The 144,179-nt window shown below is 32.4% G+C and overlaps 1 protein-coding gene across 1 annotated transcript; it reads left to right on the top strand.

Moving 5' to 3' along the window:
- Positions 1–33,543: 33,543 nt before the first annotated feature.
- On the top strand, positions 33,544–116,531 carry LOC123664162 (atrial natriuretic peptide receptor 1). The gene is made up of 19 exons (XM_045598763.1): positions 33,544–34,577; positions 34,824–35,017; positions 41,807–42,020; positions 54,654–54,768; positions 55,161–55,308; positions 56,550–56,748; positions 63,463–63,554; positions 77,588–77,726; positions 83,002–83,083; positions 91,394–91,517; positions 91,808–92,134; positions 92,820–92,979; positions 99,326–99,484; positions 99,698–99,863; positions 100,078–100,227; positions 100,731–100,923; positions 101,163–101,337; positions 115,656–115,846; positions 115,926–116,531. Exons 1-19 carry the CDS (start codon positions 33,698–33,700, stop codon positions 116,529–116,531), a joined length of 4,314 nt encoding a protein of 1,437 aa, XP_045454719.1. The 5' UTR covers positions 33,544–33,697.
- The last annotated feature ends 27,648 nt before the right edge of the window (positions 116,532–144,179 follow it).

The following is a 144,179-nucleotide window of genomic DNA, read 5'->3' as shown; positions in this document are numbered from 1 at the left end:
AAAATGATGTTAAATTCTTTTTCATACAATTAATATGTGCATGTCCAAGTTACATGAGGAAATATTTATAATTTGGCAATATTTACATTTTTTTACATATTTACATACATCATATATGACGACTTTATCTAGGAGTGTCAATTTCGAGATAGATATTTATTGATGATAATCATCCATAAAGTTAATGAATTAAGACATTTTGTAACTAAAGATATAAATAAATTATTGATTGATTAAACTCATATACCTTAGTTAGATAACGATTCTAAAGTGTCAAATATAATAATATTTATTTAAATTTGAGGTACCGATTATTTATTGGGTTAAAATATTTATGTTATTCTACTTGAGATCTGTGTTTTGTATCAGTTCTTCAAAAAAAAAATTTTAGAGTTAAATTATTTTTTGTATTATGGAAAACTAATTTTGTATTTTCATATGTACTTCATGGGACTTAAAATAATATATCATTATTACATAATAAATAAATTCATTAAAGTATAAGGCAATTGTACTGAATGTTTGTTGTTTGACCAGTTTCATTGAGAACTTTCGGTTTTTGATACAATTCTCTACCGAGCTTTCTCTTCAAAAGTGCCCGCGTGACGTAATAGTGATCTCAAAATTTGGTAAGTCGGTATCGAACGCCTACACAAAGAGTATCGTCCCACTATAATACTTAATATTTGTTTATTAAAATAAAAAAATTTTTACAGTGGGATTTATAAATTATTTATAAAGTGGTTCTATATATCTATGGAAAATTCTGTTTATCTATAAAATATAAGATGGTATTAGATGAACGGACAGACTGCGAAGTTTTATTAATACAGTTAATAAGGCGAAATACGTATATATGAATAACATTATTATGTAATATATATATATATATATATATACCTATATGTAATAATGATGATGAAAAACGACTTCTTTAAGTAAGCACAAAACAAATTATAACTACTAAAATAAGAAATATTATTAATTAGGCTGCTTTACTATATGTTATCGAATAATGAATCCAAAAATAACAATCATAATTAAGTGCTTATGATAACAACCGGGACTAAAGCTCACGTGCACGGTGGGGAGACTTAAACTGATAAATCAACTAGGAATTAGAATTGAACCAAAAACTATTAGTATTAAGGGAACTTTCATCGCATCAATCAGTATAGTCGTTATAAGGTATATTATTTTGTAAATTAAAATCTTTCAGTATAATACCACATCTTAATGAATGTTGATTATATTTTAATGTCTTAGTCCTTTGTGAGGGCGATGGTAATTAATTATAATAAATATGATACAGATATCTTTGTACATATAGTAAAGTTACAGCGAAGTAAATTTTATAAATGATTCACTATACGGTAATTGTTTGTTATCGACATGTTCTTAACTATCTACTGTTTAGGTATGAGAATAGTGCATTTGATTTAGGTATTTCCAAACGTATTTGTGTTGTACGCAGTTTTAGTTGTTCAGAATGTAGTTTTATACTTACTAAACATAGCATTATGATACATATAATAGGATACATTTCACATGTTCCTAGGCAATGTATGCAGCAGAAATACGGATATGACTAAAGCCTAGCACACCTATGTTTTACTACACACTTAAGATGTTGACTTATGTGACAGAATATGATAAGAATAACATAAGACTAAAAATAAGAGGGAATCACCGAACAGACGTATTTTTTAAAATAGAAATTAGCATTTGCTGTACGCATTAACTGAGGTAGGGCACAGCAGGAATTCCCTGCTCAAAATATGGAGCAGCCCGACTGGGGAAGTACCTCGACCTTATAGAAGATCACAGCTAAATAATACTATTTTCAAACAGTATTGTGTTCCTGTTGGTGACTAAGGTGACCAGAGCTCCTGGGGGGGGGGGGGGATTGGGGATTGGGTCGACAACGCGCTTGCGATGCTTCTGGTGTTGCAGGCGTCTATAAGCTGTGGTAATCGCTTACCATCAGGTGAGCTGTACGCTTGTTTGCCGACCTAGTGATATAAAAAAGGCGATAATACTGTTTTATTTTTAATTTATACTTCTTTTGGGGCATTAGGGAAAACTTATGAAACTAAATTTTTACGATACGCACACACACCGTCACAATATACCGAAGTCCCGAAGTTAGCTAGTCAACGAAGAAGTTAGCGACGTGAAGTTAGCTAGCCAATGAAGTATAACTTCTTACGTGCGTACATAAGTAGGCATACACTTTTTTTTTTAAATGCCATATGCTCTCATCTCCCTTTGTAAAATTTATTGCGTATTTAAATATACAAAAAATTAAAAATAAATATATGGAATAAAAAGTTCTATCATTTCTAAATCTTTTACATCTTGGTCTTTGAGTCTTTCTAGTATGTAAACAGTGCCATTCGTTTAGGGGATAGCGAAAAATGAAGAAAAATTAATCGTTTTTAAAACAAATAATAAAGACATAATATTTTTAAGAAATTTATCATCATCATCATTTTCAAGCGATGTTCACTGCTGGACAAAGGTCTCTTGCAAGGGCTTCCACCTTTCGCGATCTAGTGCCACTTGCATCCAGCGGCTACCAGCGTGCCGTTTGATGTCATCTATCCACCTAGTAAGGGTCTGACAACGTCGTGCTTACAGATGCGAGGATGTCATTCTAACACTTTGGGACTCCAATGTCCACAGGTCGTTCGAACTATGTGCCAAGCTCATTGCCACTTTACGATACTACTAAGGAAGGGTTTTGTTTGTGAGTGAGCCAGATACGCATAACCTTGATATAATTTTGGCTTATTTTAGTCTTCTGTATGTTGAAATTGTCAGAATTGTGCAAACAAGCGTGTATTGGTATGTGGTACGCATTCATAAATTTTCGAACACTCACACATACATTGAAATAAGGTTAAGTATTATTTAATTTGAACGATTCATTATATACGACGTAATATTTATTATAGACTTAATTTGGTTTTAATTTAAATTTAAAATAAAGTTTTTACTTCACATAATGATGTATTGTACTACGTAATTTGTTCATTACAACATAAATTTAATAAGGATTATTTATAAATTATTAACGACTAAAGTTTACGATATTACGATCAAGTCCTCGTAACCTCGAACTATATTTAGAGTTAATTATACAGCTATAAAAACTTGGCCACATTTTTACTATCCGTATTTGATAATTATTTTTAATCTTTGTTTATTTAAAAATACCAGTTTACATTAGTGTGTGTGTGTGTGTGTGTGTGTGTGTGTGTGTGTGTGTGTGTGTGTGTGTGTGTGTGTGTGTGTATGTGTGTGTGTGTGTGTGTATGTGTGTGTGTGTGTTATGTAATACCGCACAGATACTTCGTTCTTTCGTGTGTATTGTAATTTGACATTTAAACTATGTCAGGTGATATCTATTCTAATTAACGGAAGGATAGTAAGCAAGTGAACGTTTCACCTAATGGTAAGCGGATATCGCACCTTATGGACACATGCAACACTAAGGACATAACTGCCCTGAATAAACAGGCCTTGGAAAACGTTTTTTAAATCAAACTGCTAAGTTTTAGGACTAAATTATTCTACGGGTAACTCATTATGATTGCGCTGCCTTGGCAGTCAATTGGAAATTCACTAAAGGTAGAGATAGCTATTGAATCCTGGAACGAAACTAATAAATAAACATTGACTTTTTAAACTATATATATATATGTATATATATATATATATATATATATATATATATATATATATAATTGAAGTTTCTGGAATATTCGTATTACCTAATTGAAATACGCAGTAATGGTAACAAGTTTTTATTTCAAACTCCGTAAAATTATAATAATTTAACATTTACAAAAACATATCGTTGATATTTTAATACATGTTTGGCAAAATTAGCCATATGCAATTTATTGTATATTTAATACCATTATCGCTGCGTTATGATGGCAAAAACACCACGGAAGTTGAAGAATTAGCTGTCACACAATTGGGCAGTATTGTCAAATTGTCGTAATTTAATAGAATAAATAATTGATCTGGATTTAATTTGCCATCTATTTGGTCAATTGGGTCAGTTATTGTTTTTATTTCTTGGTATTAATATTATTAATGATATACTGGTATATATATATATATATATATATATATATATATATATATATATATATATATTTTGTATTTATACAAATATTTGTTTATAGTTTGGGTATTTTCTTGTAGATTTTTTCGTCATGGCTTGGTCCCATTTGTGACCACAAATACCTATTGATAATTTGTACTCTTAAGTCCAATATTATTCACAAAGTCGCAATTCAAACTGGCAAGTTGTTTCTTTCATATTTCTATTGAATTATTTTTTTGTCATATTTACAACAGTTTTAAAGTATACAATGAAATGATGCCAATTAAAACAAAAATTGTAAATTTATTAATTCGACAATGATAACAAATTCACTGAGATGCTTCTCCTATGAGTTGGATTGAAATGTACCATTTTGTTATACCACAGGTTAGCGTATGCAAATGCAACAGAAGCTCTAAAAATCTGTGAACTTTTATACAGACACTGTTAAAATGATCTTTTTATTTATTTCACCAGTTTCTATAAGACAATGTTTATCAAGTAATAAGCTAAATCAACGTGTATTTTGAGTTTCTAGTGAAAAGTATCAAAATGTAGAAATCTGCGAGAAAATGACTTACATATCGTAAGAACTTTAACAACTCTACGGGTTTTAAATTAAATTTTCTCTCACAAATCGGACTTTACTCCCCATGCTCGAAAGTGTCCCTAAAAATTTATCCGGAGAGAGATTTTCTAAAATGTGTGGTTAAGTTAAATAGTTGATATTCAAGCAGCGTTATGAAAAGGTGCGGGAAAACAAACAGAACCTTAACTTTACCCTTGTCACGTCAAGTCGTTTACCGTCTCGACCGATCACGGGACCCTCATTAACCCGTATAGTCATTTGTGGCGAAAAGAAATTCTGTCTCGTTCTAAGTATACTAAAAAGTGAGAGATAAATAGATTCATTTGTCGGAAAAATTATGCTTGTACTTCATGTCACCCAAGGTGGACGGAATTTTTTTGCGTGTATTTTTTTTATACAACCAGATCGGCAAACAAACTTACGGTTCACCTGATAGTAAGCGATTACCGTAGCTTATAACGCCTGCAACACCAAATGTATCGTAACCCTGAGCTAACCTCATCCCCTATTCCTCCCAGGTGCTCCAGTAGACTTAAGTATTTGATCAAATTTTTAATTTTAATCAAAAACGATTTTAGGTACTATATACTTTTTAAAATATGAAAATTTAATCATAAAATATTTAAAAGTATTAAATATTTTCCATCGGTTCATTAATTTTCCGTCAATCAATGTCTGTCAATCAAATTTATAATTTCGGTTTCAGAATTTATCGATATATCGATATACTATAAATTACGTTCTTACTCAAATGAAAAATGATTTTACGTTATCAATCATTATGAATTTTACTTCTCAAATTATTTGACAACTTTAGTCGATCAGTTTGAGAAGTAGCAAAAATACTCAAACTCGACAAATAACGAAGATAAATGTTATTATGAAACAGCTACTTATAATTAAACTATACGAAAACAAACTATAAAAATCTCACTCTGACACACGACTGTACACTAAGTCTTTATCTTATTTAGAAGGGTTCGAGATTAATTCCTTTTTCTGCTCGGTTAGTGGGTTAAAACATTTATCAAGTGACTAACGACACTTGCTCTACAAGGTATGATGGGGAGCCCTACAAAAACAAATAAAGTAGAAACAAATATATATAGGAAACGAAATTGAATGGAAAAACTTATTACCATCACACCAGAACAGTTGTTCATCTATTAGGATGAGATCATATTTGTGTTGCTGATACGTAATGTCATGTTATCAATATTTTCTCTATCGATTGAGTTTGTCTGTAAGAGATCATTATTAGTGATTAGACTATATTAGCAATTTCTGAAATTAAAATATTGTTATTTTCTTCAAAGTAATTCTAAACATGTATTAAATAAATGAAAATAGTTATTATACGATTAATAGGCGTTTTTTTTTTATGTCACTAGGTCGGCAAACAAGCGTACGGCTGACCTGATGGCAAGCGATTACCGTAGCTTATAGACGCCTGCAACACCAGAAGCATCGCAAGCGCGTTGCCGACCCAATCCCCAATCCCCCCAGGAGCTCTGGTCACCTTACTGACCAACAGGAACACAATACTGCTTGAAAACAGTATTATTTTGCTGTGATCTTCTGTAAGGTCGAGGCCCCCCAGTCGGGCTGCTCCATATTTTGAGCAGGAAATTCCTGCTGTGCCCTACCTCAGTTAGAGGCGTTAAAGCATTAGTTGTGATTACGAAGTGTGTTTGGAAAAATTGTGCAAAAAAACAATAAATAACACAATACAAACTGATAAATAGTTATTAAGGACCAGTTTTATTAATAACTGTAAATTTCGAATACATCATATTCGACATTAACAAATATCCCGTGAAACGTACAAACTCATAGTCGAAAACGCATTAAGATTCGTCTGTGGCAGTCGGACAAAACAGTTTACGGTATTCAATGATTTTGATTACACAGTTATGACTTCATTGTACGATATTTTCAAATACTGTATTTTGTGTACAAATTTAAAGAACGTAATAAAAGGTAATGGAACGATTAAAAATTCTGTTGCGTGAATATGACCGTTGAATTTTATGGTTTATGGTACTTTACGATTTTTTTTGGCTATTTTTTTTTATAGGATAACAAATTAAATTATAGTAACATTTTTGTTTCTATATGTCTCTCTTTTTTGCTCGAGTAACACTGTACGATACTTTTTATCATAGTTATAATCTTGGTATTTTTAACTAGAATTAATCATTAGAAAAAATTTATATATTTGGTCTATGAAAAGTGTACAAGAATACTATTATATAAAAAATGGTTACTACACCAGTTAGATTAAAGAACATTATATAACAATATAATTGTGTTTTCTCGCAAACGGAAAAAAAATCGACTTCAATTACATCGACAAGTAAGACGACGGACGTAGACGAAGAAATAATCGAGTAAATACGCATTATTAGAGATAGCTAAAAAGTACTCGTTAAATCTCGATATAATTTAAATAGGACCACATGACAAACACCGCTTTTCGATCGAATATTATCTACCCAGTACAAAGTTATGAGGTAACACACATACATTACATTTAAATTGAGAACTTCCTACACATTTAAAGGGTGGAGGATTTTTATTTATTTCATTTAACACTTCATTGCACATTTAAATTTACATTAATAAATAAAATATTATAAAAATATAAAATCCCTTTTAACGATCACTATGATTATATTCTAATGTAATTAATTATATATCAGTTAAATGTACACAAATAAAAGATCATAATAATCAACGTTATATTTGTACTATGTTAATGTTTAGAAATTTAAAAACTCAAACACTTTCAGTATTAATAAAATAAAATAAAAGATGAAATGAAATGATAAGCGATATACAAAATCAAATAATGATAATGATTTAAAAATTGTCGCAATATAAATAGCGGTAGTGCGAATTTATATAAACAATAAAAAAAACACTCAGTATAAAACGTTTATGAAATTAGGCGAGAAAACTAAAAGCAAAATGTAAAAACTATATTATAACTTGATGAAATTTAATCGATTAGATATACCACCGAAGACAAGTATAAAATATATTTCAAAGTATGAAATAAATAAGTAAATAAATAAATATTTAAAAATAACCAAAGTCCATTCAAATCGTACCCAATAATTACTCACAGCGTTCTTATAATGCAAATAGGTATAACTATAATTATAGTAGATCGCGGAAATACAAATCTAGAATATCATTTACATTAGAGCTTACGATTTTCTACAATTAATAGTGATATCATACATAGCAGACATACCAGGAATACATAAGCCGTTTATATTATGTAATATAATAACAAGTACAAAGTTATGTCGACTAATGAGATAAATGTATCTTAATTATTATTGCTGTAACAGATATGAGTTATGACTTAATTATAGTTTTTTTATAAATATATCGAGATACTTATTGATCCTTAAATTAGATAATAATTAAGATTTTATGAACACAACGGAATTTTCCAACTTATGATAGGACCTCATTGACCTCCCCGATGTAAGCAAATGAAAGAGCTACTCTATTTCTTTCATTTCACATTTTCGTCTTTTGTATTATATAAGCCTCTCTTCCCGTGGGTGTCGTAACAGGCAACTAAGGGATAACACAGTTCCACTACCACCTTGGAACCTATAAAGCGACCGATGGCGGGATAGTCATCCAACTGCTGGCTTTGAAATGCACAGGTTGAAGACGGGCAGCAGCGTCTTCGGTGCGATAAAGCCAACCCAGCGGTCACCAATCCGCCTGCCCAGCGTGGTGACTATGAGCAAAACACATGATTTCACGCCATTTTTGGCGCGAACTTATGGAGGCCGTTGTTCAGCAGTGGACTGCGATAGGCTGATGTGTGTATGTGTGTGTGTGTGTGTGTATTAATATAAAACTAAAATCATTGTTATTTCGTTTTCTTTTAGACAAAATATATTTGATATGAAATATAATCTATATCTATACATATAATAAAATGGTAGGAAAGTCAAAACTGTACATTAACTCAAAAAGTACTGCATGGATTTACTTCAAATTTGGCACGAATATTATTAAGAAGTCGGGTCAACATATAGGCTACATATTATCACCTACGGGGAACGAGCAGTGAACCTTTATTTCTTCAACACATTTTATCACAACGTGTCATCTAACGAAGCGTATTTGAATGTTGTTGTTATTATGTTAAGAGCCATTTCACAATTTTACGCTCTGCAAATTTAGGTAAATTTGGTCGCATCGCGCGAGTCGTACGAGCCGCGCGATATTTGTGCTAGTAAGTATAGTGTGACAACCAAAAGACCATCTTGATCATTTTCTAATGTATAATAAAAATTAATAACTATGGTATAAAATGTTTTTTACATAATTAATTTGTTAAAAATTTCAAGTATGTTATATAACAACAGTCAATAAATTTAAAATAAAAATAAAAAATCAATTTTATGAAACAATTTTTTTTAAATTGATTTAGTTTTTTCAGTTTACGAATGAATCTAATATTTACGATATGAATAAAATAGCATTTTATGACATCGACACCGACAAACATATTAATTAACAAATAACAAGACAAACAGATTGAAATGCCTATTTGTATTGATAATGTGAGAAAAGAAAATTAAATTATATATTTGTTTACAGAAATTATCATTATATTATTTTACAGTCATTTTCTTATATGTTTATTTTATTTATATTTTATTATGAAAGTATCAAATGCGGTTTATCCGCTATAACAACAGGCGCTTGGCGCGTGTGAGCGAAAGAGACGGCTGCACAGAATTTGGCGTGGACCTTACCTCTAAGAGCGCTAGCCATAGATTATACACTTATATACTGGCGCTAGCGCTCGACTGATTTACTGGGCTTGATGCGTGGTAATATATACTATATTTTTATTATTTAATATAAAATGTATTGAAAATGATTACATCTTTTAATTATTTTTTTTGTATTCCTTAATGATGTAAGTTTACTTTGATGAAGATAGTTCGTTAAAATTTCTTAGTTTTCTAAGAGAAATATCGCTTTTAAAATTATACTTATTAGGAAAATATTCGTAACTTTAATTTTTTTTATCGATTAATAGAGATACAAATGGAATAAAACTCTGTTCTATTATTCAACAAAATTATATTTCACATATTACGTATTTTTTTAAAATGGTTTCAACGTAGAGGTTATTGAAAAGTAGGACTTCAAAGTATACATTGCGACCGTTTACCCAGGGAGGAGGCTGATGAAAAGGTTAATAATTTTATACACATAATATAAATCAAAATTCTGACTACAACAAAGGTTGCTCTATTATATTTCAAGAATATAAATTACATTATTGCATCCAACACTGAGATTAACGACGTCAAAATATTACAATTTCGCGGATTGTTACCGATTTTTGTGAAATGGGTCTTAATAACCATGCTCTAAGCCAGCTGCACACTATAAATAAAGACATTCTGTAGTATATGTAGTATCAGCATTGCAACCGTGCGAAGCCGGGGCGGGTCGCTAGTATTTATTATAATAACGAAATATAAAATACATATATATATTAAAAATGAAACGAATTTCTTCGAAAATAAATCAATTTAAAAATACAAGAAAGTTATTATTGTGATTGTTTTACTATCAAATAAATATGATATTTGTTAAAGACAAGCTTTAATTTGATTAATTTATTTTTTGAGATTTATTATTTATTTATCTAATGGATAAACTTAAAACTAACTACCAGGAGGTTTCTCAAACAACTTAATATTTAGATTGATTATTATTTTTTACTTACCAAGAACATACAGTTGAACGGATGAAGATGATATTTAGGTCAGAAATAGGTTATATATAGTCTGGTATAGCAGAAACAAAACATCATTATCAACAATAATTTTGTATGTACGATTCTACTTTTTATATATTTTGAAGCTAAAAATATGCAAGTAAGATGTGTTTGTTTATAACGCACGCATGTACGTGTGCGTATTTGAATAATTATGTGTGTGTGTGTTAGTGGTATTTAAACAAATATCGGTTTTTGCACCTTATTTAAATAGATTTATTTTTAGACACTAATGAGCGCTAAACAAACGCTTTGACATTATTTAATTCGCTGTTATACTGGTATCACAGTATTTATGTTTACTATTAATATTAATATTATCCGTTTCAATCAATATCATTTTATGTTTACTAAGGTTTGAGGATGGAGTTTCATTGGAAACATAGCACTGCTTAGCATTACGTATTAAAACATTTTTTTGTATATAGAAATTTATTTTAAACTAGCTATGCCCGTGACTTCGTCCGCGTAGAACATTGACTTTGGACAGCATTTTTTGGATATATCTTTTGGTTTATTTTGGATTATAAACACCTTTGGTTTTTAAATATTTAACGTGATTTTTTAATTGATATAATTTTTTTTTATGAGCTGATTGATATAAAACAAACACTAAATATTAAGTGAACCTTACCACTTCTAAGCAGTACGCTAGTACTTTACTAGTTGGACTGTTCCAAATTTTTAACAAAAAATGCCCTGCTATGGCCTAGTTGGATAACTTTGTAGATTATTTTAAGATTAAACATAAGCTTTTATCCAAAGATGAAAAACATCATCAATGAGATATCCATTCCAACTGGATCCTACATACTAACTGGAACCAGGTTCCTGGAACAGACATTGCAACACAAGTAATAATAATTTAAATAACAATTTGAATATAAAATAAATTATGTACGTAAGATATTCACTTATGATATCTTAAAAAGTGAAGTTAGTTTACACGTAACTTATTTATTTTTGAAAAGTCGAATTTGACAAGTATTTTTGAACTAAGAGTTGAGATGCCTCTGCTGATAATTCAATATAACAAAAATAACAAGAAAAACTTTATGAATTAATTTACAAAACCCATTTTGTTCCTCAATATTAATCGGTAGAATTATTTTTAAAATTAAATGATGAAATAAAATTAGACGTGATAATATTATTATAAGACGTACAAAAAATACATAATTACGTACGTCTTGCCTCTAATTATTATAATGTATTCCATTAGCTGGTACGTGTGCACGAATATCTTAAAGAAAATAGGTACATGATATCCGCCGGTTTATATTACTTTATGAAGGCTAAGAATTCAATTTTAAACATTAACCATCTTTTTATAGACACCATAAACTGTTACAATTTTACGCAGTAAAAAATAATGAGCAATCCCTCCAATGGCTTGACATGAATTTGTCTATACATTTATGAATTTATTTATTTTATTTTTAGAAACTCGAGCAAGCTAAGTATACCGTTCTTTATGTACGAAAAATCGTTCTTAATTCGTCTTTCTCATAAAAATTACTCAAACTTATGTTTTCTCGAGTTATTTTTTCACTGACTAACCATTTTTATATTCAAAGCGCTTGTAGATAATTAAATAAAACAATATTTGTTTGTCGTTATTATTTAAAAACAATTTTTTTGTTTTTATTTCTTACAAATAAATTAAATAAGAATTAATTATATATATATATTAATTTATTTGTAACATTTACTTGCAAAAGTCCTTCAGCTTGAATAGTAACAAAAACACATTTATGCTAATATTAGACAATTTTTTGTCAAAAAAAGTTGTGCTTCTTACTTATTAATAATCGCTTCTCCTTTGTTATAATTTGCGGATTCGCGATTTGTCATATGCAACACACGTGCTATGCCAACTTATTTTTAGACAATAGTCTTAAGTATATAAAAATTAATGATATAAAACTATATTAGCCAAACAGTGAAATTAAATCACCATTTCAATTAGCCGCGGCTTAAACTATTGTTGTACTGTTAAAACTGGGTTTCGTTTTCGAACTTTTATAATTCACTCTAACTTGTCATTGACAAAATCGTCGACAAAAGGCTGATGGGGCCATAGTCTCTAACTAAGAAGAAGATTTAATAACACAACACTCATCGAAGATGAGCACTATGACGATTGAAATAATAATACGGGTGTAAGCGAGATAGGTTGTTTTTATATGCTCAGTTTAGCTAGCAGTGTACAGGTTGTTATGGATAGTCTGTTAATATATTCATCTATATTTTACTTTGGATTTATTAATCATTCAATCAGAAAAAAGATAGTAATATAATATACGTTATACATACATACATATATATATACATACACATACACAATACATTTATACATTATACGAGTACATACATACACACAGTCATATAAAATCTGCATGCAACGTGCAAGCGAGATAGTTATGTTGTTTTTATATGCTCAATTTAGTTAGCAGGATAAAGGTTGTTATGGATAATTTGTTAATTAATATATTTATCTATATTTTACTTAGGATTTATTGATCATTCAATCAGAAAAAAGATAGTAATATAATAGACATCATACATATATGTATATATATATACACACATACACAATACATTTATATATTATACATACATACACACATAATTATACAATCTGCATGCTGCTGCGTTAATGTCCATTTACCCATTTTTTTGTAGTTGTTCACAGAAATATTTTTAATAAGTGAATATTCTTTTAAGAAAATTATTTATAAGTTTAATGTTTTCGTTATAAACGGCTTCAAACTGTTAATATTAACGCTTTCGGTTATTGCGAATGAGTCTTCTTATGTAGCGAAAACAACTTAAAATTGTTATCTTATATCAATTTATAGTTAACTAGCTGACCCCGCAAACGTTGTTTTACCATATATGTTATGAACCCCCCTTTATCCCCCCCCCGTCTTATAACTTAGGGGTACGAAAAATTGATGTTGGCCGATTCTCAGACCTACCTGATATGCACACGAAATTTCAAAGAAATCGGTTCAGCCGTTTCGGAGGAGTATGGTAACTAACATTGTGACACGAGAATTTTATATTTAAGATTATTATTTTTTTCAGCTACATTCTTATCTCTTTTGAAAATATTAGTTTTAAAAAAAAATCACTACTACTAAAAATTTGAAATATATGTTTTTATATACAAGTAAGTATGAGATACATTTAAATAAATAATAAATAAATGTTTCACACTCGACGGCCCCCAGTAGGATTATCTCCTATGTCGCTCGCTCGCTCACTTTAGTCTGTAATATCCCACTACTGGGCATAGGCCTCTTTCCCCATGTAGAAGAAGGATCAGAGCTTAATCCACCACGCTGCTCCAATGCTTGTTGGCGGATATATTCTCTATTATGAGTAACGATCGCTATCAGGTGACATGATAACAACCGGGATCGACGGCTTAACGTGCTCTCCGAGGCACGGTGGGGAGACCCACAAGGAATGCACATACACCCAGACCACGGCAAACACCTGTATGGCCAATACAAATGTTTGACATGTGCGGGGATCGAACCCGCAACCGCCAACGCAACAGGTCTGTAGCCGTTGCGCCAACGCGGCGTCTCCAACGTCGGGGCTCCTGAAATACATAATATACAGACACAAACGCACAGACCACGACAGACATATGGGCAATACAAATGTCTGTCGTGAGCGTGGATCGAACCCGCGACAGTCAGCGCAACAGCCGAGTGCTGTGATCGCTGCGCTAACGCGTCGTCGTAAATAACTGTTTTTAGATAATTAATAGGTAATATATTATTGCAATAATATTTTAATTTAAGTGAGTCTAAGTCTTGAAACCTATTTAAAACAGCACTGAAGTGGAAGACAAAAGGATAGTAATAAGCCTTCGGGTACTAAATTATTTTCTCAACGGGCTTTAATATTTCATTGTGAAGAACCTTATTAATCAACTGAAGATGGCTATATAAGTTTTCCTTTTCACTGAGCAGTGCTAAATTGTAATGTATTTTTTTCTATTATTCGTGGATTAATTAAAATGTAGCGTATAAGGTCATCTTTAAAGATTTTTTGAATATCATATCAAAAATTGACTGCTCCAGCGGGGTTCGAACCCGCGTCTCCGACTAACCGTGTCAGCGCTCTAGCCAATTAAGCTATGGAACGATGTACCCGCTAAATAGAAATTTTTGATATGATGATTTTTATATTCGGTTTAAGCGAACCGTGGCGCCGTCTATAGTCATCATCAGGTCATCTTTAGTTTAAACATTGATTGAAGCCTTAAAAATATCTTTTGCGACAATGTGAAATATATGCAAAAATTATGCATTACTTTTTAACCGACTAAAAATAATTGTGTTTGCTCGCAAACGAAAAAAAAACCGACTTCGATTACATCGACAAGTAATACAACGTAGATCGACGAAAAAATAGTCAAGCAATTACGCGTTATCAAAGATTACTCAAAAAGTAGTTATCAGATCTCGATAAAATTTATATGTGACCACATGATAAACATCAGCTTTCGATTAAATTAAAAATTATCAAAATCGGTACACCCAGTAAAAAGTTATTACGGATTTTCGAGAGTTTCCCTCGACTTCTCTGGGATCCCATCATCAGATCCTGGTTTTCTTATCACGGTACCAAACTAGGGATATCCCCTTTCCAACAAAAAAAGAATTATCAAAATCGGTACATCCAGTAGAAAGTTATGCGGTATAATACAACGTAGGTCGACGAAAAAAGCGTCAAGTAAAAACGCATTATTAGATATAACTCGAAAAGTAGTTGTTAGATCTCAAATAAATTTAAATGGGACCAATTGGCACACGCCACCTTTCGATTAAAACAAAATTTGTCGAAATCGGTCCACCCGGTCAAAAGTTCTGATGTAACATACATAAAAAAAAAAAAAAAAAAAAAAAAATACAGTCGAATTGAGAACCTCCTCCTTTTTTGGAAGTCGGTTAAAAAAGGATTAGGTTCTCAATTCGACTGTATTTTTATGTGTGTTACTGCATACGTTTTCACAGTGTGTACCATTTTTCATGATTAATTTTTTAATCGCCGGTGCTTGTCGCGTGGCCCCTTTAAATTGTTAATAATTAAATTAATAATGCGTATGAAATTGTTTATTTTATTTGTACTTTGTAATACTTTTTGATGTAAACTAAAGTCGTTTTTTTTTTCGTTTGCGAACTAACACAACTATTTCAGACCAGTGATCGGTAATATATTTAGGAACTGCTCATTAACTTGGGGAGGCCTATGTACAGTAGTGGACTGCAATAGGCTGAACTGAACACAACTATTTACGTAAAATACAATTAATCATCACATACAATTTATTCTGTATGTTATTATCATTCGCGTCAGCCGTGTATTGTTTCAAATAAAGATAAAGATTTCTCATTCTTTTCTTATAATATTTACGTAAAATAATGTTGAGAATATAATTTTTTCATTCACTTACAATTAATTCTGTATGTTATTATCATTCGCGTCAGCCGTGTATTGTTTCAAATAAAGATAAAGATTTCTCATTATATTCTTATTTTATAATGTTTTTGACCTACAGAGAACAATGATCTATAAAACTACTATGTACTACGTATTACGAGCAGGTGTTCCTTTATACCACGATAATTTTTACAAGCCTAAACTCGTGTAGACATGATTGGAATTACTATAAGCTTTATGATATCCTGAAGAATACAGAGTATGTCAAGTATTTACAGATAATATTGTATGTAATAAGATTTATGTATAGCTAGCTGTTAACGCGGCATTTCCCGCGAAGGCCTAGATTTTAAAGTCTAGATATTTGCCAAAACAAAATGGCAAAGTAATTATTAAAAATGTTTGCATCTACGTTCAAAGTCGGGGTAACGGTGGCACCCGTGACGCTTTTTCGCTATCCCTCGGGAACTACTCATTTTTCTAAGATGGAAGGTAGCCTTTGTCGGGTCCCTAAGATATATGTAAGCCAAATTATATAACTATCTGTCAAGTCGATGGACCGTGAAAGTGGTACAAACAAACAAACTTATATTTATAATATTAGCCTAGATTATCAGCTTTTGAAACATAGCTTATGTATTAGATTTTTATCTGTCTGCAAAAAGACAGCAATCATAACTTGAATGTATAAATTATGTAAGGATAATCATAACTAAAATAAGTTTTTGCGTTTTAAAATCAAAAAGTAATCGTAAATAGTGTCGTGTTCCAGCCTAAATTCTAAAAGGGTGTTAATTACATTAAAACACTACTGTGCATTTAACTTTCATTCGAGTATTTAACAAGAAAAGAGTATATTTTCCCAGACTTTGGACATTTATTTATATTAAAAAGGGCCTATAATTTTGTCATTTTTCTATATGATTTGTAAAAAACTAAAAAAATATACTCTAAAAAGTTAAATACAAATAATTACATATTGTGTAACACTAATTATACCTTTTCCTTTTGAAAATCGAACATTTTGTATTGAATAAGAACAATAAAAGACGCATTAGAGTCAATGATAGACATAATCGCTCTTGTAAACTTGCCAAGAATCTACTTTCTGTTTGTTCATCAATATAACTAATGACTAACTTAAGAGTTGAATTGCGGAAATACTATTCAAACTGTGTAATACTAAGTAAAAACTAGATAATTATTTTATATTTATATTATGTAAAAAGAGGCAATTAGCTACATTTATTCGTCTTTTTTTAAATATATACTAAAGTATGTACTAACAAAAGTACACTAATGGAATCTATAATATATATATAATATATATAAAAGCGAAAGGTCACTCACTCATCATGAAATCTCCGAAACTATAACACCTACAAACTTGAAATTTGGCAGGTAGGTTCCTTATAAGACGTAAGCATCCGCTAAGAATGGATTTTATGAAACTCGACCCCTAAAGGGGTAAAACGGGGGTTGGAAGTTTGTATGAAAGTCCTATGTTTTTGAACTAAGAGACTTGAAATTTAAAATGTAAGCTCTATAGATGGTGAAAAGGGGTCCAAATAATATATCTTTAGAAATTAACTCCCTTTTGGGGTTAAAACGGGGGATGGTAGGCTGACTCACTTATCACGAAATCTCCGAAACTATAATAGCTACAAACTTGAAATTTGGCAAAAAGGCTCCTTATAGAGCGTAAACATTCGCTAAGAATGGGTTTTACAAAATTCAACCCTTAAAGGGGTTAAACGGGGGTTGAAAGTTTGTGTGAAAGTCCCATGTTTTTGAAGTAAGAGACTTGAAATTTAAAATGTATGCCTTATAGATGATGAGAAGGTGTCCAAATAATGTGTCTTTAGAAATCAACTCCCTTTTGGGGTTAAAACGGGGGATGGTAGGTTTAATCACTCATCACGAAATCTCCGAACCTATAACACCTACAAACTTGAAATTTGGCAGATAGGCTCCTTTTAGGGCGTAAACATTCGCTAAGAATGGGTTTTACGAAATTCGACCCCCAAGGGGGTAAAAAGGGGGTTGAAAGTTTGTATGAAAGTCCTATGTTTTTGAAGTAAGAGACTTGAAATTTAAAAGGTACGCTCTTTAGATAGTGAGAAGGTGTCCAAATAATGTATCTTTAGAAGTCAACTCCTTTTTGGGGTTAAAACGGGGGATGGTAGGTTGACACACTCATCACGAAACCTCCGAAACTATAACACCTACAAACTTGAAATTTGGCAGGTAGGTTCCTTATAGGGCGTAAACATCCACTAAGAGCTGATTTTATGAAACTCGACCCTTAAAGGGATAAAACGGGGGTTGGAAGATTCTATGAAAGTCCTATGTTTTTGAAGTAAGAGACTTGAAATGTAAAATGTATGCTATATAGATGGTGAGGAGGTGTCCAAATAATGCATCGTAATCTATATATATATATATATATATATATATATATATATATATAAAAGAGAAAGGTCACTGACTCACTCATCACGAGAACTCAAAAACCGCTGGATGGTCTATCCATCCAGGTTGGACAAAGATAAAGTTTGGCAGGGATGTAGATTATAGTTAGCAGACGTCCGCTAAGAACGGATTTTACGATATTCCATCGCTAAGGGGGTTTAATTGGGGTTGATAGTTTGTATGAAACATATACAGCCTGAAAATAAAACCAAAAATGTGGTGTATAGAGAGGTTCTATAAAAATAACTATTAAATTATACTAAATTGTGCCTTTTAAAAAGTTACTCAGTTTGATAAGCATTTCAAGTGACTGAAATAAAAAAATAATTTGCGTTAAACATCTTAATAGTAATACTTATCTTCATAACCACGAGGACGTAATCGCGGGGAACAGTTAGTGTATTATAAACAAAGTCCCCAAAAAGTGTATGTGATCGATTCGCTCAAAATTTACTGAACGGGTTTTCATGCGGTTTCACCATTGTAGAGGGCTCCACCATTGGCAAGAGGAAGGTTTACGGAAAGGCTAAGCCGATTTTGATGAGAGTTTCACTGGAAGTTTGCCGGCAAAACTTTGTGACACACTAATTTCAACGCGGGCGAAGCCGCGGGCACAGCTAGTAGATTATAAAATTAAATTTATGATATCTCATAGCATCATTTAGTAATCATTGCAAACGTTTATTAGATCATCGTATGCTTTGCAATTACAATATACATAATCCTATTAATTAAAATCATGAATTGCAATCATTTTTAACCGACTTCCAAAAAAGGAGGAGGTTCTCAATTCGACTGTATTTTTTTTTTTTTTTTATGTATGTTACATCAGAACTTTTCACTGGGTGGAGCGATTTCGACAAATTTTCTTTTAATCGAAAGGTGGTGTGTGCCAATTGGTCCCATTTAAATTTATTTGAGATCTAACAACTACTTTTCGAGCTATATCTAATAATGCGTTTTTACTTGACGCTTTTTTCGTCGACCTACGTTGTATTATACCACATAACTTTCTACTGGATGTACCGATTTTGATAATTCTTTTTTTGTTGGAAAGGACATATCCCAAGTTTAGTACCATGATAAGGAAACCAGGTTCTGATGATGGGATCCCAGAGAAATCGAGGGAACTTCTTGAAAAGCCGCAATAAATTTTTACTGGGTGTACCGATTTTAATAATTTTTAATTTAATCGAAAGCTGATGTTTGTCATGTGGTCACATATAAATTTTATAGAGATCTGATAACTACTTTTTGAGTAATCTTTCATAACGCGTTGTTACTTGACTATTTTTTCGTCGATTTACGTTGTATTACTTGTCGATGTAATTGAAGTCGGTTTTTTTTCGTTTGTCTGCAAACACAATTATTATTTATTTCATTACTACATTAACACATAAATGTTATAATCAAGACTAAAATGCATAAATATTTAAGATAATTAAATAATACCACTTTATATGAAAACTATTTGTTGGAATATTTTTTAAATTAAAATGTGATTTTTTCTTTTTGTAATATTCTGCTGTACAAATTTTTATCTTTGATTGCGATGTGTGGTAGGTAGATCGATCATGAGTTCAATTATGTAGAGTATAGCTGCTGCTTAAATATTATTGAATAACCTCTAAAGGTTTAATAACAATATTAATAACCATATTTCTTACATATTACTGATGTTACAGTCCTACATAACAGCGTATTAACTAATGGAGTCCAGAGTTTAATCTCTACCATCGAAAAGAGATGTTTATTTAAATATTATTACAGGTGTTAGGGCATTAATGACGCAAACACCGTTGTCAAAGAGGTTTCTATTTTCGTATTACTTAGAACTCCCACCGCTTACAAAAAAAGGGTTGGTTAAGTTGGTCAGTTGACAAACTCTCTCCTAAGCGAATTCACGACTGATATACACATGGGTCTTATTTATGTTTTATTTATTATAGTGTTATTTTTATGTGTGGTTATATAAATTATAATAAATATCTTCAAAAATACCATTTTTATATGATATAATGTAAATAAACGTAAAAATTATTTGTGTAAGAAGTAGACGTGTGTGTAGTTGATATCAATTTTTTTTACGTAATTCACGAATTTTCATGAAAATAAAATAAAAATATTCTAATAATGTCTGTTAGCGTGTACAGTTTGATTAATTTTATACGCAATTAATACTAAAACAGTTTGTTTTCTCGTAGTACTTGTGGTGTTAACACTACAAAAAAATATATGTAGAAAAAAAACTAAAAAGACGTAAGTGCAAAGTTTAGTCAATAATGTTAATAACGATAAATGATACTAAAATCTTTATGGTGGCAACATTTAAAATGGAACAGATGGGCTGTTTACTTTTGCAGTAAGATAAGTGTTAGTCTTCTAAGCAAGGTAGAGGCAATTTCCTGTTGGCGACGCCAACAGTGTACTATTATTAATAAATCTCTTCTTGAATTATTCATATCACACGTTTTCTTATTGTTTTAAATATCCTCGCTATAATTTTATGTTAATCTTAATTTAATTCAAACTTGTTATACTATAGAGACCTTCTTCGTTACTGTGTTGATAGAGAAAAATTACAGTTCCAAAAAAAAATATCGTATTTTCAAGAATCATTGTATCTATACGAGTATTTTGAAGTTTCTATTATAATATTATATTATAAAAATCTGTACTGTCAAAAACGGACCCCGTCTCCGGACTTCGGCAAAATCATCGGCGAAAAGCTGATGAAGCCATAGTATTTAAAGAAGAAGAAGAAGATTATAAAAATCATAATTTATTAGTACTAACTTATATGAGATAACGAATTTTTGATATAAACAGATATAAGATATTTGTAAATGAACGAAATCGATTTAAAAATAACTTTCAAGGAAAACGAGTCACATTTTTTGTTTACTTTGATGTTGTTGCAATAATACAGTTTTATCAGGTGATTAAATACTCCAAATACAAAGGTGTTATAATATATTTCCAAATAAAAGAAACACTTAAGGAAATATTTAAATATCGAATTGAATTGGCTGATATTTTTAGCGATTATTGTATTATTATATAGTTTTGGTGAAAAATATACAATTTCTTAAGAAATATCTGCATTAAAATTATGTGCAAAAATGAGTGGTAGTATCTATGGAAGCGATATGATGCGAAAAAAAAGAAATGATCCATCATCACCAGTCTCCTTGTTGAGCTATAGTTTTTTGAGATCGATACTAATATTACGTAAGAGCTATTGATTTAAGGATTTACCATACGAGTATATACCGTATATTCTTAAAGACGTTGATAATATCTTCACATATGTGTCCGGATAGTTTTGGTTTAGGATTGTTAGTCAAATATTTAATAGGCTTCTTTTTGTCATATATAATGAGTAAAAGTGCTCGACCTTTCTCGAGAAGGCTTAAAAGAAATGAGGCTACCTTTGTCGGTCTTATAGCGCATCAGATGATGAGTCCGATAGACATATGCCTCGCGAACACTTATGAGCGTTTTGCTTGTTGACAGTTTAGATTCGCCTTGTGTTAAATGCACAAAGGTTGGAATAGTTTAGAGATATACCTATAAATTCAATTTTCTTAAGCTTCTTTGCTTACTTATAGATTATACCTTAGATTGTCTAGAACAAATGGCTAATTATTCATTGTTCTATTATACAACTAGGTTGACAAACAAGCGTACAGCTCACCTGATGGTAAGCAAATACCGTAGCTTATAAGCAGAATCATCACAAGCGCCTTTTCAATCTTTCCCCCAATCCCTCCAGGAGCTCTAGTCACCTTACTTACCACAGGAACACAACACTGTTTGAAAGCAGTATTATATAGCTGTGATCTTCTGTAAGGTCAAGGCTGTCCCCAGTCAGGCTGCTCCAGATTTTTAGAAGAATATTTTAGTTAGTAGTTATACTCTATAGTCATTAACTATCTTTAAGCCTTTTTGCAATGCACAATAAAGAATAAAAGAAATAAAATAATTATACTAACTTAGGTGAGGTTGATTTATGACGAGACAAGAATTTAATCACCTTACTCACCGAGTTGGAAATATAAATGTAAGACAGGAACACATTAATTTCTAGTAATGAGGGTTAGGATAATATATATTTAAATAATTACAGTCAATGGCCTTACTTCAAACGAAACTGTTTAGGTAGAGGGTAGTGTAAGAAACAAATTAAATTCAGACGTGTTTATATTGTTCTAGTTTAAAGGTTACCATAACAGTATTTAGTATATCTACTGTTTTAAAAATGTGATTGAATTCTAATATTTACGCGAATTTCACTCACTATAATCAACATTTTTTCTTTCGGATTTTATCGAGGTTCATTAAATTTTTTAGATGTCCGACGGTTACGATACTTTACAGCAACTATAGTCAGGGAGTCTTTCCGTAAAAAAGTTATTACATTATGATGTTATTGAATTTGTAACCGCAAATGGCTGGATTAGTTTGCTGCGTAATGTCTCCACTCTACGTAACATTTTCGAAATAATCTGTCCTTTCTTGACTTTAGTGAAAGTCATTAGGCTTATACACCACAGCTATAATATTAAATAATAATAAAACAGGTATTTGAATCAATCAGTGAATGTGGAAACGGAATACGTAGTTTGTTTTTAGCAAAATGAATTAAACGAATCGGCCTTCATAGTAATAATTCGTAAACATTAATCTTAAAAAGCAAATGTAATCATTTATGATTATTGTAAAAAAATAGCATCAAGATTTATTTTGACACCAAAAAAAAAATAACACAAAAAAGATACACATAGACACTTTGACCTATATTATTATTCATACAAGGCTATTATGATTTATCGACAAACATCTTAGATTTCAACTCAAGCTTCGGAGGCTAATAATATATCATCGAATCCAATGTAAACTAAGGCTTTCAATAAACATATTTGAGTGTATATATAAGTATATATTTGAGACATGATTCATTTTTATTTCTAGTTTGTAAGATAAAAGTTCATTTAAAATATAAATTATATAAAATATAATATATAAAATATACTAATATTATAAAGCTGAAGAGTTTGTTTTTTGTTTGAACGTGCTAATCTCAGGAACTATTGGTCCAATTTCAAAAATTCTTTCAGTATTAGATAGCCAATTTATTGAGGAAGGCAGGAGGAGGAATTATATATATTTGTATGTTTAGACATTACACCACAGATAAGTTTCTGTACTCAATATTATATAGCCGATAATTTTGTCATGTATTATATTATTGATAAAAAGCTCATTCATCAAGATACATCATTGGTAATAATACAGGATGTAGTTTTTTTAAGGTATAATAGCAAACATCAATATCAGGTCGACTTTATCGTTCCATATTTCTTATATAAATAAAAATGAATGTTGCTAAGCGCACAACTTGAGAATGGCTTGACCAATTTGGTTATTTTTTGTATGTTCCTTAAGGCCCACGGAAGGATTTAGTAATAAAAAAATAAAATAAAAATATTTTTACTATTAACTTTTGACAGAACGAAGTCTGTCCGGGCAGCTAGTTTACAGAATAAAAAATTGTAGCAACAGATCGATGCTTATATGTACTATCATTAAAAAAAAAAATTAAACATGTATATAACATAAAATAGATCTCTCGATTTCCTCATTCAAGGTTTAAGAATATAATTATATTCTATCATGAAGACAAGAGAAATTATTAGAAACAAATAATCAAATTTAAGTGTTGTATTAATTTCATATTTTAATATTTTTAAAACAGTTTGCGTATAAAATCGTTTAATTTGACCTTATAAAACTAAAATAAATTTTATACTGATGAAATTTGAAGCTACTTGCTATAACGGAAAGACAATTCATTCCACTGCTGGACATAGGCCTCCACAAGTTTACGCCAAAAATAGCGTGAACTCATGTGTTTTGCCCATAGTCACCACGCTGGGCAGGCATTCAATTGAATAACTGAAATTATAAAATTGTAATACCAGAAAAAGAGGCAAGTTTCATCCCCATAAGTTCTTTTATTTATCTTTTTCATATTTTAACCCAGTACGTTCTTGGCAGTAGTGATCTTCATCTTCTTCTTCTTGTGCCTCTCCACTACTGGAGGTTGGCCGTCAGCTCAGCGAATTTTTCGCGGTCTCGTGCCAAGCGAAACAGCTCTTCCACGCTGGCAATCTTCATCCATTCGCGGATGTTGCGCAACCAGGACTTTTTTCTTCTTACAACGCGTCGCTTGCCCTCTACTTTGCCCATCATTATAATTTGGAGCAGCTGGTATCGCTCGTGTCTCAAGACGTGGCCCAAATACTCGGCTTTTCTCTTCTTGACGGTTTGCAGTAACATCCGGCTACTGGCGACGCGCTGGAGTACTCTCACGTTTGAAACTTTCTGTGTCCAGCCAATACGGAGCATTCTGCGAGTGATCTTCATATGTAGTGTAAATTATACAAACTCACTTGTAAAGAGATTTTTACCTATCACATTTTAAAATCATATTCTTCAGATGCTACCGAGTTGCACCCCTTCACGTTCTCAGTAGCTTGTTTACGAACTAATGATCGAACGTACAGCGATTATAAGTTCGATTAGTTAATTTAGTTCTTGCAGATAATCATAGATGGCTCTGTTTCATTATTTTACATTGGTAGAAACTAAAAAGAATATCTATTGTAAAAAAATTAAGAATTTTCAACCTTATTCAACCATATTCAATAGGCTTCTTAGTTAATCGTTTCTTGAATTATTAAAAAAAGATTATTTTGTCAAGTGCTTCTTGCGTTATTTTGATATCCTCCGAACATCCAAAATGTTGCAAATATTTATTTAATCAATTCTCTTTACTATAATAGTATTCAAAAAAGACTTCAAATGATATTTATAGTTTGATGTCTGTCTAAAAGTGTATATTTTATAGCATATTAATGCATTGTTATAAATATATAGAGGTTTAAGAGTAAGCACTTCCCGTATTTTTAATTTTGTGAGAGTAAAGCACAGCTGGAGGCGTGCAATATTATTCGGAACAAAATTACATACATTAATCATAAAAATCCGTGGGTTAATTAGCGTTGGCTTTCATTCAGCTCATCAAATTGAATTTGTAATTCTCTAAAGAGTAAATTTTGATATTTCTTGCTGGTTAACGTTGATAATTTGACATTTGAAAAATTGTAATATTGTAAAAATTGTAAGATAGAAATTTAATATTAAGCTGTAAAATTAAAAATTTATAATTGTGTTTGCTCGCAAACGAAAATAAAAACCAACTTTAATTATATGGACCAGTAGATCAACGTAGGTAGACGAAAAAATAGTCAAGTAAAAACGTATTATTAAAGATAACTAAAATGGTGCTAGTCAGACCTCAGTCTTATTTAAATTGACAATGACAATTGACATTTGATTTGAAAAATAATCATCAAAATCGGTTCACTTGGTAAAAAGTTATGAGATAACACACACACACACACACACACAAAAAAAATACAGTAGAATTGAGAACCTCCGCCTTTTTGAAGTCTGTTAGTTAAAAAGAAAAGGGTATAAGTTTGCTTCAGAATCTAAAATATAGCACATTCATTTGATGTAATGAATTAACGAAATGTTAGAAGGATTTTTAATGTACAAGTGTAACACTATCTGACTCGCCTTGTTTTGCTCGGTATGATGTCCGAAAGTACCTTCCACTTTGTTATATTAGTAAATATTAAAAGCGACGTCAGCAATGTCGAAAAACGTATTTTATTTCGATATATATAAATATATATGTATTTTTAATATCTTATAACATTCACACATGGTCGTCTGTTCCTAAGGTAAGCAACTTAATGCGTGTGTTATAGGTAAATAGGTATTTTACAAATGTACATAGAAATAATACATATATAAATAAATAAACACAAACATTAAACCCAGACTCAGACGGGTATCGAACCCACAACCCGCGGAGTAGAAAGCAGGGCCATTACAAACTGCGCCAACGGAGTCAATCATTATTACATAAAATTATTTATTAGATAAAATCGTATCTTAAAAAGTAATTAAGCTGTAAATTTGACCTAAATAAATATTTACACTGCCAACTCAAAACAGTTATTGTACAAACAGCGCCTATATTACCCGTACCGCTGACAGTCACGTTACAGACAGCGTTTTTACTAATAATAGCCACAATTATCATATCTTCGATAATAGCAAACACAATATATATACGAGTTAAACTATTATGAGTCCTAATACGTACTTCCGGTAACGTATGATACGTGTTCAACTAAAAATAGAATATGATATACATAAATACATTTTTCAAACAACTTCATTGTGTTAACGTACCTATTTTTAAAGCCAACAGTACGTTGAACTATACGCTGTAAATTATGTGTATATTAGTATGTTGCAGTGAATGTTTAAAACCGTATATATATATTCAAAGTCTAGGCTCTGAAATATTTGGCGCTGAAACTTTCGTTTTGCGTCTGCACGCTTTTAAAAATGTTTTTAGAGGTATTATGGTGAGATACCAGTTGCAGTTTAATTCAGTAACAATGATCACTTCAAAGCATGCGAACTGTAGGTATACTCATTTGCTGTTTCGAAGTATCTTCGTAAAAAAAATATCTTCAAACTTGTTTGTCAACGTACAAATGACTTTGTCAGTAAATACATCATTCACACACCAATTTGTAAAATATCAGAATAAATATGTTATAATGTATGTGTATTGAGGTAGGATACAAACAAGAAATATTATAGGCATATAGAAAATCACAAATAAATAATGCTGTTCTAAATTAGTGTTGTTTCCTGTGGTGAGTAAGGTAGCTTGAGCTCCAGGTTAGGTTTTAGGAGATAGGGTTGGCAACGAGCTTGCAATTTTCATGGTATTACGATGTCCAAAGGCCACAGTATCCGCTTGTCATCAGGTGGACCGTACACTTGTTTACCAGCATCGTAGTATAAACAAAAAAAAAAAGTAAAATGAGATTGATTGTAACCAATAATTTATACGTCTTAAGAAATGTCATTCTGACCGTTTTGGTCGTTCGGTTCACTAAAATGTTAGGCTTTTGATTTAAATGCTAATTAACTAGTCGACCGCAACACACAAAACAAACACCAATCTTATGTCCTTGATTGTAACATTTGTGACGATAATACAAAATTGTAAAACTTTCATCGTTATATCGTGGTTTAGTTTTGCTATCTCTTCTAAGCGTTGTGACGTTTTTACATAGTTTTATTATTAAAAATACAATGTTATTTAGGACTTTAGTTTTAAAGTATAAGCAAAATTTTTATTAGTAAAATTACTAAGCTATCATTCACAGCTGCTTAAATAACTAAAGAAATGACAAAAATATTTAAATATTTTGGTATTATGCCACTATTGAGTCATTACACGTGACAATAATGTAAATGATTATATCATATACTACATATGATTATGTAATCTAAAACGAGGGGGATTTTCGAACAAAATAAACGAGTTATTTTTCCTTTTTTAAGTAAAAATTATTTACGCACATTTGACTTGGGACTAAGCTGGTGAATGCGTGACAGTAGTGTTACAAAAAGTGTGATCGGGCGAGGTGAACGGAAGTTGAGAGTGATATATAAGTTAGTGAAGATAGAAAGGGAGAGAGAGTTAAGTTTCGTTTATTACTGTGGGGGCAGCTAAAAAAGTTTTACTTCAGTCGTGTAGTCAAAGCACGCTCGTTTTTTTTTTTTGTAATAAATACAAATAATCGTCCGACGTTTTTATGAATAGCTATTGCAAAATAGGATTAAAAAGCTTACAAAGTTTCAGAGGTTATTTCAGTTTATAAGATTTAAGTAGTACAATTCAATAAATAATTATAATAGTGATAAAAAAATAGTTATTGTTGTATTTTTGTTTAATGTATTTTATTATATTAGCCCGTTGGCCCAGTTTGTGGCCCTACTTTCTGATCCACGGGTTGCAGATTCGTTTCCCGCCTGAGTCTAGGTCTCATATTTGTACTCGTATTTATATATGTGTTATGTCTTTGTATAAAATATTTAACTATAACGGTCGGCTGTTACCTAAAACGCAAACAAGTTAAATTGCTTACCATTAGAACAGACGACCGTGTGTGTATAAATTTTTTTTAAGAAAGGTGATTAATCAGTAGCATATGTGGTTCTTATAAGACTAGGTGTCGTGTAAGGTGTAATTTTTTTAAATTTTAATTTGATTTATATAGGACGTAAGGTGTTTATAGTAATTTCTCTTCATTAATTTTTAAGCATTGGTTCGCTAATACCCTTATGACCTTATGAAAAAGTTCGTAAATTTTATAATTGAACGGTCACATCGAGCTAGCGCATACAACAATAGATTATATATGACGAAATCTTTAGAGCAATAACAAAGTATGTATGGTTCTAATAAATTTGGATAAATAGGTCCATGTGCTGAGAGCGAAGTTAGCTCATACGAAAATAGAATTAGTTCTACACGAGTATCTTATGAGTGTCTGCGACTTGTTTGTTGCAGATTTTAGATGGTAGTTCCACTTTTTGAGTTTTATACAGAATCTGTTTTTTTTCTGAAAGTAAATACGCTAACAATGTTTTTTAAGGTCGTTTTCTTACTTTATACTTTTTATTTTATACTATTAAGGTGGGAAACAAGTGTACAATCCACCTAATGGTAAGAGGATACTGTAGCATATGGACGTCTATAATACCAAGAGCTTTGTCTACCTTCATTTACCACACGAACTTAAAACTATATGAGAATAGTGCTATTTAGCTGTGATTTTCTGTAAGGTTGAGTTTCTTCCCCAGTCGGGCTGCTTCATTTTGAGCAAGATATAATTATATAATTTGTGATATTTCGTGATGTACCCCCCCCCCCCAAGCTTCGCGCTATTAATGGACAGCTCCTAATTTATGTTTGGCATTGATTGTGATCCAACTTTAGCGGACCTTTATGTTTCTTATGTGCTTTCGAGTATAGGAAATGACAGAACTTCCGAACGACTGCGATCGATGCGATCAAATAATATTTTTTTATGGTATTCCACATTGGCAGGACAAGCTTAGTATAAAAGACAATAAAATTATATTTTCACAAAAAAAAATGTGGCGGTATTTTTACCGGTGATTAAACTGTTCTGTATGAGGAAACACAAATTATCTAAAGTACACTTAAATAGATTTACACTACACTTAAAATGGTTATTTTATACATTCACTCGACCGTCTAGTGTTATTTTTGTAAGAACCTGTTTATACAATATATATTTTAAACTAGTTTCAATTTAAATGCTAGACGTCTAAAATTAAATTAAAACCAAATGTGGAATTAATTTAAATATATAAATGTATTTTTAAAACCTAAGTATTTAATACGTCTAGTTTTTATGCAAATCAACAAAACTGAAAGTATAACAAGTTTTTTATTTTATTTAAGCAGTAGCTTAGATTTTCATTATGTAGTTTAAATTGTAAATTATTAGCACGGTGTGTTATACTTTAGACTGACACAGGGACTTACCGGATGTGGCTGCTTCGGTAAGTAACTGCATCAGATTGCGGTTAGGGAGACCACTCCTGCCTGTCACTAGTGTGGTGAGTCGAAGACCCGTCGTTGCCAAGCGGGGCGGACGACTGCATGGTCGGCATCGAGGGGTTCTTATCGACCGCTGTTTTCTTCTGAGAGTAGGTCATGTCAGTAAGGAAGACCGCGGAGTGGTATCGCGAGGCCGAGATACCCGCTCCGCAGGTAGTCTACCGTACGAAATTGGATAAAAAATTTCAAAGTAGTAATCCACGAATTTTATGCAATTTTCAGAGTTGGGGTAGGTTTTATTTTCTTATACCGCATAGAAATGGTCTTGGTTGGAGAAATTGTAGTGAAATCTTAACGAAGTCGTTATTTATAAACACCACTGGGCTCGTCTAATTATAATCTTATCATTATAATATTAAACAAAAAATCTAATTGCATAACGCGTAACAATGTATGTTTTTTGTTATGTTTCCCTACCGCTTTTTCACTACGCTGTGTCCTATATGCCCAAAGGTTGTCCGGAAGAGATCGCTACTCTAGCGATAAGACCGCCTTTGTACACTGTTTTATTTTTATTTTTTTATTTGTAATATGTTATTGTGTTGATTGTTGTTGTGTACAATAAAGAGTATCTATCTATCTATCTATCAATGTAACACATGTAATTTCTAAACTAAATTCTTAAAACGCTGCGTTTCACGTGTGTCGACTGCACCGTATTATATACAGGTCAGGAAATTAAGCTCAATTTCAATGGTGATAGATTAATTAGTACGATAATGTCATAACTTTTCGTTCGCATCAACGCTGCTGTACGTCACTGCTGTCGCTGTGTGCGGACACGTGGTGCGGTAGTGACGTTTCATTGTAATTGGTTATACTGATATAAAATAAAAATAGGTAAAAAAACTTTTTAAGTTAAACGGTTTTATGTTAAACATACATTGCAATGTTTAAGATAAATGTACTAAAAAACCAAAAAATAATAAAATAGATACAGTCGTGGGAATTATAAACATATGCATAGACTAGACTAAAATAAAACCGTGGGGCACGTCAATTGTCTACAATCGTTGATTAAAATGTTTGTTTTGTAATGTTACACTATAATTAGGCAGTTGTTCAAACGACAAAGATGGACGTGTGATAAGTAGGGCTAGAATGTGGAAACAAGCTAGCAAGCTCGATTATAAGCGAGTTTTAGGGTTTCATAGTGGTGAGCGAGTAGTACTTTTATCATATGATTTGTCGATTAAAGACAAACTACGAGCAGTGAAACGATTCCTCGCCAGCCAGCAGTGTGAATATCCAACGATAAACTAGTTGAAACATCTCTTTTATTTACATGGAGTGTATAACTATTGGAATTTCCATGAGCAAGAAAATAGTAAGTAATTTCCTCACCGTCTGCGGGCCAACTGCCTATTTTAACGACGAATTAAACGATTCTTCTATCGCACATTAAGTCGATAATTTGTAGACAATTGACGTGCCCCACGGTTTTATTTTAGTCTAGTCTATGCATATGTTTATAATTCCCACGACTGTATCTATTTTATTATTTTTTGGTTTTTTAGTACATTTATCTTAAACATTGCAATGTATGTTTAACATAAAACCGTTTAACTTAAAAAGTTTTTTTACCTATTTTTATTTTCTAGTTTTTAGTTTTTATTTCGCATTCTGTTTAATTCATTTAGTGCTTCATTATTGCAAGGCCCATCTTAAATATTGAGGTTGTATAGTGCACTGTATTCTTCTTGTCAAGCCCTTTTATTTGATACCCATATTGATGGGATTGATAAAAAATTGTTATCAGACATTTGGTAGCGGCGGCCAGCTTAGATTTCAATTTTGCATAGTAAATTGTATTCTACTTGTTGAGACCTTTCATTTGATACCCATGTTGATGGGATTGATAAAACCTAAGTTGTCCGCCATTTTGTAGAGGCCGCCATCTTGGATTTTAATTTTATATAGTACATTGATTATATTGGTTGAGCACTTTCATTTGATACCCATATTGATGGGATCGATAAAACCTACCTTATCCGCCATTTTGTAGCGGCCGCCATCTTGTATTTCAATTTTTTATAGTATATTGTATTCTGCTTGTTGAGCCCTTTCATTTGATACCCATGTTGATGGGATTGATAAAACCTACGTTATCCGCCATTTTGTAGCGGCCGCCATCTTGGATTTCAATTTTTTATAGTATATTGTATTCTGCTTGTTGAGCCCTTTCATTTGATACCCATATTGATGGGATTAATAAAACATAAATTATCCGCCATTTTGTAGCGGCGGCCATCTTGAATTTATAATGATAATGAATAAACATAATTGTATTGTCACCAAAATCCAAAGTGTATACAAAATTTCAGATTAATCGGTTGACAGGGAGAGGGTGAAATTTGAATTACTAAATTTGACCCAAGAATAAATAATAAAAAAATAATAAAACAAACGGGGTGAGCTAAATAAAACCGTTTAAAAAGACAGAATGCTATTCTGTCTTCGTTGCACAGGACACCAAGCGATCGTTATGCCTCTGGCAGCTGTTAACCACTACTGTAGTTTCACGACCTGTGTATAAGGCCGTGGTCAACTGGACTGATGACTGCAATGGCTCGAGTTATTTTTTAAGAGTACCTCCAACAATCTATATATGATTTTTTGTACTAGGTATATATTACTGACGTAATTTTTGTCAAAATACTATTTACAAGAATGAATAATCTGAATATAATATTCCTATATTTTATAAGAATTAAAAATAGTTAATGAAAATCGGCGTTAAGTCATCGCAGCATTTTATTTGTCAATTTACGTTTTTAGCTGGAAGCGCTGTATAGTTGTTGCAGCATAACATATATACAAAAACAGCGCTCTCATCTGAAAATGTAAAAAACAAATTTTTCGAATTAATTATGTCGGTACTTTGATTACTTTATACGTTAACTTGACATAAACGTTATCTACTGATAACGCTAATAGTAACATTTATATTCGAAGATTGACAAAGTTTTAACTACATAAAACTTTTGAAATATTTTCAATTTGTTAACATCACCGCTCTGCTCTTATCAGTATTAATGAACTGTTTCACAGCCTATATATGTATATATGACACAAGAACAATAACTACACTTAAACCTACATACTTGAAAATTTTTATTTTCAAGCATTTAAACGTACTGTAGCTTAAAAATAAAATTACTTAATTTGCTTTATAAGAAATAAACACATTTTTATGATAACTGATCGATTTTCATTTATTGTAAAAATAAATAGTATCATTTATATAAAAATAATATATATAAATACATAACACAGGAAAAGTCTATTTATTATTATGAGTGCACTTTCATTGAACACAAATTGTACCTTCGTAAAAAATTTGTATTTTGTAGTAAAAATATAATTTGTTGTAATGAATAAATTGATAGTTAAAAAAATTGAAATATAAAATATTTTATCTAAACAATTTTCGGCAAGCCTGTGCGTAGTCCACAGCAAAGATAGTTTCTTTTGTGACTATTCTAAATTCAATACTTCACGTTTCGTAAAAATACCAACAATCGCTCATGAGGTTACATTTTGTTAAAACAATGTTTTATTCGTTATGTAGATAGAGAAGCTATGTACAAAGAAACGAATACAATGAAATAAATAAATTGTAAAATGGTAACAGAGATCGTTCATACGATTCTCTCATTAAAGTTCGTGAAGAGTTTCTTCTGCAAAGAAAGATCTTATGCAAACAAAGCGAATTTTCGAAGAAGACGAAATGAAATCATCGATGAAGCAGACAACCAGAATAAATCTACGAACAATGCTAAAACACACAAGATTAAAAACCAGTGCAATAAAATAAGATTTAAAGTACCGTTATTAGTTTCATTCCTCGTTCTATATATATGTGTATTTAATGTGATAATTATGTGTGATGTTAGTGTTAATAATGTAAATATGACGACTTTAGAACACAAACATGATAAGTTGAAAAATGAAAAGGGCTTAGGTTTAGTAAAGCGGCGAAACTTAGATGAAAAATCTCTTGAAAGTGTCGATAAGAGTACCACGGACGATCAAGATGCAGACAATGAAGAAACATCTGACAAATACTCTATGAGTGAAGTACTTGAATTGAACAAATATTACAGTTATTATAAGCAAAAAGAAAATAATACGGATGATCCTCAATATGCGAGTACGATACAAGTACCGAAAAATATTTTCGACGACACAAGAGCTGTGGGTCGACCACACGATTTATCTACAAATCCTTATTTCGTTAAGAAAACGAATTTCCAACTGAGACCAGAATCTCATCAATTTGATGAAAAAATACTAAAGCTGGGAGTTTTATTACCAGCTGATCCGACCCAAGTATTTTCTTTGGCTAAGGTTTTGCCGATAGTTGAAATGTCTGTGCCGGCTGTTACTAAGCCTGATGGACCTTTACCGGGATGGAAAATACTCGTAGATTATAGAGATACGAGATGTTCGTCCGTTGATGGCCCTCTTGCAGCATTCGAATTTTATGTCAACGCGTCCGCTGGTGAGTCAATTTTATAGATTGCTTATTTATTTCTTACGTCGAATAATTTAATCTAGTTTAATATTTAAAAAAAATGATGTTAAAGTCTCAGTGTTGAGTAAAGGCTCTTATTATTTAATTAAAAAAAATCTGTAGTTGTATTTGGATTGATATGATGTGATTTTGACAATAAAAATTATGAAGAAATTGTTAATCGTAACAAAAGTTTATAGGTTAGAAGATGTACAAAGGGCGATCATTTTTCAGATGCCTTCATTGGTCCTGGTTGTGAATACGTAATAGCGCCTGTAGCGCGATATGCTGGACTTTGGCGAATACCGGTTCTTACGGCTGGAGCTCAGGCTGAAGCGTTTGGCTACAAGATACCAAGCTACATGTCGCTAACAAGAATGATGGGGAGCTATACCCAAGCCGGGGTTGCCATCAGAAAAGTTTTTGAGGTAATAATCGTCAATTTCTGATATTGTTGTATTGTTTGTGTTTGTTTTATTATGCTTTAAAATACCTTTTAAAATTATTATGTGTTTTATTTTTTTTTGTGTTTGTACTTTCGTTGCTTCGCTTTTTTTGCAATTAGGGTTATATTTTGTATAATTTCATAGAGCTGTTTATTTTACAGACCGTTAAACTAATAAGTTTTATAACAACAGCTTTACCCAAAGAAATAGTAATAAATTTTATCTTTACTGCCAATGCTACAACTACGCGGTCTGTAGTAAAATTTTTAGCATTAATAAAAATATTCATCAAAATAAATAACTGAAATAATTATAAAATAGGTCTAAGATAGCATAAACAGTCGTAGAACCATTTCTGTTCTTTTGTAATTGTAATGGTATATTGTGCCATAGCCGTAATTGGCTCAGAAAACTCCTTGAAAATAGCGTTTGATAAAGTACCTTTATAGTTAGTAGTTAGTAGTTATAGTTAGTATGCTAGTAGCTTCGTTAATGAAAATTAAAAACATTTCATTTATAAAACGCTATTTATTCAGTTACTTATGTATGCAATGCATAAAAATAAATCGTTAGAATTTTGTTTTTCAACGTTCGTACATATGAGTATATCGATAAAAAACGGGTATTCAGGAAATCATTGATGTATAAAAAATGCTTTTTTAATAATTTGTTACAATTAATGGCTGTTAACTGAAACTCGGTTTATCTTGAATAAGAATTTTAAATGTGTAATAGCGAATGATACGAGATTTTTTTAAACAGTTTTGTTTTTAGTACGGTATTAACTCCATACAAAACTTTAACAAAATCAATATCATGGTTGAACTTAGAAAATGTTCCAAACTAAAGTAAATTCCAAGCATAAATTTATTTTTAAAATGTATAAAGAAGTATTTATTCACGGTTTTCGAATTAACAAAGTTGTATTCAAAAGCAAATCCGTAAATGATTGACAAAATGTCATAGTCTACATAGAAAAATGTATTTCACAAATATCGTGGTACAGAATTTAATGAAAAATCTGTGTTAGAATCAGTCAATCCAGAATATAAATTAAACAAAGTTGTCATAAATTATTTTGTTGATAAAAAAATAAAAGGATTTTTATCCTTCTTACGGTCATGAACGTCCTTGCTAGATCTTAAAATTAAGTTATGCAAAATATGTAATAGCTAGACCCCGCGCGCCTAATTCAAGATCAAGAGCTCATTCGGCGAGAATATGTTACTAGCCTAAAACACTTTTATTTAATTTATTCATCGTTATTTATCTTATTTTATTTATCAAGATATATGAAAGAATATAATTACAATTATCACTAATAATAAGGTCACTTAAGCTTATTCGAGTTTTACCGGAATTCAGTGTTGTCGACATTATCGGTACACATTCGAATTCTTGGTAAGGTACATCTTCGTACTATCACATCAATCTGTTAAGCGCTGTCCACCTAAAGACCGACCAACCTTTCATTATGTTTTATTTGTATCAGTGTATATTATTAATAAAATATATTTTTAAGGTTTTTTTCAAAGGAAGTTCTTTATAAGATTTGATAATACTAGTATATAGCTCATTGTTTACCGTACAAGTTGCTATATTTCGGTAACAGTAACATATAGTTTTTGATAGAGGGACCATACTGTTAGGGTCTAAATTCTTAAATGCTTTTAATAAATATTTAAGAAAAATTTTACTTAAAAATGTGACCTTAATATCGTCATTTATATATATTCTTTCACAATGCACAAATAATTGGACGCGGCGACGATGACCGTTCATGTCCAGGACCAGAAGATAAGACCCATTTCCTTCCGGCGTGGGGTAAGACAGGGAGATGTAACATCACCGAAACTGTTTACCTCTGCGCTAGAGGATGTCTTTAAGACCTTGGATTAGGAGGAACGAGGCATTAACGTCAACGGCGAATAAATCTCTCACCTTCGTTTCGCCGACGATATCGTCATCTTTGCGGAGATGTTGGATGAGTTAGGCCAAATGCTGGCCGGCCTAAATGAGTCCTTTCGACGTGTCAGTCTCTGTATGAACTTGGACAAAACGAAAGTTATGTTTAACAACCGAATCATAGCGAGACCAGTATCGGTCGATGGTACCCGTCTCGAAGTTGTTCAGGATTATATTTACCTAGGCCATACTATCCAAATAGGCCACGATAACTTCAAGAAGAAGGCCGATAGGACGATTTGGTTTTGCTGGGCGGCATTTGGCAGTCTTCATCGAGTCTTCACTACGAAGATTCCGCAATGCTTGAAGACAAAAGTCTTCGAGCAATGCGTCCTGCCTGTGTTAACATACGGAGCCGAGACCTGGACACTGACGAAGGGACTGGTCCACAGTTTTCAAGTCGCTCAACGTGCAATTGAATGGGCTATGATTGGGGTTTACCTCAGAGATAGGATTAGAAATGAGACTATCCGCGAGAGAACGAAAGTAACCGACATAGTCCACAGAATTAGCAAGTTGAAGTGACAGTGGGCTGTTCATCTATGTCGCAGGACAGATGACCGTTGGAGCAGTCGGGTCCTGGAGTGGAGACCGCGTCTTGGCAAACGCAGTGTGGAACGTCCTCCGGCCCGTTGGACCGACGATCTACGTAAGATTGCCGGTGTAGACTGGACGAGGTTTGCAGAAAACCGGGATGTCTGGTACGAACTTGGGGCTTGGGGCCTATATCTAGCAGTGAACTGCAATAAAAAATTTCTGACTGACTGACTGAAATAATTGGTGATAATTATTTTTGAATTTATTTTTAATTTTGCAAAGGATTTTTTTAATTCTAATTAGTAATGTATGTACGTTATCAAGTGGTTTTTAAACGTTCTGCCTTAATTTAATAAACCATAGCTTATTATATACTCTACTAGACTTGTAAAGTTGTAGTCTAATTGAGTGTGGTATGTTTAAGTTCAGTAATGAAAACTTCGCCAGGATAGCTCTTAGTTTACCGCAAATTATTTATATTGTCTTTTAATTAAGTCTGTAATCAATAACCACTTCTGGATAAGTTTGTTAGCTTACTACGTCTATAGGTTTATAGTTCAACATTTCGAGAACTACTATTCACGAATTTATATAATAAGGCTTCATGATTATGTGCGATCAGTCAGGGAATTATTTTGCTTTTATTTTAAATATACATTAATTTGGTTTTAATAGCGTTGAGTAATTAACAGACGTGATGCGACCATTTCACTAGCAGATCAAAAAAATTTTGGAGCCAATAAATTGCTTGTTCTTCGATTCTAACTTTGTATACCGGGCAAGTATCATCTGCAAACTAAGATATTTTGGAGTGTTGTCATAACATTTGGAAGGTCATTTACGTATGTTATGTAATGCAAGGGACCTAGCATGGAGCCTTGGGCTGTTCCTTCCGTGACGCAAATTACGTTACTTTCTATATCATCAAGCTTTACCACAAATGACCTTTTTGCGAAAGAATTTTACACCAGTCTAGTAAAGTAGATATGATATCATTGTCATCAAGCATTTTTTGTAAAATTTTATGCCTATGCATATCAAAAGCTCTGTTGTAATCTATGCATACCACTATAACGTGTTTCTTTTCATCATCAAGGTGTTTAAAAATACTGTCAGTAAATTTCGTCAGTAACTGAGTCGTATTTTTATATGGTTTAATTGATACTGCTGTTTATTAATAATTCTATTACATTGTTATGATTTATCTTAAAACATTCGTTCATCAACTTATTTTATTTCCTTATAACTTCTATAGAAAATTCCCATTCCAAGAGTTATTTTTTGAATACTTTATTTTATATATTTCTTCTTAATGAGTCTTACTTAGATAAAATAAAAATAATTTATACAATCTAACGAAAGAAAAAAGAAAAGTTCTTTAACGAAGAAAAAGAAAAGAACGAAAGTAGAAAGAAATGGGATAAAACCACGCATGAAGTTACCGTCTATAAAATGCTGGTTTATTAATTCACTTTTTGTTTTTTTTTTTTTACTTGATATTTAAACTTCCAGTTACGAAATCGTTTTTTTTTCTTCAAGTTTTTGTGTTATTAAATACTCATTGCAACAGTTTTAGAAGAAAATATGAAATATAATCCTTTACTAACATTTGTTCAGGATTTGAAATAAAGGGTCTACATTTACACATTAAGTTTATGTGAAAATTTTATAGCAAAGTAAAATAAAATAAAAATATCCTAAACCCAGTTAGTAAAACATAGCCTTCGTGAATACCGACTTTTTCAAATACGCAATTCCAGTCGTTGACTTTAATTACATTAACCCTTTCTTTTTGAAATCATTGTTTAATTTATACTTCAAAAGCACTCAAATTAATAAAAAAAAGACAGATAATTAAATAAAATGATAATAAGTATTTACATATTTCAATTAATTTTAATTCGATTAGATTTTAATACGTTGTTATTTATTTTATTCACAAAGTGTGTATACAATTGTACGACGTATTATATACAAATACAAAATGTATATAATAATAATACCTACTTGGTATTCAAAAGTAGGAACGCAGAAAAAGCACTTTATTGGCTTCAAGATGACTTTGGATATGAAATATAAATCGTCACATGAGGTATTATACACATATAAAAAAGGTCTATAATTTGTCTTTCATTTGCCGGGAGTACTATTTGCATGTATAGAATAATAATTGTGTTTGGTGATAAACAAAAAAAAAACAACTTCAATTACATCGACAAGTGATACAACGTAGGTAGACGAAAAAAAGTAAATACGCATTATCAAAGATTACTTCAAAAGTTGTAATCAGATCTCGATGACATTTAAATGTGTACCACGTGATAGACATCGGCTTTTGATTAAATTAAAAATCATCAAGTTCGGTACACATAGTAAAAAGTTATGCGGATTTTCGAGGGCTTCCCTCGACTTCTCTGGGATCCCATCATCAGATCCTGGTATATATATTTACGGTCGAATTCTCCTCCTTTTTTGAAGTTGGTTAAAAAAAGGTACGAGATCTTATGGTTGGATGCCAGTTATGTCTTATTATAGTGTAAACAGCGTTTTATTTATCAAATACATATTTATTATAATTTATTTTTTAATTTTTTTTGTTTCTTTAAATTTTCTGTACCTAGTACAGGTTATATTAATCCTTAAAGGTTGTGGTTAAGAATAGTGATGTTACTGCGACAATGTAAACGACATTATATCAAAACCAGATTTTTACTGTCGTTACTTAAGTTACAAAAGGTTGGAGCAAATGTTGACGTGATTTCTAATATTACTTTGAACAAAATATTAAAAAATTACGCTTTATAAAATAATGGAAGTAAGTTGGCACTTTGTACGCCTTTGCTATCTGGTATCTACCAAAGCTACTATGACTTAACAACAATGATCTGGCCCTCGCGGGTACTTGGACTATATGAAGTTAAAGATTTCGTTTTTTTTGTAGATACGTGTTTTATTATACAAGTTTTAACCTTTTTTGGCCCAGAGAGCCTGTTTAATGATAAATGTTACATCTTGATATTATTATTATATTAAGATATTAATTTAGTAACCATTAGTCCATTTAGAAGAATAATTGTTAAAAATTATTTATCTAGAGTTGGTAGTATTTACTCATCTAGAGTTCTCAGAATTTATTATGCCTTTGCTTGCTATGGATTTGTTTTTGTCGAGATTTGGTCTTAGTATTATGTAATACTAAGTGGCTAGCATGCCTAAAACTTTTTTATTTATGAGCCATTTTCTTTGTGTGTGGTTTTATTTATGTGTCTAGTATACTAGACATACATACTATTTTCTAATTTTGTATTGCATTTCTATTTACTTCTCTTATTGATTAATTTTTGTCGATACTGGACGCGTATTTGATGGGTCAAACGTAATAAGAACGGGTAATTGCGCATCCTAGATCTATTTCGCAAATATCTGTTTTATAGCATTATATCATCATCACTATGGAACATAGCATGACACTTATGTGCGGAATTTGTATGCAACGCTCTCACACGCTCAGTCTATCTTAAAAAATACTCTTCATTCGTAGTGATATTTCTTAAATTTTAGTCTAAATATATTATAATCCCTTAGCAAATTTTCATCAGCTACAAACTTCCAATTGGGTAGAGATTGTGTGGTTTTCCACTCGCTCACCTATGACTGAACATTGTGTGAATATTTGTACTAAATTTTAAAGATTGTCTCATCAGTGCGAACTTTAAGTACATTGTTCACTTAACTCAGTAGACCTGTACTGAAGTAAACAATATATTACAAAACGCCTACTTGACGACGTATCAGTGCACCTGTGTGTTGTGGTTTTACTGCTGCAAGTTCAATATCTGCATATTTCAAATATTCGTATGTACGATACTCGTGTTTGTTTGAGTCTGGGTGCCTGTGTCTATATTGTATGTTGTATTCGGACATAGAATTTTTCTTCTTCTAGGGGCTTTGAGAGTGAAACCTTTATTTACTGATTTTCTTATCGTTTCGTTGTTTTCTTTCTCTTCCTATTTTCTGGTTAGAAAGCCGATTTTAAAAAGGTTGTAAACGTAGGCACAAACAGAATATATAGGATTGTTTTCCATATTTTTGTTATGAAAAAGACAAGTTATCAAATAAGTTACTTTCCTTACTCATTTTAAAATATAATATAAATAAGAGAAATAGGAAAAAATTGACTAGATTAACTTGAAAATATATGCAGGCTTTAACAGTGACTCTCTACAACGCTGTCACAAATTATTACTACATTAATATTACTTGTTCCAGGAGTTCAATTGGAGGAAATTCGGTATGCTCTACCACAACAACGAACCATCAACTGGAAAGGGCAACAGTCCTTGCTTCATGACCCTCAGCGCAGTCTTCACGGTCCTCCAAAAGAAAGCAGCCGACAATACGCCGAACATACACTTCGATGAGAACAATGTAACGACGACAAAAATAAAACAGCTCTTACAAAAACTTTCACTTAGCACTCGAAGTGAGTATGAAAAAAAAGTTCAATTAAAACACTGCGTTTTATTTAAAAGACCTCAAAATCCGGTCTAAAATTGTCATTACAGATTTTACGTAAGTCGAACGCATATTTACTGATTTGCATTATAATTATTTTAAAACAACTTCAAAAAAAAAGAAGACCTCAACTCGACTTTATGTTTTTTTTATGTGTGTTACCTCATAACTTTTTACTTGGCGTAATGATTTTGATAATTCTTGTGATATCCGAAATCTGGTGCTCGTCATGAGGTATGTTTTAAATTTGATTGTAATTTTTGAGGCAAGTAGGCCTTATTATGCATGGATTGTCCATATTTACTCGATTCCGACTACATGGATGACATTCTCATGTTATTAGTTGTCGCTGTTAATTGATGTCGGATTTTTTTTTGGATTTGAAACCAAACACAATTATTTAGTCATAAAATTATATACTTTTAAAGTTAGTCAAGGATTTTTAACGTTTGTGAATAAGTGATTATTTTTGATATGGTTTTATTATTGACTTATATTTTTATTTCGTTTACTAAAACAACGGCCCGGTTACCACAATAAAACTACAAAAAATTGTTTTCGATAGCGAATGCAAGAGATATTTACAAATATAAATGACTCACTACAAATGTTATCTTGTATGATATTCTTTATTAATACAAGCATAAGCAAAAATAAACGAATGTTATTTTATTTTTGTAAATAGCATTTAAATTTGCATATTTCATATATCTTATATCCGGTTCTAAATAAAAATAGTATTTCTTATGTTAGTGTTGACGTTACGCAGTAAAATAAATGTTTATTTTCGATAATTTTACTATAACTATTTATACACGTTATTACTAAATTATTATTTTTTATTTATTGTTATAACTATGTGCATGTCTTTGTCGGTTTTTATGTAATTCAAATCAAAAGTTATGTTAAAATGGGAAGGAGGAGTAGTAGGCTAATACTATTGACGGTAATTAGTTGTATTGAAATAATTCTACAATTTCTCATAGAATTATTTCAATGTTAAAAATCGCAGATGTGATGATAAACTGAACCTTACTCACCGATTTTAATAAGAGGTGGAAGTTTCCAATTTTAATTTGTGCTACCACATAGCTTCTAGTGTTACAAAGATAATGATTTTTTTATTCAAAAGTTCGTGTTTGCTATGCCACGGAACCCTTATGGCATTTGATCTATTTAAATTTTAATAAGATTTAAGAGTGAATTTTAGTTATTTGTAGTTGATTTCGACTACTTTAATGATAATCTTATTTTATAACTAATCGATAAAAATTTAAGATCTTTTTATTATTATTTAAAAACAAGCACAATTATTTTATAATATTTCTTATATTGTTTGACGCTTAAGGTTATTGCTGTTCTCTTTTTATTGATTTGATAAACCAAAGCAGGTGAAAATTATTGTTTTGTTCTTATTTCATATAGAGAGGATATCATTGCTTAGTTGTGGGATGTTTTAATTGTTTAAGTTCAGTTGCGTTCTCGTGAGTGATAGCGTGATACTTTGTACCATACTACCTTGATAGATATACAATATGGCAAAAAAAAAACAAAATTTCGTAGTTACCATACCTAGCTAACACTATAATGTTCGATTAAAAAATAAAAACGAGTGTGCTTTAAACCATACGACTGAAGTAAAACTTCTTTAGCCCCATCTAACTCCCTCTAAGCTTCCGTTCGCCTCGGTCGATCACACTTTTCGTAACGCTCTCATCACGCATTCACCAGCTTACTCCCAAAGTCAAGCGTACGTAAAGAAGTCTTACTTCAAAAATGGGGAATCTTAACTTCAACGCTAGTGACTAGTTACGCTGTAGTTTCTGCAAGATATTGCCACAGATACAAATAAGAATAACTGAGGAATTTCTCGCCGTTCTTTTCCGTAGCTTTACTTTTGACAATAATTAAAATTTTCAATTAGTATGACGATTCGAAAGTGCTTTTCAAGTCTATTTGAATAAAGCTATTTTGTAAAGTTGTGTGTGTGCGTAAGTGTAGTCATAACTTTACAGATAAATCAAAACAAGCAAGGAAGATTCATTTGATATATTTTACCTCAGTGGTTGCAATAAATTTATTATATTTATTATTTATACCACGAGGCAATGAGTAACTTGTATTAATACGTTTCAAGGGAACGATTGTTGTATTAATTATTTATGCTATCCACTTCTATAAATAAATGCAGTTTCATAAGAACATTCTAAACAATGTTTGTTATTGTGCTATGTAAACAGATTATTTTTGTACCTTAATGTCAATTGATTGACTAACCAGGGTTAGGATCATAGGTTATGTTTCCCGCCCCGATTTACGATGTTTTTTTACTTATATTTGTGTATTATTTTTTACTTTATATCAGTCGGCGGTTACTTGAAACAAGTTATATGCTCGGGTTTATCTGTTGAATATATTTATTCATTCTAATAATTATTATTTAAGTAAAAAAAAATTATATTCACGATAGTGAATGCAGCTTGTTTGTATGTTCTCTGATACAAAATATAAAGAATACGCAATTAACCTTGTTATATGTATAAAGGTAGCTATTGTTATTTAAACGCTTATTGTTTTTAGTCGTTCATACATATTCAGAAAAATAGTGACAAAAATATTTATAGGAAATGGTTTTGTAATAAATTAATAATTAAGTGTAGTAGTATGAAATAATTCTAAAAAATAAAGCCAATACCTTTTAACCGACCTTCAAGAAGATCTCAATGCGATTGTATTTTTTTTAATGTAAATTTCCTCAGAACTTTTGACTGGATGAACCGATATCGATAATTGTTTTAATTCTTTTGATTGGTAATGCGTATCATGTGGTCCTATTTAAATTTAATTGAGATTTGATATGTACTTTTCGAGCTATATCTAATAATGCATATTTACTTGATTATTTTGTCGTAGACCAACGTTGTAATCTACCGTATAACTTTTCACTGGGTGTACCGAATTTGATGATTCTTATTTTAATCAAAAGCTGATGCTTGTCTTGTAGTCCATTCAATAGAGATCTGATGACTAATTTTTGAGTAATATTTGATAACGCGTATTTACTTGACAATTTTTTCGTCTACCTACGTTGTATTAACTTCTTGTCCATGTAATTGACGTCAGTTTTTTTTTTCGCTTACGAGCAAACACAATTATAACTACAGCCACATTGCTCTCAGAAACTCTAAAAGATATTAAATATTTAATGAATTCACATTGCTATTTAAATTCTTACACGAGTTTTATAAATATATTAAACATTTGATATATTGTATATTGCTAGCAAGCTATTGAAAATATTTCTTACGGTTTGAGATGCGTTGAAACATGTAGATTTTTCAATTTGCATTACAAAAGACCAACATTAGAGCTAGCACTGCGAAGAAAATATTTGTTTCTCATTTCTATCTTTTGTTCCTTAGCACGAGAAATTTATATTTCTTGAAATATTTCAATGTATATATTAGATAGATGTCAAGTCGAATCTTGTTCAGTACTTTGCAATCTTTAGATAGATTAAGAACTTTTTGTTTTTATATTACCAATAAGATTTGCAACGTGATGAACTAAAGCTACATCAAATTTTCATTTTATTAATTATCTACAAACTAGTTGAACCAGCGAACACCACATCGCCGGTTTTTTTTTTCGGTATATCAATTTTTTTATATGTATTATCTCATAGCTTTTTACTGGGTATATTGATTTTTATGACATTTGTTTTAATTAAAAGCTTGTGCTAGTCATGTTGTCTCATCACCCTAACTGAGATCTGACTAGTACTTTTTGAGTTATCTCTGAAAATGCGTATGTAATTGACTATTTCATCGACTATCTACGTCGAATTACTTGTCGAAGTAACTGAAGTAGATTTTAGATAGTTCTTTTTATTTTCATTTATACAAATTGCTCTGACAATAACAAATACGTAAAAAGAAATATCTGAAAATCTACAATTGTTTGGAAGTTGAGCGTACATAAATTTCCATCATTAAATTTTATTTATTATAGGTTTAGGCATGTTGGTCGCGTTATTATGGACCTGCAACAATGCATTAAACAATAGAACATTAAAACTGACAATACAAAGCATTTGTAATTTTTTTAAATAGTAGGTTTCTAGTTAAGTAATTGATAACTTTAACTACAAATTAATTCTTAGAACATATACAGCAAATATTTAACATTCAATTATTGTTATTAATTTATTTTTAAACTTTGTTTCATTAGCTTTATTTTTCTGAATAATATATAAAAGATTGAAAACCGTTGAAGTAGGCTCGTGCGTGTTTTTCTGTATGAATGCGAGAAAATGTGCGTGAATGCCTGTATGCGTACTTGCAAAAGCGTTGTCAGTAACAATGTACGAAACTCTGTAATATCTGCTTCACTTATGTAACACTTAGAGTGGTATTGATTATTTCATCGTAAAGATTTACGTAATAAGTAGACCTCCTAAGGCAAAAATGTGTGATTCCTGGTGTAGTACCGTGATAAGGAAACCAGGATGATGATGGGATCCCAGAGAAATCGAGGGAAACTCTCGAAAATCCGCATAACTTTTTACTGGCTGTACCGATTTTAATGATTTTTAACTTAATCGAAAGCCGGTGTTTATCATGTGGTCACATTTCATCGAGATCTGGTGATAACTTTAGGAGTAATATTTGATAATGCGTACCTACGTTGTATTACTTGTCGATATCAGTTTTTTTTTTCGTTTGCCTATAAACACAATTATTAATATTGAATTAACGCATGTATAAGGCACGCAATAACGCAAAGGCAAAATAAAAAATAAAAATAAAAAATGACGATAAATTAAAAATTGATAGAAATTACACAAATACAAGATTGAGAGAGTAAGAGAGAGTAATTGCTTTTCAAAAACTGATAGGTCCTCTAACAAATCGTGTTTTCTGGAAATCATATTTAAATACGAATTATTTATAAAATATGAACAAACTTTTTTTCATCGACAATAATAAAAAATATAAGTAAATATAAAAAATCTAAAATAAAAAATAATTCAAAAATAATAATGATAAAATATAGATAATATTTTTCGTTTTTACCGACATAATAGAAAAAAAAAAATTACAAGACAAGGGGATTTGAACCATGATCTTCTCGCTTGATCCCGACCGTCCGATTTCCCACCGAGCTATCACAACTTTATTGACAGTTACGAAATTTACTTGTACTTTTTTAGTTGTAGCTTTTTTTGATCTGTCATGGAGAAAAGTGGGGAATTTATACCAACTCTTTTTCCTAATAAAAGTGAAAGTTTTTGCCAAACTATGGCAGAATCAAATACGTTTCTTAAGTAAATTTTGGTGCTTGGATTCTTTCGATATTCATATGAATATTGCTCGATAAACGCATAAATTGTATTGAATAATTTAAGACTAACAAGTGATATTTTACGTTTGTTTATTAATAAATAAATAAAATAAATAAACACCTTACACTCAACGGCCCTGAGGAGGATTTACTCCAGTGTAGAGGGTCTAGAAACAGCACAATTTAATAGCACAAATTCTTAGACCACGGCAAACATCTGTATAGCAAATACAGATGCATGCTATGTGCGAGGATCGAACATACAATCACCAGCACAACAGTCACAAGGCGATGCTGTGACCGTTGCATGAACGCGTGGTCAAAATGTTTGTAGTAATATTTCGAAATAATATATATTTAATTGTTATACAGCCTTTTTTTTTTTCTTTGCACTCGTATGAGTTAACTTGTGTTAGCAATTCAATTTTTAATTCTAACAATTATTAAAAATATTGCATTTTGTGTCGATATTACTCTTATTTTTTATTCCCTTGATACCGGAACAGTACAAAGGTGCTGACGCCATCTACCGAAAGCATAATATCTATTAATTTACAATTAGTCTGTCACTATCTTTGTTATCTAATTTGCAGGGTAGTTAAACAATAAATATCGTTATTATTTAAATGTTCTTATTATGATTATTGTTTGTTGAAGTACCGGAAGAGCATAAAGGTGGAGACATCATCTTCCGAATAGTTAATTTAATTTTCTGATTGGTCAGTCGCCAACTTTGTCATGTATTGGCGGTAATGTTGTCCTTTTAAATGTGATAATTTATAAGTGAAGAAGCAGTTATTGTTTAATTATTGTGCGGCTAGCGTTGCTGCTCGATTAATGGCGTATAAGTTATTAGTGTCATATCGTATTTAATGTAGTTAAAAGTGTGTATTTTGAATGAATAACTATAGATTTGAAGTGAGAAATAAATGTTTCGTTGAGTTTTCTCAGTCGTGTTCTACACTTGTTTGTTTATCGAAACGGTATTGGAAAAGACAGGTTCAAGATGTGATTTACGCACCGATGATTCGCTATATGATAAATTATCATAGGTTATGTTTTTGGCTAACGTAACAGAATCGGTAGAATGAATCTGATAAGTTGTATCATGTTACAATTATCTGGTATCACTGGTTTTGATCAATATTAAATTTGGATACTGTTTCCCTTTTCTGAGTTATAATTTGAATGATACTAGGTAAATATAGATAGTGAAAAAAGTCCTACCCACCGGTCAGTGGCTATGTAAGTGGTATCTACATTAGATACAACGACGCATTTATCTGTACATGTAAATTAAATAAAATTTATTTAATTTAAATACTACGTTGTCTTTGCTTTCTTTTTATCTGTATGCTTTAATCGTCTTTATGTGACCGTGCTTATCTTATATATAAAATTCTCGTGTCAAAATGTTAATTAAAATACTCCTCCGAAAAGGCTGGACCGATTTTTATGAAATTTTGTGTGCATATTGGGTAGGTCTGAGAATCGGCAAACGTCTATTTTCCTTACCCCTAACCCTATGGGGTTAATAACATATATGGCAACGTTTGCGAGCTCAGTATGTATATAAATTTGATGTTTTTTTATACGCTTAGTAACATATTTCTTTTGTGACGAATAAATAAATGTATACAATTAGACTCGATTTTCTTTTATGTGCAGATTATAGTTGTATGTAGGTAAGTTATGCGTTTTACAAATCTATTATGCATTCCTATTTCATATGGAAAAGCGTTACCGACCACAGTCGGACCTTGTGACTCAATGACGTCTTTGTGGTATCCATTTTCGTCATACAAGCTTAGTTCTCTAACGTTAACTCTCAGAATTTAGTAAATAGATTCCTGTCTAGACGTAACTAGCAAATCAAAATCAAAACACATGAGTTTACGCTTTTTTCTCGTGAACTTGGGGAGGCCTATGTCCAGCAGTGGATTGCGATAGGCTGAAGTGATGAATACCTGTAGTAGGAAGCCCCGCTCTTTCCTTATATATAAGATACGCAAGACAATAATAAGTTTAAAACTAGTAATACAATTTTAATATCATATCAAAAATCGACCGTTCCAGCGGGGATCGAACCCGCAACTCCGACTCGCCGTGTCGGTGCTCTAGCCAATGAAGCAATAGAAGATGTACGATCCCCGCTGGAACGGTTGATTTTTGATATGATATTAAAAATGTTTAGAATTCCCTCATGTGTGACTAACATAAAAATGAATAATAGTTACACATTTTAATTACATTTTGTGTCTTCGGCAATTTTAATAAAATAAGTCTTGACTTCAAATAAAAATCAGTTTTAAAACTATTAATCTGTTCCATTATATTTTTAATAAATATAAGTATCCAGTGAGAACACTTATTATGATTTATAAAAATGAATTCTCTAAGACAAGGTCACTTGCTAACAAACTTTGCTTTCTGATCCTATTCGTTTGATTGTCTATGGGGCGCCAAGTTGTTATGTTCTCTGCGAATTTTGTATTTTGGCTTATGTACCCTTTATACTTGAATATTGTATTAAAGCGATGTGCTTGGATGTAGAATAGTAATCAGTAAAATTAGTCTCAACTAAGTAAAAAGTATCATTATTTATTAACATTTTCTGTTAATTGCTAATATTACAGGAGAAAACAACAGTTGACTGAAATTTTATTGCATTATTATAAAATTAACTCCCACTGTTTCAAATCTTTCTAAGTTGATGTTACTAATAGATGTTTTCACATGTTAAGCTTGATTTTGGCATCTATTACATTGTTCTAGAATAAATAAATAAAAACGAGTTTACTACACACTACCAAAGTAAAAATTCTGCACAATAGGCCTGCATTGTATGTTAGATACACGAAACGGCTATGAGAGAAAAAGAGAAAGAAAATGTGTGCTTACACCTATCTTTACTGCCCAAGTGCGTAAAGAGGTTTTTCTTCAATAATTTTATCATATGGACGTTAGTATGTATTAGTCTGTACGTTAACAAATTTCATCATATTTCAAACTCATCAACATGTCTTGTGTCTTAGTGCTGTTTGGCTACGGCACTAAAGAATTTAGCCACCCCCTCTCTTCCCTTGGGTGTCGTAAGAGGCGACTAAGGGATAACAAGGTTCCACTACCACCTTGGAACTTAAAAAGCCGACCGATGGCAGGATAACCATCCAACTGTTGGCTTTGAAATACACAGGCCGAAGACGGGCAGCAGCGTCTTCGGTGCGACAAAGCCAGTAAGTACTGCGGTCACCAACCCGCCTGCCCAGCGTGGTGACTACGGGCAAAACACATGAGTTCACGTTATTTTTGGCGTAAACTTGTGGAGGCCTATGTCCAGCAGTGGACTGTATAGGCTGTAATGATTGATTGATTGATTGATGAACATGTCTTGCTTGAACACAAATAGTATCAGGTGATATAAATATACTCGGTATACATATTTATACAATTTTTGTAAGGATGAAAACGTCAGATATGCTAATGGCTAATTGTTAAGGATGTTTTAAAATATTTATCATATTGTTGCAGCTTATACCTTAAGAAACGGCCCGTGGTATTAAAAGAATTTAAGGAGTGAAATGGTAGCGCTCGAGAAATATATAAATATAATTTTAGATGTCACAGTAAACATTCTTAAGGATATGCTTAAGATTTAGATACTGTTTCACCATTTTTGGATAAAATTTATCCTGCACATAAGTTACGAATAGACTTTAACAGTGGAAGGTAAAATAGACCATTAGGACTTGTTTCTACCAAATTAATAAACTTCAACTTTTATATACACATTTGCGGATAGACATATCTCATAAATTAATAAGCCGATGGTAAAAACATTACTACATCATAACCTTTATCTGCTGGATACCGTCATCCATCAAATAGCGATATCCACAACCGGTAAAATAGGCCCTTAGTTTCAGTCGCATGACGAAGCTGACACACATTTTTTTCCTAGCCGTAAGAGTTTAGCTGTGTATGTCTAGTGCTAAGTAGGTGGACTCCATCCAACTCGAGAATAATTATAATTGAACGTGAGGTCAATATATCTTTGGACGTTTAAACTGCTAATGATTTCCGAGGCGTGCCAAATGAGAGCTTTAAATAAAGTGAAGGTGTTTAAGACATATTTTATCTTTAGTGAAATGGAAATGACGTTTAAAATTTTACCTTATTATATTAGGATTAAAGTAACTTTTAGCGTATTACGGTTATACTTTGGCAGGTTTTATTTTAAAACTTGCTATGACTTAATACCTTTTAATCGTTACAAAAAAAATTAGAATTACATAAAATAATTATGTAAACGGAATGTGGGGATTTGGATATGCAAATAAAGTTTATTTTGCTATAAGAGTTTTTTCTCTCACACATGATGATAGTAGGTTTTCTGAGACTCAATCAGAAGTAGGTAGAGTAGGTACCATTTGCCTGTGTATCTTTAACTAGAAAATTACAAATGTTTTACGGGTTACAAATAAAAATATTATCTTACAGATGAAGACATGACCAGATATATCGTTACTTTTATGTATTAGAGAGGTATTGTTATATTAAAGAAAACTTTTTAACATCGACTAAACGATGAAATAGCCCCTTAATTACCCTAAATTAATGATAAGCCTACTGTTATAAAACATTAATCATACTTTAGGACTTAGAAAAGACAGCGTGAATTTCTTATCAAAATGGCGTTTATAAACTTATTATAAGTGAATAATTAACGTAACAACTCACGATACAATACAAAAATAGCACCTTAAGATTTAAATGATTCCTATTAATTATTCATTCGCTGTTATATTTTCAAACATAAATACTGGTATTTCCGCGTTAATTTAGAACGGAGCTATTTTCATGCTAGCTAATAATAGTTGGCAGTATTTGTACACTTACTACAAAATATAATACATTGCTTTATAAAAAAAATTATAAAGATAAATTTATATACCGTTCATATTTTTGTATGTATTGTAATTTACAATTATATTTCCATTGTTTTACTTATTTATTAATTGATATAATAGGTAAGTTAATAGTGCAAACATGATCTTCTACATATGCGAATGGCAAAAAATGCTTTTTTAAACAAATAAAAAAAAAAGTATGTCCTTAATTCAACTATTTTTTTTGCGGTACTCTTAGTAAAAAGTTATGAGGTTACTCATAACTTTTTACTAAGAGTACCGATTTTGATGACTATTTTTTTGGAAGCCGGTGATTGTTATAAAATTCATTTTAAATTTGATTGGTATCTGACAAATACTTTTTGAGTTATTCGTAACTAAGCGACCCGTCCCGGCACCGCACGGTTGCAAAAACTATTAGTGTTCCTCTACTATATTATGCATGTGTAATATATATATAAATCTTCCTCTGGAATCACTCTATACCTATACTAAAGAAAACCGCATCAAAATCTGCTGCGCACTTTTAAAGATCTAGGCAAACAGACAGCGGGAAGTTGACTATTTTTTCACTGCGAGTACCTACACTGTATTAATTGTTGATGTAAATTGATCGTTTTTTTTTGTTTGTGAGCAATTATAATTGTTTCTAGCACGTTCTATAAGCTAAACTGTTTGCTGGATAGTAGTAAATTTTGATTTGTCGTAATTTTGCGAGTTATTTCATGCATATATATTTAAACAAAATGACTGAGATGTGAAATATATGGATACCACCCTTATCGTTTGATTATTTTCATTGTTTTTCTGGCATCATGAATATCAAATAAAACTTGTTAAGTGAAACATAACAACAAGTTTAGATATAAATATACATCTTACGCAATTTAAAGGTTGCTGGATAACATTGCTTACCTAAGTTTGTTATGTTCTTAATGTTAAGATTTAGTCATTTTTTAATTAATTATTATTTTTGCTACCTTGACTTTTTATTAGCCTTTTAAAAATGTAGATTTTTTGACGTTTTTAACTTTGCAGAATCACCTTATAGTTATGTAACGTTATCGTTTCATTTTAAGATGGTTTTAGTAGTACTAGACTCGTGTGTGTTGTTACTTGACATACTATGTTAATATGAACATTCGTCGTTCAGTATTCGACAATCATGCGAATGCTTATATAAATATTTAACACAACATGCAACAGCCACTTGTGATATTCATACAATTGTGTTTGAAATATACATAAATCTATTTGTCTGTGTCTTGTGTATTGCTTCTAAACGGACATCACAATGCAGATATGGACCACTATTGGAACAAACACTTAAAATAAGTTGAACTTGTATTATAGGCGATAAGAAATTACTCGATCTTATGAAATTTTATAGGTAAATTTGAAGGGTGATTATGTTTTATTTTAAATATTAATCCCTACTAATATTATAAATGTGAATGTAAGTTTGTTTGTTACGCTTTCACGCGAAAACTACTTAACCGAACATCATGAAATATTGTACACAGTCATATTCTTGGAGGTATTAGAAGTAACATAGGATACATTTTAATTAAAAAAATTCAATGCGAGCAAACCCGCGGGTAAAAGCTAGTTTAACTATATTTCAGCGAATAAGATTGTCAATTTAATTGCATTTCTCTTGTTTTCTTTTTGGGTTTTTATTTCTATATATAAATCTACTGTAGAACTAATTTTTTAATTGTAAAAGTGACTGTATTGGCCACACAAATTTGTTATCAAAAACCTACTTGTAAATATTTTATTAGTTGATGAAAGATTCAAATCGAAGTTCAAGATAAATGTCATAAAAATTAATAAGTAATGTTACTTGTTACACTATGTAGTGTTGTAAAGATAATAGACGAAGTAACAGGTATGAAATATAAGCTTTAAAATGTAGTTACGCGCTACGCTTCAGCCTGTAATATCCCACCACTGGGCATAGGCCTCTTTCCCCATGTAGGAGAAGGATCAGAGCTTAATCCACCACGCTGCTCCAATGCGAGTTGACGGATATATTCCCTACTATGAGTAACGATCGCTATCAGGTGTACATGATAGTAACCGGGACCGACAGCTTAACGTGCTCTCCTAGGCATGGTGGGGAGACCCACAAGGACTGCACAAACACCTAGACCACGGCAAACACCTGTATGGCCAATACAAATGTTTGTAATGTGCGGGGATCGAACCCGCAACCGCCAACCAAAAGGTACAATCCATGGCTGTGACCGTTGCGCTAACGCGGCGTCAAAAATGTAAAAAAATTAACACAAAAGTGTTTACTTGTCAATTTTTTCCGTTTAATTTATGTGATATTTCTTTCACAGTTGTGGTGGTTTGCGCCAACCCTAGCATAGTTCGAGAGATTATGCTGGCAGCAGATGATCTCAATATGGTATCCTCTGGCGAGTACGTGTTCTTCAACATCGAGTTATTTTCAAAGTAAGTATTTTAAATTATACCTTATTAGAAGTAACTAAACCCTTGTTTTCGTTCGCTTTTTGACATATTCTTGTCTAATCCATAAGAGGCTAACTTCTTTAATATAAACACTAACTAGTAAATATATATTTTTCTAACCCTATCCATAACTTAGCGAGTTTCTACTTATAAAGTTTTTCACTTCTTTCTTTACTACTTTATTCTTATTACACAAGTATAGAATACGATTACTCTCTCCTTTTAAAACGCATTTGTTTAAAAACAAATGAAAAATAATCTATTAACTTTAAATAAATATTACAACAAGAATATAACCAATCCTGAGAAACATGCTTGAAATTACTTCTCCGCTTCTGAAGTTTTATATAGCTAAGCCCTACTTTTCAAAACAGCTTAGCATCAGCTTCGTCCAAAGAGCCGTGGAAGGTAGAAGGCGATACGGATGAAAGGAATGAAAGAGCGAGACGCGCATATAGTGCTGTCCTTACCGTAACCAGTCCAGCGCCGGAGAAAAAAGAATATTTAGAATTTTCGGATCAGGTAAACAGTTTTTTTTATGTTAAGAATTAAATAAATACAAAAAGTTAAGGTCAACGCACTGTAAACTACACACTAGCACTATTCTGTAAACTTTTGTATGTGCCATTTCAGCCGTAGCGCATACGAGATTTTTTATAGATTTTTTTTAACAATGGTCGCCATTAAAGCAAATATATTTTTTTATGATCAGTTGATTTTCGTACAAATGTTACTTTATAATTTTGTAGCTAAACATTTTGAAGTGAAAAAAGAAAAATGAATACTGCAAAGGCTTAAAAGGCTTTGTTTTTGGTTATCGAATGTTAGATAAGTGGCACTGAACTAGCTAGAAAATAAGTGTACATATATTGTAGTTAGCAAGTAAGTGTAAATATAAAAAAAATAATAAATATAATAAAACAATATGTACAATAAAATCATATGTATACTTAGTATAATATATATAGGTGTGCATGTATATAATTTAAAAAAAATTTGCACGTTAGCACTCTTAGTATATATTGGTATTGGTCTAGCATCAACTTTAGAGATTCTAAGGCTAGTTCCTAAGTTTTCTTAAGTTGTAGTGAAGTACCGATGCATTAAAAAAAAAAAAAAAAATTTGGAATAACAAAAGCACGGGCATTATATGGATATATTTCTTACATAAAAAAATGGCACCGAACATCCTGGAAATTTCAAATGAAACTGAAGTGTGTACAAATATTGGTAGCATACATTTGTTTTGGAAAAGTTATGATACATAATATACGATTATATCTGTCAGCATTGAAATATATATATATATTTGGCATGTCAAAGATGCTACGCTGTACATCCTGTTTCTCTCATTAATAAAAGTCGATTTCACTCAACAATTGGACAATTGTGGATCACAAGATGAACCTCATAATAATAACTGAGGTAGGGCACAGCAGGTATTTCCTGCTCTAAATATGGAGCAGCCCGACTGGGGTAGTACCTCAACCTTACATAGGATCACAGCTAAATAATACTGTTTTCAAGCAGTATTGTGTTCCTGTTGCTAAGTAAGGTGACCAGAGCTCCCGGAGGGCTTAGGGATGGGGTCGGTAACGCGCTTGCGATGCTTTTAGTGTTGCAGATGTCTATAAGCTACGGTAATCGCTTACTATCAGGTGATCCATACGCTTGTATCCGCCGACCTAGTTATATAAAAAAATATATATATTATAATATTATAGTATGCTAAAGATGATTGTTAAATGTTTCAACCTTCGCAGGTCAAACAACTGGCAGAAACGAAGTACAACTACACATTCGGCAAGGGAGAAGTTGTCTCTACATTCGTAGCTGCCTTTTACGATGCTGTGCTTCTTTACGCGCTGGCACTAAACGATACTTTACGACAGGCTGACGACCCCAGGGGAGAGTTGGATGGAGCGGCGGTTATTCGCAACATGTGGAATAGAACGTTTCAAGGTTTGTTTTTTTTTTATACGTCGACGACGTACGACGTGGGCTGACGGCGATGATTAGGATCTAACTCAACTTCTGATCTATTTTCTGAAGTCTTCTGCACATTACAGGGACTTGTATAAGGTTTTAATTTATAACGCTTAAAGTTTAAATGATTTATTATAAAAATTAAGTACACCAAATACGTATGTAATGTATACGTAGGTATCTACATATGTACAAATTATAATGGTAGTAATGAAGACGTAATTACTTTATACTATAAGCTTAAAGCTCTTTTGTTTATTTGCTTAAGCGTGCTAATCTCAGATACTATTGTTTCGAATTGAAAAATTCTTTTCGTGTTTGATATCTCATTTACTGATTACTTTTTTATATAAAATTAACGCGAATACACCGGTGTGAACAGCTAGTTACTAAAATAATAATAGGCGGATTATAAACATGCATTGACTTGTTGCTTTTGAATATATTATAAAACTTGTCTAAACTCTAACGGTCTTATTCATAAAAAGTTATGGAACACCTAAAGTGTTCTATAAGCTCGCTATAAGAACATTGGCAAAAAATTGTATTCATAACAGCATTATAACACTAAACAGTTCTATAAACCTATCACAAAGTTATAGAGGGCAGGACCCTACTATAACAGTACTATAAGATGCAAGATGGCCGAACTCACAACAGCTGATTAATAAGAAACTGGCGTTTGACACACAAATTGTTTGTCAATGTTATTTTGTAAAGTTGTCTGTTGTACTAAATAAAATAACTTTAAAAATTGCATTATTAAAAATGCAAGCTTTACACAGCTTAGATGTTATTGAAGCTATTGAACTTGAAAATAGCACGCGTCGAAGAAAAGTGTACAAAAGCAGGAGTGATCCGTTTTCTTTGAACGACGAAGACTTTCGGAAGCGTTATCGCTTTAAGAAATCTACTGCGACTTACATAATTGACTTAGTACGTGATGATCTCAACTTAGATAGAAGAGGTTCTGGTACATCACCTGAAATCCAAGTTTTAACGGCAATAAGATGTTGGGGTCGTCGAGAGGTAAGTTTTTACAATCTGAACAATATATTATGTTACAAAATCATAAACGAAATTATTTTAGGTACGACATGAACCTTGTGTAAATCCTATATTGCCATTACAGGTTCAAGAAGATGCTGGAGACCACCATGGATTGTCGCAAGCAACCACCAGTCGGATTTGTACCCGAGTTGCACGTGCACTTGCACGACACTCAGCTTCTTTTATTAAAATGCCCAGTACTTTTGCTGAAGAAGAGCGTATGATGGGAGAATTTCATAGAATTCGAAGTTTCCCAACTGTAATTGGTTGTATTGACTGTACTCATATCAAAATCCGCAAATGTGGAGGTGATGCAGCCCAATATTATATAAATAGAAAAGGATTTTATTCACTCAATGTTCAGGTATTTTCTCATTCTATTACTTTTTTATAGAACACTATAATATTTTCCTATCAAATTGTAATGTTTTGTTTATCACAGGTAACTTGTGATGCACATCTCCGCATCCGAGATATTGTTGCCAGATGGAGAGGTAGCACTCATGATTCCCGAATTTTTAATGAATCATCACTCAAAGAGCGTTTTGAGACAGGGTCATTTAGAGGACGACTTTTAGGTGACTCTGGATACAAATTAGAACCTTATCTGTTCACTCCCATTCTAAGGCCTCGGAACCGAAGTGAGGAAAAATATAATGAAGCACATATTGCTACAAGAAATACTGTAGAACGTTGCTTTGGAGTCTGGAAGCAACGTTTTCAATGCCTTCTATTTGGCATGACCTGCAAGCTACAAAATGTGAAGACCACAATAGTTGCTTTAGCTGTGCTTCACAATATTGCAGTGGACCATGGCGATGTGCAGTTAGAGAGTGGGGTCGAATATAACAGAGAAGTGTCTAGAGAAGTTCCACGGAGTAATGCTAGTGCTAATGCTGCATTACAAACTTTTATTAGGAGACATTTTAGTGAATAGTTGATAATAAAAAATACTGTTGCAATCAATTTATTTATTTTTATAATATTCTAATTTGCTTTTTATTAATTGTTCTTTTAATAGTAAATTTTTTAATTTTTGTTTTTCAACTGCCATCTGCGCCTCGTGGAGTTCCTTTCTACAGACAATTTCATTTTCTGCTATTTGTAGTGCTGCACTTGAACTGCCCTTGTTGATCTAAAATAAGAAATGTTTAATTATATCAAAATAATGTATGTATCATAAATAATAATTGATTCTACTATATTGTACTAAGTTCACTAACATCAGTTTATTAAATTCATTTTTAGTTTGTATATTGTTATAATTTATTATTCAGATTACATGTTTATACTAAATCTTGATTTAAGTGCCACAAACAGATATAAATATTATTTACTATAGGTATGTATCAGGATAAAAAAAAAAATAATAAAGATAAAAATTATATACCAGTTTATGTTTTAATTTATAATTCGGACTCTTTACTTTTTTCTTTGTTGGTGTGGTGGTGATCTGTTGTATGTCTAGTTGTTTAGAGGTACTTGCTGGTGTCACCTGAAAGAATATTTTTAAAATTATTTAGGTACTTGCAGTTTAATGCACGCAATAGGATGCAAATGAAGTATAAAAACGTGTCATATTTACCAATAAGGTACTTGTTGGTGTGTTGTGTATGGTCTTCGTAGATGTGCCTGGTCGCGACATCTAAAATAATCAAGTTAAAATTATTTATTTTGCATTACATTACAATGTATAAGAACATAATTGGTAACAGAATTAGGCTACAACTTATTGCCAACTGTATAATACACATACCATGTCTATTTCTGCTTCAGGATTCTCACAGAGAAGTGGTGATTTAGGGACTAGAATTGGTTGTTCCATTTTATTGTCAGTTAATAGCTGAAACAAGAATTAATATAGTTATATACATATTTCTTTACAGCAGATGGAATACTTATTGAACAAGTATGTGTATCTTTGATGTACCTGGTTATCCGAATCAAACTCATTTGAGTCTACAGTAAACTCATGAGGGAGCCACACTGCTATGTCATCACCAGTTGGTGGGTCAGTAGCAGGTGGTGGACCACCCCCAGTTTGGAATGTTTGTTTCCGTTCCAGGCACTTCTTTTTTTTCTCACACATTTTTATTATGCCCCACTGAGCTTTTATTTGTTGCAGTGTTCTCGGAGTGCGGGCCATATTGTTAAAACTAAAACACGATATGCTGAGTAATAAACTACTTACACAAAAATCTTATTAAATTATTCAAAATATTTCGAATTTGGTACCTAATACGTAAATTATTCCAAGCCGCCACCTTTTTCGCGTTCGTGTTTGCGTCTGTATTTTTGTTTTCGATGATTGTAACCCTCTCCCTTATTAATTCTTTTAATATCATCTAATAAATAGAAGCATAAGCAAGCGTTAGTTTAATAGGTATTATAAAAATGTTGACTTACTTTAGTCCAATTTTAGGTGTATCACTACAAACCTTATCTTCCTCCAACCAATTTTCACTTCTCTGCCTTTTAACAACCTTTAATTGAGATTCCATTTTCACATAAACTACACGTTTTTAAAACTTCTACTTCGAGAATAAAATCAAGACAAATTGCACGACGACTGTTGGTTTGAATGAAACCACTTGACATTCCGTAGATAAAATATGCCAAAATATGCTTTAAAGCCGTAATATTGACTATGATCAGACGTATTTGGTCAATCGATACATGATCGATACACATTATCTGTGGTCGATTCAGTAAGTTCGTCAAGTTTTTTTTGCGAACTTCACAGTAATGGCAACATTTTTGCTTATAGACGCTTATTAGTTATAGACAGTTTATATAACTGTTATGAATAGACAATTTTATCAAACGTTTTATAAGCTTATCGAGCATTTTAACTAATGAACGTTATAATCGTTCTATAAGCTTTTTTTATGAATAAGACCGTAACAATATACAGCATCATATAAAGTTATATTATGAAGGTAGAATAGTAAGCTACATACATCCGTTAAACGTATAACTTGTAATAGTTTTGAACCGTATCTTCGCAACAGTCTTTTATGAGTAGTTAAGATTTTCACGATTACTCAATAAAGTAAGTACAATTTTAATTAAAATCTCTACCTCCTGTGATAATTGATATAAGTGGAGTTATACCCCTTTTGTGATTTGACGTGAGCATTATGAGAAAAAAATGAAGATTATTTTTGGTCTAATTCACCTTCTTCTACCTGCTATAGTTACAGAATTCTTTTTTATCAACAAAGGGATAATTATGTTAAAATTTATATTATATTTAAATGTGCAATAAAGTATATTATTACTATTATTATTATTATAGCTCTGTTAAAAGATTCGTGAATATAGTAATTTGTCAAGTTTGGTCGTCCTTTTTTCAGTAACAATCACTGGAAGTATTTAATACTATTTTTCGTTGGTTTGTGATTTAAATGCGATTGTATTGAATTTCACAATAATTTTTCAGTATATTGTTCGTGAATATTGATGTAACTAGAGTTATATCCTTTTGAACCTAAAAGTTTCGTGAACTAGTAAAATTTTGGTAAATTATGTGATTGTGATAAAAACTAAGTCTATAGGGTTATAATAATCTTTATTGCCATGAAAGACTATACAATGAACTTATTTCTAACGGCATCTGCACTAAGCACAGCTTGTATCGCAGAAACCAGGCATTTATAGCTTTATCTTTTGTTTGAGGAACATTCCGCTAGGATCATTACTCTAGAGTTTACAGAAGGACAAATTATAGGTGTAAATTAACTGTACAAGTATTATTTATCACAAAAATAAACACCTGATAATGGTGAAAAAAATTACAACTTAAAAAAATATAAACTACATTTAAAATTAAATATTTATGAAAAAAAAAATGTACATAGAAAGAGAGTGCCACTCTTCATAAGAAGATCATCAAATTGAACCTAACCCACTTAGTTAACGAACAATAATTTTTTAGACCTTGTTTTTAGTCTTCTGTTAAATGATGATTTTCGATTTGTATGTTTTCCACTTGTACTGTGTCACAGGAGGCACAGAAATAATGTATAACAAATAAAGTAACGCTTTACAATTAACGGTTGTCAGTGTAAGAAAATCCTATGTCGTGGGTCCAGAACACACACTTTAAACACAGTTTTTCTTACCTTTGATAGTACATACTTTACATAATATATATTTTTTCTTTATATGTATAAAATAAGTATGTACAAGCAAGGACCAATAAGTTTATACTGCACACCAAAAATTACATCCCACTTCTTAGCTGTTTACGAAAAATCAGTTTAAAAGAAGCAGTAATGTTGGCTCAAAATGGGTCTTTATATTAGCATAAATACATCCCTCGGACAAACGTCTAAAAGCAAACGTACATTCGGTCTATGTGATACGTTTATTTAAATAAATAAATATATACAAGCCATATGTTCATGTTCACAACTACTTTAACAATTCTTATTTCATTTGTTTTTATATTTCCACTTGCCTCCTTAATAAGCCTGACGTTAATGCGATTGTACCCAAGTTTATTGAGACAAGCGCTATTGGAGCGTACGTGGTTCTATTATGTTAGTTGTTCAGTTTTTTTTTTTTGAGACATTTTTATGTAACCTTTATTTATTATGTTATCTTTTGTCACAAATCCGGATCATCTTGTGAAGTAATTTTTGATGTATCTATTATTCTTTTTTTGATATTAATTTTGTGTTGTAATACTTTTTTTTTTGTTAGGTCGCTATTTACGAGGATCTTATATTTTAGCATTTATCATGTACTGAATATTAATACGATAAAGAAACAAACACATATTATAGGAGAGAATGAAATACATTCTCGGTAAACAAATCTCTCGTATGCTACTTGTTTCACTCCTGCCTTGGGTGAATTGCACACACACTTTTTCTATAATTTCTTTACATTTATTGCAATGTAATAGTCAAACGCTCTGTAAGTGTTCCGCTGCCCTTTAAAATAATCTTTTCAAAAGTATTAGGATTGAAGATTTATCTGCCTCTGTGTCTCTGCCTGCGGCTTTAGATAGTTTTAAGCTTTTTATTTATATCAGAAACATTTTGTTGAGAGCCATAAGTTGATCGATTTTATAATTAAATTAAATGTTAAAATTTAACTCGTGCGATTTATTTTTGTGTTACTCACACATTAGGGAATTCTAAACAATTTTCAATATCATTCCCTAATGTGTGGGTAACACAAAAATAAATTGCACGAATTAAAAATAGCACGGTGTCGTCTCCTGTCAAAAGATTTTCATTGTAATATGTTATATGTTATATGTTAGAAATGTCTTGCTTTAGATATTGAATACAAAAACTACTTTTTGCGACTTCCAAAAAAGGACGGGATTTTCAATTCGATTTTTTTATGTATGAACTTAGAACTTTTGACTGGGTGAACCGATTTCGATGGTTTTTTTTAAATCGAAAGGTGGTGCGTATTATGTGGTCCCAATTCAATTTAACCGAGACCTGATGACTACTTTTTGAATAATCTTTGATAACGAGTATTTACTAGTTTATTTTTTCGTGTACCTCGTTGTATTACTGGTCGATGTAATTGAGGTCGGTTTTTTTTTTCTTTTGCAAGCAAACGCAATTATTGAGTAAGTTTTTTTATTAATGTCATTAATTCTTTCATTTTTTTCAGGTATAACTGGTGAAGTGATAATTAATGAAAATGGTGACCGCGTCGCTTCTTATTCCCTCTTGGATATGAACCCGAAAACAAGCAAATTTGAGGTTAGTGGCGTTTTATACTTTAAACACATATTAAAATTATTCAAATTCAAAAATATGTTTAAAACTGAGCTTCAACTGCTTGCAACATTTTCAAAAGTATATGATATAGAATATATATATTATGTAGAAATAACTATTGTGTGTCTTACAATTTTACTAAATAAATATTGTTTTACTTATTTGTAATCATTCATTTGTAATACAAAGAGTATTTAGTCACACGAAATGAAATAAAATTATTATGCACACGAATTCAATTTACCAAGTATTAACAATTACAAATAGTTCAGGTAAAATACACGTACCAATCAAAATAATTGTAGTAATTTAATTTAGCTAAAGCTTACACAAGTTCATCATTCACATCTAAAAGCATTTCCTTACAAACTTATAGGAATAATAATATTTTATTTTTATGTTGATAATAATATTTTATTTTTATGTTAGCCAAAAAATCTACAAATTCCTTCAGCATACAGATATCAGAGATATGTAAGCAATATGCTGATGCGGATAATATAATACTGAGTAATAGTTCAAATCTCGTAAGTCAATCTCTAGTCAATCTCTCTTTTAATACGAAGTTCTTAAGGTTTTTCCTCTATGGATATTATTGTCTCGCTTTGCTAGCCTCTACTAAATCGGATGTTGAGAGAACGTCTTCAGTTTAAACACGTGTATTGAATTTGTACCGAACAGTTGTATAGTAAAAGAGAAAATATAAGTTATCACGTTGAAATAAGTGATTCCTGATTTTCGAACGATATTTGATACTTCTATTATTGATTGGAACATCTATCTAAAAAGATAATGATTAATTCGTTTGTATATAAAAAATATTAATTTTTAATTTTTTTTGTTGTAATATATAAATTTTACTAAAAATTATATAGATTTATTTAAGATCGCTATATATTTTTGAAAAATCCCTAGATATATCAATAAAACAATATATATTTATCCGTTTATCTTAGATCTAGTGTTGCTAGTTCATTTTATTTTAGGGCAATTGACCTAGAGACTCGGAATCTTGATTCGACGTGGAATTCCTGTTAACGTTCTTTCCAACATTCCATACTGATTTGATTTGGATAGTAATTACCTACAAATAGTTATGTAGTTCAGATTTATTTTTTAAGTTATAAAGTATTCCTTACCGATTAAGCTGTAATTGAAAAAATTGTAATAATTTTTTTTATAGTTTTCGTAAATGCCAAGGGTCTTTTGCGAGTAAAATTTTCATCCTTGTGTCAAAGAAAATATTGGATTCGATTTGATCGCGAAAATCCATTTTCAGTTAGCAGTAAATTACGCCAATCATAATTTTTCTTACTTTTCACCAGGAAAATGACAATTCACGGAAAACAATAAAAAATATATATTTAATTTAAGTGATAATGATTTTTCATTATTATATATATTATTAGGTATTTAATATAAATATTTAATTATCAATAAATATCTATTTCTTCAACCGCTCTGCTTTATTTGTGCTAGTAGTCGCCTAAAATACCGGCGGTTAGCGGGTTCCATTCCCGCTTTGGATGGATGTTTGTATTTGTAAAATATTTCTTTCCGGTTTGGATGTAAGCCCTTGCAGGTCTCCTCACCGTGCTTCGGAGAGCACGTTAAGCCGTTATCATAAATACCTGATAGTGATCGTTACTCATAGTAGGGAACACATCCGCCAACCTGCTTCACTGAGCAGCGTTGTGGATTAAGCTCCAATCCTACTCCTAAATGGAGAAAGAGGCCTGTTACAGGCGGGTGGGATATTACGGACTGAATGCGATGCGAAATACCTACCACTCTGTCTTTTAAAATTTCGCTAATTACTTACTATTCAGCCATCTAAATCTACAACTTTATATCATAGAACATGAAGTAACTTTATGTAAATACTAAAAAGTTGTTTGTGATATCAGCACAACTAGAAGGCACAAAATATAGTAACGAAAAAAGAAATTGGAAAAAAATATATAAATTAAAAGGACTCGATATTAAGATTATCTAAAAAGGGTTAGCAGAATTTAATTTATTTGTTAAATGTTACGTGATCCGAATAAAAAAGCGCTCATCAGATGGAGTAATGTTTTTTACGAAAACAAGATGATCCCGTAGTAAAGGATCTCTTGCTACGATTTTGTTTTCGTTATATAAGAATTGCCCTCGCCTACGGCATTGTCAAATAATATTATAAGACCTATCTCTTTTGAGTATAACATGGTAATACTAAATACTCATATTTTATCGTTATTATTGTTACTACTTTTTATTATTTTCCTTATCTGCTGCTACTGGTGCTACTCGCAGTTTCACCAACGCAATTACGTGATCCCATGGGAATCTCAAGTTAAAAAGTACCCTAAGTATAAGATCTCAAGCTATATATGTATTAAATTCCAATAAATTCAGTAGTTTGGCATAAAAGTCTGAACATCCATCTATTCTCACAAAATTTCGCATTTATATTAGTAGGCTAATAATTATAATATGTACTAAACAAATTAATTCTGTTCTAATTACGTAACTAAATCTTGTTATAATAGCATTTTTTTATACAACTAGGTCGGCAAACAAGCGTACGGCTCACCTGATGGTAAGCGATTACCATAGCTTACAGACGCCTGCAACACCAGAAATGTTGCAAGCGTGTTGCTGATCCTAGCCCCAATTTCCCCCAGGAGCTCTGGTCACCTTACTCACCAACAGGAACACAACATTGCTTGAAAGCAGTATTATTTAACTGTGTTGTTCCGTAAGGTCGAGATACCCCAGTTGGGCTACTCCATATTTTGAGCAGGACATTTCCTGCTGTGCTTTACCTCAGTTAAACAAGTACTCAGTTAACAAACCAAATATTTACAAAATATAATACTTGTTAGCAGTCTGGTTGCTGATAATTTTACACATAAATTATGGACAGGATTTATCAACACCTTATAAACTACAACTTTTGGATTCAGAGTCGGATGCGAGAGCGGATGGAAAATCTACCTAGTGAGGTAGAATTCGATTGATATAAAGCAAACTTATTTTATATACATCATGTTTATAAATATGCTAAGGTTTAAGATGTTTGCCTTCCTTTTTAGAAAAACCCTCACAATTGCTCCACATAGATTTTATATCATTTTATAGATGGTAGTATAGTTTTTATGTGAAAATTATAGTGTAGCAACTACTGTTCGTCCAAGTGAAATAAATAAATAGTTAATTGCTTGCTCTACCGGCATCAACAACTAATAAAAATTATTATTGCCGTTTTTGTAAATTAATTAACTAATTATTAACATTATATATATGACAGCTTTAATTTTGAAACATCGTCAATATGATTAACGGTCGGTTATATTTTTATTGTTCAATTTCAAATCAATTCGCGTATGATAATATTTTTTTTGTAATTTTGTAATGTGATAATTATTATACTTATTTCGTGCGAATTATTCGCACGGGTATAGTACTCTTTTATTTGTAACATAACTATTTTTATACATCAGATAAATTCATCTGTTACGAATGAAACAGCCCCTAGGTGATATTAAAATAAAATTGAAATATCCAATTTTTATCACCATGTGTTCTTCCCTCAGCTCTAACAAAATGAGGTTTGCATCTTATTTGTATGTATTTCAAAGTAAATAAGCATATTAAAGGGCTGATAAGCTTGAAACGAACAGCTGTCCCTATTTTCTAACCCTCGAAAAGTTACTGAATATGTAACGAAAAGACGGTTATATAAAAGGGTCTGTTTACGTCGGAACTTTGAGACGCAAAATGTCAGATGAGGTGTTAAGATAGGTGTGATTATTCCCGTGTGGAAGGTTTCTGTTTGTATATTAGTTGGGTCTAATATCATTAGGTGTTTTTCTTTTACGTGTGTTTTGTAATAAGTATGTATATGTTTTTATGGTCTTAGAGGCGTTGTAGATAGTTATAGTTGTTTTTAATACAACTAGGTCGAAAAACAAGCGTATGGCTCATTTGATGGTAAGCGATTACCGTAGCTTATAAATGCCTGCGACACCAAAAGTATCCCAAGCGCGTTCTATCGTTATTTCGTATCGTTGCAATTTTACCATTCATTCATTTCATTTAATGAAAAATAGAACTAAATGTATAATGATTAACAGTTTTGGAGTTTATTGAAGTTTATTTCTTAAGAATCGATTTTCATGTAAGGCCCCCGTAGTGACAAAAATATGAAAAGTAAAATAAAGACCTCGTTACATTTCTCGTAACGCCATCTATCGGAACCACATAGAGTTCCAATTGATGACATAATGACGTTTTCTAGTAACGCCGTAGATGGAGTTATTTCATTCGTTTATTTATTATTTGATATGGTGTTAATCTTTTTTTTAGACTATTAAGCATTTTCTGTGTCGATTTAGACAGTCGATCTAAAGGAATAAGCTTCAGTCGTGCGTCGGAGCTGAAACACACTTTTTTTCTGGGCTTGGCGGCTGTAGCTTCTTATCAACTTTAAATAATTAATATATTAACGATTTTTATAACAATAATTTGTAAAACTTTGATTCAAACGTATATCAGGATAGAAATTTTGATTTTCATTTTTTGGTACGTTTTGTCTTAAATTTACATATATTATAATAGAGAAATAAATATTTGGTTTAAGGTAAAATCGTTAAAATGACAAACAAAGATCTAACTTATCATTTATACAAGTATTTATAAAACAAGTAATAAAACTTATTGAAAAGTCCTCGAGGGTACTTTGGAGAGTCCATATTCTGGTTACGTAAGCTTAATCATCTCAACGAACATTATGTAAACCCTAATAAGATGAATCCAGTTTGACATAAGATAAACTCTTGATAAGATAAACTCTTGGAAAACAAAACGCGTGCGTAATAATGTTACAGATACATAAATCGTAACGTTGCTTGCAAAATAAAAGTGTCTTTCTAATCTTATTTTCATTTATTGTTTGATTTTATTGCTTAGTGTATGTATTTTATGCTTTTATTTGTTTTCAATTTACGACCATACGATTGTTTACTTATTTACTAATATCATATCGATAGATATGATTATAACTTGGTGACTAATATCTGAATGAACTAATAATAAAAGCCACAGCCCCTCTACAAATAGTCTGGCCATAAATACTGTTACAAATAAAAATAAACAAAATATTACATTTGAATTTGGAGTCTGCCATTTTTATATATTTGTCCATTGTGATTTCTCATTTTCGCGCCAATACATTGTAAAATATTTTGTGATATTAAAACGGAGTGGGGTGATAAAGACAACCGAATTGCTGTGATTGTATTACACAAAGTAAGTATGAAGCCAAATACAATTTTTAATTCTCCCCATACCCCTCCCCATATGCTTGTAATTAGTTAAATGTTTGTATACCGGGCTATAGGGTGGTACAATGAAACCTCCTCTGTTTGTGACAGAAAAAGATCTGGCCATCCACGTAGCGTTCGTACGAAAAAGGCGACCAAAGCAGTAAGGAAAAGAATTCGAAGAAATCCTGTCCGAAAGCAAAATATTTAGGGTAAGACTATGTACAATGGATTTGCTGTGTGGTTACGGCATTAAGAATACAGCAGTCACCCCTTCTCTTCCCTTGGGTGTCGTAAGAGGCGACTAAAAGATAACACAGTTCCATTACCACCTTGAAACTAAAAAAGCCGACCGATGGCGAGATAACCATCTGACTGCCGGCTTTCAAATACACAGGCCGAAGACGTGCAGCAGCGTCTTCGGTGCGACAAAGCCAGCCCTGCGGTCACCAACCCACCTGCCCAGCGTGGTGACTATGGGCAAAACACATGAGTTCACTACATTTTTGGTGCGAACTTGTGGAGGCTTATGTCCAGCAGTGGACTGTATTAGGTTGAACTGATATGTACAATGGATAAATCGACAGGATTGAATCGCTCCAGATTTTTTTATAAGGATTCTGAATTGTAAAGCTTACAGAATCTGTCCCTACTATATTGATTCCTGTAGACAATATCAAATTGAATCCCTATGCCATCATTACATTATATCATAACTGGGAAAACAGATTGCAGCGAGATTTTATCCCCAATTGAATTGCGGATTCCATCAAGGTACTCTAGACGTATTAAAACCATTGTTTCATACGTCTTAAGTAAGGACTAATTCCGTACGTAACTCGGTCCACTGCCGTATTATCAATACATACTATACAGAGTATTCAAACTTAGACCTTTTATAGTTAAGAACGAAAGCGTCAATAAAGGATGAAATCAAAAAGACGCAGTTTTCCTAGTAATAACAAAAATAATCAAAACAAACACCTACATATTCATGCACATACCCGCACGAGTACACATTCGCCTTTAAAGCACATACCTACACTAATACGCACTCACCTTTACACGAACACACCGCTCATTACAATGGCTAAGATTGAACGTATCCCTTTATTTGTTTAACATAATATTTCAAAGTAACTAGTTATGTATTTCATAGTAATTAAGTTGTTCATATCAGTGTGATCCTATTTTGGCTATATTCATATTATTGTATCACAAAGCTGTTGGATTGTCTAGTAAAATAAAATAAAAATCTCTAGATCCGGATTTTTACAGAGTTTTTTCAATAAAGAGGCTCACTAAGAGCTTCCATTGCCTATTACTACCTATTACCTATTTACTGCATATTTGAAAGTATTTGAATAACGTCCTTATAACCCAGAACATATGTTTAAATAGTTTTCTAAAAATGTCTTCAAATATATAAAGCTTCGAACAACCTTCCTTTGTTGGAAGTCATTTAAAAATACACTTATAAAACAATTTTAGTGCAACTTCTCAACAATTTAGTGTTAAAAATGGCACTAGAAATGGGTCATAATATACCACAGGGATCAAAGTTCTGCACTCAATGTACAAATTGCTTCATCGTCCTTATATAATTGTGTTAACGAGCTCTTAAATTCTGAGGCTTTATTAATTTAACACTACCATTTACTTTGAATTGTTTTCTGCTTTAGCAAAACGTTTGTTTTTACAAAAAAAAAACAAACTTTATGAGTTTTGTAACATATAAGCTGAGAGAATGAAGGTCTTTCGCAGTTTGTATATTTATTATATTAACAAAAAAAAAAAACCCAGTTGTGCGAGTAATGACTTATAAACCTAATTATTAAATATGATCTGTAACAAGAAAATCAAAACGAAATTAGTTACCTAAATAAAACCTTTTAGATAGACTGGTATTCTGTTAAAATTTATTTTATCTATATTTCTTTTTAAATATAATTTGATTTTTTCACATTCCAACCTCTATAATAAGCAACTACTTACTACGTAAACAAAAGTAATTTCTGTTATACAATGATAATATTATTTTACTTCTGAATACTGACCTGTTCTGGTTCTCTGTATCCCGTATACATATATAATGGATTTCGCAATATATTTTGAAAATTTACTAGTACGAATCCAGTTCATGGCATGAAACACACATTGCTGATAGTTTTGGATTGTGAAGGATTTCAGTGCCTTGGCTTCGGTAATGTTTCATAACACGATATACCATTTCGACAACGTCATTCATCCCTGCATTGCCGTAGATTAAGAAAGATTTCTCGCAAGAATGATGATGGTCCCAGCCGATTTCGGCTACAGTGACCACAGCGATACAGCATGGCTCAGCTGCAGGCACCCCTCTGCTCCGCCCTCTCATGTGCCCGGATATGGCTGATGTAGCCAGTCTTCGCACGAAATGTGCGATCGCACTTGGGGCACGTATAAGGCACTGGAATAATTCATATACATATTATTTTTATTTTTATTGAGATTAAAATAGTACGAGACTTAGTTCAGAAATTGGCAGAGAAGGCTAAATGAAAATAGTTTTCGCAGCTTTTCGCAACTGGTTTGAAATAGAACAACGCCTGGACCACATGTCTTAGTAATAAAATAGGTCTAGTTTACTCTCCGAGTTTATTGCTCTTGGACAAATATTACATTAACAACTGTCTTCATAATTGCTCCTGTAATAGTTCTAGATATGAGGCGAAACTAAATTGCTTTTGTTTTGTTTGTATCCTTTGTATTTCGTAATTTGTAATATTATATTCTGCTCTGTTACTATCTCGCGTGTTTAATTATTCGTTTGATAGAAAATAATTTTTGGGATTAATAATAAATATAACGCCCTAAGCACTATTGTAACAATATATGGTTATATTTACAATTAATTAAAATATTTGATTACAATTTCAAGTCTATTTGAAATAATAGTTACAATCTATACAAAGAAATAAAATTGGAGTGTCTATTTGTAATATTAAAATAACCACTTTCTACTAAATGCACATAGATGTATACACGGTACATAATATACCAAAATAACATTTTTTACATTTTTTTTGTCTGTCTGTCTATTTATCTGTTTGTTCCGGTTAATTTTAAATATATTTCTATTGAACCGTGTTAGGATACTCTCGTTGAAACGTACATATTTCCACGAGAGTATCCTAACAGGGGTTGTGTGTTTAAAAATTATTAGTAATATCGGTAAATCCATATTTATCAGTAAAGAAACGAGAAGTTTAGTGTTAATATTTTCTTAGTGTTGTGATGCTTAAAAATCAAGTAACAGATTAATTTAGTGACGACATTAGTTTATCTGAAGTAAAGCAAATCGTGTTTCCATATTAATAACGGCACATTAAATCGCATTCCATTAAAAAAGTACTAATGTATTCCGTCATATGGAAATTAATTATTGAGGTGGAGCTCAGCAGGAAATATCTTGCTGGAAAGGAACGAACTGACTTAGAAAGTACCTCAACGTAAAAAAAATCACTAAAAAAATAATGCTATTAATGCTAAATAATGCTAATCTCAAGTAGTGTTGTGCTTCAGTAGGTAGTGAGGTAGTCAGAGCTGAGGAGGATAAGGGGTTAGGGTCGGCAACGCGTTTGGAAAGCTTCTAGTATTGCAGGCGTCCATAGGCTATGGTATCCGCTTACTATCAGACTGACGGTACGTTTGTGTTTGCCACTTTATCGATAAAAAAAAATACAAGACAAATTAACAGATATGACACATACATACAAATTTTCTTTAATGAATGTGAGAACAAATTTGTCACTGGAATTTTAAATGTACCGTTATAAATTAAAGATATATGTACACAATTGTACATCTATTTGCCGTACGAAACTTATTCACCGTTCTTAAACGACCAATTTAAGTTCAGATCCCTTTCATAGTGTATTTAATCTCACTATCGTGTAGTTTTAAGCTTTGTAATCTGTTGAGATTTTAACTGTTAATAGAGTTTAGGAACTAAGCGGTATAGTGCGATTACCAGATATACTAATTGGGGCTAATTTAATTATGTTATTTATTATACGAGTATTTTTAACCGACTTCAAAAAAGGAGGAGGTTACTCAATTCGACCGTATATACATTCGACATATATATATGTGTGTGTGTATGTTCGGGGATAACTTCGTCGTTTATAAAACGATTTTGATAATTCTTTTTTTGTGGAAAGGAGATCATAAGTGTATAATCTATGGTTCTCATTATTCCATCATTATTCACTTCTTCACTCTTGACAAGTGACATTAATGATATTAATACTTCGATCTTCTACGACCTGTGTCTACGACTTCTACGAATTCGAATTATCCTAAAACGTCAAGAATTCGTATACGTTTCACTAGTTATAATTAATAGTTGATTAAAAAATACTTTCAATACCATTTTATTCATGTAAAGTGAAAAATACTATCTATTACTACACTTCATAATGACTTTTGTACCTAATTAGGAAGAATTTGAAAAGTTAGCAGAGATGTTATACTTAAGAGATCCTTTAAATACACGTTATATCATTAAATACTCTCATTCTAAAGGAGTATTTTTAGTTAAAATAACCGATAACATAAAGGTAATATTTTATACTGACATAATCCATATAACTTGAAATTGTAATTTTTCCTAAAAATTAAATTAATTCAGTCTGTGATAATTAGCTTATCCAGAACTCTGTTGCTTGAGTTTATATTTTCGTCCTAATATTTTAAATTATAAACTTATAATTGGAAACCTAATCCCACTCTATTATTGTAAAGTATAATCAAAGATAATATGCCTACAAACAGGCTATTCTATTAAAAATGTTGTTTATCTTTTCAATTTTATTTAGCTTTATTAAAATTTATTTTATAGAAATGTGAAATGTGTAAGTTTTTACTTAATACATCAATTATAATCTTTTCAGGGGAATATATTAATTATAATCATTTAAATCGAGGGAAACTCAGAAATCTGTATAACTTTTTACTGGATGTACCGATTTTGATGATTTTTAATTTAATAAAACGCCGATGTTTATCATGTGGTCACATTTAAATTTAATCGAGATCTGATCATAACTTTTGGAGTAATCTTTGATAATCCTCATCCAGCCTACACCGGCAATCTTACGTAGATCGTCGGTCCAACGGGCCGGAGGACGTCCCACACTGCGTTTGCCAAGACGCGGTCTCCACTCTAGGACCCATCTACTCCAACGGCCATCGGTCCTGCGACACAGATGACCAGCCCACTGCCACTTATGGGCAGCTTAGAAATGCAAAGCTTTTCTTTTGTTTTGAAAATTTATTCAGGTTATTAACAATTATCGACATGAAAATAGGTGTATATGCTAGATCTTCTGTATATGCATGTTCTTCTGTCTATTCCTGTTTACGTGTTTATATTATTTACTCATATTTTACTAAAAAAGCTATGATCGTATACCGAGAATAATGTGATAAGAATTAAGTAGTACTTATAAAATTATTTTGGCAAATGTTGATTTTCCCCCGCTCCTATTATGAAAAGATTTTTCTAATTTAACAAATTCTAGTAATTTTAGTTAAAATATAAATTTTTGTAAGAAATATATGAAAACAATCTCGTATTTTACTCGAAATCGCCTCTTTCTCCATGTTAGAGAGGAATCGGAGCTTAATCTACCATGCTTCTCTACTGTGGGTATTGCGAATATGTTTATACCCTATATGAGTAACGATCACGTGCATATGATATTAGCCGGAACCAACAATTTAACATGCTTTCCGAGACACGGTGAGACCCACACGGACAGACATCCAAACCGGAAAGATATATTTGTACAAATATAAATATTCATCCCGAGTGGAAATCGAACCCGCAAATCTCCGATATTTAGGCACATTCGTGGCACATGCACTATTAAACCAGAGCGGTTGTTGTGTTGTCCTTATCTTGTACTAGCGACTCGCCCCGGCTTCGCACGGGTGCAATGCTGATACTAAATATACTACCGAATATCTTTATTTATAGTGTGAAGCTAGCTTATAGCATGGTTACTAACATAATAATAACAAAATGCAAATATGCGTCGTTAGATTACACTTTGTTACAGAATGCGTTAAAGAAATAAAGGTTCACTGCTCGTTCCCCGTAGGTGATAGCGTGATTATATGTAGCCTATATGTTGACCCGGCTTCTTAATAATATTCGTGCCAAATTTGAAGTAAATCCATGCAGTACTTTTTGAGTTTATCTCGGACATACATACCGACAAACAGACAAAAATTCTAAAAACTATATTTTTGGCTTCGGTATCGATTGTAGATCACACCCCAAGTATTCTTTTAAAAAGATATTCAATGTACAGTTTTGACTTTCCTACCATTTTATTATATGTATAGATTAATATCTTCGTATATGCCACAATCTCCCCCATCTTTAAATTGCATTTATAAATATACAATTATAGAAAATTGTAGGTATTAAAAGATCGTACTAGAACTTACAAGAGCGTATCAGTAAACTTAAAGGTCAATCAAGGTCAACTGTACAAAACTACAGAGGCTATCTTTAATTAAGTTGTAAAAGGGATTAAGGATTTTAAAAAAGCTCATTTAAGAGTTCTCTTTGAAACAAACATCTTTTGGTGAAAATGGACAAGAAGATTAATATCTTAATTAAAACGTAAACGCTAAAAATACCTAACATTGTTGTTTCCATTCGAGTTGCTTTTTAGAAGACTGCTGAGATTCAAAAGGGAGATTAAGTGCATTGCAAGTGTTATGTAAGTGACGAAAAATCAACTCAAACGTCGCGTACATAGAGTTTGATTTTAGGACGAAAATAAAATCATCAAGATATGTAAAGGATTCCTTTTTAACGGAATCTTTTCATGAAAACTTATATAATACTATTCACACATTATAATGTGCTGTGTGGTTACGGCAATGAAGAATATAGCCACCCCTTCTCTTCCCGTGGGTGTCGTAAGAGGTGACTAAGGGATAACACAGTTCCACTACCACTTTGGAACTCAAAAAGCCGACCGACGGCGGGACAACCACCCCACGGCTGGTTTTGAAATATACACGCCGAAGACGGGCAGCAGCGTCTTTGGTGCGACAAAGTCACCAATCCGCCTGCCCAGCGTGGTGACTATGGGCAACACACATGAGTTCACGCCATTTTTGGCGCCAACTTGTGGAGGCCTATGTCCAGCAGTGGACTGCGATAGGCTGAAGTGATGATGATTATAATTCGTTATTTTTATGAAAACATGGGACTGCTCATGGAACAATATTTCAGATTAGATGTAATATTTTACAAATATTTCTCTTGGTACTATATAATTTTTTTCGCGTTACTGTGTGTTACGTGTGTACATTTTATAATTTTATGTCAAAATGTATTTTTTTTACTTTATCGGTCATGAGTAACGATGGCTATTGAATGGCTTGTGTTCGTGCACTTCGAGGCACGGTACGTAGATCGTCCTACCTCAGCTACTATGACCGTAAAATGGGGTTGCTTCGCCTAAAGTTGTACTTGGGTTTGATAGAATGTTATATGATTTTTTTTTCAATTATAGTTATTTTAGCCAATGTAGTACTCAGCTTATCACATACGTGATTAATATGTTCAGTCCATTTTAGTTTATCATCATCATTAGTTATAAGTCCTAGGTATTTTTGTCTGATTGCATTCTAGATCCGGTCTAAATGTGGTTTTATTTCAATTGCAACGATCGCACTTAGTTTTCTTAATTATAGTTTGTTAGTACTTAAGGAACACAAAATTTAGCTAACGAAGTGATACGTATGAGTGATGCGTATAAATGCACGACGAGAACTGAATTTAACCTTGTTCTTAATCATAATTTTTTAGGATATCCAGATGGCTCTGTTAATATCCTTTCTTAGCTTTTGATTCAGATTAAATGCTGAATTTATTAATTTTTCTGAGACCTACTCACGGGTATAATATTTAGCTCACGTTCCTAATATCTCTTAGTTATTTAATAAGCATTTGAAATATTATGCGAGTGTTAGCGTAATAGTATATTTCTTATAGATATATTTGATTTTATATTTTATGATAAAACAGCGATTACGATACTTTTATTTTATTGTTATTTTTTGACAAATAATTGTCACTACAGATTTCAGATTTTAGTATTTATTTTATACAATTTCTTTTATGGAGAAAAACAAAGTTATAATGTTCCACACACAAAGTTCTTGTATTATTTTTATCTCATCAAAAAATGTTGCAGTCATTGTGTAGTTATAATCATCAACTCAATCTTCGATAAAATTTAATGTCTACGGATATTTCGATAAACAATATTTGGAAATATTTACGTCCAATTTTTCTCTATACTTTACGGCAAATAAATAAAGTTATTTCGACAAAAAAAACGGTCCATTGGCTCCCGGTCTCGTTATAACCAATATAAAAAGGGAAATTGCTAATATATGTCATCTGAGGGTTGTAAGTTTTTGTTTCTCTTCTGTAATTTAATTGTATCTTTATCGTTTCGTATCTGGTAAAGAGATATTTTAATACCAATAGTAAATGAAAATATAAATTAATGAAAATATCATGTTTAACTGTCTCAATTTGTTATGTTATGGGAGTTGAAGAGGAGTGAAGAAAATTTCGCCAATATATAATATATACCTTCTATATTTATTTGTTTAACAAAGCTTTTATTTCAGGTAGTTGCAACGTACGTAGCCGCGAATTCATCTCTACAATTCGTAGAAAATCGACCCATCTACTGGGCGGGAGGAAGGACCACACCCCCTCCAGATACTCCTAAGTGTGGCTTTGATGGGTCTCTTTGCCCTGACAACTGTAAGTGCTAGAAATTTAGTATTGTTTTCAATCTTTTGATAATGTATGTCAGTTACGAATTGTTATAGCGACATTTTTGTATTATAACGTTAACGTTTTGAGAACTTTGGAAATTACTTTAATCTCTACAAAAATCAAAGATAATAATTTATAATTTCTATAAAGAATACAATACTTCATTTATTACTTGTAATTTAGATCAAAATATTTAAATATACATATGTATGTAATATGTCATGTATTTATTGTAATGTATTAAACCACATTTAGGATTACATTTTTTATTAAAATATTAACTTTTTTAATATCGTCTAAGAAACCTGTTAGTATTTTTTATACCTTTAAATAGTTTAAGTTTGTTACTGCTTCTTAATATTAACTGTACGGTATACAGTAGAGGTTTGATAGAATATAACGTTTTCTGTTTAATATGAATACGTAATGAAGTATACGTAATACTTTATTATCCGACTTTAACGTGCTTCTTCTAACTTGAAGGTGCTTTAGCTATGCCACAGATTTTTTTTTTAATTTATTGCTCAGTATATAAAAATTACATAATATGTTAGAAATTTTAGTACCACGAAAACCTCACGGGTTGATCATATATAGAGTCATTTAGTTCATGCGGGTTGTTTTGATAAAAGTATTTTTTGAAGCGTGATTTGATTACTTTGCGTACTTTTGTACTTTCCTTGTAGTTCTTTAGGCAGTTCAATAATGTCTAATATTACATATTATATTAGTCTATACATATGTATTATTTTAAGTATATATAATACAAGTATAGTAAATGAAAACATATTTTAAATTCTCTTGATTTCTTGTCTTTCGACCCTGATTCTCTACGACATAAGTCATGATACTTAGTTAAGATCAAAGACCATACTAAGAATATTCTTATGTTTTCTTAAAGTCTATTTTTAAACATTCTGCTAGTAATAAAATCATCAATTTGATCTCCATAATTAAACATTAGATCGAGTATTTTGAAATAAATCTTCAAAAGAAATTTTCATTCATAACAATCTACCGCTTGTTTACGCAGTCGTTTGATATAACGACTTTTTAATATTTAATAATAATAATAATAATCTTTATTTCGGGACTAGCCCATATAGTGTTAGTAACAATGTTGCTTATAATCTAATGTTAGTACAATTACATTTAAATAATTAAAAAATTACATTTTAATAAATTTTGAATTAACAATAACTATAATAATGTTTTTTAATAATAATAATAATTTTAAAACAACTAAAATGTGCATACCTTTTTTTTAATATTATATTAATGTGAATTATAATTTAATTATTAATTTATTTACGTGTTTATATTATTTACTCATATTTTACTAAAAAAGCTATGATCGTATACCGAGAATAATGTGATAAGAATTAAGTAGTACTTATAAAATTATTTTGGCAAATGTTGATTTTCCCCCGCTCCTATTATGAAAAGATTTTTCTAATTTAACAAATTCTAGTAATTTTAGTTAAAATATAAATTTTTGTAAGAAATATATGAAAACAATCTCGTATTTTACTCGAAATCGCCTCTTTCAAATTCTTTCTTCACCTCTTTCGAATTCATCTCTACAATTCGTAGAAAATCGACCCATCTACTGGGCGGAAGGAAGGACCACACCCCCTCCAGATACTCCTAAGTGTGGCTTTGATGGGTCTCTTTGCCCTGACAACTGTAAGTGCTAGAAATTTAGTATTGTTTTCAATCTTTTGATAATGTATGTCAGTTACGAATTGTTATAGCGACATTTTTGTATTATAACGTTAACGTTTTGAGAACTTTGGAAATTACTTTAATCTCTACAAAAATCAAAGATAATAATTTATAATTTCTATAAAGAATACAATACTTCATTTATTACTTGTAATTTAGATCAAAATATTTAAATATACATATGTATGTAATATGTCATGTATTTATTGTAATGTATTAAACCACATTTAGGATTACATTTTTTATTAAAATATTAACTTTTTTAATATCGTCTAAGAAACCTGTTAGTATTTTTTATACCTTTAAATAGTTTAAGTTTGTTACTGCTTCTTAATATTAACTGTACGGTATACAGTAGAGGTTTGATAGAATATAACGTTTTCTGTTTAATATGAATACGTAATGAAGTATACGTAATACTTTATTATCCGACTTTAACGTGCTTCTTCTAACTTGAAGGTGCTTTAGCTATGCCACAGATTTTTTTTTTAATTTATTGCTCAGTATATAAAAATTACATAATATGTTAGAAATTTTAGTACCACGAAAACCTCACGGGTTGATCATATATAGAGTCATTTAGTTCATGCGGGTTGTTTTGATAAAAGTATTTTTTGAAGCGTGATTTGATTACTTTGCGTACTTTTGTACTTTCCTTGTAGTTCTTTAGGCAGTTCAATAATGTCTAATATTACATATTATATTAGTCTATACATATGTATTATTTTAAGTATATATAATACAAGTATAGTAAATGAAAACATATTTTAAATTCTCTTGATTTCTTGTCTTTCGACCCTGATTCTCTACGACATAAGTCATGATACTTAGTTAAGATCAAAGACCATACTAAGAATATTCTTATGTTTTCTTAAAGTCTATTTTTAAACATTCTGCTAGTAATAAAATCATCAATTTGATCTCCATAATTAAACATTAGATCGAGTATTTTGAAATAAATCTTCAAAAGAAATTTTCATTCATAACAATCTACCGCTTGTTTACGCAGTCGTTTGATATAACGACTTTTTAATATTTAATAATAATAATAATAATCTTTATTTCGGGACTAGCCCATATAGTGTTAGTAACAATGTTGCTTATAATCTAATGTTAGTACAATTACATTTAAATAATTAAAAAATTACATTTTAATAAATTTTGAATTAACAATAACTATAATAATGTTTTTTAATAATAATAATAATTTTAAAACAACTAAAATGTGCATACCTTTTTTTTAATATTATATTAATGTGAATTATAATTTAATTATTAATTTATTTACCATTTCATTATCATTATTAACAATTAGTAATTAAGGAGTTAAATACAATGAATTAAAACACAAAATACAAAATAGACATTAGAAAATATATATATCAAATTAATCAATATCATTCAATCCTCCTTTCACTCTTCGTGGCTTTTATCCATATCGTATGTACCTATCATGCTAATGTTATTAATTTATTTAGCGGCTCGGTCCGACGGCATAACAGGCATGGTGATCCAATGCTTTATTATGGATCCATCACATCGGTCTGCAACTGTACGCAGAATGCTGTTTGTGCTCGCGCGTATCCGCCTCCACAGAGATGCCACACGCTTACGCATAATTGCCTGAAAGCCATCTGTATGCTCCTCTGCGAACATCCCCGAGGCACTGCAGTGTCGCGGGAGCCCCAACAGCGCCCTAAACGCATTATTATACTGGACACGCAGGACGCTGTAGGCCCTCTTGGTATATTTAATTCACAGACTGCAAGTGTAAAAAGATTGGCAGTATGCTCTGAATAGAGTTATTTTAACTTCATTTGTGCACTTTGCAAACCTGTGGATAAGCATGTTACTTCTTACTGCTAGCGCCCTACGTTCCCGTTCCATGTCCATATCATCGCTCTGGTCAGCATTCACCCAATGCCCCAAGTACTTGAACTTTGTTACTATTTTAAGCGAAGTGCCACTTATTGTTACCGACGGTACTGTGGGATAACATTTATTACCTGCTTTAAAGACAAGCATTTCGCTCTTTTCGCGATTATACCTAAGGCCATGAGCCACTGCATACCTCTCACGGATCCCTTATAATTTTCTACGGGCTTTGATTGAGGGGCTCAGCAGCACCATGTCGTCAGCGTAACTTATATTGTTAACAAATGTTTAATTTAAATATATAATTAAATTTAAATATATATATATTTATTTATATTTGTCACTGTAGACAGAAGGTTTATTATTTAAAATGCATATTTAATTTAAAAAAAAAAAAAACATTTAAATTAAGATTTTCAGTATTAAAAATTATATTTGAGTTTTTTTTTTTTAATTATCATAAAAATATAAATTTTAGCACTGTTTTAGAACTATGTGTGTACTGCACGTATGTAACAATAAATTAGTATTAATAATAAAGATTAAGTACTTTATCATTCCCAAAGTTATTAAAATACGCTTTATCATTTGGGTTCCATATAGGGTTCCGTTAGGGTTTGTTTATAGCTTGTTACTTAAAATATGTTAGCTTTTCTTGTTTTATTAATATTTTGTGATGTTTTCGTATGATGGAAATACCAGTGAAAGGATGTAAATACTGTTTTATTACATTTTTACTTCCTGTCAATATTTGAAGTAAACGAAAGTCGATATTTATTTAAAACTAGCTGTGCCCGCGACTTTGTCCGCGTGGAATTTAACAAAATAGTTATTGTTCAGTTCGCAGAGTTATAAAAAAATTCTAAACTAAAAGTAGCCTAAGTTACTCCTTATTACACCAGCTATCTGCTATTGAAAGTTTTGTCAAAATTGGTTCAGCCGTTTCAGAGATTAGCCGGAATAAACAAACAGACTAAAATTATACAAAAATGTTATTTTGGTATATGTACCGTGTATATATGAGTTTAGTATAAAGCATTTAGTTTAATATTACTAACAGACACTCGCATTTTATTTATTAGTATATATTTATATATATTTTATTTTATTTATAGATATAGATAATACATATGTACCGATGACCCAGATACGATTTTATTAAATTACAGGCACTTATTTTTTACGATGTTCTTACACTTTACTATATTGTATCGTCTTATTTCCCGAAATGAAAAATATTTGTATGTACGAGTAAAAAAGAAAAATTCAATATTAGGAGGAATGAATTATTGGAAACGGCTCCAAAAATTTTGCTCTGTTAATAATATTTTTCAGGATTATGTTTGAAATTGAGAAATGAAAGGTGTTTTTCGGCAAAATATTTTAAAACATCGAAAGATTCGTTGATATTTTCGTATGATAAACCAATAAAATTATGAAGTTTAGTTTGTAGTGTATATCTCAATATAATAATGTTCTCAAGTAGTGTCGAGTTCCTGTAGAGATTAAGTTGGCCAGTTATCTTGGGTAATGTCACCTGTCATCTCCGGCCATAGGCTGTGGTGACCGCTTACTATCAGGCCGACCATACCCATGTATACCACCTTAGTAGTACCGAAAAAATTTGATAGTTGTATACTAACATAACGATTTGTTTCAGCTCTTCCTGTGTACGCGATATTGAGCATAGTGCTGAGTTCCTTCGTTGTTATATTGGCGATTCTATCAGTATTTATATACAGGTATGATAACTGTTTTATATATTTTTATACTTTAGCAACCAAATATTTAGCAGCTTCTTTTTGTGTGTGCAATAATGCTTAATAAATCAATAAATAAATAAAACAATAAATAAATGAATAAATAAATAAATAAATAAATAAATAAATAAATAAATAAATAAATAAATAAATAAATAAATAAATAAATAAATAAATAAATAAATAAATAAATAAATAAATAAATAAATAAATAAATAAATAAATAAATAAATATATCAGATTTAAACAAAGTTCTCTTCTTGAAGTAATTTCACTCTGCAGATAGTTAAGAAATATCTAAGGGCTTATTAATTGCATAATCCTAAATTCATTAAATCATAATTTAATTTTTTGACGTATTAACTTCTACGTAGCAAACATCACCGATGCTGCTCTCAAATTTTGCGTTCCTCTTTCTTAAATACCGTTAAGGGTATAAAAATTATGAGACATAAAATTTGTAGAGAATGGAATATCAGAAGAAACCTTTATACAAACTCTTAGTTTGACACTTTTTTAGCTTACACACTAATTTAAGTTAAAAAGTCGGATCTAAAACTAAACTACTAAACTGACTGCAATCAAAAAGTGTGTTGCCAGTATGGCGCTTTTTGCACATTATTTTTATACCTCTGAAACTATAACATAACACCATTCAACAAAATCTAAATATAACTGAGAAAAAAATATTTATTTAGTTACAAAATGACTTCTGGTACATTTAATAGTTAATGTACGAGCAAAACAATGTGGTACATAATTTGAAGACGCCTAGCCTCAGTTAAAAATTACGAGACATCATTAAATTAAAGTTCATCAAGGAAATAACAAAACCTAAAATTCTTTTATATAAAATAAATAGTGATCGCCCAGTGGTCTTAATTCGACCCGTAGTTAATTTTAATTATAAGTTTGACTATTATTAGTATTATTTTGCATAATTAAAAAAAAATAGCATCCTATACTCCTTCTCTATATAAACTATAAGTGTGCGAAATTTCATACTCCTCCGTCCGCACAATTTCCGTAAAATGGGGTACAAAGTTTTTGCTTCACGTATTAATATATAGATATATAACAAAAATACTCTTTTATTTCTCTTATTTCTAATAATAATTTTAACTGCGTTTCGTAACGAATAACAATAACATTGTAATTATTCTAATGACGTTCAATTCAAATAAGGTTGAATAGTTATAACTCTCGTAAAAAGTTATAACATCTTCATAACATACCCTTGTCATTATTGTTATATTTAGTTGATAAAATTACTTTTAGAGTTACCTTTTTTGAGTAATTATTGTTAATAATGAGTATTAATAAATCAAATAATTATTTAAATGTGTAGTTATAATAAGGTCATAAATATTAGAATCTGTCTTAATTTTTTCTATATTTAATATAAAAAAGGTTTATATTTAACTGAACAAAAATCGCCTCTAATTCTTCTGCCAGGTTCTGCTAACTTACTCTGGTTCGGAGCTCAAATCATCACATCGCTCCATTGTGGGTTAACGGTCGTGTATGGTAAACTTTGATATCGACGGTCTTAAGTGCTTTCTGATGCAGTATTGGGCAACCAAATCTGAAGCAAAGTGCAGACAAATAGATATAAACTATATTAAAAATCATACTTTGTTTAAAATGTGCATCACTTCTAAACGACTGCATCCAATCTGATGCTTCTTTTTTGTATAAAAGTATATATATATATATATATAATATATACGGCACCCACCCACGTCACCAACCCACCTGCCCAGTCTGGTGACTATGGGCAAAACACATGAGTTCGCGCATTTTTGGCGCGAACTTGTCGAGGCCTATGTCCAGCAGTGGACTGCAATAGGCTGGAATGATGATGATGATGATATATGACACTTAAAATATCGCTGGGTTAGCCAGTTGATCAGAAATTCTTATTTTTTACTTTATCATTCATAAAATGAACGGCAAAAGGTATTAGCACCTACTATGTTTTCCGTGATTTATCACCACAATAAAAATGTAATGATATATAGGAATCTATATATATATATATATATATATATATTCCTCTAAAGTCTTTGGGTCTTACATTTTAGTAGAAAAAGGTAGAAATTTATAGAATATTTTATAGTTACGAATTTGGTCATAAAATCACAATCGAAATGCTCATATTTCTACATTACGCTTTAAAGAAAATCTTTGAAGATTAATTTTATACTTGAACTTTCTCAAACCGCTTAGTCGTCGACGTATTTTATATTTTTACCTATAACCAGAGTTGTCTTCAAATAATGTAATACTGATTGTAAATCAATGTCATAGTCAGTATTTTTTTTGCATTTATCAACAGAGTTTTTTTAAAATATTTAACTTATATATCACAATTGATGAGTGATCAATGTTCTTATTTTCTAAAGTAATTAATAATAAATCTCTTTTGAGAAGACTTTTCTGAGCAATTTTAAATATAACGAAATTCCTTATTTTAATTGACTGTTAATAAATAAGAAGTGGAATTACAGTATTGGATTGAACCTAATTTGTGATGGGTCGAGTGACACCGCATCATATTTGGTTGCCAAAAGTCAAAGCACCGACGATCACAAAATTTTACAGTTAAAAATATTCCAATGAATTATGTCGAAACCAGAGGAATTTTACTAACAGCAACTACGTATTTTCCATTAATTATGAAATGAAATAATATATTTATAATATACTAATGTACATACAGTTCCATTATCCCTTAATCAAATATGCCCACTTAAAATGAAGGATCTAGTGATATGTCCAGTGGTGTACTAGCATTTTTGTCTTTGATTCAGCTTAAGAAGGTTATGAATTTTCTGAGTTCACAAGAGGCTTTGGGATCGCTTTAGCACACGAGGGCTCTGTATAATCGATACCACTTATACGACGGTAGCTTCACTCTGATTTGGCACTTAGCCTTCATTTTAGATTTAATGAACGTTCCAGCCTTACGGAGTATTAAATATGACTAATTATTTATGTATATGAAAATTAAAAAGAAATAAATTTTAATAAAATCAAGCAGGTTAAAAAGATGCGATTTTGCCGATGGAGAGCAGTTAAATACATTTAGATCAAGAACAAATATTTATACAAAAACAAATATCTGCCAGTGCAAAAAACCTAACGCGTCGTTAAAGCGACTTTTGTAAGAATGAGATTCCGACTAAAGAATTTGATTTTATTCGCTTGTACCCAAGTGTAGAATAGATTACCTTTGTATCGAAAATGTAGCTATAAATATTTTGAGCAGACATTAACGGGGCAATGTGACAGTAAGTTGCAGAAAAAAATCTTTAAAGTTATTAAATCATCATCATTACAGCCTATACAGTCCACTGCTGGACTTAGGCCTCCACAAGTTTACGCCAAAAATAACGTGAACTCATGTGTTTTGCCCATAGTCACCACGCTAATATAATTACGGTGTTTCCTAATCCTAATCGTCCTTTTATTTATTTATTTTTATTTATTTATTTTTATTTATTTATTTCTTCTTGCATACATATAATTAAAACACTTTTACGTATTAAAAAAAAAAAAACACGCTGGGCAGGCGGGTTGGTGACCGCAGGGCTGGCTTCGTCACACCGAAGACGCTGCTGAAAGTTATTAAATATGAATAGTGAAATATAATAAAATAAGCGTAATACTTATATTTTATTCAGTATCGCTTTAACGAAATAATCCAATAATCGTTATAATAAATAATGACATCACAGGATGGTTTAATACTAAACGGTAGTGTGATATCTTATTTGATATAATATGTATATGTAAGTCGACCCTGATGTTGGTTACAAATACAACACACTTCTCATAGCAAATATAAAGTAAAACAAACCAATAACGACTAAAAGGCAGCTTATAGTGGCAAGTATTCAAACAAGGAAGACATTCGTTGCCCTTTTTCTATAAATTTGTAACTTACTTTTATTACTTCTCTATCCCCTCTATCTCTCTCTCTCTATTTTTTTTTGTAACTTTTTTTTGATGTAATAGTTTTTTTGTAGTCTATATTACTGGTCTTGTAAATTTCTTTTTTCTATATGTACTTATTTATTAATTATTATTATGTCTATTTAACTGTGATCTTTTTGTGTAAAAACTGTCTGCGTTTTTGAGTGATGTTCCGAATAAATGTGTTTCTTTCTTTCTTTCTATTCCTATCTCTTTCCCTCTCTTTATATCTCTCTCTTCCTAAGATTAAAAAAAAGTTAATTTCACTATCGGTGGTTGTCAAACCACAGTGGAACGATGTGTGTAAAGTTTTGTCTTTCCTAGAAAAGGCATTTGCCTAAGCGTGAGAGAAATCAGACTGCTACAGTACTAAATCTCAGTATACACTCTGCCTAAAAAAGGACACGTAAGTCAGATAGCAGTCACATATACAAAGACATTTGGGTAATGTGATTGAATTTGCCTTTACGATACTAAAGACGTCTGAACCCGAACTGAAACGAATGGCCCATATCAGTTGTAGGTTATTTCGTGTAATAAAGGTTCACAGGAAAACAATTTCAACGTTTTTTACATTATCAGCCTTTTATTTATTTATAGCTTATTTTATTAAATGTTTGTTTTCAATATTTATTTCATTTTAAATAGAGTTTAAATCTACAAAATATATTTAAAAAGAAATAAATGGAACTCGGTGATATAAATTACATTTTTTCTGAAGTTTAATATTAAAAGTAGTGAAATTTTAGAAATAATCCGTGCACAAGGACCTATTTTATTTTCAAGTTGATATGACTGATTTTTCAGTCTGTAGGCAAATAAAATGTAGAACAAACAGGAAACGCCGTGAACAGTAATATAAACAGAAGGTTTATGGAAACAACGGCTGCAAAGTCGTGTTGCAGCGAGATTTTTCCACGAGATATACAACTTAGTTTCCTAAGAATGCGGTTGGTATGTAAAGCTCCTGAAAGCTTTATTTATACAACAACAGATATGTTATATACTCGGAGTCTCATTGAATTTTCTTTTTCAATTATGATACAGATTTTCTACCTATTTAAATTTATCTAGACTTTTACATCAAGCTAATATACTTTGTGTGTGCGTGTGTGTGTGTGTGTGTGTGTATGTGTGCCGTGTACGCCCCTAAATATCAGCGTTTGATTCCCGCTTGGGATAAATATTTGTATTTATTAAAATAATTGTTTCCGATGTGAGTGTCCTCGGAGACCATGCAAATCTGTCATTCCCTGATGTTATCATATTCACCTGATGGGATAGTAGGAAATATATCCGTCAACCCGTATTAAAGCAGCGTGGAGGGTTAAGCTCTGACCCTTCTCCCATATGAGGACAGAGTCCTATGCCCTACAGTGGGATGTTACAAGTCAAATTAATCAAAAATATCGGTATAAATCCTAGATATTCGTAGTATAAGTCATATAAATAAATGCTTCAAACTAATAATCAAACTTCAAAATACTAATACAAGCACAAACCACTCAGACCGTGACAATGTTTTTTTGATGCTTTGCACAGAAGCAAAAAAAAACAGACTTTGTTACATTACGAGTGATCTTAGAAACTTTTGTAAATACGTTCAGACAATTCTTAGAATAAAATTTGGTTGTTTGTATGTGGTTTTATTAACTAAAAGGGGGATTTTGAAATGTAATTAATTTTATCAATTAGGTCAACTGATTTTATCATAAGGTCGAATAAATACAGCTTATTTCAGTAAAGTGCTTTTTAATTAAACGTTTTAAATATTTCCATCACCAAATTAATTTTCAGTTCAAAAGAAAAATACCCATTTTTATAAATAATAATTAGCGCCCAATCAAACTCAAACCTGTTTATATAAATACAAACGAAAAACGGGGTCAAGCTTTTTGGGTAAATTTTTATTTTTGTTTTTATGTAAACGTCGAAGTCTAAATAAATAAAATCATTCATTTAGATTGACAGTTTATTTTTTATTCATAGATACAATTCAATATCTGGGTCTTTTAAACCAAGTAAAAAATATGGTCTACCAATGAGTATATATTCTATATCATTGTTTTTTTTTTTAGGGATTCTTGGTGAATTTTGTAAGAGAAAGGACAAAGTTGAGTTACTTTTTAGTAAATTAATAGATTTTATAGCAAATATTACGAGATGTTATTAATCAATATCATATAATGTAAGGTATGGAGTAATAAATATGATGATTCACTTATTGAAATTGCGAGTAGCTTAGCGACTTAATATTTTATACTGAATTTAAATCGTTTATTTCAATCCGCTTTATTTTATTAGAGTTCCTTGCCTCAAAAAGAAAAACGGAACCCTTAGAGGATCACTTTGTTGTCCGTCTGCCTGTCAAGACCCTTTTTCTCAGGATTCATATCAAATATTCAATTCTACTGTCAATTTCTAAGCCAACGCAATCAAAAGATACAGTCGTTTATGCTGCAAATTTTCGACACTCGCATGGTAATCAAAACCTACAGGGTACTTCACGTAAACTCAGAATCTTGAAATTTGGTACAAAGCAACTTTCTATAGCACAGATAAAGGAAAAATTACGAAAAGCATAAATTTTTAGTTACATCATATAATAAAAATATTTTTAATAATTTTGTTTGTACGGAACCCTCTATGTATGAGTCAGACTAGCACTTTTTTATTAATTTTATATAAACAAGTACAGCTTATCACCAAATATATCTCTCTCTTGTCGGTCCCTCATGTCTGAGGATCGTGGTCAGCATCAGGGTTGCATCTGGAGCGGATGATTTGCCTCCACCGGTCTCTGTCCAAGGCGTCTCGTACGGCCGTGTATAACTTAGCTGCCGTGCTTAACTTAACCAAATATATATGTATAGTATATGTATGTGTATGGCTCGCTTCGAATTTCAAATATTGGTAATTCAGACTAGCAAATAAATGATGAAGCTATATATAACTAGCAAGACTAGCAAATAAATGATGAAGCTATCTATTGAACTTATTAATAACCTCTACTTTTGAAGAACCTTTATAAATAAATAAATTTACAACATACACACACGGTCATCTTTTCCTAAAGCAAGGATTGGTATAGCTACATTTTTTTTCGATAAACATACATATATTAAATATATAAAGAAATATACATATTACACCCAATCGGGTTGGGAACCCATAACCCGCGGAGCAAAAAGCAAGGTCACTACAAACTGTGCCAAAGGCCTAGTCAAAATTTATGTTATGTAATCCATTTCGTATTTATTTACGATCTATTTGCGGTCGTTATTGACACCGACCGACCTGCGTCAGTTCTGTCTTCAGTTAAATGGCGTCTAATTAAAGAAGACGGCACCAGAAGGATCTTTTCTATCAATAAAGCTAACGAATTTAGCAGTGAAATGGTCTGTGATTTCATTAGAGCTTTATATTTAGGTATGGAATAAGTTTATTGAATTTTCCTTAAGATGGCATGCCAATGAAGCGTGGTTGGTACTTAATTTGGTTAAAGTACGATAGTTTTTAAGATTACAAGAATTATATAATGATTATTTTATTAACAAATTCTAGTGTATAAAATATACTAGTATATATCCAACCCTATTGTTTTATTTTTATTTATTTATGAAATTATTTATACCATCATCATCACTTCAGCCTATGGCAGTCCACTGCTGGACATAGGTCTCCCCAAGTTCTCGCCAGACATCCCGGTTTTCCGCAATCCTCATTCAGCCTACACCGGCAATCTTACGTTAGATCGTCGGTCCAACGGGCCGGAGGATTATTTATGTATAAAAAAAAATTGATTTTCTCCACAGTAAATTTTAGAAGTATTCAATATAAAAGGACCCTTACGATTTCAAAACAAGAACAAAGGCTTTGGCCCCACCCCTATCAATGACCCATATCACTCTGTCAATATCGGAAATGTGCGAGAGACGCACTCAGTACCTACTCGTTTGTAAAAATCAGACTATAGTATTGACGTGCTCTGACTACGCCAGAATACATTCAGTTACAACAAGAAAATTTACAAATTGAACATTAATGATTAGTTGGTTAAAGTTTTTCATAACAAGTGTAACGCGTGTGTGTATAGTGTGTACGTTGATAATTTTCGAACTTTGTAATTCCTTCTTGTAGAAAAAGTTAAAAAAGTTTCTTGCGAATAGCAAATAGAACATGGTGATATTCCTACCCCACCCTGTTAACACAAAAAAACCGATAACCGTTTAAATATTAACCTTTAAGACAATTTACGTATATTTTTAATAGGAATTGTTTAACTATTTTTTTTTTTATATTTATATAACACAGGCATTACAAACTCGAAGCGGAGATCGCGATGATGACGTGGAGAGTTAGCTGGAGCGATGTTTTACTTCCCGGAGGTCGGCTGCGCGGCAGCATACATTCGTTAGCTCGAAGGTATAGCTCTGGGGTGAGTTTTAATTTTACCCGTGTAGTATAATTACCACGTAATTTGAGTAATGTTAAGAAAGAAAAAAAAATACCACGTAAATGTTTCCATTTGCCTTTTTATCTCTTGCCATGACAGTAATGTAATAACGTAACAAAAAATTTCGGAATATAATTCAGAAATGGGTTTTATGTATTTTACTGTATGTTATCATATTACCTACCTACAAAAAAATAAAAAAAAATATTTAACTATCATTTATATATTTACTTTTCAAATTAAGAACAAATAACTAATTTGATAATTTTCAGACTGCATATTCTGATGAAGCAACTTCACTCGCCGGAGACCGTCAAGTGTATGCTCCTTGCGGTTTTTACAAAGGCTGCCGAGTGGCTATCAAGAAAGTTGATAAACAAAGAATAGATTTGACAAGACCTCTCCTACTGGAACTTAAGAAAATGAAAGACTTAGAACATGATCATCTGGCTAGATTTTACGGTGCATGCGTAGATCCCCCACACTGCTGCCTCCTCACAGAATATTGCCCCAAAGGATCCCTACAAGATATTTTGGAAAACGATACGATTAAATTAGACTGGATGTTCAAAGTTAGCTTAATGCATGACATTGTGAAGGTAAGTTAGGACTAAGTTATAACACATTTAACTTTGTGATAGATGAACATGTTTGTGTCACTTGAGAAATCGTTTTCAATTTGCTTTTGTCTGACAAAACAGAACTATTAAAACTAAACTTGTATTTTTGGCATAATATGCGCACTGAAGAGGATTTGTCAGTTGAATTATATGTTCATACTATTTTAATTCCATAAATTTATTTTTTCATTTTAAATTGGTAACTGTTACATAACATTTTGGAGATAGTTTACATTAATGTTTCAAATACGTATTCGTTGAAAACAAGTTTGTATAATATAATATTGATAACAATTTTCTAGTCAACAGCTCAGAACTTAATTTGTTTAATTGTGTTTGCTCGCAAACGAAAAAAAACCGACTTCAATTACATCGACAAGTAATACAATGTAAGTAGACGAAAAAATTAACGCACTACTCGTCATTACGATTTCGAGGGATTCCTCAGTTTCTCTGAGATTCCATCATTAGATCCTGGTTTTCTTATTATCGTACCACACTTGGAATATCTACTTTCCAACAAAAAAAAAAGAATTATCAAAATCGGTTCATAAACAACGAAGTTGTCCCCGAACATACATTAAATAAATATATATAATTATATACGGTCGAATTGAGTAACCTCTTCCTTTTTTGATGTCTGTTAAAAATAAATATGTTTTAGGGAATGCATTATCTACACAGCAGTGATATACGATCGCACGGAGCTTTAAAATCAAGTAACTGCGTCGTGGATTCTCGCTTTGTGTTGAAGATAACTGATTTCGGTCTCAATGCCCTGAGGACACCTGAGAAAGACACCAAAGCACACAGCTATTGGACTCGTAAGTTATTTTTAACGTGTATTTATATTAAGTTTTACAGATAAAGATTTTAATACCAAGCAATTGGAATTGAGAGTTATTATTAATTCTAGTGGTCGCCCAGTGGTCGAAATTCAACCATAATTTAAAATTTAAATTAAAAAAAATGAAAATAAAGATCCTTTAAAAAAAAAAATCAATTTGACTACAGACTTTGGCAATCAACAAAGGTGTTATAATATGCGTGTGTGTATCAAATAGACGGTAGTGTGTGAACTTTTTTTATTTATTGATTTAATGTATTTTTTATGCATAATTATGGATAAACTTCCCTTACATAGGGAAAGAAGCCTATGCCCAGTAGTGGGATATTACAGGCTCAAGCAGGAATTGTGGATAAATATTAACATTCTGCACTCCTTCTCTATATAAACTATAAGTGTACGAAATTTCATACTCCTCCGTCAGCGCAATTTTTGTGAAAAGGGTATAAAGATTTTGCTTCGCGTATTAATATATATATTTTATAAGTGTGTGGAAAACTACTCAAAAATAAATAAATATGTTTAAACAAATCGAATTTTGTTTAAATCACACATTGTTTTTAATGTATTCTAATTATATTTTCAACTGGTATATTATCTTAGATACAAATTAATTTTAATAACTCGTCGAAAAAATACATTTTATAACATATTCTAATTACGAGACACTGTTTACCTGAGAATCAATAGTACTTGATATACATACTTAAAAGTAATAGTACTTTTTATGTAAGTTGAATACATAATTTGTAAAAATACAATGAAGGATTATATTAACAGATCAGGTTTATTACATCAAAAAAGATTTCCTTTAACTCTTGTAATTATTTTCAAGGCTCCTATTTTATTTAACGATGTAATACGAATTGATAATTAAGATTTCTACAAAATTATTTTAAATTATTTATTATATTAGAAGGAGTTATAGTTCTTTAACTGTTAGCTAAATAATAATAATAAGTTTTTAGCTAAAATATAATCTAAAATTTGCGTAATATATTAATATTAATTTACAATAAATAATTTTAAAAACCTGTTATAATAATGATGAATACTTATAATTTTTTATAATTTAAAACTATTTTAATCAATTATGAAGTCTATTTATATACTTTGGTTGCTTTGTAAGTTATTTTTTATATATTTACATAGAGAATAGGAATTTTTAAATTTATTTATAATCATTTTAGCATTAAAATTAGTGTCAATAAATCGAGTTTTTTTAATATATCTCACAGACACAAGAAATACAAGTTTATATCATCATCATCATAGGCCTCTACGTCTATTCCAGACGATTTAAGCGGTGTCTGAAGAGCATTTCTTCTGATGGCTGTACAAGCCGATACGGGAGCGGCAGATTCTACCACACACCGAACAAGGAAAAGATGTGCTAGTGTCACTGATGTCGCTGTTCTGGTGTTTTTTGTTTCTCCTGTCCGATAAGAGTCCAAACCAGGCTTCATCGTGATGTTGTTGACCATCCTTCACGCTCTTACGCCATTGGTCTCTGTTCTCGGCTAACTTTTCCCAGCTGTTGTGATTTATGTTAAAAGCGACCATATCGCGCTTGGCGCAGTCTTTAAAACGGAGCAAAGGCCTCCCAACATCCCTCCTTGCGTTCGCAACTGCGCCAAGCATGATCTGCCGCGGAAGTCGAGAGGGGTCCATCCGGTGTACATGCCCCAACCAACGCAGCCGACGCTGTTTTAGCATGGCAGTTAGACTGGGCATCCGCGCAATTTGTAGAACCCTCTCGTTGGTCGCTCTGTCTTTCCAACTTATACCCAGGATGTTCCGTAGGCAGCGCATATAAAAAGTGTTAATCTGACGTTCTTGCTTCGCATAGGACGTCCACGCCTCCGCTCCGTACAAGAGCGTGCTCAAAACACAGGCCTGAAATACTATCATCTTGGTCCTGTTGGTAAGATGTTTGTTGTTCCACACTCTTGTACTGAGCCGCCCGAACGTAGTCGCCGCTTTTCCGATGCGAGTATTGATCTCTGCTTCTAGAGAGAGATTGTTCGAGACAGTCGATCCCAGGTAGCAGAACCTATCAACCACTTGTAAAGCAGTGCTATCCAGCATTATTGCAGGTATTTCTGCACTGCCTTGCGCTAGAACCACAGTTTTTTGGGGGTTTATGGACATGGAAAACAAAGTGCATGCTTTGGAAAATTTGTCCATGATTGCTTGAAGCTCGAGAACTGAGTTTGCCACAAAAGCTGCATCATCGGCAAATAACAAAGAGTCAACGAAAAGATCATGACGCTTTCGTTTAGCTTGAAGCAGTGAGATGTTGAATAGCTTTCCGTCTACTCTTGTATGAAGGTGGATACCCTGTTGGCTGTCGCCGAAAGCAGTTCTTAGGATAATCGAAAAGAATATACCAAACAGGGTAGGAGCCAACACGCAGCCCTGACGGACACCCCTACGCATTTCGAACTGATCAGACGTTTGGCCATCAAAAACTACAGCGCCCTTCATATCTTCGTGAAAGGATTGAACAAGGCTCAAGAGTTTCGGTGGACACCCAATGCATTTCAGTGCAGTATAAAGACCCTCCCTGCTGACGGTATCGAAGGCCTTATTTAAGTCAACAAACGCCACGTACAATGGCGTTTTCTGCTCTCTGCACTTCTCCTGTAATTGGCGAAGGGAGAAAATCATATCGACTGTGGAACGCCGGGGGCGAAAACCACACTGTGCCTCAGGATATACGCGATTTGCAAGTTTTTGGAGCTTTCCTAATATTACACGTCCAAATAGCTTGCCGACTGAGCTCAAAAGGGAAATACCACGGTAGGAGTTGCAATCGCCGCGATCCCCTTTCCCTTTGTATAGTGTGATGATGTTGGCATCACGCATATCCCGAGGCACGCACCCCGCCTCCCAGCACTTACACAGCAGACTGTGCAGAATAGGTGACACGCACTTAAGTTTAAGTATTTCTGCTTGGGTTCCATCACTACCAGGACTTTTACCGCGCTTAAGCTGCTTTACAGCAATGTGGTATTCCCTTATAGTAGGTAGGTCGTCTAATTGACTCCAAGTATCCAGTTTAGGCATGCTCTGAATAGCCTCCGGTTCGATGCTGACTGGAGTTGCATAGAGAGTGGTGAAGTGTTCTACCCAACGTTCCATTTGACGATGACGATCTGTTATAACAGAGCCATCAGCTTCTTTAAGGGGAGCTGTCTTTTTGGAAACTGGGCCGATGGCCTGTTTTATACCAGAGTACACACCGCTGAAGTTTCCTGAGTCTGCACACGCTTGGATGTTGTGGCAAATATTGGTCCAATAGACATTCGCAAAGTGGCGTGTGCTGCGTTGAAGAGCTGCTTTAGAAATTGTAAGCTCTTCGCGCGTCTTTGGATTAGGATTCAGACGGTGAGCAAGAGCAGCGTCGCGTTTAGAGTCAAGCAAGGGTGAAAGTTGCTCTATATTTTCAGTGAACCAGTCTTGAGATTTAGCTCTCTGATAGCCGAAAGCTTTGGCAGCTGTTTCCGTGAGAAGAGCTCTGACATTACTCCATTCGTCTTCGACGGTCGCATTTACATCCCAAGTTTCAGTCTCCTTACGTACCAAATCCTCAAAATCACGAATCAAATCGTCATGCCTAGTTTTAGGAAGGTCTAATTTCTTCTTACCAGGTGGTTTGGACGAATGAATCTTTTTGTGGATCAGGGCTACACGTGTTACTACTAGGGAATGATCAGTGTCACATTCCGCGCTGTGGAATGTACGCGTGTGAATGGTTTCGCGGAGGTCTTTTCTTCTGGTGAGGACTAGGTCTAGCTGGTGCCAGTGACCAGAGCGAGGGTGCTTCCAGGACACCCTACGCATAGGCTTACCCTTGAAGAAAGTATTGGTCACACACAGCAATTGGCTCGAGCAGAACTCAAGTAAACGTTGTCCGTTCTCGTTGAGTTTTCCAATGCCGTGGGGGCCCACACAATCGGGCCAAGCAGAGCTGTCCTGGCCGACCCGGGCGTTAAAGTCACCCAAGATGTAAAGTCTGTCACTAGAACTTACGCCACGTACCGTCTCAGTGAGTTGGTCGTAAAATTGGTCTTTGGCTTCGTCAGGTGAAACTAGTGTTGGGGCATATGCGGAAATAAAAGTAACAAAGCCGCAGTTGCTTCGCATCCTCAACACCATAATGCGCTCCGAAATTCCTCGAGGAGTTTCGATTGCGGAAAGGAGATCATTGCGGATTGCGAAACCAACGCCATGCTCACGTGCGGCAGTAGAGTCCTTTCCCTTCCAGAAAAATGTATATGAGGCCTCGCGTATTGAGCCTTCGTCCGGTAATCTGGTCTCTTGCAGTGCGGAAACCGCTATGTTAAGTCTTTTGAGCTCGACATCGATTAAGGCAGTTTTGCGCAGGTCGTCAGCGCCATTTGAGCTTCCATTGGTGTCTGGGAAGCCTGTCCTCATCGTACGGACATTCCATGTCGATAAACGCATGAAAAGTGGGTTTTTGGTGTGTATTTTTAATTGCTGCTTAGATCCAGGTGTGGTTTGTAACGACGTGAACTTTCTAGATTTACTAGTGCTTCCTACACCCTAAAGAAGCAAATCCACGACGAGGCGGATCGGTACCTAATTGGCCGGGGGCTGCCCGGTTTAAGCGGGCGGTAACCGATCAATGGGTCTTCGATGAACCCTCCCACTGACGAGAGTGACCCCTGGCGCCCGCACTTGACGCCTATTATATGCGGACTTATAACCGGTCACTGCCACTCCCCGTGTTGTTTTCCACGCAGCAGCACTGTCGTGGGCAGAGTGACCTCTCCGCAGACACTGCGTCGCCTGGGACACAGATTAAGGAAAACGCAGGGTTGCCCAAGACCCACGCCCACCCTCTCGACCTAGCTGACTTAATCCGCAGGAACGGCAAGCCGATACGTGCGGAGCCAGTTCGGTTGCAGGAATCAGCTGCGAGAACGCCTAACGGAGACTCCTTCCGGGTTTAATAACGGAATTTTCCATTTCCTGGATGGTGAATAACTACGCAAACTAGAAGGTCTAGTTTGAGTTCCCTTAGTCGCCTTTTACGACTCCCTGAGAAGAAATGGGGTGGTACGATTCTTTTGAGCCGGAAACCACACGGCCAAAGTTTATATACAAATTCATAAAATATATTAAATAAAATAGTAACGCAGACGGAATATTTGATCGCTGTTTCTCTGTATGAATAGTTATGCAATATCTCACAAATAAATGCTCTATACGATAATACACAATAAGCCTATTTAATTAATCGATGGGGATTTTCAGTTGACAATTAATACGATTTTGACTTTGACGACGGTTTAACATATTGCTCTACGATCTATTTGTATTTAACTTCTGGTTTTAGTAACGGTATTTATTAACGCTTGCTCCTTGCCGTCTATCGTATTTTTTTTTAAATTATCGATTATCATTAAAAAAAAAACAATTTAAGGGCTTATAAAGTAGTAGATAATTTTTTAGAAACTTATGATTTATTAATTGTGTGATGTTATTGAGTTATCTGTAAAATCTGTTTTAAATATTTTTAATATAAATTAAGTGGATGTATAGAATGTAAAAATACTAATTTAACATTTATTCGCTATAAAGATGATGTCTATAATGTTTTCAACACAACGTTTTTACGATTTCTAAATGTCTAAAACAGCCGATGTATAATTTATGATCTATTCGAAACATTAGCAGGTCTATTCATTACAATATTGCATAAATATGGTCATACTTTGGAAAAACATTGAATACATTATGGTTTTATATGGCTGATATTTAAACAACCATACTTCTCCGTACGATTTCATTTCTGTGTTACCCACACATTAGGGAATTCTAAACATTTTTTATATTATATCTAAACCGACCGTTCCAGCAGGGATCGAACCTGCATCTCCGACTGACCGTATCGGTCCTCTAGTCTAAGCGACGGTGGCACCGTTTATTGTCAGTTCTTTAGAGAAACCCGTAACTTTAGTCGTCGCTTAGAACCGAATATAAAATCATCATATCAAAAATTTCGATCTAACGGGTACATCGTTCTATAGCTTAATTGGCTAGAGCACCGACAAGGTCAGTCGGAGAATCAAGTTCAATCCCCACTGGAATGGTCGACTTTTGATATGATACTAAAAAATGTTTAACAATACTTCTCACCCAAAGACTATAGATTTCATTGACCAAATGCCTTTAGCATTAAATACGATTTTTTCCCACGCAGTTCACTTGTTTCAGAAATGCGCGGTTGAGATAGCACTCGTGACAGTAAAGAAAGTGCTTGTTCTGTTTATTTTCTGTTTATCCTTTCGTAGGTCTTCTTTGGACAGCACCAGAACTTCTGCGAATGGTTGAACCACCTCATGAAGGGACTCAGAAGGGAGATGTTTATTCATTCGGTATTATCATGCATGAAATTGTTAACCGACAAGGCGTATTTTGGCTCGGTCCTGGAATCGATTTATCCCCTAAAGGTAAAGGTGACTTGCAGATTTCTAAAATAGAACAAGTTTTTATAATATTGAACGTTATTAAAATAACAAAATTTAAGTTTGTGAGAAATGAACAGTAACTGAAGTTAAATAAATTAAATTTAATAAATTAATTTTCCTCAAAAAAATCGGGTGCCGTTGTATAATCTATTGAATACTTATTAACTTCACTTGAATTATTTCGTTGTTGTTCAGAGATGATAGATGCGATAATATCCAGTGGTCTCCGACCTAATACGACATATAATAGATCTTGTGAAGCTGATGATGCAACTGATCTCATGCGAAGATGTTGGGCAGAGGACTCGACCGAGAGACCAGATTTTGGACACTTGAAGGGAGCTATACGACGCCTCAATAAGTAATATTTATGTACATAACTTTGGTGATGGATATTGACCTTTTAATGACCCATATATTGTTTACAATTCTTTGATGCCTCCAAGATACATTTTCAATGTATTTTATAACCTCTCACTCTTTTTTCGAACTATCAGCGCTAACTAGCTTTGTATAGTATTTGTTGTAAAATTTTGTTCGATTACTTATTAATACTGACTATTGATTTTTTGCAGAACTCAAGAAAGTAGTAATATTTTAGATAATTTGCTTTCCCGTATGGAACAATATGCTAATAATTTAGAATCATTAGTAAGCGAACGTACACAGGATTATTTGGAAGAGAAGAAAAAGTGCGAGGAACTGTTGTACCAATTGTTACCGAAGTAAGTGAAGACTAAATTGAAAATGTTACACCAATTTAAAGCTTTGACTTTTAAATAAGGTTTTCGCTTCAGCTTGTAATATCCCACTACTGGGCATAGGCCTCTTTCCCCAAGTAGGAGAATGATCAGAGCTTAATCCACCACGCTGCTCCAATGCGGGTTGGCGGATATATTCCCTACTATGAGTAACGATCGCTATCAGGTGCACATGATAACAATAGGAACCGACGGCTACTACTCAATGGAGGGAGGATAGTTGGATGGATCCTTCTCCTACATAGAAAGAGAGGCCTATGCCCAACAGTGGCACGTTACAGGCTGAATCGAATCCATTGAATATATGTTTTGTAGTAAAAAATTGAAAATTGTAACATCATTAAACATTAGAATACTAATGATAATTTTCACTTTTGTAAAATTAAACGAAACGTTAAAAGATAATTATTAAAAGACACTGTCGCTGTTAAAATTTGTCATTTCGAAAACCAAAACAACTTCTTTAGGTCTGTGGCATCTCAGCTGATCAAAGGGGAATCTGTTGTTGCCGAAACCTTCGAACAAGTCACCATTTACTTTTCTGATATCGTTGGATTTACTGCACTGTCCGCATCATCAACGCCCATGCAAGTCGTAGATTTGCTTAATGATCTGTACACCTGCTTCGATTCAATCGTTGAGAACTATGATGTGTATAAGGTAAGAGTTTCAATGAAATTGTTTATTAGATTTACACAAATAAAGCCTCTTTTTTAGTTTAAGTTATAACCTTGAAACTATAGCCATTATAAGATAGTACTACCTTGTCCCCCACATATGTTAGTTTTAATAGAAAATACAATTAATGACACACAGAATTAATGACATAATATTATGTGAATTAAAATACATTTTTCAATATTCAAAGGCAGGTCATGTAACAAATTATTCAATTACAGGTGGAAACAATAGGTGATGCATACATGGTGGTATCTGGTCTACCAGAGCGTAACGGTACTCGACATGCTCGTGAAGTGGCTCGCATGTCTCTTGCGCTGTTGGACGCTGTGCGACGCTTCAAGATCAGACATCGGCCGCTTGATCAGCTAAAACTACGCATTGGCTTGCACTCTGGTAAGATATAAGCTAGGACGTTTTTTATTATCATTGATCTATGGTTTAAGTTAGATAATAATACGGTCTAGTGTCTAACGTCTAGAATAAAATGCTTTATAAACAAGAAGATCGTGTAAGTTCCAGTAATTATCCATTCCAGTAATATACATTAAATGTATATATATATTATTTTTGCATATTCGGAAGCGCAAACGAAGAATAATGAAAATTAATAAAAGTAGCATAAATTTTTTTGTCTTTGAATATTGTACTATTTATGTTTTTCATATATTCAATAAATACACCTGTAAAGTAGGGTACGAGTATGTATATCTTCGTAAAAGATAATTGTATTTGCTCGCAAATACTATATAATATAACTATATAATTATCTTTCTATATCTATATATATCTCCTGTATTAATATTATATATTTTCATTATCATTATTAAATCAATTTCATTTTATTTTAAAATGTACAACTGAAAAAATACTTGTTTGAACAGATTATAATAAAGTTATTAGGTGAGCTCATTAATATTAATACCGTAATAAAGGTAAAATATTCCGAAGGCTCAATCAGACTCGTTTGAAATTTTATCCACAAAGTTTGTCGTAGCATTGAAACAAACCTTTGCTTTGATTTCTGAAAACAGCCGAGTGCTAATTTGTTTATATTGTTTTGAAATATATACGAAATATTTTGAAAAGGAATCTTTTAAATGAATATTTTTATTTAATCATTTGAATACTTTATTTCCTTCAATCAAAATCAAATATATTAACTTTGAAAGCACCGTTTAAAACATTCATGAACTTCTACTACATGCTTATTACGGCACGAAATGCCAAACACTTGACGCTTCCTAAATCGAAATTGACAAAAGTTTCCCAACAATTTGGCTCAGTATATAATCAGCGAAGTGTAACACGACTAACACATATGCATACAATTTTACACACACACCTGAAAAGTCGAGATTATAATTCGATTTATTCTTTACTCATTTTAAAAACAATATTTAGGAAAAAAGTTATTCCGCAGTTATGTTTGTGATTCATTTAATGAAAAATAAAATAAAAAGTGTATTCTGTAATTATTCGATATCGATTATCATTGATTTGATGCTACTGTGATAAAATATAGAATACAATTATTGAGACATCTTTGCTAATAAATGGAAACCCGATGTTTATGTTCAGTTACACTGCAAAACTATATAATACTTATACCATAAGATGCAGCGTGTTTTGGAAAAGGTTTTAGTATATGATATGTTGGTTAATACTTATGGTATAAAAATATGGATGGACAGAGGTCGCTAGTTATTTATATACCTACACCATTTGCTAATTTTCGTATTATATACAAGCTTATCTTGTATAACTACTTACATTTTGTATGCACAGTTATTAAACTAAAATATAGGAATATTACATTGAGGTCGATATCTAGCTCAAAACTTGGAACAGCCCAACTGTGGAAGTACCTCAACCTTTCAGAAGATGACTCTTAATAATACTGCTTTCAAGTAGTATTGTGTCCCTGTGGTGAGTAAGGTGACCGGAGCTCCTGGGGAAATCGGGGCTAGAGTCGGTCATATGGTTGCAATGGTATCGAAGGCGTTTAAAGGCAATGTGGTATTTACCATTATGGTGACTATACTTGTTTGTCACATGAGTTGTATAAAAAAACACGTAGCTAGTTATGGAACCTTGATCCCACGAATATGTTGACGTACCAAACTGATAGAATCTTCCCAGGCGACCACCACGACGACAAACCTACGAGTTTCTCACATTCGCCGAGATTTCCGTATTTATTTATTTATTTATTTATTTATTTAGTTGCACCAACAAGATAAACACCAATAAATCACAAAAAAGTAGCATTAATATAGAATGCTGATTGTTAAGTGTCACCTCAATTACAGGTGCAAACCGCAATGCGAATTATACAATTTTTACTTCAATTGAACATAACAAGTAAATACTAAGTAACTGAGTCAAATTGCAATTATTAGAACATATATAATAAAACACTAAATTAGAAAATATTGATTAATACTTAATTATTTTAACTAAATGAGAATAAAAATATAAAGAGACGGTATAAGCTAGATTGAATTAAAAATTAAAAATTATTTAAATGTGGATTTTTGACAATAGAAGTAGATAAACGCAAAACTATAAGGTCATCATATACATACATCAAGAATTCCAATTACAAACTATCGCTTACAATTCATAATATTTTAAGCCTATAAATTTTCTAAATGAATTCAGACTATTAGAGAATATATCAATTTCATGGCTTGAGTGGTTGACGGACACAGTGGTATTATGAATAGCATTGTATGCTTTCGTGACTCTGTTTAAAGGAGAAAAAAGCCCCAGATTGGATCTAGCACGTTTTTGAGCAAAAGGCCTGTATTTGTTGACTCTCGGTAGACGCTTAGGTGTATTTATATCTAACAAAGATAGAAGCTGAGGAGCATCCATCTTAGCATTGACCAGCTTGTATAGAAATATTGCATCGAGAAACCTTCTACGACTAGAAAGGGAATTCAGGTGGAAGTGTTGCAGCCTATCCGAATAGCTTGTTGAATTCTTCAACATATTACAACTATATGACAAGTGCCATAGGAATCTTCTCTGAACGCTTTCCAAACGCTTGCTATACACCTCGTAATGCGGATTCCAAACAATGCTGCAGTACTCTAATGTACTGCGCACAAGAGCATTATAGATAGTGATTTTTGTTGATGAATGCCTGAACTCTCTACAGCTTCGCAAAACAAATCCCAGCATTTTGAAGCTTTTTTTAACGATGTAGTCGATGTGGATATTAAATCGCAATCTATTGTCAATTATGACGCCAAGGTCCCTAATATGCTCAACCTCCGATAGTGGTTCACCGTGGATGAAGTACGACCGTGGGGGCACTTTTTTCTGTCTTGTAAAACAAATTACACGACATTTATTAATGTTGAGGCTCATGCAGTTACGAGTGCACCACAACACAAGACTATCGAGATCACTCTGAAGAAGCTGGCTATCAGCAGTCGTAGTTATACGCCTGAAGAATTTCAAGTCATCAGCGAACATGTATACCTTGGAGTTCCGGAAGTACGTTCCAATGTCATTGATGAATATGTTGAAAAACAGGGGTCCCAAATGCGAGCCCTGAGGAACTCCAGAGCAGGCAACAAAAGGTTTAGAAGAGAAACCCGCAACCACAACCACCGATCTTCTATTGGTTAAATAAGATTGACACCAGTTAAGGAGCCTTCCTGCTATACCAAAAAGACTCAATTTGTGTAAGAGAATATCGTGATTGACTTTGTCGAAGGCCTTACTGAAGTCAGTGTAAATAGCATCTGCCGAGTATCCGTGATCAACTACCTCAATAAGGTCCTCGACAAACGATGTTAAGTTGGTAGACGTGGATCTAGCCTTTACAAATCCATGCTGTTCTGCAGTAATCGACTGTTTAAAGTGCCAAGATAAAATTGGGCACAATAACATTTCGAATACCTTTGCGAAGACTGATATAAGAGAAATGGGTCTATAGTTTACGACTTTACTGACATCGCCACTCTTTAGTAATGGTACTATGCGGGACTCTTTCCAGGCAGTTGGAAGTTGGTATTAGCCTTTCAATGCCCCACTATTTTAATTTCTAACTTTATTAATTGTTTATTAATATTACTTTGATCACTCTTTAGTCCCACTTCGACTAAATTCGATTTAGTTATAATATTATTATTGTATTAATATATAATTAATACATAATTAATAATTATTCGATTTTTTTTTTCAACTTCCTGACTGCCGCAAACGTAATTAGCTCCTAAATATTTTTTGTTGTAGCTAATGACAAAGCATCAAATACTAGTTTTATTATAGTGTAAATGTTACCAGTATTCAAATGAAATGAATTTTTTTATTCGACTGACTTAACGAGGCAAAAAAGATACATTATCTCAGAATTTAAATTAAATATTCTTTCATGGGTTATGCGAAATACACTCCGATGTGATCTCTTGAAGCATTCCATTTTTATAAGTATTTTATTGAAACGTTCGGTTCAATACGATCAAAAACAATAGAGTGCTTTTATCAAAATGTACGAGGCTTGCGTTCTAAGACTTCTATATTCTATAATAACATTTTACAATCGAAATATGACCTCATAGCTCTGACTGAGACCTTTTTAACGAGCTCGGTGACCGATGGTGAGCTCTTCCCTGCTGGTTACGTTGTGATTCGTAATGATCGTGATGGTGATACTGGTTGGGGGGGCGTTCTGCTTGCGGTACGTGATTGCTATTCCGTGCATGTACTCGGAAATATCGATGGTCTAACATCTGACAAAGAAGTTTTATTCGCAGTTATTTCGAGTAAACTTCTGACATGTTTGTGTTGTGTGGTGTATCTTCCACCTCGTTATAATGACGACCAATACCTTAATGTATTAACTTGCATTGAAAACGCAGTTAATTTATGTCCTGATATGAATGTCCTTATAATGGGTGATTTTAATTTAAATTCTTTTAGTGCACATATTAAAAGACAATTTAACATGTTTTCAAAATTTTGTAATCTTACTCAATACAATACTGTCATTAATAGCCATGGCAGTAAGCTGGACCTTATATTGAGTGATGTGGATTCTGATCGAATTAGTGTTCAAATTAGTGACAATCCTCTAATACCCATAGATAGTTATCATCCCGCGTTGGAAATATCTGTAAGTTTTTCTTGTTGCTCAGTGCAGACTCCTCAGCTTTCCAATATTTTTGCACCTTTGGAGTGGAATTGGAGGAAGGCTGACTATCAATCGCTATATGCTGCTTTTATCAATCTTGATTGGTCTGATATTTACAAAGTAGATGATGTCAATGAAGCTGTTACTATGTTTTATTCTAAAATATATAGTATAATAGATTTATATGTTCCTTTTAAGCAAAAATCATCGCTGATGAAGGCATATTATCCTAACTGGTTTACCAAAGAAATCATTCAAAACATAAAAAACAAATTTTTCCACTTGAAAAAATTTAAATCAGAAGGTCAATTATTTAACAAAGAGTTATTCCGATACTATAGATGGCGTGTTAAACTTCTAATAACGAAAGCGTATCAGGAACATTTAAATTACATTCAAAATAAAATTATTGACGACCCTACAAAATTTTGGGGATATATAAAAGACAAGAAAAGGAGCAGGAATCGTACTAAATCGTATGTATACGAAAATACAGAAGTCACTGGACAATTTGCTGCTGATGCTTTTGCTAGGTACTTTAGGTCTGTATTTCATGATCGTGAACCATATTTAAACCCTGCTAAAGCCGCCCGGGCTGCGGATGCATTATCTGACGCTAGATCTGTCTCAATGCGCGTAGTGGATGCAAGGGACTTAAAAACTGCGGTTAGTTGCCTGAAACCAAAATCATGTAGTGGACCTGATGGCATTCCCATGTTCTTAGGTAAGGATTGTATATCTGTCTTACAGAAGCCACTTTTGTTCTTATACAATTTGTGTATCAAGCATTCGAGGTATCCCAACTCCTGGAAACTGTCGAGAGTCACTCCGATTCCCAAAGGTTCAGGTAACGATGTTACCACGTTTAGATCAATTGCGGTACAGTCTGTGTTTGCCAAGATATTTGAAACCATTCTTAACTATCTCATTAGCCATCAAATTGGTGACCTATTGCACCATAGTCAGCATGGTTTTCGTAAAGCGAGATCTACTACTACAAACTTAATAGCACTTACTGACTATGTATGTTCTCAACTTGATTTAAGGCGCCAAGTCGACGCAGCGTATTTTGACTTCAGGAAGGCCTTCGACTTGGTTGACAATGATATTCTTTTGAATAAGATGGCCCTGATGGGTTTTACTCCTAAATTACTTGACTTTTTCAGTGACTATCTCAAGGATAGGTGTCAGTTTGTCAAAGTTGATGGCTTTGAATCATTTAAATTTTACACAAGGTCTGGTGTGAGTCAAGGTAGTACCTTAGGACCTACGCTTTTCTTGATTATGATCAATGATCTCCCTGATATTGTTCAAACTGCACAGTGTCTTCTTTTTGCTGATGACCTGAAATTATACATGGGAATTACCGATGCAGCTGATGCGCAAGCCTTACAGGTTGATATTGACGCAGTTGCAGAGTGGAGTAGTAGAAATTCTCTTCCTCTTAATATTGACAAGTGCAAATCCATTACTTTTACTCGTAAACGCAACTGCATCCAAGTAGTGTATAAATTATGTGACGCTCCTTTGGAAAGAGTTAATTCTATTCGTGATCTTGGATTGACATTGGATCGTAATTTTGACTTTCGTGAACATGTGACTAATATTTGTGAGGTTGCCAACAAGTCTCTTGGTTTTATCATAAGAACTTCTTCGCAGTTTAGTAGCTTAAATGTAGCTAGAATACTGTTTAATTGCTACGTTCGTAGTAAACTTGAATATGCGGCTATCATCTGGGACCCTTATGTAGATAAACAGAATATTACTGTTGAACGGGTCCAGCGGAAATTTGCTCGATATTTGTACAAGCGTCAGTATGGGTACTATCCTTATCTTTACCCCTCTTTATTCGTGTATGGTATGGTTGGGCTAGAAACGCTATGTCTTAGACGTAAACTATTTCTCTTAATACACTATCTTCGCATTTTACATAACAAAGTAGATAGTCCAGTGTTATTGGAGAGCTTAAATATTCTAGTTCCTTCCCGTATTCCCCAAAATAATCTCGGAATTGTCGCACCGCGGCGTCGTCCGCGCTTACTGCACAAGCCCCCTACTCGCACGCGGTACGCGGCGCACGCCCCAACAATACGCGCACTACATTTGATCAGCGATTTGCTCACTCATTGTGAGGACATAGACTTATTTGCCGATAAGATCTCTGTTTTCTGTAAAAATAGCTATAAATATCTTTGTACGTTATAAATTTATTTTGTTGTATAATTTAATCCTGACATTAGTAATATTTAATTTTTTTTTTTTAATTTTGACGTTTTTTTTTTTCATTTTTACATCTAATATACTGACACGAATGTATTTTTATAAACAGAATTCTGAATTTTGACTAGATATTTTATTTTGATATTGATATTGTAATTTCTACATATGAATTTCTTAACGAAATTATTGATATTTAGTTATTTTAATATTATCAACTAAGTAGGTATATTTTTATTGACATTGTAAATTTTGATTATTGTATTTTGATAAGATTGTATATTTTTAATTCTACATTTATCATTATTTTCTTCATTTGTCATACCTGTGTTTTTGGTTTTTTTTTTTTTTTTTAATTTTGATTGACTTACTTGTGTCTGGAGCAAAGCTCTGTAAACTTGTATGTATGAAATAAATAAATAAATAATAAATAAATACGTGAATTCATGATATAAATTCAAGTTATATAATATTATCGAAAAAATATTTCAATATTACTAAAGCATTTTAATAGAAACACATATGTTTAATACAATTTCTATATCAACGTTAATATTCGGATATTATACTTCTTTACATATGAGGATTGTTTCATAGATTGACTTTCGTGCGTTTTGCAAATATCAAACACGCTATATTTTCGTTGGTTTGCAAATATCAAACATGCTACGTCGCAATTTAATATATTAACATATCATTCAATTTAAGATGATCCTGTGTTATGGTTGTTCAAATAGACAAAACAACGTACCTATATCTTTTATAATGTCGAAAAAGATTTATAGAAATCAAATTATTATTTGCTAATATATGAAGCTTATAATAGATTAATATCAGCTGTGCATGGCGATTTTACCCGCTTAAGTACTGATCCCGTGGGAATGTCGGGTTGAAAAATAGCCTATGTCTTATACTGGATCTCCAATTATCTACAAACTAAATTTCATTACAATTAGTAGTTTTTACGTGATAACTTAAGAAAAATCGCATAAACTCATCCATCCTATCAACTTTCGCATACGTAATATTAAGAGAATTGTCTAACATAATCAAAGTTACGTCTGATAAAATTGAAAATAGATCTAATAATAAAAATTGATATTGATATATAAAATAACAGGTAACTGTAAAACGATACCATATTAACGATGGCGTATCGTACTAGAAGACAGTGCCTTTGTGATGAGGAATTTTCATCTAAAATGCAATTTCCTTTTAAAATCTTGACGATCGATAGGGGAAATCATATTATTAGCATCAAAAGGGTCGCATTAGCACGAAATTAAATTGTAAATGTCTTAATAATTTGAAAATTTCATTATGAATTATTCAGATAGACTATTATATTTATTTAAAAACATTATTTAATAATTTGATCAATTTTTTTATAACTAGCTGTATCCGCGACTTCATCCGTGTTGAATTTAATAAAACAGTGATTGTTCAATGCGTAGTTATAAAAAATATAAAATAAAAGTAGCCTAAGTTACTCCTTATTACATCAGCTATCTGGCAGTAAAAAAAGTCCTGTGAAAATCGGTCAAGCCGTTTCAGAGATTGGTGGTAACAAATAGACAGACAGAGAGACAAAAATTGTAAAAAATGTTATTTTGGTATATGTAACCTGTATACATTTATATGCATTTAGTTAAAAGCGGTTATTTTAATATTACAAACAGATACTCCAATTTTATTTATTTGTATAGATACCATTTTATCTATGACTCCATTTCGTTCTTAATCGTTCCAATAATTAAATAATTGTTAAGATATATTACGATATTCTTTACAAAATGGGATAATTTATTTACTTATAATTTATATTTATTACAATAAATACAACCATTTTGTCTATGTGATAATATAATATATTATCATGAATTATATAAATTTACATATGTAATTTAGTTTATGTTACTAATTTTGTACTAAACACAGTTTATATATTATTGTTCAAAAGAGTAACTGCGATGTTTCTTGCCGATTCTTCAGTGCAGGATCTACATTCCAAATCGGTGGTAGCTTTACTTTTACAAAATAATAATTTATTTTTAAAGTTTTAATTTGTAAAATGACGATTCGAAAGCGCTCTTGGGGCCTATATGAATAAAGCTGTTGATTTTGATTTACTAAAATATTTAAAAAGGTAATAAAAAACAAATTAATTTCAAACTTAGCCAACAACAGCTTAAAATGAAAAACGCACGAAATTCATAAAATGGAATAGGAATATAAGGAAATAGTTTTTGTGCTGTTTTTTTTTAAATAAAGATTACCATTTTTTCTATAATTTCTATTAATCTTTTAAGATATGAAGCCGATCTGAGCCTAAAATATTATTTACATTTGATTTGACATAAATTGTCATTGAATAAATTTGATTCGGTTTTGTGGTCTTAGGGTAATAAGGTTTGACACAAAAAAATATATAATTTTATTAAAAGTTAAAGTTTTATAACACGAATAAAAAATTAGAAATAAACAGGTACCGAAAGGTAAAATTTATATTTAATATTTAATATTTTATTCTTCTTTTTATTTATTTGTGTATTTTTTATGATAATACTAATGATAATAATAAATTCTTTATTTTATTATAAGTATTTGAATGTAGACATTTGTATGTAAGTTTATACATCTACACCACTTACCCCATTTAGATAATAAGTTTCCTTTCTATGTATGGGTTGTCTGGAAGAAATGGCTAATTAGCCATAAGTCCGCCCATTGTACTTCACTGTCTGTAACTATCTTTATGCTTTGTTTGTAATATATTTGAGATGTACAATAAAGTATAAAATAAATAAATAAATAATAAAATCAAAATAATAAGTACTAATTATTTTGATATGATCTAAGGTTTCAGTTATATTGGGGACGAATTTGTTAAAATATTAATTTTCTCATTTATTTTCCCTTATGTTTTGCATAACTTTTCGTATAATACCGGTTACAAAAATTAACGTGATTGACTTTATATCAGCTTCAATGGTAATGGGTTCTATTGAATTTGTGTTCCTTTTTTAACAAAATTATCTCCAGATAAATATTATTCTGATAATACTTCGCCCTTCACTTATACGATATTCTCTTGAGAATTACCATTTTGATTTGATAAATCAGAAGTGACAATTTAGTGTAAAAAAATATATTCGAAGAAAGCTTTTTTTTTTTTTTTTTTTTTTTTTATACAATGATAGGCTTGCGTTTGACCACTATTTCACCTGATGATAAGTGAAAATGCGGTCTAAGATGGAGCACGCTTACCTAGAAGTAACCTATTCACTCGCGACTTAAAGATCCCCAGGTTATAATTTTCTGGAAACACAGACGCTGGTAGAGAGTTCCATTCTTTGGCTGTACGGATCAAGAATGTACTAGCGAATCGCTTAGTGCGTATAAGGGGAATGTCAACCATATAAGGGTGGCGTAACGCGGAGCGTCTGGTTGTACGATGATGGAAGGGGGTAGGGGGAATCAGGTTATGGAGTTCCTGCGCACACTCTCCGAAGTGTATCCGATAAAATACCGACAGGCCGGTGACCCTCCGTCGATGATGCAAGCTTTGCAGCTTTGCAGCGACCAGTGCATCATCACCGATGAGCCTCCTGGCTCGTCTCTCGATCGACTCGAGAAGCTCCAGCTGGTACTTGGCTGAGCCATCCCAAAGATGAGAGCAGTACTCCATGCATGATCGAACTTGCGCTTGATATAAATTTAGAAGCTGTTCCGGAGTGAAGTACTGTCTCACCTTCGAGAGGACGCCCAGTTTTCTGGCAGCTGTTTGAGCTTTTGTCTCTATGTAAGAGCCGAAATTGAGGGTGGATGACAAAGTAACGCCAAGAAGCTCTAGGCGGCCGGTTATGGGCACGGGTACACCTCGGAAAGAGGGAGTCAGATGGAAAGGACTCCGCTTTGCCGAAAAAAGACACGCCTGGGTCTTAGAGGCGTTGAACTTGACCAGGTTTGCGTCACCCCAATCGGAGACAGCTTTAAGGGACAAGTTCAGACGCTGAATCATAGCTTCCCTCAGCGATTGGATCTCAGACCCACTCGCTCGTGCGTTGGACACGTAACGCTCGACAACGGTGCTGTCATCTGCATACCCAAAGATTCCGGGTTTGAGCAGGTCGTTGATGTGCAGCAAGAATAGCGTTGCCGAGAGTACAGATCCCTGAGGAACCCCGGCATTGATGGCCAAACGATCGGAATCGCAACCGTCTATAACTACGCGGATCGATCGATCCCTCAGGAAGTCAGATATCCAAACACAGAGAGAAGCGGGTAGGCCGTATGAAGGAAGTTTGCTAATAAGGCCGTCATGCCAGACCCTGTCAAATGCTTTCGAAATATCGAGCGAGACCGCAATGGCTTCTCCGTGTTTCTCGATAGCCTCACTCCAAATATGAGTGGCATACGCCAGAAGATCACCCGTGGACCGATTACGGCGAAAACCAAACTGTCGGTCGCTAAGGAGATCGTTCCTCTCAAGGTGTGCCAGGAGCCGGTTATTCAGTATACGTTCCATACTCTTACAGAGTATGGACGTTATGGAAATAGGTCTGTAATTGACAGGGTCAGCTCGACTGCCCTTTTTGGGCACAGGCTGCACGTTAGCTTGCTTCCAGGCTTTCGGCACTTGTCCTGTCGCTAGAGAGAGACGAAACAGACGTGTCAGGATTGGAGACAACTCAGGCGCACAAGTTTTGAGTACTATGGCAGGTATTCCGTCAGGACCACTAGCTTTATTTACGTCCAGATTGCGCAAGGTTTTAAGGACCTCTTTTTGACGGATTCGGACTTCAGACATAGACGTCTCGCATCGAATCGAAGAAGTTGGAGGTGTGGCGCTGCCTAAGTCAAGACGCGAGGATTCCGCAAAGAGATTTGCAAACAAGTTTGCCTTCTCCTCAGCGGTGTGGGCTAGTGATCCATCGGGTTTTATCAGTGGAGGTAGTGAGGAGCGACAGAAGTTCGATTCGACCGATTTGGCCAGGGACCAAAAGGCTTTACAACCAGGTGGGTATGACGCAAGTCTAGTCCCAATTCTGCCAATGTGGTCAAATCGAGCCTTCCGCAGAGCCTTCTTGCAGGACTTAGCGGCTCTGTTATAGGCTTTCTTCCTCTGACCCACGTCTATTGTCTTGCGGTTACGAGCGTCGACCCAGGCCAAGTAAGCTGTGTTCTTTTCTGCTTCAGCACGAGAACAGTCAGAATTAAACCAGGGTCGAGCTGCCACGGATGCCAATGCGTCAGTGAATGGTATGTAATACTCCATTCCCTGACGCAGAACATCAGCCACAGCATTCGCACAAGATGAGGGATCATCGGAGGAAAAGCAGATCTGTCGCCATGGGTACGATGCAAAGAAAGAACGCATCTCATCCCAGTTTGCTGACTTGTATCGCCATATTCTACGGGTGCCTTTGGAGCAGGGTAAGGGCGGTGAATGGACGGATATGGACTTCACCAGACAGTGGTCGGAGCTGCCTAAAGGCGATGAGACCGAAACCGAATAGCGGTCAGGATCTGTTGTCAGGAAAAGGTCCAAACAGTTGGCAGTATGCGAGTCAACATCGGGTACCCTAGTTGCTTCCCGGACCAGCTGGGTAAGATTGAGTGCTAAAGCGAGATTGCGAATCTCTCTACCAGCGTGGTCAGTGTGCTGGTATGGGAATAGCCACTCTTGGTGGTGGGCGTTAAAGTCCCCCAGCATTACCAATTGAGCAGTAGGATACCGGTGCTGAGCCGCATCAGCCGCCTCACTAAGGTGTTGAATAAGCCTGGTTGTCTCCAGATCTCCGCTGTGCGAACGGTAAACACAGACATAAAGAATTTTCTCCGCTCCTGTGTCCACCAAAACCCATAAGTTAGAGAAGCTAGGATCTTCAAGATTACGAAGACGCCGGCAGCATATGTCGTCACGGGCATATAAGCAAACACCCGCGTGTGGTTTAAAATTATGCTCCAGGGTATAACCCGGGTAACACAAGTATGCTGTGTCAGACGGGCTGCCGATCTGCGTCTCCGAGAGGAACAGTAGGGCCGGTTTCTCAGTCTCAAGATGGTGGTGGACTGCAACGAGATTGGAGTGCAAACCTCGAATGTTAGAGAGGTGCACTGAGAGTGAGAGGGAGTGCAACCGCTGTGATGTCTTGTTTTTACTGTTACTCCTATTCATAATGGCGAGTGAAGGAAGGTGAGAAGAAGGCAGTGAAACGAGGCTCCACACTACTAACCCTCAGACTTTCACCGAATCACTGCGATGGAAAAGGGGATTGGACTGGAGACTGCGGGGACGCCCGAGCCCCCCCGGAGATGTCCACCGGGCCCTCTCATCCGGTCGCCAACCGGCACGATGGCGCATCCCGGGATTTTTCGACAGTTGGCGGGGCAGCCTTTCGTGTGTGGCTGGCACATTAATTGGGCCCCCAACTACCTGCGGTCGGCCAGCGGTGCACCGTGCCTCGGATCCCGCTACCCTCCAGAACCAATCACCACAACGCAGCGGTACCAGTGCTAGTCAGACTGGCCAATTCGCGCGGAGCAACTTTTTCGACCCAAATTCTCAATCGGCTACACCGATCAACGTACCGAAACACGAAACCGCTTGACGGTACGACTTTGTTCAGTGGGTGGTCGCGAGCCGTCGGCCAGAGCCTACCACCAGTATGTCACCTGATTAGCACCACCCAGGGACCACGTGTAGGGTTTCACAACGGGGTATACACCTACGGACGAGGGTGACAAGTCCCCAGTCCCCAGCTTAAAAGTATTCTCGTTTTCCAGTCAATCTTATGAACAGTATCGTAATACAGTTCTTCGGATACGATAATTTTTGGCCTCTAATTTATTGATTTTCTATTAACCGCTATTATAAATTATTTCATAACTAACTAACAAAACATTTTCAATATACTGTTTATACACATTTACATAAAATTTTCATGTTATTTTTTAAATCTTGCAATATTCTATACATTGACTATGTAACAATATCCTTAATTACGAAATATTAAAAGCGTTTCGAAGTATGCATTTAACCAGAGCAAGGAAAACGAAAATTAAAAGAAAAAGAATTTAAATACATAATTATCATCCTTTGGTTTTCGGCTTTTCATTATTTTCATTCAGTTAGTGAAATACAGGGCATTGGAAGTAAGGGTAAATGATAATCTTTTGAAATGATATTAATTATTTCTATACATTTAAATGATCAAAGTCATAACGAGGCGTTTGTCTTATCCAGTCATATAAACCAAAATGGAAAGCCATTGTATAATTATGGTTAAATTTGATTTTGACCGTGGAAATGCAAACTTTGGTAAAACATTTAATTTTTTTGCAGGACCGTGTGTAGCTGGAGTTGTAGGGCTGAAGATGCCACGATATTGTCTATTTGGAGACACTGTAAATACCGCGTCGAGAATGGAATCAAATGGTGAAGCACTAAAAATTCATGTATCACCTACAACGAAAGCATTACTTGATAGTTTTGGTACATTCCGCTTAGAGTGTAGAGGAGAAGTTGCTATGAAGGTACTTTATCAAAAAAAATTAAAACTAGATAATAATATTTATTAACTAAATAATTAATAATTTCCTATCTTCCATACAGGGTAAAGGTGTTCTAGTCACATACTGGTTATTAGGTGAAATAATAGATCCAAGCGCACCTAAAGAAAAAACACCTTTAGTTAAGTTACAAAGGCAATCAATGGAGAGTGGTTCATTATCACATCTCACGCCGTTTAGACAGCGCATGGATCCATCATCAAGGCCATCTAGCAGACGTGGTTCAGGTACATTCCTACAAAAACAAACAGACATTAGACAATTGGAGAAAGAAGCTCAACCACTTTTACAAGTTATTAAAATGCAAAGACAGCATTCTGATCCGACTGAACCAGTTACAAATGGAGTAAAGGATGTAGAGGAAGTAGATAAATTAAGCGTGACAAAGTCAGTATCATTAAATGTTAACTCACTTAATCATAACAATGTGAATCAAACTGGACAGCCTAAAGTAAAGCTTAAGGACTGTCAAATGAATTCAGTGGGTAATCATAAGTTGAACAAAATGGGTAATAATAATTGGATACCCAAGCTACCTACAGCGAGTTCCTTTGATAATGGCGCTAAAAAAGTAAACGAGTGTCTCAAAGACTACAGTAGTGTACCTCTGTTGTCAAAAGCGGAAAAGCTAAACGATTCCGTAGTATGAACGTACATATGTAGTAGTTACAAATTTATTATTTAATATCTATTGACTAGAAATGAATATGAAATGTATTCCTATTATATTGTCTGTCTCGATGAAATATTCACATATTTTAATTAATTAAAAGCGAGACAGCACTATTACTGTCACTTATCTTGCTCCACGTTAAAATAAGCCTAAGTGTTTAAAGTAAAAAGTTTAGTCAGTAGAATCTTCTAAATGTTGACATATTGTTTCAATGAGAATTTGTCAGACTTTAAATGTTTGTTAAGAAAACTATTAGACACATTTGAATGGTCTATTTTTAATTTTACGGCAATATTTTGTTAAAAAATGTGATTATGAAGGTATATTCGAGACAAATTAATAACGGTCTAGTCTAAACAAGACTTGGCTTATTCGTGGCAGCTGAAAGTTAATTCTAAATTTAATCTTTGTATGTCGTAAATAGATTTACTTTATCAAAGATTTTGGAATAGTGGTCATTGTTTTTAACATTTTAGTTATTCTACTAAATCAATGGCGTGCTTATGTAATGGCTTAATTTTGGTATTCGTACTAGTTCAAGCTAATGAAATAAGTATCAATAAAATACAACAAAATATTTTTACATATTTTTTTTTGTTTAAAATAGTTCTTTACCATCAAAGTAAAATAAAAATATTATATATTACCTTATAAGAACATATTTATTTAAATTATTATTATTTTTTTCATTAACCAATTTATGAAATGCATTACATTAACTGTTAATTATGTTTATTTTAATCAAATAAGTGAAATACGCAAATTGCAATTTCATGAATCTTATACCTACCTGAAGTTGCAGCAATATTAATAACATCAGTAACAGAATAGAAGATTTGTAGAATAACAAAAGTGTCACAAGCAAATATCATAAAGACTTTGTTACATAAATCTTACAGTGAACTCGACCCTTTTCCAAGTGATTGATTTATATTCTGATTTTCCACAAAAAAAAAGTTATATGATTTCATTTTAATATAATGCCGGAATCTAGTCAAGCGGCATGACGATAAAATAAGAAATTTACTTTTCATTTAGTCCTGTATCCACCGTTTACTTAATTAGTTAAAATTAGGTGTCATTAAATGAAACGTTTTGAAACATAAGTTAGCATACTGATCAGTACTTGAATGTTGAATAGACCCTTTATGTAAATATCTAACACACACACACACACACACACACATCAGCCTATCGCAGTCCACTGCTGGACATAGGCCTCGACAAGTTTGTGCCAAAAATGGTGTGAGCTCATGTGTTTTGCCCATAGTCACCACGCTTGATCGTCTATATCTAATAAATATCTGGAGTATACATAAATCTACTAGCAAAGTTGATTATTAAAACTCGCATTTTATTCTGATTTCTTTCTGAATTCTTTATATTCGAAGGCCAGGGTTTATGGTTGATTACCTTTCCAAAAGTAATAATCGTTATTAAATATTTTATAATTTCATCTGGACTTGACCACTTAATACACAATTGTTCAAATATTCAATTATAAAATATCTGCTATGAATGGAAGTTTCGGCTGTCGTTCGTGTGAGTGTGTAATTCTTTTTGCAATGCGTTTCGGTGAACGCATTATCTGCCATACAAAATTTTAAAGAAAAGCAAAATCGTTTATAAATTATGTTATAAGCTTTTTATTTAGCAATAATATGCGAAAACTTTTAAATGGTGTATTTTTATTTTCTTTTCTTTATGTAATTAGCTTTAAACTAAGTCTCTGTATACTGTCTGTTTTCCAAATGCATCAAAATAAAATAAAATAAAAATAAATATTATTTTGTATGAGTTGATTCAATAAGTCACCATGACAGATCATTTTGCTAGTTATCTGAAGCGCTATCTTAGCTTTTTATATTCCATCTTGTTTCATGTTATGTATTAGTTTATTTTTATTATTTATTATATAATAAGTGACTAGACTATTTTGTAAATATTGTTTTTATTTATTGTAAATACTATGGCGTAATTTCATTGTGATCTTAGTGAATGGCGTAATTGTGGTACTTGATATATTGTGAAATTGAAATCAATGTTTAAAAAAATATAATAGCAAGTAAAAGAGTGAGAACCGTATGCACTTTGTTTTATTGTCCCTCATACAACATATTATACGCATATATCTTAAAGTACTGTCATAGTTTTTATTTAGATATTACAGATCTCAGTATGAAATAACATTTAAACGTACAGTCCTGACATCATATGTTTGTTACGCTCGTGCTTAAGTACAACTCAATATAAGCGGTAACCTCAGCTACGCCGGATATTATCTGCCAAATTGGCCTAGATTCAAAGCCTTACGAAATCAAAACGCAAATGAGGAAATTTAGAAAAGTTACAGTAATTTTTATCTTTAGTATTACTTGAAATATTATTAAGTAATGTAATAACTGCGTTTATTCTAAAACAAAAAAAAAAAATAACTTTACTCCTAAACGACAAGTAATAAAACGAGAAAGTCAATAAAATATGCTTTAATAAGCATTACTCAGAAAATTCTTTTTAGATCTCTCGCAAGCTTAAATGGAACCACATGACAAGTATCAGATTTCAGCAATATAAAAAGAATTATTAAAATCGGTACACTCGGTAAAAATATATGTGATCAGTCAGTCAGTCAGTCAGTCAATAAGTAAGATTCCGACAAGCGTAATCCAACGATACCTCATTATATATTAAAATCCCCATCCCCCTCATTAATTCATCGAGAAGGTGTAGAAATAAACCTACATATACCTGCATGTTTGGTATTATTTGCCTCCTGTTAATGGGGAATTCCCCCCTCCCCCCCCAACAAGTAGGTAGATAAATGTTAAAGGAAGTAGATTAATGATTGAGAAGGTAGATAAATGGTACATGTGGAAGATAAATGATATAAATTTGGTCTTATTGATTACAAGCAATACCAAAGAAAAAGTAAACCTTGAAAAAATAAACGAACGTACAATTTCAAAACAATCTGATTGAAATCGGAACTAGTCTAAATAATTTATAACGTTGGGTATGTCTTGATATTAGTGATCATATTTAGTGATCTAAAATTCAAAAAAAAAAAATGAAAAAAGCTTAATAAATAAAGAAAAATTCGTAATTTTCTTGACAGAAAACCACAAAACTGTTGAGTTGTTGAGTTGATGAATTTGTTGAGTTTTATTTATAATGTGATTGCTAGTGTTTGCATGTATGTAGAGACAATAAACTTAACTAAATCTTACTTATACAATTGTAATATTAACCCGGCGTGAATGAGGTGAGATATTATTACATCAGTTATGTGGGAGATACCCGAAACTTTATTGTTAATTTTTTTTTATATATATTTTTATACATCTTTCACGTTTCCCTTGGAATACTTACGTTCTGTTATCTGTTCCAAGGACTGCAATCTATTAGATTGAAACTTAAATTACTAATCACTCGGCTACTAATATGTCAGTTTTGTGTATATTTTGAAACTTGGGTTATTTTCTCTGGAAACCATGGTACCATTTTGAGTACACCATATAAAAAAATGGCAAATGCCAACGTTTATTGTTGCGTTGAACATCATGGGTGGCAATTAGCTTATTTGTGATATCGATTGCGGCTTTACTTTTATTGTTATTCATAATCAATTCCGGTTTTATCACTTCTTTATATTAGACAAGACCCCAATCGCAACAGTATAATTAAATAATCTGCGTTTAAAAACTTCCCGGTAAGACATACCCGACCTCACTAACGCCGGGTTAAAAGTCATATATCATCAAACGCATTTATGTGTGCGTAATAATATCGTTCGGTTTATAAGAGGCGTTAGATGCCTACAAATGTTCCAGTTATCATGAATAAATGACCGTGACTGGAAATCCAATATCAGAGTAGTCGCCATCTTGTAATCTATGTGTATTGTATTAGTTTAAGTTCGTTCTAGCTAAAACTTTGCTTGTAATAACTTTTTCAGTGGTTTTATGTCTAGACAAAATTTATTTTCAGCAAGTGACGTAATAATAATAACAATAATACTCTTTATTGTACACAACAACAATCAATACATTACATATTATAAATAAAGAAGAGTGTATAAAGGCGGTCTTATCGCTAGAAGAGCGATCTCTTCCAGGCAATCGTATGACGTATGAGTAGCTATAACGCTGGTGATACAAATAGTGGATATCAATGATTAAGATAAGTATTATATGTAGTATGGTTATGTATTTAGTATCAAGAAAAAGATAATGTTTTCTCCCTTCCTAATTAGTTCCTAGTTTTACAGTATGAACAAATTTCACCATTTCAAGTCTAAATATTTTTTCAGTTCTTTGTTATAAAGATGGTCTTTTTGTTACTCATTATCATTTTTTAAAATATTAAATGCCAAATTTGTTCCCAAGAATTTTATAACAGAATTAAATTATCGTTTATTGCGAGAAAAGCCTTAATTTAAAACACAATAAAAACAGACAGGAAAACAATGTAGGATATTGGATAGCAATATTTTAAAGGAACTTTGAGCAACAATTAATTCAAAAACTTTTAGCGTTCTATTACAACGTTTCAATCTAAACATAAAATAAACATAATTGTTTTCATCTCATATTAACGATGATTACACTCGAAAGTAAAATTAAAAATTTCAACTTGCTTCATTAGTAACAATTATACTTACTTGGAGTTAAAATTCCACCCATTTTCTTTTAATTACTGATATTTGATTTTAAATAAATATTTTGCAATGATCAAAATGCACTGAAAATATTCCATATGGTGACATAATCCTTTAAAAGCGGTTACCGGAGTGAACCCTTCGACCATAAACGATACCCGATTTTTTTAAATTGGCATTTTGTAATTTTTAAACTAATATGAACATTTTTGTTAAATTCTTAAGATATGTTTTTAACTGCAAAACTTAAAGTAGCAGTCGTTTAAAGTATTTTTTTTTGTGTTTCGTAACTTTTATCTTTCTTTCTCTCGATTTCTCAATTACATTTCCGGGCTACGTGATTTTAATTAATTAATACCATTCCTTTTACGAAAATCTACTTCAAAGTGGTTTTAAAGAGACACTTTAATGTTTTATCTTATTATAAACAACGAAAATATAAGCCTTTTCAAGTTACTCTTTCACATATAAAGCGCTTAAATAATTACACTGAAATATAGTGTGAGATCTGACAACGTTACAAAATAATTATTTTAGCAAAGCATGGCATGTTTATGACGTCGACTTCAAAGCAACTGGCTGGTTTGTTCTCCACACATAATAAATGTTTATAAAGGTTATGTATATGTTTGTTTTGCTTTGGGCGATGTATAAATGTAGGAGTCATATTACATAAAAATCTCCAAGCGTAATTATACATATACCCATATTTATGTGAGAAACGATTTGACACATTTCTTATTAGTGACATTCTATGACTTAGATTTTAATTATCACTATTAGGTATATTAATGAAAAAGTGTTGATATTTTTGAAGTAGAACTTCTTTAATTTACTATTTTTAATTTACTATTTTCTTTTCTTTAATATAATATTAATAAACAGAAATTGTTCTTTAATTTGCTATTTTTTAATTTAATTTACTATTTCTTATTTTTTTTTTATTTTAAATCTTTGTTATTGTGAATGCGTGACGAGAGCGTTACGAAAAGTGTAAAAAAGTGAGGCGAACGGAAGTTGAGAGGGAGAGAGGATAAGTTAGATGGAGCTAAAAAGTTTCACTTCAGTCGTGTGGTCTAAAGCAAACTCTTTTTTTATTTAGTTATTAATGTATTTTGTGTGCTTATTTTATAGCTTATTTTAATGTACATTTATAATATATTATTTGTTTAGTTTAAATATTGTCTGTTACAATCAGTTAGTTTTTGATGCTGATAGCTCTTGGTCTATCAGTCGAGGGTTGTGGTAAAGTATCTTATATTTAATGAGCCGTGCACCGCAGTTCTGTTTGTTTTCACGAGAGTACTGAGAAAAAAATGAAGGAATTTTGTCTATTGTCGACTTTTTAAAACAAATGTAACTCTAGTTCCTTAAAAATCAACCCATACCATATCAAAACATACCATATGTCACCACCATATGCTCTGTGAAAAACGTCACATATAAGGCTCTGAAAAATTGTATTACGTTATTTTGCGATTTTAAATCTTGGTACTTTATTTATAAGAACTATAATCTCCTAACAATGAATTAATCATTTGCGTATTTTTATTCGGAGATTGCTCAGTCTTTTTATTACTATCAAAGGGAAGCTCAAAAACAAAACTCGCATAACACATCTTTGCAAAAAAAAATGTTGTTCAACTTATTGAAAATTTTATAGAAAAGATTTAAAGTTAGAGAGAAGAATTTCGGTGTTTTTATTTTGTAGTCTAATTTATTACACAATATTTTGTGGTTCAGTGGTCACTAAAGATCCAATAATGGCCAAAACCGATTATTGATTTTTGGTCGGATCCTATGTAATTATATGTACTTAGTTGGTCTAACATTTCTTTTCAGTTTGGTTGGTTTTCTTTGTATGGCTATAATAGTTTTCCATTTAAAAATTTTACAGACTTTTTCCTGTTAACAAAAGGAGATCCCTTTATCTCGAAATCAACATCGTTGGTATAAACGCCTACATTGTCTATATGTATTCAAAAAATGCTGCAGCAGCAACAATGCAGCAGCGTCTTGACAATACCCAGTCTTGGTGACTATGGGCAACACACATGAGTTCATAACTGTAGAACTTGTGGAGGCCTGTGTCCAGCAGTGGACTGCAATAGGCTGAAATTATGATTCAAAAAATAGACACCTTTTGCTGTTTACGCAAAAAACACATGTACTGGGAAATGCGGTTTAGAACATCAAAGTTTGTATTATATACTCATAAACATTTTTGAATATCATATCAAAAATTGACCGCTCCAGCGGGGTTCGAACCCGCGTCTCCGACTTACCGTGTCGGCGCTCTAGCCAATTAAGCGGGTGCATCGTTCCATAGCTTAATTGGCTAGAGCGCCGACACGGTAAGTCGGAGACGCGGGTTCGAACCCCGCTGGAGCGGTTAATTTTTGATATGATATTCAAAAATGTTTAGAATTCCTAATGTGGGTAACACAAAAATAAAAATCTTAGATATTATATATTCATGCTTTGTTAAGAAAAAAGTGAAACGCAATTTAAAAATCAAATGATACTTTTCAAACAAAAACATTTAATGAACGAAGTTTTATTCAAATACCTTTTCTCTGTTTATTTTTTCAGTTCTTTGTTTGAAGATTTTTCTCTCCATTATGAAGTTTGTAACGATATCTCGCTTGTAACTAGGATTATAACTTTTAAAACACAAGTTAAATAATATAATAAGTTGGTACTCTTGCAACGTTTTATTTGAGATATTGTAAATAAAATTTTATTATAAACAAGATGTCTTTTTCATATATTTCCCAAGTTTCGAGTCTCAGAACATAAAAATATCGTTTCAAATATCTATATACTCATAATGACATGGTTCACGGTGACAATGGTGACGTTTTATAATTAATAAACTTTCTTAATTAGCATCCGCTCTGGTGTAGTTGTGTACGTGTCATATAATCGACTATACACCGGTGGTTTACAGGTTCGATCCTCGCTTGGAATATGAAAGTATATTTCTTCCCGGTTTGAATGTATGTTCTTACAGGTCTCCCCACCGTGCCTCGAAGAGGACGTTAAGCGGTCGGTCCTAGATGTTGTCTTATAAACCTGATAGCTGTCGTTACTCGTACTAGGGAATATATTCGCAGTGTTGTGGATTAAGCTTCGATCCTTCTCCTACATGGAGAAAGAGGCTATGCCCAACAGTGGGATGTTTAATACTAAATCATAATCATTGAAAATAATTCTTAAATGTGGAGCTATACTACAATCTTAAAATGATATTTATAATGTATTTTAGTAATGAGGTTCATCACATAATTTTAAACTCAAACTTTTTAGTAACAAACACATATATAATATCGATGCAATACTTTTGGAGGAATTTGACAAAAGAAATGTTATGTAATGACATATCATACTTACCTTTGACGGCTCCCACGTGTTTTATGTAAGTTTTACGCGCTTCAACTATAGAAGTCACTTTTACATCCTTCTATTTCATCATAATATTACCATTCATATTTTGTCGTCTTTTGTTCGTGACGCACGGGTCTATTTCCGCTATACTCGTACATCTCAATAGCCTTGGTTACTCGTGTCATATTTGATAAATGTCTACCGATCGTTGCGATTCCAGAGCCCCATAAATCTAAGGGTAACCATGCTGGTTGAGTGCACGTAACGCACTACAGGTATTTTGTTGACGAGCTTATGCTAGTCGAGCTGTTGTAATTATTAATTACTGCAGGTGTAGTGAGTAATTAGTAAAAAAATAAAATAAGGGAAATATCATATAAATTTACTGAGGTAGGGCACAGCAGGAATTTCCTGCTCAAAATATGGAGCAGCCCGACTGGGGTAGTACCTCGACCTTACAGAAGATCACAGCAAAATAATACTGTTTTCAAGCAGTATTGTGTTCCTGTTGGTGAGTAAGGTGACCAGAGCTCCTGGGGGGATTGGGGATTGGGTCGGCAACGCGCTTGCGATGCTTCTGGTGTTGCAGGCGTCTATAAGCTACGGTAATCTCTTACCATCAGGTGAGCCGTACGCTTGTTTGCCGAACTAGTGACATAAAAAAAAAATGGGTCTAAAATAAATTTGGGGGTCCAATTCCTGCTCGGTGTAAATATTTGTATTTGTACTTTATTTCCGATCCGGGCATATGACCCTGTTAGCCTCTACCATGACTCGGAAAGCATCATAGACCCCTGATAACGATCAATATTTGTGCTGGGGAAATTAGCTACCAACCCTTAAACATCATTATGGACAATGAGATTATAACATAATTATTGATCTTTTTTTGTTTTGTAATCTATCTATATCATTACAAATTAATGAAATTGGAGTGTCTGTTTGTAATATTAAAATAACCACTTTTTACTATTAGGATTGCCCTGTGATGACAACGTGGGTTAGCTCTGCTTCTAGTATTGCAGGCGTTATGGTCACCACTTATCAGCAGGCGAGTCACACGCTGTTTGTCTCCGTAGCTGAATTATAAGTGGTACTATAACCGCTTAAAGCTTTTTTAAGATTTAACGTTTATTGTTTAATAGGTAATATAAAATACATTATAAATTAATGTAAGTTGTAATTTTATTATGCTCTTGAAGACTTATTCGTGGCTACAAAAACGTAGCAACCCTCGTAAAATATTAAGTGAAATAGGAAGTGAGGTCGAGAGTTGATTATGAAGGCTTTTAACTGAGGTTATTTTAAGGTTGGAGTGTATCTAATTTCTAGTGTACAAAATATTGTTATTTGTAGGTACTATTAATATTTCTAATGATTTAAAAAAAAGTGAAGGTCGAGCACATAGAAAGTTTTGTACTGTGAGAGTATTTTGTCATTACTTTAATGCTAATTGTATAACGTACTTGATTAATAAATTAAAAATTTATGGCAAATAAAAAAATATTCTGTTAAGCTAAGTTTGTAATTACAAAACATTTAGAGATATGTAAAAAGTTTTTATATTTCGGGCGCTGGTAAGAGAGAGTAATGTTTGTATTCTAATATTATCTGTAGGTATTTGAATATTTACCCGATAATTTTAGATGTATTTTTAGGGGCTTACAAAAGACATCATTACAGCCTATAGAGTCCACTGCTGGACATAGGCCTCCACGAGTTTACGTCAAAAATAACGTGAACTCATGTGTTTTGCCCATAGTCACCACGCTGGGCAGGCGGGTTGGTGACCGCAGTACTGGCTTTGTCGCACCAAAGACGCTGCTGCCCGTCTTCGGCCTGTGTATTTCAAAGCCAGCAGTTGGATGGTTATCCCGCCATCGGTCGGCTTCTTAAGTTCCAAGATGGTTGTGGAACCTTGTTATCCCTTAGTCGCCTCTTACGACACCCACGGGAAGAGAGGGGGTGGCTAAATTCTTTAGTGCCGTAGCCACACAGCACATACAAAAATACAAAAGACATAAAAAATTACAAAAAAGTTGAAATAATCTTTACACATTGGTAACCTAGAAAATATTAGGAGCCCGCGGCAGTAAAAATATAAGAGAACGTCGGTATAATAACGTTGTTTTTTTTCGGTTTTTACAAGCTCTTTATTCAGATCACATTTCTTTGTGTCAACGTAAAACGAGCTATACCGAGTAAAGTCATACAAAAGAAATAACTTGTTTTATATAAAGTGAAGAAAATATAAAAAAAAAAAAAAAACAAAAAGTGATAGAGAAATTTGGTTAATTGTAGGTATATGACATATTAAACTTAGCTTTAATTTTGAAATTATGAAATATTATTGATACTCAGTTAATATAATTTTTTTGAATGTTATAATTCTTTTTGAATATATACGTGTCAAAAAAAAAAAATTCTTTTATGTATGTTCGGGGATAACTTCGTCGCTTATGAACCGATTTTGATAAAAAAAAAATTGTTGGAAAGACGATATTCCAAGTGTGATTGTTGTGAGATCCTAGATAAATTGGAAAAAACCTTGAAAACCCGCATAACTTTTTACTGGATGTACCGATTTTGATAATTTTTAATTTCGTCGAAAGCCGATGTTTATCATGTGGTAACATTTAAATTTCATCGAGATCTGATTACAACTTTTGAAGTAATCTTTGATAATGCGTATTTACTTGACTATTTTTTCGTCTAACGACGTAGTATTACTTGTCGATATAATTAAAGTCGGTTTTTTTCGTTTGCCAGCAAACACAATTATTTTATTCAAAATACAGGCACCTAGTAAAAAAATGTAAAAAACTAATCATCAAAATTCATTCATATTTCATTACATTTCTGTTACTGTTTTCCATCCATGGCAAAACTCAAAAAAAGAAAAAAAAATAGTGACGATTGTGGTACAAAACATATCTGAAGAAAATTGTGTTATGTTAATCATTTCTTCGTCGAGCCACTATTCCGGTTCTGTTTCAAAAACTGAACCTAGTCCTAAATTATTTGTTGAAACATTTATTTGTATACTGTTGTTACAGCAAGAAAAATTAAAAAGTCGAACAAATAAATGTCGTCATTGCATTTTTGTCACGTTTCCGGTTTTTTGTTTGTTGCCTAAAGTCGTTAGGCTCCTGTTTGCCCATTCTGTTGATTGTGAAAAGCAATCGAGAACAATTCTCCGATAAAATGTCAAATATTGTTATTCACAATATTGGAATTTATTTATGAATATGATCTTTTTGATAAATTTAAACGAAAATGAGATATTTATGGATTTTTCTTTTTTTATTAAAGTACAAGCTATTTAAAATATAAGACCATATAATACGAGTACACACAAAATAAATAAACTGCGACTAGTCCGTTGGCGCAGTTTGTAGTGCCTGCTTTCTGTTCCGTGGGTTGCGGGTTCGATTCCCGCCTGAGTCTGGGTGTAACATATATATTTATTTATATATTTATTATTTATATGTATGTTTATCAAAAAAAAAATGTCATAACAGTCGGTGTTACCTGTAACACAAGCATTAAGTTGATTATCATAGGAACAGACGACCGTGTGTGTATGTTATAAGAAAAAAAAAAAAAAACACAAGTAAAGAGAAATATTTAATAACTTTTAGAGTGCTAAAAATAAATTACTTTTAATTAATTTGCTTCAGTTATTGTCCGTGGTTTTATTCGCGTGGAATTAAATTATACATTTATTTAAAATACTACGTACAAAAAAAATTGCGTCTCAGCTCCGACGCACGACTGGAGTTTATTCCTTCAGATCGACAGTCTAACACAAAAAAGCTCACTAGTCTAAGAAAAAGATTAAGATCAAATGGTAAATAGACGAATGAAATAACACCATCGGAATCCAATAAGGTTTACGAGAAACGTAACGAGGCCATTCGTTCAGTAGATCTTACTCCTCATATTTTTTAATACCATTTTTTCATACTTAATGTGAAAATCGATTATAAAAAAGTAAACTCCAAAAATATTTAAATTTTATTTAAATCGATGATACATTTACAAATATGCTTAAAACAATTCTATTGCTTTCTGGTATAAAAAAAATGACAAGATTTGCAGTTTATTTATAAAAAAACTTACGATCATTCTACTAAAACTAATTTCTATGGAACAGGAAAATATACATTAGCTATGCTGTTCTTCTTTATTTGCAGGGTGACTACGAAGCAAATTATTTTTATAAGTGTGGTAATGAGATTTTTTTTATTCAAACAAAGAAGTGGCATCCTTGAATATTTAAAAAAAAATACGCTGAAAATTATGTTTATCGTTTGTGAACAGTGAGAGGAGAGCGATAAAAAAATGTCCACACCTATTTTTTTATATTAGTAAGTGAAATTTTAATCGTAACTTTTTTTATTCTTTTCATCACGAGAAAACATTAAATTAAATTGCGTTATATCATAATATTCTTTGTTGTATACCATTTAAAAAATAAATAATACAATTAGAGGAAGATGTACAAAAGGCGGTCTTATTGCTAAAAAAGCGATTTTGTGTTTTGTTTATAGCTAAATATATACTCCAAGGTTCCGACTGCGCAAAGTAAACGTCTCCTTTCTGGGTGATGGTATTCGCATATAATCCAACAAAAAAAAAAAAACCAACAAAAAAATGGAATTGTCTCAACATAAATTTTAGGTTTTTATTTAAAAAAGTTAATAGATATACACCTTATTGTTCGGTGCAGTGCAGGTGCAGGATTACATAGTTGATAAAGATCTGTGGACTTAGTGACGATGTATTTTATGCAACATGTTACTAATTTTGTACTAAAACACAGTTTATATATCTTTTTTCAAAAGAATAACTGCGGAGTTTCTTGCCGATTCTTCTCCGCAGATTCTACATTCCGAATCGGTGGTAGCTTTACGATTACAAAAATAATAATTTATTTTTAAATTGTAAAATGACGATTCGAAAGTGCTCTTGGGGCCTTTTCGAATAAAGCTGTTTTTGATTTTCTATTTTGATTTTGACTACTAAGATGGTAATTTTTATATGAAATTATATCAGGTTAGTATCACATCTTTATTCAACGTCATCTTATTTTCAGTCGAAATGCTTTAACACAAAAAGACATTAAAAAATATTAATATTATAATAGTATGCAGGTTAATTCGAATAAGCTTAGTGCCATTTCGTGTTCGGTATAATTAAGCAAAAATTAATTTTACACGTCGACGAGCTTAATATGGAATTATTAAGTTGTCTCCTAAATTGAGGGCTTTGGAGAGGAAATTAATAAAACGACCCGAACTTGTGCCAACTAGCAGTTGCGGTCGCGTCATTTGTAACATGCATAACATGGTTGTATATCAATAAACTTTGTCTGCTGAAATAGTTCAGTTGAACTAGGCTGAAATAGCTTTTCCTATCAGTCAGCTCAGCCTATTACAGGCCCCTGCTGGACATAGGCCTCCCCAAGTTCGCGCCAAACATCCCGGTTTTCCGCAATCCTCATCCAGCCTACACCGGCAATCTTACGTAGATCGTCGGTCCAACGGGTTTGAGGACGTCCCACACTGCATTTACCAAGACGCGGTCTCCACTCCAGGACCCGTCTGCTCCAACGACTATCGGTCCTGCGGCACAGATGGCCAGCCCACTGCCACTTCAACTTGCTAATTCTGTGGGCTATGTCAGTTACTTTCGTTCTCTCGTGGATAGTCTCATTTCTAATTCTATCTTTGAGAGAGACCCCAAGCGTAGCCCGTTCCATTGCACGTTGAGCGACTTTAAACTTGTGGACCAGTCCCTTCGTCAGTGTCTCGGCTCCGTATGCTAACACAGGCAGGACGCATTGCTCGAAGACTTTTGTCTTCAAGCATTGCGGAATCTTCGAAGTGAAGACTCGACGGAGTCTGCCAAACGCTGCCCAACCCAATCGATATTCCTATATACAAGTGAAAACATGTATTCCTCACATTTCTGAAGCAAACATGCTAAGTCTCCGTCACATCACGTTTGATATTAAAAATTGTACATCACGCCTACATCACGTCTGATAGTAAAAATTCAAAATTAGAAAGTATATATGTAAACCAATTTCAAAACAGAAGGACGTTGTCAATTCGACTGTATTTTTATTTATGGGTTATAATTTTGTACTGGATGGACCTTGATGATTTTGATAACTTTGTATGGATTTTTATGATGAATGTCGAAGGACGAAGAGCGATCGGCAGACCGAAAAAGCGATGGATGGATTGTGTGAGTGAGGATATGAGAAAGAAAGGAGTAAGCACTGAAGTGACGAATAATAGAGAGGAATGGAAGATGAAAACATGTTGTGCCGACCCTACATAAGTGGGATAAGGGCAGGAAGATGAGATGATGATGATGGATGGATTTTTATGATTTTTATTTTAATCAAAATCCGGTATTTGTCGTGATATCATTTAAATTTTATTGATTTATGATCGATCGATTTTATGAGTAGCTTTTGAGTAATCTTTGGTAGCACATATTTACTTGACAACTTTTTCGGTTACCTAAGTCGCTTTACTTGTCGATGTAATTGAAGTCAAGTTTTTTTGTATGCGAGCAAACACAATTATGTTATTATAGCGTAAACGCTAATTAACTTGCTTATAAGGTTAATATATGGTAAATGATGATAATGATGATGATGACAATAATATATTTAATAAAAACTCCATACAAAAATAAAAAATTATTAAGAGAATCAATTTATAAGTTCGATGATAGATGTAAAAAACCACGTCGACTTTTCTTCATAACATAACATAAAACTTTAGATTGTGATTGTGAAGACCTGTGTTAAATTACTATTTTTTATTACTTCAGTGCGTACATATAGTAGTTCAAAAAAACTAGAGATATACATTGGCAAGATGGTGTTATTGTTTTGAGCAATATCTTATAATAGTTATAACTAAATTAAACTTTAGGAATACAATATACAAACTTGAAACATATGTAACCTTCATTGGTATATTTCTTTTGTTACCTCGTATGTATGTCAATGTTTCCAACCGATTCCATTTGAAAGGATCTACTTAAGGTGTGGTCTCATGTTTTTCACATTAGGGTAAGACGGTAGAATCTAGTAAAAATACTGAAAAATCCTCAATAGTTTTTAGTAAATCTAAAGAATTCGGTCTTTCCAAGAACACTTAAGATATATTTCTGTTCGGATTAAAAAGAAGAAGAAGTGGAATCGTGCGAGAGAACACTACAGTATTATGAAGGCCAATTTTATAAGGATAGATCTTTAAATATCTTTTTTTTATTTTACTAATACGAAATTTATATAATAAATATTTTCAAATAATGGGATAATTACCACATTTAAAGTTTTTTGCAATTTATGATTAAATGAGTGTAAAATATTTTAAAAAATACAAGTTAAAAAATATCGTTTTATGAAAACCCAAATGCTAGCAATTTTTTTCAAAATACGTACCTAAATTTTTTGCTTGAAGAAATTGGTCAAAGATAAGTGACTTAAAATGATCGAACATATTAAATAAAATATACTGTAGCATAGTATAGTTTATATAGTTGATATCCTTTTACAATCTCCATTTTTAATTATTACAGTTTAATAACCTTCAATTGTGTCATAAGATAACCGATGATTTCTCCAACGTCAAATTTTATGGATAATGATTCTAACTTGATCTCTGAATCATTATTACCGTCTCAAAAGTGACACTTAAACTGTTTAGGCACAAATGTATTTCTAATAAACGGTCTCTAATTTCAAAGCCGATTGTTCACGTCTTACGACAAATCGTAAAGGTCATTTGCCCCGTCGACCCCTGATAACTCAGGTATATGTTCGAAAGACATCAAAAACCGAAAATGGCCAATATATTTTATGACATCGATAAGATAACTAATTTTCGTGAAACGAGTCTTCGTATTTCGTTAATCTTGTGTTTTATGTTTCTGAATTTCTCAGTAGATTTTTTCCTTACAATGTTATTTTACAGTTATAAGAAAAACTATCTGAAAATTTTAATTGTATTGTAATATAAAGATCAATGTTTAAAATTCGAACAAACTGTATAATCTTAAACAACGTAACTCTGTAGCAAAAGTAGCGTCGTAGTTGAATATGATGGATACAATTTTAGAGAAATTGAACCTTTTTGGAAAGCTCTCTAAAATTTAAAAAAAAATTATTTACCTTATCTGTATTCTTTACTAATATATTTGTAAATTTCTATTAGTATCTGTCTTGGTTCTGCACATAAATCATAAATTACTAAATTAATTCAAATGAAGTTGTAATGTGTAATTGATGACCACAATATGATTGTGCAAAGTTTGTGTACAAGCAAACGCATACTTCTACTGAAATTTTGATTAATGCGTTGGTGCAAAATGCATTGACCTTACTTTCAGTATATATATTTTATATATATAATTATGTAACATTTGTATGTATGTTTATCGAAAAAATATAGCTATACAACTCGGCTGTTATCTATATCACAAGTGTAAAGTTGATCTTAGGAACAGTTGAACGTCTGTGTATGTTAAAGATATTTATATATTTACTTCATTTTATTTTAAGGGTTTCGTACCTCATAAGAAAATAAAATGGAACCTTTATGGGATCACTTTGCTGTCCGTCTGTCTGTCAAGACCCTTTTTGTCAATAACGCGTAGAGGTATAGAGCTAAAACTTATATCAAGTCTACTGTCCCTTGGAGCTGTGAAAAAATATAGTTCTAAGTCAACGCAATCAAAAGATACTTCCCGTGAACTCAGAATCTTGAAATTTAGTACGAAGCAACATCTTATAGCACAGATAAGGAAAAAATTGCGAACAGCATAAATTTTTAGTTACACCATATAATAAAAATATTTTTAATAATTTTTGTACGGAAACCTAGGTGCGCGAGTCCAACTCGCACTTGGCCGGTTTTTTTTTAACTGATAAATACTATATTGCCACAAAAAAGTCGCTATAGTAAAATGTTGATTGTATAGATAGAAATTCAATATATTTTTTATATTATTTACCCTAATTATTTACCCTAACTTTATATTATTTACCCTAACTTGGTCACCCAGGAATTGAACTTTAAGAAACTAGTAAACTCCGCCAAATGAAATTACTTAGTTTAGTTACGATAAATTTCTGCGCACTCACTATAAGTGTATTTTCGCTAAAGGAAATGTTAGTCGTTGAGTTATAATGTATTATTACATAGCTTAAAACAAAGTCGCTTCCCGCTATCTGTATGCTTAGATCTTTAAAACTACGCAACGGATTTTGATGCGGTTTTATTTAGTAAATAGAGTGATTTCAAAGGAAGGTTTATATGTATAGTTTTTGCAACCATGCGAAGACAGGGCGGGTTGCTAGTAAAGAACAATCCCTCTAATTTTTGTAGTTTGACAGAATAAACCAAAAATATATACATCAAATCTATTGAGCGATTAATTATACTAACAGGAATCACCCTTCATGTCACTTGCAGGTCAATCTCATTGTTAAATATTTTAAGTGATTCAAATCTAACAGTTTACATATAAAGGTGAGAATATCTGCTTAAGTAAAATACATCCACGAGTTTTAAACTTCCCTTGGTTTTTCTCAACGTTATGACTGTTATTCTTATCCTACGAGCGATTAATTAGAGTAACGACTTTAGATCGACGGTCCCGTGACAACGTAACAAAGTGAGGACGTAATTTCGCACCATCACTTCAACCTATCGCAGACTACTGCTGGACATAGGCCTCCACAAGTTCGAACCTAAAATGGCGTGAACTCATGTGTGTTACCCATAGTCACCACGCTGGGAAGGCGGGTTGGTGACGGCAGGGCTGGCTTTATCGCACCGAAGGCGCAGGTGACTGACGTGAATGTGTTTATCTGTTATTCTTTCTTATGTATATTTTCCTAGCAAATATGTTTTTGTTTTATGTAGTTTTTGCACTTGAATGAAGCATGTCTGTGAGATTAGAATATTTATAACGTTAATTGTAAGATGATGTTGAGGCGTTGTAGGCGAGTAATCGTTGCATAATATCGCAAAATTTGATACAAAACGATATATAAGTAATACTGTTTTTAAGCAGCGTTGTGTTCCTGTGGTGAGTAAGGTGACCAAGGCTACAGGGAGGATCCGGGGTGGGGGTCAGCAATGCGCTTGCCATGTTTCTGGTGTTGCAGGCGTTTATAAGCTACGGTATTCGCTTATCATCAGATGAGCGTTTGATGACCTTTTTTTATACTACTATTTTTATTAAAAAATACCGCAACGGTAAAACTAAAACAATAGAACAACTACTAACTAAATCTAAATAAAAAAAATCCTTATAGGAAATAACACGTGTAAGGCTACGAGGTCAGATATCATATTTATGAAGTCTTAATTACGTTCCGTCTTCCACACTTGTAATCTCCTGACGTATATTTATGTGGGTATTCGATATAATGGTGTCTTTACAGAAATTTCAACGCTTTCTAAGTACGTTTTATGTAAATTAAGTGTAGACCCGAGTATTTTAAAACGTATATAACATTTTTTATATACGCTTCCTAATATTTAACATCTTGAGGTTAAAGATAACGAAATCCGTTATTCATTATATCGTAATTCCGATTTTTTATTATGTCTTTATAGTAATTGTATTGTTTCGGGTTCGAATCAGGCGTTAAACCGTAAAAGTAGTAGTAACCCAAGAGCCTGCAAGGGCCAGACCTTCATCATTTTATAAAAGCTGAAAGTTTCTCAGCGAATACTAGTGTCCTTTAGACTACATGACCGAAGTAAAACTTCATTAGAAGTAGACCCGCACTATGTCTTACATACACGAAACGTAACTGGTTATGAACAAAAGAGAGAAAAAAAATTTGAGCTCGCAACTCCCTCTCTCTCTTGCTCCGTTCGTCTCACCCGATCAAACTTTTCGTAACGCTCTCGTCACGCATTCACCAGCTTACTGCTCAAGTCAAACGTGCTAAGGAGTTTTACATCAAAATCAGTATGAGTTATTCTTTTTATTTATTTTAAAAAAAATTAAATATTTTCTTTTGTAAACGGCTCAATTTTATTTGCCATTCATTTTTAATTAGATATTCACATTTACCTTCTTTATAATCGTTAAAAGTAATATGTGATATTATTATATTATCGTGAGAAGGGGACACGTAACATGTAATTAATAGCGCTTACCAGCTGTTGCCAGCTTTATTCGCGTATACGGAGAATGTAATTACATACTTATCTTTTAAATTATTAAAGTAAAATGCCTTTTATGTTTCTAATTGACGTTAATTAAAAAATAATAGGATTTTCTGCAACGTTACGTATGTAATAAATTCGTTAAATGTAGCACTTAGACTAAGTGATATATAAACAGGAGTTTGTTGAATGTTTTGGGCTCTTGAAAGTTCTGATCCAGATTTTATTTACGGGAACATTTCAATTTGTAGCAATTCAAAGATAAAACGTAAAACTGATGTCAAAAGCAAGTGTGTCGGGCATACTCATAATGTTTTCTAGAATAATGTAAAATATTTGATTTTACAAATTTTTAAAATCAATCAACATTCCGAAACAATCGATTCTTATATGGGGTCTGTTAACTTTTAACATTGTCTTGGTTTGTGTCATTACACTATCAATAACAATATGTGGTTACAGCCGTAGAGAATATAGCCACCTCCTCTTTTCCCGTGAAATGTCGTAGGAGGCGACTAAGGGCTAACACAGTTCTAATACCACCTTGGAACTTAAAAAGCCGACCGATGGCAGGATAACCATCCAACTGCTGGCTTTAAAATACACAAGCCGAAGACGGCCAACAGCGTCTTCGGTGCGGAAAAACCAGTTCGTGGTCACCAACCCGCCTGCCCAGCGTAGTGACTATGTGCAATACACACGAGTTCAAGCCATTTTTGGCGCGAACTTGTGGAGGACTATGTCCAGCAGTGGACTGCGATAGGCTTAAGTGATGATGAAGTGATGAATAATAATATGTATACTACGATAGTGACTAGTTTCCAACTACTATATTAAAGACTAGTTGTGTCCCGTGGTTGAAACTCGGGTTTATTTGAGAAAAAACGTACTAGAATATAATATAGCCTATAGCTTACCTCCGTAAAAGAACTGTGCAAAACAAAAAAAAAATATTCGAACTTATATATCCTGAGATTGGCACGTTTAAACAATAAAGAAACTAAATCTTCAGCTTAATAATATCAGTATAAATATACAGTTCTTCTAAGGTAACATTCTTTGAACGTGAAAGTCTAAGATAAGTCACATTATCATTGTCAAAAGAAGAAAATTCATACATTTTTTTCATTACATTAGCGTTTTACCTTCTAATACAAATTTATTCATGGCATTTAATTTTCCTCTCATATTTTTCAACATCATTCTACGTTGAAACGGAGCTGAGTAATGGTAAATTCTTCAACGTTGCTTATTTCAACAATTTTCTTTGCGAAGTTAAAGTAAACAAGTATTACGAGACAAAATTAATGATGTCAGCGCTCAACAGGCGACAAATTTATTATTGTTTAATTTATATAATAGTTTAATAATTACGTTTCACTCAGCTCTTTATAAAATAAAATAACCACACTAATGAATCAAATATAAGAAAAAAATTAAATCGAAATTTTTAAATCAAAAGTGAAAATAAAAATTATTAAAGAAACAAATTAATAAAATTTTATGCTATACAAATTCAAGATGTCGCTTTTATGATTTCTTTACTAAACGAGGCTAATTAGTACTCTTTTCTTTACATTTAAACTTTCGTATTTTATTACACAATTTTTTATTTTATATTGCGATGCTTAAAATATAAAAAAATTAATTAAGTTAAGAATTTTTTTTTTGCTTTATTCTCTGCAGCTTTTATTTGTGGTATGATTATCAAATTGTAATCAAATAAACACTTGCTACTAATTTCAGGGTCTGGTTATTTCAATATATTTTTGTTTATTAATACTGGTTTAAAATGTGAAATATTTTAATCTATATACATATTTTATAATAAAATGAATGAATGATAAAATGACTCGACCTTACAGAAGATGACAGCTAAATAATACTGTTTTCAAGCAGTATTGTGTTCCTGTTGGTGAGTAAGGTGACTAGAGCTCTTGGGGGGATTGGGGATTGGGTCGGCAACGCGCTTGCGATGCTTCTGGTGTTGCAGGCGTCTATAAGCTACGGTGATCGCTTACCATCAGGTGAGCCGTACGCTTGTTTGCCGACCTAGTGACATAAAAAAAAAATGGTAGAAAAGTCAAAACTGTACATTGAATATTTTTTTGAAAGAATACTTGGGGTGTGATCTACAATCGATACCGAAGCCAAAAATTTTGTTTTAAGAATTTTTGTCTGTTTGTCTGTTTGTATTATTATGAAGTCGGGTCAACATATAGGCTACGTATTATCATGCTATCACCTACCGGGAACGAGCAGTGAACCTTTATTTCTTCAACGCATGTCCGGGATAAACTCAAAAAGTACCGCATGGATTTACTTCAAATTTGGCACGAATATTATTAAGAAGTCGGGTCAACATATAGGCTATATATTATCATGCCTACCAGGAACCTACCAGGAACGAGCAGTGAACCTTTATTTCCTCAACGCATTCTGTAACAACGTGTAATCTAACGACGCATATTTGAATGTTGTTGTTATTATGTCAATAACCATGCTATATAAGCTAGCTTCACACTATAAAAATCACGCAATATAAGTAACTAAGCCGATAAACATATTTAAATGAATATAAGTAGACAAGACAATTTTAAAGCAGCGCCATCTATGAGATTTTTCTGTAGATATGAAATGTAAAGAAGAAACGGGTAAATGAATGTTATTTTAAAAGGTATAATCGTAGGTATTTTTTGTGCTGTATAGCGTTCACGCAGACGACGTCGCGGGCAGCATCTAGTCAACTAATAAATTGTTATAAATGAAAAAGTGAAAAATAGTGTCAAAACAATTTTGTTGATTTACTATTTCTACCTAGTCTTTATCCCATTTACTTAGACAGAATCTAAAAATGTATAAAGTTAACAAAGAAATTGCGTCCTGTCTAATATATTTAATCGCTTGGATGAATTTAATCTTAATTTACACAGGTTTATGAGTTAATGGGTAATATTAACTTCGTGGTTACATCCCTGTCCCTTAGGGTCAAGCTATGCAAACTTAAATTGGTTAAGGAAGATTTCGAGATTAGTATAAAGATATAAAACACTTTATAACAGTCGATTCATGAATAGAGATGAAAATAGTCTTATTAAAATACGTAGACCTTTCTTGGAGTTATGTCTACGTTGAGCTCAATTTTGTTATAAAGAAACTTATTAGTAAAAAATATCCTATAGTTCGATTATTCGATTATAAAAACCTACAAAATCATTTTAAGAAATGTTGTTATTTTTGTTGCATTAACAGTTAGATATCAATAACAATATTTGATTTAAAATAAAAATGGCTTCGTTACTGACTAAACTGAAAATATATGCACCGGTATTTTTGGTGTTGTTTTGGTGCTAAAATATCCCACTGCTGGCCTCTTTCCTCCTGAAGGAGAAGGATCAGAGCTTAATCCACCACACTGCTCCAATGCGGGTTGACGGATATATTCCCTACTATGAGTAACGATCACTATCAGATGTGCATGATAACAACCGGAACCGATGGCTTAACGTGCTCTCCGAGGCACGGTGGGGAGACTCACAAGGATTTAAGTCTCCCCACCGTGCCTCGGAGAGCACGTTAAGCCATCGGTTCCGGTTGTATCTCGGTCTGGACCAAAAATTTTGGAATTAATGTCAATCCCTCTAAATGTCAGGCTATGATTGTTGGGAGTTCTCGTCAATTATCAAAAATTCAACAACCTACATCACCTCTCTTTTTCAATAACGTGGTTATCCCGTTTTCCTCTAAGGTTAAGGATTTGGGTGTGACTTTGGATTGCTCTCTCAGTTGGGCGGATCAGGTTCGTGAGATATCTCGCAGGTTTTATGCATTCTTTCATTCTATCTTGCGCTTTAAAAATTTTCTTCCCGTGAAGGCCAAGATTGATTTAGTAAATTGTTTTCTTTTACCTATTATTGATTACGGCGATGCTTGCTACCCTGACTTAAGCGAGGAGCTCCTGATCAAGCTGCAAAGACTGCAAAATACTTGCATTCGCTTCATTTATGGGCTGCGCAAATACGACCATATTTCGTCCTACCGGTCTCAACTGCAATGGCTGCCGATTAAAGAAAGGCGAAAATTGAGAATTCTCTGTACCCTCTATTCTGTAATTTCCAACCCTTTTGCTCCTTCTTATTTAAAATCTAAATTTAATTTTCTCTCTAACACTCATTCTAGGGATCTTCGTTCTTCTCTTAACCTTACTCTATGCATACCTTCTCATAAATCTGGTTTTGTGTCTAATTCTTTTACAGTTAATGCCATCAGACTGTGGAATGAGTTACCGGTCAACATCAGGAACTCTCCTTCTCAACTTTCTTTTAAAACCCAGGTTAAAAAGTGGTACCTAAAAAAACTCTGTCAATAGCCCCTCCTTATTTATCTTTTTACTCTCCTCATCTTAGGCTTACATTAAATATAACTTCATGTCATGACATTTCTTCGTGTGTTTACTTTTGTTTGAACGTATTTTTTTTTCTCTTTTTTATATATTTTGTTTGTAGTATGTATATATGTATATATATAAGTATATTTATGTATTTATATGCGTATGTTTATTTTGCTTGTATTGTTTTATAGTCCTACCTCAACACTTACTTTTACTATTTTTTTACGCCTTAAGGTTGACTGGTAGATAAGGCTGTACGGCCTTAAGTCCGCCTTTTGCGCAACGTGCTATCTTGATGTGTTGTTATGTTGTTTTTTTTTTTTTTGAGTTGTGTAATAAAGTTTGAATAAATAAATAAATAGATTTTACAAACACCCAGACCACGGCAAACATCTGTATGGCCAATACAAATGTTTGGCATGTGTAGGGTTTGATTCCGCAACCGCCAGCGCAACAGCCACAAACGAGTTAGCTAATTGATCAAGGTAAAATATTTCAAAGGTTGATATCGTCGAAATTATACTATGCTTTTGAAGCTATCTGAATAAATTTATTTTTGATTTTGAAGCCATTGCGTTCTAATCTGTGAATTTTGAACTGAGCCGAACTGAAGTACCCTGTACATGTTCGATTGCTTTAAAAACGCCTCCCTTTTTTACATATGTGTTCAATACTATTACATATAGATATAATACTTGTTAATAAATGCTCGTAGTAACAACGGAATTGTACGAGTGTTATATGTTTTCCGAGGTATGGATGTCCCCAAGGAATTTTTGTCTTAAATTTACGAATCAATTCAGCTTTAATTGTCACACCAGATTTACATATGAAATACCTATTAACCTATATTTAAAAAAAGAGAGTTTTTAATATATTTAAGTTTTTATCTATCATAAAATATGTTCTTCAGAATAGTATAAATGTATACGATACACCAATTTCGGACTTTGTGTTTTCCGTACTAAAATTGCCTTATTCATAGAGCATTTTATTAGCCGTGAAACATAATCGTAAAACTTTTTGGCCTCCCAAAGAACAGGTTGACTGTGTCTTGATTCTGTACAAAAGGTTTTTCCTTTTATATAGTCAATTTATTGTAGCAAGTTGAAGAATTAAAATATAAGTGTTAAAAAAAAGTAAACCGCGGCCATAATCGAAATTCTGCAATTGATGGAACTGCATAATAAATTAAATTTTGTATAATAAAAAATCATGGTCAAATTTATAACATTTTTTATAATAACATCTAGAATGAATGTATGTGAAAAGAAAAAATTGTGACATATACGATGTCACTTTTTTGCTTTTTTATTTTATTTTTATTTCTTGTGATAACAATTCAATATTAAAAAAACGGAAATTTTCAGTGCACTTAATGACAATAACTTCCACGAAATTTTAATTTTATTAAATTAAATAATGTACAGATATCAAGGACATTTTAACAAATTTAGCGCATCTGCGACTTTTTTGCATTACGTTCGAATCAAATTGAATCACATTGATATAATTCTTGTAATCTTATTTCAAAGTAATGTGATGATATTATTAAGAAAAACAAATTTAAATAATGATTTATTTATCTGTCGATACGATTATATACATCTCTTTGATGGACTATACATTTCGTTGTACATTTATAACTTGACGCTAGACGACTCATCGCATTCTAAGTACGTCGGCGGTGAGAAGGTTGAGAAAGCCTCCATCATTTTCGGGTCAAATTATCTTCGTACTACACATTGTTTTACGATTACTATTCTTTTTGTATTTAGTTTAAGTAAGTTAAAATATCTATTTTATTTTTGGACAATTTTCTTTCCAATTTAAATCTAAATTTATTTTGAGAACCTCTTTCAATTAAAAATTGATTTTCTTTAAAACGTGAAAAATTGAGTTTGAGATTAACAGTGGCCCCCGTCTCTTATACGAATTCTGTAACGATTTTAGCTAGATATTTATAATAGCTTCGATTATTGAGATTTTCTACTTTGTACAAATCACAGTTAAAAAATTTACTATAATTCGTTTATAAATGAAAAAAAGATTCCATATTAAGTATTAATTACTCTTTTTTTTCAATTTGAAAACGTTTTAAATTATACACTGAAATCAACCCACCTTAGAATTCGAATATGTAACAAAATTAAACGACTCCAAAAAATGAATATATCTTTTAAGGGTTAATTAAATCACACTTGTCGAGTTCGAAGCCTTTTTTTATTTTTTCGTTTAAAATTCAATATCAATAGGCATTGGCCTCAAAGGTTACAGAGGTCATATGGAAATTTATAATTTATCACGGCTGGATCAGAATGATAATATAAATTTTGGAAACGAATTTGAAAAATGAACTAGTAAGCTTACTTAGTTTATTTATGAATATATTTATATAAAGACTAAAGAAAAAATATATAAATGACTATAGCTTGAAAGTATTTAGATATTGTATGTCGAATTTGTTACCTTTATTATTGATTTGCGAGTAACTTATTTTTTATATCCGCTACGTCGTTCGCTATTACAAATTTTGATTTCAATCTTCACTCCCAAGGTAAATGTATCCGGGCTAAAATGATGCCATATCCTAGCCGCCTATAGTATACGAACTAAAATTATTGTGTCCTTCTTGTAATGTCTAAATTTGCATAAACTATAAAACATACGGTGATGACTAACGAAATAACATAAATTACCTTTATATGCACAGTACTTTCATTAATCCCTTTAAATTGCCTATGTACAAGGTAATTTTGTTATTACTCTCCTAAACAGGAGTTTATGAGAAGCAAAACAATATAGTAAAGATTTACTGCTAAGCGGCACAAAATTTACTGAATTTAATCCAAATAATATTCTCATATCAGACTGTTATTACTTTTTTTGTCTACAACTCGGTCGGCAAACAAACGTACGGCTCACCTGATGGTAAGCGATTACCATAGCTTGTATGGTAACAATGTAGACGAAGTTAATTTTATTGAAGGCCTTTTGCCAGTCCTTTTATACGTGAAGTCTATGGAAGAACACGGCGACACGGAGACACACGGCGAGTACATAGACCTCTGCATGTTTAATACTCAATCAACACACTTGTGTGTTGGTTTATTATTTTTATTATACAACCAGGTCCGCAAGATTGCCGTAGCTTATAGATGCCTGCAACAACAGAAGCGTCGCCAGCACGTTTCCGGCCACCCCCTCCTAATCCCCCAAGAGCTCTGGTCACCTTCCTTATCACAATACGCTTGAAAGCAATATTATTTAGCTGTGATCTTCTGTAAGTTCTAGATGCTTCTCCACTCGATTTGCTGCAGATTTTGAGCAGGAAATATCCTGCTGTGCCCTACCCAAGTTCAATTATCACTTTCGTCATATGAAAACTGAAAATGAGATATTAAGAAAAAAAATGTCATCAAAAGAAATGTCACGTAAGCAATATTTTATAGAGAAAGTTTAATCAACTGGCGGTAAAATTTAGCTGTACGTAGTATTTTACGACGTCATACATTCCGGTCGTTAAGAAATGTTTGTGGCACTGATACTTTTGTATTCAATATCTCATGTCTAGATCACAGTATTAAAGTGCTCTGACTATAAAACAGCCTGTATGGTATTGTATAAATAGTCATTATTTATTAAATTTACTTCAACATATTTTTAAGGTCAGCTACGAATTTTTATTGTAATTAGAGTTTGTCCAGATTACAATTTGTATAAATTGTTCTAGATCTGTGATAACTCTTGATTGTGTGGTCTGATACTTATGTAATTATTTTAATTTCACTAATTTGGTTATATACCGTTTGAATTATATTACTGTGTATGGAATTACATCGTTTGCAGACTAAAATTTCTTCCACTACTATTTTTTAATATTTTTACGACTATTTTCGTCATTTCTAAATACTAATTTAAGAAAAAAAGTTTTAAAATCGTTCGTTATAAAAATTTTGTTGTTAACTTTTTGT

Source organism: Melitaea cinxia, chromosome 21, assembly GCF_905220565.1.
Source record: "Melitaea cinxia chromosome 21, ilMelCinx1.1, whole genome shotgun sequence".
Classification (NCBI taxonomy): domain Eukaryota; kingdom Metazoa; phylum Arthropoda; class Insecta; order Lepidoptera; family Nymphalidae; genus Melitaea; species Melitaea cinxia.
Note: the sequence above shows the minus strand (reverse complement) of the source record. Positions and strands in the feature narration are given on the sequence as shown.

Excerpts from the sequence above, each read along its gene's own strand:
- LOC123664162 (XM_045598763.1), top strand. The coding sequence starts at position 33,698 with ATGGTAACAGAGATCGTTCATACGATTCTCTCATTAAAGTTCGTGAAG. Across the intron at positions 35,018-41,806 it reads CCATCAGAAAAGTTTTTGAG|GAGTTCAATTGGAGGAAATT; the intron begins GTAATAATCGTC and ends TACTTGTTCCAG. Across the intron at positions 92,135-92,819 it reads TAATGCATGACATTGTGAAG|GGAATGCATTATCTACACAG; the intron begins GTAAGTTAGGAC and ends AATATGTTTTAG.